The sequence below is a fragment of the Cloeon dipterum genome, chromosome 4 (genome assembly GCF_949628265.1).
Source record: "Cloeon dipterum chromosome 4, ieCloDipt1.1, whole genome shotgun sequence".
In the NCBI taxonomy this organism is placed as follows: domain Eukaryota; kingdom Metazoa; phylum Arthropoda; class Insecta; order Ephemeroptera; family Baetidae; genus Cloeon; species Cloeon dipterum.
The window spans coordinates 29,239,362-29,366,112 of NC_088789.1; the positions used below are offsets into that span (position 1 = coordinate 29,239,362).

General features: G+C 38.4%; 9 protein-coding genes and 2 long non-coding RNA genes across 11 annotated transcripts; 5 read left to right on the forward strand and 6 right to left on the reverse strand.

Annotated features, from left to right (window-relative positions):
* Positions 1–38,687: 38,687 nt before the first annotated feature.
* LOC135943708 (putative ankyrin repeat protein RF_0381) lies at positions 38,688–42,018 on the forward strand. The gene is made up of 3 exons (XM_065490371.1): positions 38,688–38,802; positions 40,258–41,936; positions 42,007–42,018. The coding sequence occupies exons 1-3, from the start codon at positions 38,688–38,690 to the stop codon at positions 42,016–42,018; spliced, it is 1,806 nt and encodes a 601-aa protein (XP_065346443.1).
* An 8-nt stretch (positions 42,019–42,026) lies between these two features.
* Positions 42,027–44,103, forward strand: LOC135943225 (ankyrin-1-like). The gene has a single exon (XM_065489683.1). The coding sequence runs from the start codon at positions 42,144–42,146 to the stop codon at positions 44,094–44,096; it is 1,953 nt and encodes a 650-aa protein (XP_065345755.1). The 5' UTR covers positions 42,027–42,143; the 3' UTR covers positions 44,097–44,103.
* Positions 44,104–49,900: 5,797 nt separating this feature from the next.
* LOC135943710 (uncharacterized) lies at positions 49,901–54,400 on the reverse strand. Its single transcript, XM_065490372.1, has 22 exons — positions 54,153–54,400; positions 53,930–54,097; positions 53,623–53,874; positions 53,486–53,564; positions 53,368–53,432; positions 53,215–53,317; positions 52,919–53,163; positions 52,810–52,875; positions 52,714–52,762; positions 52,592–52,662; positions 52,446–52,539; positions 51,967–52,196; positions 51,847–51,925; positions 51,741–51,790; positions 51,650–51,685; positions 51,427–51,544; positions 51,183–51,295; positions 51,070–51,129; positions 50,977–51,010; positions 50,852–50,913; positions 50,693–50,795; positions 49,901–50,641 (listed from the first exon to the last, which is right to left on the reverse strand). Exons 2-22 carry the CDS (start codon positions 54,011–54,013, stop codon positions 50,388–50,390), a joined length of 2,247 nt encoding a protein of 748 aa, XP_065346444.1. The 5' UTR covers positions 54,014–54,097; positions 54,153–54,400; the 3' UTR covers positions 49,901–50,387.
* A 477-nt stretch (positions 54,401–54,877) lies between these two features.
* On the reverse strand, positions 54,878–55,513 carry LOC135943226 (uncharacterized). Its single transcript, XR_010575174.1, has 3 exons — positions 55,407–55,513; positions 55,224–55,245; positions 54,878–55,164 (listed from the first exon to the last, which is right to left on the reverse strand). It is a non-coding gene; the product is annotated as an uncharacterized LOC135943226 (long non-coding RNA).
* A 6,464-nt stretch (positions 55,514–61,977) lies between these two features.
* On the reverse strand, positions 61,978–62,713 carry LOC135943227 (uncharacterized). The gene is made up of 3 exons (XR_010575175.1): positions 62,640–62,713; positions 62,491–62,584; positions 61,978–62,436 (listed from the first exon to the last, which is right to left on the reverse strand). It is a non-coding gene; the product is annotated as an uncharacterized LOC135943227 (long non-coding RNA).
* Positions 62,714–62,764: 51 nt separating this feature from the next.
* LOC135943711 (uncharacterized) lies at positions 62,765–66,563 on the reverse strand. The gene is made up of 18 exons (XM_065490373.1): positions 66,509–66,563; positions 66,033–66,272; positions 65,103–65,371; positions 65,012–65,045; positions 64,897–64,961; positions 64,722–64,836; positions 64,419–64,663; positions 64,299–64,364; positions 64,211–64,241; positions 64,043–64,107; positions 63,885–63,987; positions 63,534–63,827; positions 63,416–63,480; positions 63,327–63,362; positions 63,156–63,273; positions 62,993–63,102; positions 62,861–62,935; positions 62,765–62,776 (listed from the first exon to the last, which is right to left on the reverse strand). Exons 1-18 carry the CDS (start codon positions 66,561–66,563, stop codon positions 62,765–62,767), a joined length of 1,998 nt encoding a protein of 665 aa, XP_065346445.1.
* A 1,809-nt stretch (positions 66,564–68,372) lies between these two features.
* LOC135943712 (uncharacterized) lies at positions 68,373–72,103 on the reverse strand. The gene is made up of 17 exons (XM_065490374.1): positions 72,036–72,103; positions 71,884–71,983; positions 71,543–71,811; positions 71,160–71,274; positions 70,864–71,108; positions 70,744–70,809; positions 70,334–70,436; positions 69,983–70,276; positions 69,869–69,933; positions 69,779–69,814; positions 69,609–69,726; positions 69,448–69,557; positions 69,321–69,395; positions 69,232–69,268; positions 69,083–69,165; positions 68,931–69,027; positions 68,373–68,864 (listed from the first exon to the last, which is right to left on the reverse strand). Exons 1-17 carry the CDS (start codon positions 72,081–72,083, stop codon positions 68,548–68,550), a joined length of 2,178 nt encoding a protein of 725 aa, XP_065346446.1. The 5' UTR covers positions 72,084–72,103; the 3' UTR covers positions 68,373–68,547.
* A 1,907-nt stretch (positions 72,104–74,010) lies between these two features.
* On the reverse strand, positions 74,011–78,818 carry LOC135943713 (uncharacterized). Its single transcript, XM_065490375.1, has 21 exons — positions 78,660–78,818; positions 78,582–78,609; positions 78,471–78,529; positions 78,321–78,420; positions 77,957–78,225; positions 77,867–77,900; positions 77,747–77,811; positions 77,572–77,686; positions 77,275–77,519; positions 77,155–77,220; positions 77,068–77,098; positions 76,394–76,687; positions 76,280–76,344; positions 76,190–76,225; positions 76,020–76,137; positions 75,859–75,968; positions 75,732–75,806; positions 75,643–75,679; positions 75,494–75,576; positions 75,342–75,438; positions 74,011–75,275 (listed from the first exon to the last, which is right to left on the reverse strand). Exons 2-21 carry the CDS (start codon positions 78,592–78,594, stop codon positions 74,959–74,961), a joined length of 2,229 nt encoding a protein of 742 aa, XP_065346447.1. The 5' UTR covers positions 78,595–78,609; positions 78,660–78,818; the 3' UTR covers positions 74,011–74,958.
* Positions 78,819–81,538: 2,720 nt separating this feature from the next.
* Positions 81,539–89,874, forward strand: LOC135943714 (serine/threonine-protein phosphatase 6 regulatory ankyrin repeat subunit B-like). The gene is made up of 8 exons (XM_065490376.1): positions 81,539–81,590; positions 81,652–81,842; positions 81,897–82,077; positions 82,139–82,330; positions 82,387–82,556; positions 84,126–85,895; positions 86,461–86,612; positions 88,035–89,874. Exons 1-8 carry the CDS (start codon positions 81,539–81,541, stop codon positions 89,872–89,874), a joined length of 4,548 nt encoding a protein of 1,515 aa, XP_065346448.1.
* A 686-nt stretch (positions 89,875–90,560) lies between these two features.
* Positions 90,561–92,303, forward strand: LOC135943715 (alpha-latrotoxin-Lg1a-like). The gene has a single exon (XM_065490377.1). The coding sequence runs from the start codon at positions 90,561–90,563 to the stop codon at positions 92,301–92,303; it is 1,743 nt and encodes a 580-aa protein (XP_065346449.1).
* Positions 92,304–120,227: 27,924 nt separating this feature from the next.
* LOC135943716 (ankyrin-2-like) lies at positions 120,228–121,580 on the forward strand. The gene has a single exon (XM_065490378.1). It carries the CDS (start codon positions 120,228–120,230, stop codon positions 121,578–121,580), a length of 1,353 nt encoding a protein of 450 aa, XP_065346450.1.
* Positions 121,581–126,751: the final 5,171 nt, after the last annotated feature.

The following is a 126,751-nucleotide window of genomic DNA, read 5'->3' on the forward strand; positions in this document are numbered from 1 at the left end:
GCCAGTATTAGATCCCCGAACTGCTAAAATATCTCACATTGCTTTGACACTCCTGAGAATGCCGCTGAGCAATGCGAGCCAACGGGCTGGTTTAAACAGATAAAAATTGATGATTTGTGCTCCTTCGAAAACCTCATAGATATTTTCACAAATAAATTGTCAATGGTTGTGAGGTCGTAATTATTAATTTCTAACGCCCTTGACTTACTTCCTCACTGGTCGCCGTGCTTCTGCTGCATTTCGTTTCCCGCTGAGTGGGCGGATGCCTTCTGCCGTCATCAGCCTTCTTCTTCGCCGCCTGGACGCTCCGCTACTCGGTCGAATCGCCTTTGCCCCGCAAGCTTTTCTCTAACATTCTAACCTACCTACCCTTAATCTAAGCCCTAACAAGTCGCAGGGGAAGACCCGTAAGGGAGGGAAACGATAGACATTAGGAACAACCACGTACCTTCTTTATTCTGGCAAACATGATGGCTCTACACTGCGAGGTCGTCAGAAGAAAGAGAGAGAGAACCGCGGGATGAACTTCCTGTCAGATCTCCAGGGGATGACTTCTCACTCGCCTCCGGACACCAACAGTTTCTGTCCTTAACCGCGGAGCACTTCACTGCACACCACTGCACCCTCGGCCGCACCCAGCCGAACTGTCCTTTGCGTCTCTCTTTTTTCCACGTCGCCCCGTTTCCTCTCTCTCTCCTTCTGCGCCTCTATTAATTGCAAGCACATTTTCTCAATCATAGACATAATACTAATACATTGTTTCTTATTTCTTAATCCAAACCATTCCGTTCTAATTACCCGACTTGGATCCGCACACAAGCAAATCTTTTATACACTTCTAGCTAACTCATTAATTTTTATGCTCTCGCCAGCTCGTTCAGATTTATGCCTTGTCTACTATTTTTGAGCTATTGCTTTTAATTCACCGCTTCACGCCTCGGCGGCGTGAACGCCATAACGTCCTGCTGGCACCAAGTAATGACTGATCACGTGACCGGATTCCCCAGAATTCCGGTCACAATGGCCTAAAGTTCACAACATTTTTTCACCTTTTTTTAGAAATAAAATTAGTCTTTATGATTTCATTTTTGCACAACTTCTTTCGACAGCTGTTTTGAGCTCCAGTAGATATAATATGTGATATTAAAATAATAATTAAATTACACTGTGTCTTAAATAATTATATCGTTAAACTTTCTTTTCTGTAAAAATAATTTTTGAATAATATTTACATCAGGTTTCATGGCCACGACTCTCTAGCAGGCTCGAAGAGATGAATCCATGTTTAAATAATTTTTTATTTTAATTTTAAGAACAAATGTTAATCGTACTGGTAACCTTTCAGTGATTTTAACGTCTCTTCACTCAATGCAGACTGTTCCGCCAGTAAATTCTACGATGCAGGTTGCATAGCCAGCCACACAGTGAAAATCGACGGTTTTTAGCTTCTTTTTATCGCTAGGATTAATTAAAAAATCGTGTTCATATAATTGTTAATAAAAAGATCGCCACGTCTCAGGCCACATTTGTAGTCGTCAATGTGTCTCTGATATTGCTGCCTGCTGGAGCCTTTTGTTCGGCGAGAGAAAGGAACAACACACACAATGGCATGGTTTCAAAGAACTGTGAAAGCTCCTGACTTGCGTCTTTTAAAGGAACCCTTGAGTTTTGATAAAACCAATTTCGATAATCTGCTCTTACTTATTTGTCCTTGAAGAAGATTGTTGATATTATTATACACTCACTTAATTTATCAAAAGGGTATAAAGCATATTATAAGATTGTACTAAATAGAGTGCTTTTTAAAAGTAATAAATTTAAAAATTACGTTTTTGCTGCAGGTTGCATACTTAATCAATCAAAATTAAGCTCTTTTCCATCCCACAGTGTCAGGGTTTTACCTGACGAGAATACGAGTGAGGAATGGGCGCTGCTGACACACAGATGGCGTGATGATTTTCAAAAACTAACCCACCTCTGAAGCGGCGCTGCGATCGCCTAGCCACCTTTCTGGAACCTTCCATTCAGGTTGAGGTGGTCCGTCTGAAATGTCGTGTCAAAAGGCGCTGTGCTTATTTGCGAGCTTCCGACCGCGGACGGCGCCATCCTCGCCGTCCACGTGGACAAGGAGAAACTGCAGACTTGGTTCTTGAACGTCTGCGGACACGAGTTGGCCGAGGAAATCGAGGACGACAACCTGATTTGCTACTTTTGTCTGTGGCATGCCGAGTGAGTTTTTTTTAGAGAAATTCAAGGAATTTTCATTTTATTTGAGGAATATCCTCTCAGGTTTCTCTGGAAATTCAATGGGATGTCAGACGAGGCTTTGGTTTGGTGGAATTTGGATCTGGACGATAAAGCAAAGGAGCTGAGGAAATGTTACTTTGGTAAAAATTGATAATTATTTATAAATTTATTTTTTATCAATATTGTTTTCAGAGGGAAGTATAGAGCAATGTTGGGTGCCATTGGAAGAGATCGACCTGCCCGAAAGTGAAGAAGAGGAAAACGAAAAGGATGAGGAAGAATCGGAATCTGAGACACAATCCAATATTAGTTCACAAAAGAAAAAATGTCTCTACTGTGGTAAACTATATAAATATTCGTACGATTTGTCACAGCATGTAAAGAAAACACACAAAAATGCTATTAGATGTGAAAACCATCAATGTGCTACATATTTTCACACAATCGAGGAAAGGGAAAAACACAACGAGGAAGTGCATGAAAAATCGAGAGAACTGAAAATATTCAAATGCGAATTTTGTAGCAAGGAATTCAGTGGAAATGAAAATTTCAACCATCATGTTCGTAAGGTCCATCGTGAATTTCCAGTCAAGTGCGCTTCCAAAGGCTGCGTATCGTTTTTCAAAAGTGATATCGAAATGAGGGCTCATTTTGACTCTCTTCACGAAACTGATAATGCAAAAATGATTGATTGTGAATATTGCGATTACAAAACCTGTAACAAATACGTTTTACAAATACATATTACCAGAAAACACACGAAAAAAACACTAAATTGTGATGATTGCGGCCAAGTGTTCTCAACTAATTTTGACTTATCCCTCCACGTGAAAAGTGTGCACACATTTAAGCGCTGCCGATTTTGTGCTTTAGATGTTTCTGTCGGTTATTACACTAAACATTTTAGAAAGTTGATATGTGTTCGCTGTAAAAACAAATTTGAATGTTCAGGTTTGTACCAATCGCACCTGAAAAAGTGCAGAGAAACTTTGTTCAAATGTTCCAAGTGTCCAAAGAGCTTTCAAAAGCCTTATTTGCTTGTATACCACATGAAAAGACAACATGGAAATCGCGAATGGCGTGGTTTGAAGCTCAAAGCTCTCGGATTCGAATGTGAACCCTGCAAAATGTGCTACAAGAGTGCGAAACTTTTGAAACTGCATATTAACAGGTCGCACATCCCATCCAAATTGAAGCAATGTGCCCACTGCAACAAGAGTTTCCTTTTCACTTCTCATTTGCAAAATCATCTTGCTAAGAAACACAATTTGTTGGAGCTTGAATTTGAATGTGATACATGCAAAAAATTTTTCATTTCCAAAAGTTCTCTTCGCAAGCATATCAAGTCAACTCATTTGAAATACACGAATTAAATTTAAAATTAACGCTTTCACTCAAAATGAGAAAACATGTGCAAAAAATTCATGTAAATCGATATGACAATATGTGATCTCCCTCTCATTCCCTTCTGAACTATCTGAATTTAATGGAATACAATAAAAGTTACTCACAAATTGTGTATGTATATTTTAGTACTAAGCGAATAAAATCATTAAATTGTTAAGACCGTAAACTAATTCTTTCTCTTTATTTAGATTAAACTATACTTTATCAACAAAATTTCATTTTTAACCCAAAATCACAGGCAATTTGATGTTTCAAAAATCCTAATTTTAATACAAAATATTTCGGTCTCTAAAAACGAGAAAAAAATAAATCAAGGAATGATTAAGACAGCAGGCCCAAATTAAAGAATTTTTTCTCACTTCTTTTATAATTTTGGTGCAATAGCTGATTTTATTTAATAATTGAAGTGGTACATAACCCTTTCTGCACCTTCTCCCCCACTGCACCTTTAACCTCGCACGACTGCAGTCGAAACAACACGTTCTCTTCCGGCTAGGATCGGATTTGGTGCAAGAATATTCTAGAAACTATGATCTTCGATTAATAAGACCCGCACTCCTTACGGGGATAGAATTTATTTAATCGTGCAATAATAGTAAACGTTTGAAATTGATATATTCATGTTATTTTTGTAATATCATGATTTTAATTATTTGTATTACAGTCTTGTACCACTACCAGAAGATAATTAAAAGACGATGATAGTCAAAAGACGTTTTCCATTCGCTCGTCGATACACCCACAGAGGTTTGAATTGAAAAAAATAGTTGACCTATTTTTTCCACACTTTGTTCTTGCAACTATATCTCTGCGCAAGACTAGTAAATAAAATCTTAACAGCATTTTTGTTTTGTTTTTGATCCTCTGCTCAGCATATATTGAGGGCTATTGAGCTCACTCACGGGGTACCAATAACACTGCCGAGCGGATTACATGGGGCCCGAGTGACCACAATAAAGGAGCTTGGGCTCAATTTGCCTCTCGACACCAAGGCCTTTTATTGAAACGCCAGACGTATGTCCCCAAAGAAGCCGCTGGAAAGGTGCGAAAAGCAGCAACTTGCGAGTCGGCGCCAGTGCGCCTCCCAGCCCGTTGAGCTATTTGAACACGCGAGGAGAATTTTGAAAAACGATTCGTGCGCGCCCGAGGAGAATAAACAGTGGCGAGCGTTTATGAAATGTCAGACAGTGATTAAATTTTTCCTGAGAGTTAAATCGACAAAAATGGATTTTCCCACAGTTAATCGTACTGGTTACTTTTAAGTGAATTGAATTTATTTTCACTCAATAGGCAGACTGTTCCGGCAATCATTGCTACGGTGCAGGTTGCATTCAGTGAAAATCGATGCTTTTTGGCATATTTAAAATATAATTAATATGACAAAAGTGTGTTCGTGTTTTATTAATTTAAAATTAATGTCCTACTGTGCAGAGCACACATGTTGCCGCGTCTCAGGCCACTTTTGCAGTCGTCGATGTGCCCCTGACATTGCTGCCCGCTGGAGAAAGGTCTAAAATACACAAAACAGGCGTCTCTTAAGAAACATTATCGAACACTTGAGTTTTCCTTAAAGCCGATTTGGATAATATGTTTTTTGTTCTTGAATAATTTAATATACCGAAGGCGCTTTTTGAGCAAATAGGATTATGCAAATGTGTGCATTTTACAATTAAATTTATTTAAACGCTTACTATTGCTGTCTAGTCAATCAACTTATAGCCCTTTCCATAGGTGGCGTGCTGAATTTAAAAAACTAATCAACCTTTGGAGCGGCGCTGCGATCGCCTAGCCACCTTTCTGGAACCTTCCATTCAGGTTCCGGTGGTCTGTCGGAAATGTCGTTTCAAAAGGCGCTGTGCTTGATTTGCGAGCTTCCGACGGCGGACGGCGCTGTCCTCGCTCTCGACGTGGACAAGGAGAAACTGCAGACTTGGTTCTTGAACGTCTGCGGACACGAGTTGGCCGAGGAAATCGAGGATGAGGACAAAATTTGCTACTTTTGCGCCTGGCAAGCCGAGTGAGATTCTCTCAGGAATTTATCGTATTTATTTATGGAAGTTTCTTCTCAGGTTTCTTTGGAAATTCAACGAAATTTCGGACGAGAATCTGGTTTGGTGGCCACGGAATATAGATTTGGATGACGAAGCTCGACGGCTGCGAAAATATTTCTTTGGTAAAATCAAAATACATATTTTTAATCTTAACATAATTAAATAATTATTTTACTGGAATTTTAAACCAAATTTGCTAATATGTACCATGTTTTATTATATGCGAACACATAATAAAACATATTATTTGACAGCTGGAGGAATTGAGCAATGCTGGATTCCATTGGAAAAGGTAAAATATCCAGAGAGCGAAAAGGAGGATTGTGAAGATATTCTGGAATTCGAGGAACATTCCATAAAACCTTCTGATAAGAAAAAATGCATCTACTGTGGTAAACTATTTACATTATTGAACAGTTTGTCACAGCATGTGAAGAGAACACACAAAGATGCGGTTAGGTGTGGAAACATTAAATGTGCTACATATTTTCACAGAATCGAGCAAAGGGAAAAACACAACGAGGAAGTCCATGAAAAATCGAGAGAAGTGAAAACATTCAAATGTGATTTTTGTAGCAAGCAATTCAATGGAAATGTTAACATCAACCAGCATGTTCGTCAGGTTCATCGTGAATTTCCCGTCAAGTGCGCTTTTCGTGGCTGCGTCTCGTTTTTCAAATCTGATATCGAAATGAGGGCACACTTTGACTCTCTTCACAAAATTAATGATGCAAAAATGATTGATTGTGAATATTGCGACTACAAATCAAGAAAGAAATCTGATCTACAAAACCATGTTGCCAGAAAACACAGAACAGGAAATAATTTGAAGTGTGACAAATGCAGCAAAATGTTCCCAACCAATTATGATTTATCCATCCACGTGAAAAAAGTGCACACATTTAAGCGCTGCCGAATTTGTAAATTAGATGTGTCAGTCGGTTATTTCGCTCGACACGTTAGAAAGTTGTCCTGCGTTCGCTGCAAAAACGAGTTCCATTGTTCAGGTTCGTACCAATCGCACCTACAAAAGTGCAAAGAAACTTTGATCAAATGTTCCAAGTGTCCAAAGAGCTTTCAAATTTATTCTTTGCTTGTTTACCACATGAAAAGAAAACATGGAAATCGCGAATGGCGGGGTTTAAAGCATAAAGCTCTCGGATTCAAGTGTGATCTCTGCAAAAGGTACTACAAAAGTGAGATTCACTTGAAACTGCATATTAACAGGATGCACAACCAGTCCAAATTGAAGCACTGTGCACATTGTCCAAAGAGTTTCGTTTTCACTACTAATTTGATTAGCCATCTCGCTAAGAAACACAATTTGTTGGAGCTTGAATTTGAATGTGATGCATGCAAAAAACAGTTCATTTCCAAAAGTTATCTTTGCACGCATCTCAAGTCATCTCATATTTAAAGTTACACAAAAATTTAAAATGTGCGGAAAATCAATGCTCTCACTCAAACCGAGAAAGTATTTGCAACAAATTCATGTAAATCAATAAGTGCTCTCATTCTTGTTCCTCTCTGAATTATCGCATTTTAATGGACAACAATTAAAGTTGCTCCCAAATTTTTGATGTTGCTCTTTCAGTGTTAAACCAATAAAATCATTTCATTGTTAAGACCGTAAACTTATTCTTTTTCTTTATTTTGATTACTCTGCACTTTCACAACAAAATTACACTTTGAACCTTAAAACACTATTTTTTTTCAAATTCCTCTTTTTGATAACAAATTTAAAAAAATAGATACAAAATGCTTTTGTCATAGGTTTTGCTGCTCTTTTACTCAGGTTAAAATTTAAACAATACCTTTTTATTAAATGAATACTGATTCTTTTACAAAATGGGAACGATTAAGACAGCAGAGCCAAATTAAAGTTTTTTTTCTCATTATTGTTATAATTTTTGTGCAATTGCTGATTTTACTAAATAATTGACGTCGTAGTAAATACATTTCTTTAAAATTTGTTGGATTTTTTAGTCAATTCAGACAATTGAGCCGTTTTGCGGTTTTAGCTTGAAATTTCATGATTTCTTCTTATTTGATACTTCATGGTGGTTTGAATTGAAAAAAATTAGTTGACTGACTAAAAATTACATTATTTTTTCCGCAATGTCAGTTCTTGCAACCATATCTCCGGTCACGACAAGCAAATAAAATTAACAGCCTTTTTGTTTTGTTTTTGATCCTCTGCTCAGCACATCTTGAGCTCCCAAAAACACTGCCGAGCGGATTACATGGGGCCCGAGTGACCACAAGGAGCTTGGGCCCAATTTGCCTCCTCGCGACGAGGCCTTTAGTTCAAACGCCAGAAATTTGTCCCCAAACAAACCGCTGAAAAGGTGCGAAAAGTAGCAAGTGGCGAGTGGGCGCCATTGCACCTCCAATCCAGTCGATCGAGGAGCCGTTAATAATAAAAGGAAGCTTAACGTGCTTAAATATAATCATCTCATTTATTGGGACTAGTCCTGGCAATAATTGAAGAATTTGGATAGTATTTGGAGTCAATTACACAAATCCAATTGGATTAATCTCGCAGCCTCTCCAATCCAGATCGGAGAGACAACATTTTGATGCGACTGCTTCTGTGCGAGTCTAATTATGCAGTGGGTAGTTTCAGCATCGCACTGCCACCTATTACAAGCAAGGGAATTGATATTTTAGCTTTTAGTGGCGGGAATTGCCCAAAAGCTATTTGAACACGTGACAAAAATGGTGATAAGAACGATTTGTGAGCGCCCGTAAGGAAAACAAACAGCGGCGAGCGTTTATAAAATGTGTGGCAGTGATTTATTTCTTCCTGAGTGTTAAATCCACAAAAATAAATGTAACCTATTTGTCACTTTAACGTCTTTTCACTCGATGCAGACTCTTCCGCTACGGTGCAGGTTGCATAACCACACTGTAAAAATCAAAGATTTTTAGTTTAGATACTCTAGAAAAAATAAAAAATTCTTGTTCGAAAAATATTTAATAAAAAACTCGCCGCATCTCAAGGCACTTATTTAGTTGTCAATGCGCTTCTGATATTGATGCATGCTAGAGCCCTGCTCGGAGAGAGAAAAAGGAAAAACACACCCAACGGCATGGATTAAACATACTGTTAAACTGCTGAAGCTGATTAGCGCATTTAAAAAAACCCCAGTGTTTTGATAAAAGCCAATTTAGATATTCTGTTATTTAACCTTGAATTTTGTAAAAGATTTGTTGCTATTATTCTTCTCACTTTATTTATCAATAGGTTTAACACTTTTACAGCATATAAGATGATGCAAAAATCATTGCTCTTTTCAATTAAAATAAATCAAAAATCGCTGCAGGTTGCATACTTTATCAATCAACTTATAGCCCTTTTTCCTTCCCATAGATGGCGCGATGAACTTAAAACTAACCCACCTTCGGAGCGGCGCTGCGATCGCCTAGCCACCTTTCTGGAACCTTCCATTCAGATTCAGGTGGTCTGTCTGATATGTCGTGTCAAAAGGCGCTGTGTTTGATTTGCGAGCTTCCGACGGCGGACGGCGCTGTCCTCGCTGTCCAAGTGGACAAGGAGAAACTGCAGAATTGGTTCTTGAACGTCTGCGGATACGAGTTGGCCGAGGAAATCGAGGACGAGGACGAAATTTGCTACTTTTGCCTCTGGCACGCCGAGTGAGTTTCTCAAAGGAATTAAGGAATTTCATGAATTTAAGTAATTTTCCCTAAGGTTTCTTTGGGAATTCAACGGAATGACAGACGAAGCCTTGGTTTGGTGGAATGTAGATTTGGACGATGCAGCAAAGGAGCTGCGGAAATATTACTTCGGTAAAATTTATCTTTTATTTATTATTTTCTTATTTTTGATAATACCGTTGTTTTCAGAGGGAAATGTTGAGCAATGTTGGGTGCCATTGGATGAGATCGATCTGCCCGAAAGTGAAGAAGATGAAATTGAAAAGGATGAGTTGGAATTGGAATCTGAGACACAATCCAATATTTGTTCACAAAAGAAAAAATGTCTCTATTGTGGTAAACTATATAAATATTCGTACGATTTGTCAGAGCATGTAAAGAAAACGCACAAAGAGGCCATCAGATGTGGATACTATAAATGTGCCACATATTTTCACACAATCGAGGAAAGGGAAAAACACAACGATGAAGTCCATGAAAAGTCGGGAGAACAGAAAATATTCAAATGTGATTTTTGTAGCAAGGAATTTATTGGAAATGGTAATTTCAACCATCATGTTCGTCGTGTCCATCGTGAATATCCAGTCAAGTGCGCTTTTATGGGCTGCGTCTCGTTTTTCAAATCTGATATCGAAATGAGGGCTCACTTTGACTCTGTTCACGAAATTCACGATGCAAAAGTGATCCATTGTGTATATTGCCATTACAAAACAAGAAAGAAATCTTGTCTACAAAATCATGTTGCTAGGAAACACAGAACAGGAAAGAAATTCAAGTGCGACAAATGCAGCAAAATGTTCCCAATCAATTCTGATTTATCCCAGCACGTGCAAAGAGTGCACTCATTAAAACGCTGCCGATTTTGTAAATTAGATGTGTCGGTCGGTTATTTCGCTCAACACGTTAAAAAGTGTACCTGTGTTCGCTGTAAAAACGAATTCCAGTGTTCAGGTTTGTTCCAATCACACATGAAAAAGTGCAGGAAAACTTTGTTCAAATGTGCCAAGTGTCCAAAGAGCTTTCAAATATCTTCTCTGCTTGTGTACCACATGAAAAGACAACATGGAAATCGCGAATGGCGTGGTTTGGAGCACAAAGCTCTCGGATTCAAATGTGAAACCTGCAAAATGTACTTCAAGAGTGCGAAACTTTTGAAACTGCATATTAACAGGATACACAACGAGGCCAATTTGAAGCATTGTGCCCATTGCCGTCAGAGTTTCGTTTTCACTTTTCCTTTGATTAACCATCTCGCTAAGAAACACAATTTGTTGGAGCTTGAATTTGAATGTGATGCATGCAAAAAAAAGTTCATTTCCAAACGTTCTCTTTGCCACCATATCAAGTCATCTCATTTAAAAAAAAACGAAAATTTGAAATGTGTGGAAAATTATCGCTATTACTAAACTGAGGAAACATTTGCTATAAATTCATGAATTTCAATATGTGCTTTCATTCTCATTCCTTTCTTAAAATATAGCATTGTATTTGTATCATACTTGTTCATAATTTTCGATTTGATATTCTGTAGTAAAATGTCAATATAACTCATAAAAAGACCATTAACGAATTATTTTTCTTTATTTAGAATAAATACACTCTACTATCTCATTTGCGAGAAAGAAGGAAATAAATAAGAATTCGAAAAATCTCTCAAAATTCTCTAAATTCAGGCCGATAATTCCTATAACGCACAAAAGCCTTTCTTCTCGCGGTGGGTTCTACGACCGCCAGCTGCAGCAAATCCAGAAATTCCTCCAGCAAATATTCTAAAAATCTCTATTCACAAAGAATAAGGGAAAGCCAAATTTAAAACCGCGCAACTTAACAAGACAATTGTCTTTATTTAATTAAGTTCCTATTTTTAATCAAAATCTAGTGTCTTACGAGATAAAAATCAATTTTCTTAGGCATGCTGCTCGGTTGTTAATTTTAAAGTGTAAATAATACATTTGTATTGAATAAACGATCGTTATTTTCTAAAATATGACAGAATGAGATAGCAGATCCGAATTAAAAGTTTATAAATATCTCAAAATAAACGATGTTTTTATATAAGATTTTTTGTGTTCAATATTGACGGTCTCTGAGCAGATTTTAGTAAATAATTAGCGAGGCACAAAAATATTTATTATGAATTTTCTTGGATTTTGTAACCCTTTCAGACATTTAAGCCGTTTAAAATTGCAATATTTGAGATTTGAGCTCATTTGAAACGTCATGGAGGTTTAAATGGAAAAAAATAGTTGACTGTCTAAAACGCACACTATTTTTACCAAACTTTTGGTCCTTGTAACCACATCTCCGCACACGAATACGAAATGAATAAATAAACAGATTTTTGTTAACCTCTGCTCAGTACTTGCCGTGGGCTACGAACTCACTGGGTCCCGATAAAAACGCCGAGCGGATATCATATGGGGCCGCAGAAGAGCTTTTCGCCTGCACGCCGCACCGAGGTCTTTTATTGAAAGGCCTCCTAGATATTACATATATTGAGCGCCGTATATATTTTTATCATTATCGTGTTGACTCAAACCTACTCGGCAGAAAGGCGATTATTTAGGTGCAAAGTGATCTTTGGCTCCTTTTTATTGCATGAGGCAGACACCGTAAAGGGGCCTAGTGAGTGAGAGTGAGAGAAACACGCTTCACACGTCAAGGTCGACGGCGCCGGTGACCGCGCATCTAGGAGCCGCGGCTGAATTGGCCTAGCCGAATCTATCTGCTCGCACAATCAGTCGGCGCCCGATCGCGGTCGCTGGGCCGCGCTCAACAGAACGATCCTCGATCTCCTTCGCCCAGCAACAGGCTTTAATCCTCACGGTGAACACGTGCTTTCATTTTAAGTTTGATCAATTAACAATAATGGAAATTTTGACAGTGTTCTAATTAATTTGGAAAATTTCTTGCCAAGTAATATATTACAATTAAAAAAAAAGATTATCTATTATTAATTAATAATTCGAGTCTAAAATAGTTATGCCGAGATGCCACTCTCGCGTCAATTCAATCGATTGCTTTTTTTACTTTTGATAAAATTACACTGCAAGTCAGGGGTGAGAAAATGTCACTGCGCTGCATTGAGAAAATCTCACCCCGTCGTATGTCACTATGCCTGGGGTGTCAAAGGTGAGTTTTTCGCACCGAGCAGCAGTGACATGCGGCGGGGTGATATTTTCTCACTGCAGCGCAGTGTCATTTTCTCACCCCTGACTTGCAGTGTAGCGCGACAATTTTCTCACTAGCTGTCTTCCACGAACTGGGGAGAGGGAGGGAAAGCTCGCTGCACATCGCGGCCGAGGGCGGAGACCTGGAGGTGTGTCGCTGGGTGGTCCATCAGGGCGTCGATGACGTCCACGCCCGGACCGCAGGGGGGAAGTCGGCGCTGGACTATGCCGCCAGCAGGGAATTGAAGCAGTTTTTTACTGCTCAAGGAAGCGGACCCCTCATAACGCAGATCTCAATTTGTGTTAATTATTAAAGAACTAGACACTGTATGCAATTTATTTAGATCTGGTTAACCTTCTGAGCTAATAGAAAATATAACTTCAGGATTGGAATACTTAAAAAAGCTAAAAATGACTGTTAAATCCCTAGTGAATGAAACAGCATCGTGATATGGCTCTTGGTTAATTTTTATTTGATATGGTACAATAAAACCAAGGAGGAACGATTGACTTTTGATTATTTTCTGGTTTGAATATCTACCCTAATTTATTTTTTGTAAAACTTGCCGTCTTGCGCGGCAGTTACCAACTAGACCGTCGGCTCTGAAAACGTGATTCCTGAATATTGCTCGCTCTGACGCGGCCTGTCAGCTTTGCATATCAACAATAATTAGTTTTTTTGTCTCTGGATGAACAACATTACAATTTCACCCTCTAATTCCAGCTTTTGTTTTTATTTCTTTCTTCTCGAGTCTCGAGTGATTATTCTTTCTCTCTAAATACAAAATAAAAATAAAATTTCATTTGGTAACCCAATGATACATTTTTTGTAAATAATTTTGTTAACCAGCATTTTTGTGTGCTAAATAAATCTGCTCTATATGATAAGATATATATTAATTTCTTCTGAGGTGGACCAACGCATGGAATTGACCCGCGTTTCCTGGTTGACCAGTAATCATTAAACCTGCAAATAAGAGAATAGAATCACAGAACGCTAAATCTCGGCCAAAATATGATATCAAAAGTCAAGAGGCCAGTCACATTTATAGAGCTGCGAATTTTAAAAGGCTTTTCTTCAAAATATTCGTTAATTGATACAAAATAGACGGTTCCTGAGCTAGACTTTTTGCAGGAGATTCGGCCCAAAGTGGCCTTCTTTTCGTTTCCCCGCACCAAGCTCTTTAATTGAAATGCTAGAAATTCGTCCTTAAAGCCACTGGAAAGGTGCGAAGCCAGCAAAAGGCGAGTCGCCATCCACACAGCTGAACTATTTGAGATTTTCGAGTCACTCAACTAACCACCCTTTACCATATCTGATATGGTAGCCAGCATTAGATCCCCGAACTGCTAAAATATCTCACATTGCTTTGACACTCCTGAGAATGCCGCTGAACAATGCGAGCCAACGGGCTGGTTTAAACAGATAAAAATTGATGATTTGTGCTCCTTCGAAAACCTCATAGATATTTTCACAAATAAATTGTCAATGGCTTAAAGTTCACAACATTTTTTCACCTTTTTTTAGAAATAAAATTAGTCTTTATGATTTCATTTTTGTACACACGACTTCTTTCGACAGCTGTTTTGAGCTCCAGTAGATATAATATGTGATATTAAAATAATAATTAAATTACGCTGTGTCTTAAATAGTTATATCATTAAACTTTCTTTTCTGTAAAAATAATTGAATAATATTTACATCAGGTTTCATGGCCACGACTCTCTAGCAGAATCGAAGAGATGAATCCATGTTTAAATAATTTTTTATTGTAATTTTAAGAACAAAAAATGTTAATCGTACTGGTAGCCTTTCAGTGAATTTAACGTCTCTTCACTCCATGCAGACTGTTCCGCCAGTAAATTCTACGATGCAGGTTGCATAGCCAGCCACACAGTGAAAATCAACGGTTTTTAGCTTCTTTTTTTCGCTAGGATTAATTAAAAAATCGTGTTCATATAATTGTTAATAAAAAGATCGCCACGTCTCAGGTCACTTTTCTAGTCGTCAATGCGCCTCTGACATTGCTGCCTGCTGGAGCCTTTTGTTCGGCGAGAGAAAGGAACACACCCAATGGCATATGGTTTCAAAGAACTGTGAAAGCTCCTGACTTGCGTCTCTTACAGGAACCTTTATCGAAAACTTGAGTTTTGATAAAAACCAATTTAGATAATCTCTACTCTTATTTATTTGTCCTTGAATTTTGTAAGAAGATTGTGGATATTATTATACACTTACTTAATTGATCAAAATGGTATAAAGCATATGATAAGATAAATAGAGTGCTTTTTAAAAGTAATAAATTTAAAAATTAGGTTTTTGCTGCCGGTTGCATACTTAATCAATCAAAATTAAGCTCTTTTCCATTTCACAGTGTCAGGGTTTTACCTGACGAGAATACGAGTGAGGAATGGGCGCTGCTGACACACAGATGGCGTGATGATTTTCAAAAACTAACTGACCTCTGAAGCGGCGCTGCGATCGCCTAGCCACCTTTCTGGAACCTTCCATTCAGGTTCAGGAGGTCTGTCTGAAATGTCGTGTCAAAAGGCGCTGTGCTTGATTTGCGAGCTTCCGACGGCGGACGGCGCTGTCCTCGCTGCCCACGTAGACAAGGAGAAATTGCAGACTTGGTTCTTGAACGTCTGCGGATGCGAGTTGGCCGAGGAAATCGAGGACGAGGACAAAATTTGCTACTTTTGCGCCTGGCAAGCCGAGTGAGTTTCTCACAGGAATTTCTATTATTTATTTATTTATTTATGGAATTTTCTCCTCAGGTTCCTCTGGAAATTCAACGGGATGTCAGACGAGGCTTTGGTTTGGTGGAATTTGGATTTGGACGATAAAGCAAAGGAGCTGAGGAAATGTTACTTTGGTAAAAATTGATATTTATTTATAAATTTATTTGTTATCAATATTGTTTCAGAGGGAAATATAGAGCAATGTTGGGTGCCATTGGAAGAGATCGACCTGCCCGAAAGTGAAGAAGAGGAAAACGAAAAGGATGAGGTGAAATTGGAATCTGAGACACGATCCAATATTAGTTCACTAAAGAAAAAATGTCTCTACTGTGGTAAACTATATAAATATTCGTACGTTTTGTCACAGCATGTAAAGAAAACACACAAAAATGCTATTAGATGTGAAAACCATAAATGTGCCACATATTTTCACACAATCGAGGAAAAGGAAAAACACAATGAACAATTGCATGAAACGCCGAAAGAACAAAAAATATTCAAATGTGATTTTTGTTGCAAGGAATTGATTGGAAATGATAAGCACGTCAAACATGTTCGTAAGGTCCATCGTGAATTTTCAGTCAAGTGCGCTTTCAAAGGCTGCGTCTCGTTTTTCAAAAGTGATATCGAAATGAGGGCTCACTTTGACTCTGTTCACGATGATGCGAAAATGATTGATTGTGAATATTGCGATTACAAATCAAGAAACAAATATGATCTACAAAAACATGTTGCTAGGAAACACAGAACAGAAAAGAAATTCAAGTGTGACATTTGCAGCAAAATTTTCCCAACCAGTTATGATTTATCCATCCACGTGAAAAGTGTGCACACATTTCAGCGCTGCGGAATTTGTAAATTAGATGTTTCGGTCGGTTGTTACAGTGCACACATTAGAAAGCTGATATGTATGCGCTGTAAAAACCACTTTGAATGTTCAGGTTTGTACCAATCGCACCTGAATAAGTGCAGAGAAACTTTATTGAAATGTTCCAAGTGTCTAAAGAGCTTTCAATGGTCTTATTTGCTTGTGTACCACATGAAAAGACAGCATGGGAATTGCAAATGGAGTGGCTTGAAGCACAAAGCTTTCGGATTCAAATGTGAACCCTGCAAAACGTACTACAAAAGTGCGAGTTTCTTGAAACAACACTCTTACAGGATGCACAACCAGCAGGCCAATTTGAAGCATTGTGCCCACTGCCCTGTGAGCTTCCATTTTAGTTCTCATTTGATTAACCATCTCGCTAAGGAACACAATTTGTTGGAGTTTGAATTTGAATGTGATGCGTGCAAAAAGCAGTTCATTTCCAAGCATTCTCTTTGCAAGCATATCAAGTCAACTCATTTGAAATGCATGAAATTAATTTAAAATCAACGCTTTCACTCAAAACGAGAAAACATATGCTACAAATTAATGGAATTAAATATACGTGCTCTCATTCTCATTCCTTTCCGAAGTATCACATTATAATTTATTTAAAGTTGCTCACAAATGATGTTGATGTTATATTGTATAAAGTCAATAAAATGAAAATTGTTAATACAGTAAACTAATATTCTTTTTCTTAATTTAGATTACACTCTACATTACCAACAAACTAAAAAATTATACTTTGAACATTTTGAACCTCAAATCACTGCTTTTTCAATACTATTTTTAAATTAATTGAAGGGATATTAACTCAATGCGGACTGCTCCGCCAATAATTGCTACGGTGCAGGTTGCATAGCAACATGGTGAAAATCGACGGTTTTTAGCTTATATACTCTAGAATAAAATATAAATTTCTTGCTCATATAACATTTAATAAAAAGCCCGCCGCATCTCAGGCTCTTATCTAGTCGTCAAAATGCGCCTCTGAAATTGTTGCCTGCTGAAGCCCTGTTCGGCGAGAGAAAGGAACAACACACCTAATGGCATGGTTTTAAAGAACTGTTAATCTGCTGATTAGCGCCTTTAAAAAAACCCTTAACGAATACTTGTGATTCGATAAGAGCCAATTCCAGATATTTTATTATTTATTTGACCTCGAATTTTGTAAAAAAAAATTGTTGCTAATATTATACTCGCTTTATTTATCAATAGGTTTTACACTTTTACAGCATATAAGATTATTGCTCTTTTCAATTATAATAAATCAAAAATTGCTGCCGGTTGCACTTATATCATTTTCTTTCCCGTAGATGGCGCGATGAACTTAAAACTAACCCACCTTCGGAGCGGCGCTGCGGTTGCCTAGCCACCTTTCTGGAAACTTCCATTCAGGTTCAGGTGGTCTGTCTGAAATGTCGTTGGAAAAAGCGCTGTGCTTGATTTGCGAGCTTCCGACGGCGGAAGGCGCTGTCCTCGCTGCCCACACGGACAAGGAGAAATTACAGACTTGGTTCTTCAATGTCTGCGGACACGAGTTGGCAGAGGAAATCGAGGACGAGGACAAAATTTGCTACTTTTGTCTGTGGCATGCCGAGTGAGTTCTTAAAAGAAATTTAAGGAATTTCATGAATTTAAGTAATTTTCCCTAAGGTTTCTCTGGAAATTCAATGGAATGTCAGACGAGGCTTTGGTTTGGTGGAATTTGGATTTGGACGATGCAGCAAAGGAGCTTCGGAAATATTACTTAGGTAGTACAAAAAAATAATATTTTTATAAATTTTTTTCTATCAACTGTGTTTTAGAGGGAAATATTGAGCAATGCTGGGTGCCATTGGAAGAGGATGATCTGCCCGAAAGTGTAAAAGATGAAGAAGTCGAAGAGGATGCGGTGGAATTGGAATCTGGATCACGATCCGATATTTGTTCACAAAAGAAAAAATGTCTTTTCTGTGGTAAACAATATTCATACTCGTACAATTTGTCGCAGCATGTAAAGAAAACACACAAAAATGCTATCAGATGTGGATACTATAAATGTGCCACATATTTTCACACAATCGAGGAGAGAGAAAAACACAATGAAGAAGTGCATGAAAAACGGGGAGAACTGAAAATATTTAAATGCGATTTTTGTATCCAGAAATTGAAAGGGAGCAGTGACTATTGCCGACATGTTCGTCGTGTTCATCTTGAATATCCATTCAAGTGCGCTTTTCGTGGCTGCGTCTCTTTCTTCAAAACTAAAATCGAAATGAGGACACACTTTGACTCTGTTCATAAAATTGATGGGGATAAAATGATTGATTGTGAATATTGCGATTACAAATCAAATAGGAGAAACAATCTAATAGCACATGTTGCCAGAAAACACAGAACAGAAAAGCCATTCAAGTGTGACAACTGCGGTGAAATGTTCTCAACAAAGGGTAGTTTGCTGGATCATATGCGTTTAAAGCATGTATTCAAACGCTGCAAAATTTGCACATTAGACGTTCCTGTCCGTACTTCCTCTCAACACATAAGAAAGGTGTCCTGCGTTCGCTGCAAAAACGAGTTCCATTGTTCAGGTTTGTACCAATCGCACCTACAAAAGTGCAGGGAAACTTTATTGAAATGTTCCAAGTATCCAAAGAGCTTTCAAATGCCTTATTTGCTTGTGTACCACATGAAACGAAAACACGGAAATCGCGAATGGCATGGTTTGAAGCACAAAGCTTTCGGATTCAAATGTGAACCCTGCAAAATGTGCTTCAAGAGTGCGAACCTTTTGAAAGTGCATATTAACAGGATGCACAAACAAGCCAAATTGAAGCACTGTGCCGATTGCCGTCAGAGTTTCGTTTTCACTTCTCATTTGATTAACCATCTCGCTAAGAAACATAATTTGTTTGAGCTTGAATTTGAATGTGATGCATGCAAAAAAAAGTTCATTTCCAAACGTTCTCTTCGCATGCATATCATGTCAATTCATTTCAAAAAAACGAAAATTTAAAATGTGTGAAAAATTAATCGCTATTACTAAGTTGAGGAAACATTTGCTACAAATTCATGAACTTCAATTTGCGCTTTTATTCTCTTACCTTTCTTAATATATAGCATTGTAATTGTATCATAGTTGTTCATAATTTTTGATTTGATATTCTGTATTAAAATGTAAAATAAAAAGTTCATTAACGAATTCTTTTTCTTTATTTAGAATAAATACACTCTACTATCTTGTTTGCGAGAAAGAAGGAAATAAATAAGAATTCGAAAAATGTCTCAAAATTCTCTAAATTCAGGCCGATAATTCCTATAACGCACAAAAGCCTTTCTTCTCGCGGTGGGTTCTACGACCGCCAGCTGCAGCAATTTCAGAAATTCCTCGAGCAAATATTTTAAAAATCTCTATGCACAAAGAATAAGAGAAAGCCAAATTTAAAACCGCGCTACTTAACAAGACAATTGATTTTATTTAATTAAGTTCCTATTTTTAATCAAAATGGATTTCTAGTCTCTAAAAACGAGATAAAAGTCAATTTTCTTAGGCGTGCTGCCCGATTGTTAATTTTTTAACTGTAAATAATACATTTGTATTAAATAAACGATAATTATTTTCCAAAATATGACCGAATGAGACAGCAGAGCCGAATTAAAGGTTTATAAATATCTCAAAATAGACGATGTTTTTATGAGATGTTTTGTGTTCAATATTGACGCTCTCTGAGCAGATTTTAGTCAATAATTGGCGTGGCACAAACAATATTTGTTATGAATTTTCTCGGATTTTGTAACCATTTCAGATATTTAAGCCGTTTAAAATTGCAATATTTTAGATTTGAGCTCATTTGAAGCGTCATGGAGGTTTAAATGGAAAAAAAATAGTTGACTGTCTAAAACGCACACTATTTTTACCAAACTTTTGGTCCTTGTAACCACATCTCCGCACACGAATACGAAATGAATAAATAAACAGATTTTTGTTATCCTCTGCTCAGTACTTGCCGTGGGCTATGAGCTCACTGGGTCCTAACAACAACGCCGAGCGGATACCATATGGGGCCGCAGAAGAGCTTTTCGCCTGCACGCCGCACCGAGGTCTTTTTATTGAAACGCCTCCTAGATATTACATATATTGAGCGCCGTATATATTTTTATCATTATCGTGTTGACTCAAACCTAATTGGCAGAAAGGCGATTATTTAGGTGCAAAGTGATCTTTGTCTCTTTTTTATTGCATGAGGCAGACACCGTAAAGGGGCCTAGTGAGTGAGAGTGAGAGAAACACGCTTCACACGTCAAGGTCGACGGCGCTGGTGACCGCGCATCTAGGAGCCGCGGCTGAATTGGCCTAGCCGAATCTATCTGCTCGCACAATCAGTCGGTGCCCGATCGCGGTCGCTGGGCCACGCTCAAGAGAACGATCCTCGATCTCCTTCGCCCAGCAACAGGCTTTAATCCTCACGGTGAACACATGCTTTCATTTTAAGTTTGATCAATTAACAATAATTGAAATTGTGACAGTGTTCTAATTTATTTGGAAAATTTCTTGACGAGTATTATATTACAATTAAAAAAAGATTATCTGTTATTAATTAATAATTCGAGTCTAAAATAGTTATGCCGAGATGCCACTCTCGCGTCAAATCAATCGATTGCTTTTGTACTTTTAATAAAAGTAACGCGACAATTTTCTCACTAGCTGTCGTCCACGAACTGGGGAGAGGGAGGGAAAGCTCGCTGCACATCGCGGCCGAGGGCGGAGACCTGGAGGTGTGTCGCTGGGTGGTCCAGCAGGGCGTCGATGACGTCCACGCCCGGACCGCAGGGGGGAAGTCGGCGATCGACTATGCCGCCAGCAGGGAATTGAAGCAGTTTTTTACTGCTTGGGGACGCGTGCCCCTCATTACGCAGATCTGAATTTGTGTTAATTATTAAAGAACTAGACACTGTATGCAATTTATTTAGATCTGGTTACACCTTCTGATTTGATAGAAAAAATAGCTTGGATTACTTTTAAAAACCTAAAAATGATTATTAAATCCACAGTGAATGATGAAACAGCCTCTTGATATGGTTCTTGTTTAATTTTTATTTGATATTGTACAATAAAACCAAGGAGGAAAGATTGACTTTTGATTATTTTCTGGTTTGAATATCTACCCTAATTTATTTTTTGTAAAACTTGCCGTCTTGCGCGGCAGTTACCAACTAGACCGTCGGCTCTGAATACGTGATTCCTGAATATTGCTCGCTCTGACGCGGCCTGACAGCTTTGCATATCAACAATCATTAGTTTTTGTTTGTCTCTGGATGAACAACATTACAATTTGACCCTTTGACCCTCAAATTCCAGGTTTTGTTTTTATTTTAATCTTCTCGAGTGATTATTCTTTCTCTCTAAATAAAAAATAAAAATAAAATATCCTTTGATAACCCAATGATACTTTTTGTTAAATTATTTTGCTAATCAGCAATTTTCTGTGCTAAATAAATAAAAAAATCTGCTCTATATGATAAGATATATATTAAATTCTTCTGAGGTGAACGAACGCGTGGAATTGACCCACGTCTCCTGGTTGACCAGTAATCATTAAACCTGCAAAAAAGAGAATAGAATCACAGAACGCTAAATCTCGGCCAAAATATGATAGCAAAAGTCAGGAGGCCAGTCACATTAATAGAGCTGCGAATTTTAGAAGGCTTTTCCCTTTTCCTCAAAATATTCGTTAATTGATACAAAATAGACGGTTGCTGAGCTAGTTTTTGCAGGTGATTCGGCCCAAAGTGGCCCTCTTTTCGCTTCCCCGCACCAAGCTCTTTAATTGAAATGCTAGAAATTTGTCCCTAAAGCTACTGGAAAGGTGCAGAAACCAGCAAGTGGCAAGTCGGCACCCACACAGCTGAACTATTTGAGAAATTCGAGTCAATCAACTAACCACCCTTTTCCATTTCTCATATTATGGTAGCCAGTATTAGACCCCCTAACTGCTCAAATATCTCACATTGCTTTGACACTCCTGAGAATGCCGCTGAACAATGCGAGCCAACGGGCTGGTTTAAACAGCTTAAAAATTTATGATTTGTGCTCCTTCGAAAACCTCATAGATATTTTCATAAATAAATTGTCAACCATCTAAAATTCACAACATTTTTTCTTACTTTTTGAAATAAAATTGTATTGGTCTTTGGATTCATTTCTGTACACACGACACACTTAATAGATCCGGAAAAAATGCGAAGCTGTTTTGAGCTCCAGTAGATAATATGTAACATTAAAAAAATAATTAAATTACGCTGTCTCTTAAATAATTATATCATTAAACTTTCGTTTCTGTAAAAATAAATTTTGATTAATTTTTATATCAGGTTTCATGGCCACGACTCTATAGAAAGGCTTGAAGAGAAGAATCCATATTTAAAAAAAATTGTTAATTTCAATTTTTACAACAAAGGTTAATCGTACTGGTAGCCTTTAAGTAAATTTAACGTCTCTTCACTCTATGCAGACTGTTCCGCCAATCATTGCTACGGTGCAGGTTGCATATCAACACAGTGAAAATCGACGGTTTTTAGCTTCATACTAGAATTAATTAAAAACGGTATTGTTCATTTAATGTTTAATAAAAAACTATCCGCGTCTCAGGCCACTTTTGAATTCGTCGATATGCGTCTGATATTGCTGCCTGCTGAAGCCCTGTTCGGCGAAAGAAAGGAACAACACACCCAATGGCATATGGTTTCAAAGAAAGAAGCTACTGACTTGCGTCTCTTAAAGGAACCTGTATCGAAAACTTGAGTTTTAATAAAAACCAACATAGATAATCTCTGCTCTTATTTATTTGCCCTTGAATTTTGAAGGAGAATTGTTGATATTATTATGCACACACTTACTTTATCAAAAGGGTATAAAGCATATTATAAGATTGTACTAAATAGTGTGCTTTTAAAAGCAATAAATTAAAAAAATTACGTTTTTGCTGCCGATTGCATACTTAATCAACCAACATTAAGCTCTTTTCCATCCCACATAGATGGCGTGAAAATTTTCAAAAATTAACTGACATCTGAAGCGGCGCTGCGATCGCGTATCCACCTTTCTGGAACCTTCTATTCAGGTTCAGGTGGTCTGTCTGAGATGTCGTGTCAAAAGGCGCTGTGCTTGATTTGCGAGCTTCCGACGGCGGACGGCGCTGTCCTCGCTGTCCACGTGGACAAAGAGAAACTGCGGACTTGGTTCTTGAACGTCTGCGGACACGAGTTGGCCGACGAAATCGAGGACGAGGACAAAATTTGCTACTTTTGTCTGTGGCAAGCCGAGTGAGTTTCTCAAAGGAATTAAGGAATTTCATGAATTTAAGTAATTTTCTCTAAGGTTTCTTTGGGAATTCAACGGAATGTCAGACGAAGCCTTGGTTTGGTGGAATGTAGATTTGGACGATGCAGCAAAGGAGCTGCGAAAATATTACTTAGGTAAAAATTATCTTTTATTTATTATTTTCTTATTTTTAATAATACCGTTGTTTTCAGAAGGAAATGTTGAGCAATGTTGGGTGCCATTGGATGAGATCGATCTGCCCGAAAGTGAAGAAGATAAAAACGAAAGGGAAGTGGTGGATTTGGAATCTGAGAAACAATCCAACATTTGTTCACAAAATATAAAATGTCTCTACTGTGGTAAACTATATAAATTATCGAAGATATTGTTCAAGCATGTCAAGAAAACACACAAAGACGCTATCAGGTGTGAAAGCCATAAATGTGCCACATATTTTCACACAATCGAGCAAAGGGAAAAACACAACGTAGAAGTACATGAAAAACCGAAAGAACAGAAAACATTCAAATGTGATTTTTGTAGCAAGGAATTCGTTGGAAATGATAAGCACGTCAAACATGTTCGTAATGTCCATCGTGAATTTCCAGTCAAGTGCGCTTTTCATGGCTGCGTCTCGTTTTTCAAAACTAAAATCGAAATGAGGGCTCACTTTGACTCTTTTCACAAAACTGATATTGCGAAAATGATTGATTGTGAATATTGCCAATTCAAAACAAGAAATAAAAAAGCTCTACAAACACATGTTGCCAGAAAACACAGAACAGGAAAGAAATTCAAGTGTGACAAATGCAGCAAAATGTTCCCAACCAGTTATGATTTATCCCTCCACGTGAAAAAAGTTCACACATTTAAGCGGTGCCGGATTTGTAAATTAGATGTGTCGGTCGGTTATTTCGCTCAACACGTTAGAAAGTCTTCCTGTGTACGCTGTAAAATCAAATTTGAATGTTCAGGTTTGCTCAAATCCCACCAGAAAAAATGCAAAGAAACTTTGGTCAAATGTTCCAAGTGTTCAAAGATCTTTCAAAAGCCTTCTTTGCTTGTATACCACATGAAAAGAAAACACGGAAGTCGCGAATGGCGTGGCTTGGAGCACAAAGCTCTCGGATTCAAGTGTGAACCCTGCAAAAGGTACTACAAAAGGGCGACACTCTTGAAACAGCATTTTAATAGGATGCACAACCAAGCCAAATTGAAGAACTGTGCCCATTGCCAAAAGAGTTTCGTTTTCACTACCAATTTAATTAACCATCTCGCTAAGAAACACAATTTGTTGAAGCTTGAATTTGAATGTGATGCATGCAAAAAACCGTTCAATTCCAAACGTTCTCTTTGCCACCATATCAAGTCATCTCATTTAAAAAAAAAAACGAAATTTTAAAATGTGTGGAAAATTATTACTAAACTAAGGAAACATTTGCTATAAATTCATGAATTGCAATATGTGCTTTTATTCTCTTACCTTTCTTAATAAATAGCATTGCAATTGTATCATACTTGTTCATAATTTTTGATTTGATATTCTGTAGCAAAATTTCAATAAAACTCATAAAAGGTCATTAACGAATTCTTTTTCTTTATTTAGAATAAATACACTCTACTATCTCGTTTGCGAGAAAGAAGGAAATAAATAAGAATTCGAAAAATCTCTCAAAATTCTCTAAATTCAGGCCGATAATTCCTATAACGCACAAAAGCCTTTCTTCTCGCAGTGGGTTCTACGACCGCCAGCTACAGCAAATTCAGAAATTCCTCCAGCAAATATTCTAAAAATCTCTATTCACAAAGAATAAGGGAAAGCCAAATTTAAACCCGCGCTACTTAACAAGACAATTGACTTTATTTAATTAAGTTCCTATTTTTAATCAAAATGGATTTCTAGTCTCTAAAAACGATATAAAAGTAAATTTTCTTAAAAGCATGCTGCTCGGTTGTTAATTTTAAAGTGTAAATATTACATTTGTATTAAATAAACGATAATTATTTTCCAAAATATGACCGAATGAGACAGCAGAGCCGAACTAAAGGTTTATAAATATCTCAAAATAAACGATGTTTTTATGAGATTTTTTTGTGTTCAGTATTGACGGTCTCTGAGCAGATTTTACTAAATAATTGGCGTGGCACAAAAATATTTATTATGAATTTTCTCGGATTTTGTAACCATTTCAGATATTTAAGCCGTTTAAAATTGCAATATTTCAGATTTGAGCTCATTTGAAACGTCACGGAGGTTTCAATTGAATACAAAAAATTGTTGACCGTATAAAGCGCGCACTATTTTTACCAAACTTTTGGTCCTTGTAACCACATCTCTGCGCACGAATACTAAATAAATAAATAAACAGATTTTTGTTAACCTCTGCTCAGTATTTGCCGTGGGCTACGAACTCACTGCATGGGTCTCAATATCAACGCCGAGCGGATACCATAATATGGGGCCGCAGAAGAGCTTTTCGCCTGCACGCCGCACCGAGGTCTTTTTATTGAAACGCCTATTAGATATTACATATTGAGCGTCGTATATTTTTTATCATTAACGTGTTGTCTCAAACCTACTTGGCAGAAAGGCGATTATTTAGGTGCAAAGTGATATTTGGCTCCTTTTTATTGCATGAGCAGGCAGACACCGTAAAGGGGCCTAGTGAGTGAGAGTGAGAGAAACACGCTTCACACGTCAAGGCCGACGGCGCTGGTGACCGCGCATCTAGGAGCCGCGGCTGAATTGGCCTAGCCGAATCTATCTGCTCGCACAATCAGTCGGTGCCCGATCGCGGTCGCTGGGCCACGCTCAAGAGAACGATCCTCGATCTCCTTCGCCCAGCAACAGGCTTTAATCCTCACGGTAAACACATGCTTTCATTTTAAGTTTGATCAATTAACAGTATTTGAAATTTTTACAGTGTTCTAATTAGTTTGGAAAATTTTTTGCCGAGAATATAAAATATTATTAATTATTAAACAAAATTCCCGCTAATTCCCATTTATGAAATAGGTAAGAGTTATCCCGAGGTGCAACTCTCGCCTCGAATAAATCGCTTAATTAACTTTTAATCAATTTAGAGCGACAATTTTCTCACTAGCTGTCGTGCCTTGCGCTCCTCCTCACGTTTTTGCTCCGCGCGGGCCTCCTCTCTGTCAATATTGCTCTTCTCGCGGCTTTATCGCGCGACCGGCACGCTCGCCGCTGTAAACATACCACTCCCGCATCCTGCTCCTCCAAATATTTATTATTTTTAGCACGGCCGTGAACTCGATGTGGAGCGTTTCTGTTTCAAATGATTAAGAGACAAATACCAATAGTCGATGGCTTGCTTGCTTTTTCGGCCTTTCCTGTGGAACCAAAACGTTCTCTAATTTTTCAATGTGTACACTAAAATCGAGATAAAAAAATCAATCAAGGAGCGATTAAGACAGCTAGGCCAAATTAAAGGATTTCCTCTCAAAATTTTTATAATTTTTCAATGTGTACGCTAAATAAATAAAAAATTTGTCATTAATTACATTAAATTAAAGTAGAATGAATGGCATTATAGGCAAGTAATTTTGTTTAGAGCGGTTGCTGATTCGGTACATTAAAAAAGCGGAAACCACACACCACAACCGCAGAGGTTGGTATTTTTATTTTGCGGTGCGGAACCGCAAAAAATCGCATATCTCGAAAAGCAATATTTACCATTTTAATGTATTTTTGAATTTAAAATTTATAAAATTATTTGCCAGAGCCAACACCTGACTTTGCAACTATGTGTTGTCTCTGTTCAAGATTAGACTGTTCATTTCGAAGAGGTGAACGAAGGCCAAAGAAGTAGCTTGCAGACCTGCTATTCCCTATCGAAACAGCAGCGATCCCATCAGCCATGGGTCCAGATCTATAGGTGAGAATGTTTTCCGATAATTGTAGCACTATTTGTTGCACCTTGACATATTGAGAGAACGGAATATTTTTAAATGTGTTATATTATCAGGATGGGTGGAAGCGAAATACAAATTAATTCAAGTCCAACAAACAAAAAATTAGTAAATGAGAAGAAGGGATATGGATGCGTAACTGTTAAAGTGGAATGATACTGGGCAACAATTGAAAATTATTTAAATTGATTGTTGGATGCCTTAAACAATTGACCGATAAACAATTTGTTCAACAATTTGCAATAATAAAAAATGACCTTCCTACAATAAAAATTCAAATTTTGCCAATTTTCTACAAAATTTACAGTGCTCGAAAACATTTTCTCGGCATATTCCGATTCCTCTCGTCGAGACCTGTCCAATTGTGTATGCTACTTATTGGGGAAACTCTTGGTTTTCCAATAAAATCGGATTTCAAGTAAGGAGACAGCCATTGCCATTTGAAAAGCACGGCAACTTTCCAGCCAATTTTCTCAAAAAATTACAGCGCTCCTTAGGTCAATTTAGGCTTTAACTGAATCCTAAGGGATGAGTTTATGCATTGGTAACAAGCATTTTCCAGACTTTTCCAGTATCATTCCTCTTTAAAAAATAATTAGTATTCCAACCGTTGAGCTGAACAAATTTTGGTTAGCCATATTATTAAAGTAAAGCTTTACAGAAAATTTGTGAAATTTCATTACTATCTTCTCTTGAAATACTATCTGAAATTGAAGAAAGAGCTTTAAATTTTCCAACTTTTGCCGTTTTAATTTTTGAGGAAATCTCGGCGAAAAAGTTTGCATGCTAATGCTAATCTATTGTGTCCTTACTGGATATTCACGATTTAATTCTCAATTTGCGACAAGAGGAATCAAATCAAGAAGTCATTTAATTTTCGAGGAATTTAGGAAAATATGAAATTTATTGTTTCTCAGTGCTGAATTCATTATTTCACATTGTTGCTGAATTTCACAAACAATTTAACTTCAACCTGCTGAAGTCAACAATGCAAAATTTTCATAATATATTAAGCTTTACTTGTTTAAAAAATGGCCTTGAACTATTTCATTTTTTTAATTACAGATCTTGCAATTAGAGATCGGAAAGAGAAAAATATCAAAGACAGCTAGTGGAGTGAAGATTTTGGCAAGAGGGGCCATTTAGAATGCAGGAAGCAGATCGATACTTTGCTTATTGTTATTTCCCAACTAGCAACAAATATTGCATTTTGCCGTCAAAGTTTCTGGAGCCTCGCCCGAAATTAAAGGAATCAAGTGCAGGGGTTGCTTGGGCAACCCTTGGAGACGAGTATTGGGGGGCTACATTCCGATCAGCATGGCATGACAGGTTGGAAGTGTTCCCTAAAAAAGCGATTTTTCTGGACGGAAACTTAAAAAATGATGAGGATTTCGAAATCGTGTTGGCAAATGCCAAGTTCTACGATTGCTTTGTGCTGGCAACTGCTTCTTCCGTGGAACAACTGCAACTATTCATCGCGACCTGCGACATCAAAATTCCGAAATTGAAGAGAAAACTGCCAGAAAGCCCGGCGAATCTTGAGGTTGAAAAAGAGGTTAGTAGTTCAAAATGTATTTATGTGATTTTAGAAAAAAACTAATTTAAAAATATTATGAACTGAGCTTTTTAATAAAGCAAAAATCATATAAATTGTTTAGATTGGTGTGCGTGCAGCAGAAACGGATGTATTAAGTCCAAATATCGACACCAACGACGAACAAAAAAATCCAAGCAGTGACCTGCAGCTTCCAGAAGAAAAAATGATAGGTATTCAAGATCAAAATCACGAGTCTGCCGAAATTAAGTTAACAGGTAATACCGTCGTATGTGTCTCATGTATTATTAATAATTTTGCAGCTGAAAATTTGTATATTAAACTATTTACTTGCATTTTTATAAGGATAACCACACTTTGCAATTTAAATAAAGGCCATAAATATATAAATTTTGTAAATTTACAGATTTAGAGATGATCAAATTGGAGGAAATTCTGAAGCAGGGTAAGGCAAAATTTTATATAATATTATAATTGCAAGATAAAATTAATTTTTCCCTAAATCAATAGCGTAAATTTCCTTAATTCAAGGTATACGAATAAAATTCAAAGGTTTTAAATTTTAGGGGAATCTGAAGGTCGTCCGGAAGGAGAGGCAAAGCTGGGTTATTTCGAAGTGGAATTGGATGGGAAAATTACAAAACAAAACGCAACAAAGTAAATTTTTATTCATACATAACCGCGGTCCATGAACTTACTAACTGATCATTTCAAGTGTTTTTGTCCTTGTTGTGCACTACGACTTCAAAAACACCGAAAGATTTCGAAAATGTGACGCACCTGACGTGGAAAATCTGTGGACGACGTTTAGGCAGAACAGGAACTGCAACATGCGTGAGCTTTTGTCACCGAATAAAATGATTTTGCTCAAGCTCCTCTCCGACCAAGAAATGCTTCTGCGCTTTTTTCGCTCTACAGGTATTTGGATTTTACCAAATAATAAATTCATCCTTTTCATTACAATTTTTAGATGTTCCGGACCTCTTTGTGCTCTTTGTTCTCTCTCATGGGAATGAAAATGGAACAATTTTCACAGACCACAAAGAATTGAATGAATTTGTGTCCTTCACAACGAACGAAGTGTTTACGTCCTTGAAAAAATTAACCGCATTCGAAAAATGCCTGAAGCTCATCAACTTCGGGGTAAATAATTCGCTTTTTTGAGTATTTTTTATCGCTATAACTCTTTAATGCTAGCCTTGCCGAGGAACTTTGACAGACGAAAGCGTTGTCAGTGACAAAAACCAATGCGACGACGACAATAATGAAAATAGAAACGCTTGCCGGATCACTTTTCACCCTGCGATCCACAATGTGGTCATTTTATATTCGACTGTTGAAAGTATGAGCACAAAAGGTTGTGAATTCTTTGGTTGTATTTTAGATTTTTCAGAGATCCTGGCAAACACTAGTAAAATGGGATCGTACTTCATCAGGAAATTCTGTGATTGCCTTAACTGGATCACTGATGGAACGCCGCTGTTGACATTTCTCACCTTTGTCCAGCACTTTATTCACAACGGACCTAAAGGCCAGTCGCCAGAGTTAAAAATGTTTCCTCAGGACAAAAAATTTGTACTCTGGGGGTGAGTCTTTACAAACTCCACGTGTTTTTGACAATTGGATCTGTGTGGTTTTTTGTCTCAGCTCCGATTTAATTTTTTTGTGATTTTTTTCAGAAGTTTTAAAATTTGTTTCTTATGCTGATCATATTTGAGATAGAAAAAAACCACCTTTAAAATATTTTAATATTATTTGTAGGCTAAGCAAAAATGATGCTAAAGTAGATGCATCAAGGATAATCACAACATTGCCAGGATTTTACTCTTGGAGGTCAGAAAAAGCTAAAAATATTAGAGGGCGGCGAGCGTTCGTCTTGTTTGAAGAGCAGAAGAAAGAAGTGCTAGATATGGAAAATGCTCTGCATCAGAATTTGGACTTCGAGACAAGCGAATGGAGACTGAGCGAAAGCAATTTGAACTTGTATTTCGAGAAAGGTTCGTGTCCGGTTGAAAGAAAAATACACCAGATTGTAAAGGTCGTCTTTACATTCACAGTGTCTAAATTAGAACATGACGTCGGCTGCATTTTGACTTGCATTTTCGGACAAATATGCGAGAATGAAGGAAAGGAAGTCTGCGTTCTGGTGGACAAGAAGGAAAAACCAATCACGGATATCTTGCACAGATTTGTCGGCCCGAAAAATAGAAAGTGGATCGGAAAACCCAAAATCTTCTTTCTCGTCAAGCAAAAAGCGCGGGAAAAGGGCACCGTAAGCAGACCACCGTGTTTTATTTCTTGTATTTGATTAAAATTCAATTTTCCCATTTTAAAAGGACTCGTTGCTCACTTATTCAGATGCTCACATCTCTGCTTCTAACCACAGTGGCTGGCTCGTATTGATTTTGAATGATGAAGGTATGCAGATTCAATAGAAAATGTTGAACAATTTTACGAAAGTTTTAATTTATTTCCACAGATTCCCTGATGCAGCTGATAAAAATCTTGCAAGGCAAAGAGCTGAAACAAGAGGAGAGGAAAAGCAGTCTTCAAGAACTTCTAGTTCCTCTGCTTATTTCAAAGACAAAAGAGATAAAAATTCTGTTGAATTCGACTCTGCACTGCTGCCTCAACTTTCCTAACTGGCCGCGGACCTTCATTCAACCCGAATTAAAAATTAAAAAGGATGGAAACTCGCCATTTCAAAAAATCGGCTTCGGTGAACTAATTGATAAAGTTAAATTTTCATCCAAAGAGAGCCAAAAGGACGACTCAAGTGGAGCAAATAATCGTGAGACAGAAGATTCTGCTTTGGCCTGGCTCTTGAGTTCCGTTGCCGGCGCGGGGAAAACCACTGTTCTCAAAGAAATCGCTTATCAGTTAGCCAAGTTTGATTTAGGGATCAAAGTCCTGCATGTTTCCCTTAAGAAACACTCAATATACATGTTGAATATGTCTGAGGTGGAAATAAATATTGTCCAATTCCTCGCGGAAACTACGTGGACTGACCCGGATGACATGAAAAACTGGGTTGAAAAGAGGAAAGTCGTCGTGTTCTTAGACGGTTTTAGTGAAATCCTTTCAGGTCAGAGAGACAAGGCGCTTAAAATTGCGAGGACTTTAAAAGAAATGAGAATTCCTTTCATTATCGGAGCACGGCCCAATGAAACTGAAGGGATTCTGAAAAATTTGGAAAATGTAGCAATCGTTGAAATTCAGCCTTTGGACGAAGAAAAACAAAGAGAGCTTTTGCAATTGGTTGCTCGGAAAAATGAGGCTGTCATCGAAAAACTCGTAACCAATATTGAATTAAAGGACGTCATGGGAAATCCCCTGTATCTTTTATTGCTGGCCGAGTCCGATTGCGAAGGAGGCATTTTTGATATTTTTGACCATGTGGTGCGGAAGATTATGAAAATATGTATGGAGCGGGACAATGATGACAAGGAAGTGACCGATGAAAAAGTTGAAATTAATTTAGACCGCCTTCGGTTGATAGCTCATCACGCTCTGAAAGAATTGGATGTCGTTGGACAGGGAGTTTCTGATGAAACCCTGGAAAATATGTGTATACTTGGATTTACGACTGTTTCTGCTGGAAAAGTCAATTTTGTGTATGAGTCTGTTGCCAAATTCCTCACTGCGCAGCGATGCTTGAAAAATCTTGTTGAAGCATACTCTTCTGATGTCTTGATGTTTGTGGAATCGAGACTGCAATCAAAGCGATTGAGTCAAACATGTAAATTAAATAATAATGTGTTGGATAGTTAGAAAAATTTTGTCATTAATTAAATGTAGCGTTAAGGGCTTTAATCAATATGCTATAACGATGCGCTGCAGAAATGTACCATAGATTCTGATTTACTTTTTATTTGTATCGGTGCAGTTCCCGCAATAAAATATTTAGTAGCCCCCTGGATTGATAATGTGTTTTATTAATTCTGGCATATTATGTATATAATATTTAAATATTGACCGTGGTCCAAATTATCAGAGTTTCGATGTTGAGGATGTTAAAATTTGAATAGCACGTGCAGTATTTATTTTAAAAATAATAAATATTGGAACATTAAATTTATAATATTATTAAAATGTAAGAAACCATATATATTAATAAAATCTAACAAATAAAAATTAAATAATTATATTAGTAAAATAGTTTTATTAAATTTAACAACAAAAATTAAATAAATGTTTACTTACTAGATTTTTATTAGTTTAGTTTAAAATAGTTGTATATATTTTTAATTGTTTGCATTTAAACCTGCGTAATATGCATTTTTTACCAATTTTGATGGGGTGAAAGGTGGAAAAGATTATTTTTCAATAAGACACGATTTAAAGGTAAAATACTGAAAAGATCGTTTTACTTTGTCAAACCTTTAAAATTAGCTATGGATGCCCAGATGAAGAAACGTGCGCGAGGCCACTTTGCAGTCTCGCGGCGCACGAGAATAATTGGAACGTGCGCGGATAAAGGCTTAAGCGGTCAAGGCTCTTCTAAAGGTTAAAACGTTGCCTACTTTCCTTGTTAACTCACGAAAAAAGACACGATGAACAATTGGAAATTGATTTGCTATGTTTCGTCCTGTGAAGCGTAAGGCTTGCTAATTTTTAATTTATTATATGCATGAATTTAATCGTCTTTTGCGTAAATATTCCTACAAAATGCACATTTTTTAATGTAAGCTCATTTTCTAAGTCTCTCCAACGATCAACGATCTGCATTCTTGCAAATTTCATTGCTGCATGAAAATGCGACGCAGGAATAAAATAATGTATAGCCAGACAGTTGGCGAGCCCCATAATAGTCGTGTTAAAAAGCATTGAGTCATATAAATTATTCAGTGAAAATTCCTAACAAATCCTGAACTAAAAAATTACGATTTGAAATCTTTTTTACATTTGATTGCAGGTTCCATGCGCTCCTCGGAAGAGTGAAATACACTGCACATTATCAAACATGGAGGTGGATCGATATTTTGCATATTGTTTATTCACTTCTAGTGAAAAATACAGCATCCTGCCGTCAGACTGTTTGAATCCAAAGCCAAGATTAAAAGTTTCTACGCCAGGAATTGCGCTGATTTCCCTTGGGAATGAGTATTGGGGGGCAATATTCAAAGCGGCTTGGCATGAGTCATTGGAGGTGGACCCTGATGGCGATTTTCTCGATGGAAATGAAAAAAACGAAGAGGATTTCAAGCTCTTGTTGCCCGATGTCGAGTACTGCGATTGCGTCGTTCTGGCCACTGCTCCGTCCGTTGGACAACTTCAAAAAATTGTTGAAACCTGCGGAATCACCGATCCAGATTACAAGAACAAGCGAATAATGGCTTCATCCGTAGAAACAAAAAATACAAACGAAAACCAGAATGAAGAGGTACGTCAAAACTAAAGCTGGGTTTTTAATTTAAAATTTAAAAATATATTTCTGTATGAGAATTGTGTTTCAGTAAATGTAAAATTAATGCATATAGTAATGAATAAAATGAATATGCTTCAGCTGGTTGATCAATCAGAAAGAGTCGGACCAAATCCACACCTCACAAAACAAATCAGTATTGATGGAATAGGCAAAAGAAGCGAAGACAATCTAACGTCCCCTCAAGACCTGAAAGAGTACACTTTCCTGGAAGCGGGTAATTTATTAAATATTTTTCAATCTTTAAAGATATATAGTGCGCTATTGCCTTGAAAAATTGTATTGTGTTTAATATTTTGACATAAAACACAGGACTTGCTAAGATAACGATGGAGGAAATTTTAAAGCGAGGTAAGGAATGAACTCGAATATTAATTTTTTGGGTTTGGAATAAGTTTGCGCCCTTTGTAGGCGAGGATGAAGGCAATCCAGATGGACCAGCAATGCTTGGATTTTTTCAATCAAATTCAAACGGAATTATCACGAGACAAAACGCCGACAAGTAATTTATTAATGTTTCCCCAGCTAAATCTTATAATCTAATTTTGAATATTTTATAAGCGTTTTCGTCCTTGTTGTACATTACGATTTCAAGAACAGCAAGAACAATTCAGATTTTCGAAATTGCGACGCTGCAGACGTGCAGAATCTTAGGGAGACGTTCGAAAAAAACAGAAACTGCAATTTTCGTGATCTTTTGTCACCAAACAAAACGATTTTGCTGGAGCTCCTTTCCAACAAAGAAATGCTCCTCAGATTTTTCAATTCAGCAGGTACCAATAAAAGAGCAAAAAATGTAATTTCAGTTAAAATGAACAAGCGTACTGATCCAGAGATCCCGGCGGTATTTGTTCTAATCGTCCTATCTCATGGAGACGAAAATGGGAAAATTTTCACCGACCAATGGAGTGAAGATTTAAACGATTTTGTTCACTTTACAACTGATGAAGTTTTTAATTCCTTGAGCAGGCTCTCTGAATTCGACAAATGCCTCAAAATTATTAATTTAGGGGTAAGTCATGCCATTTTAGTTGCAAGAGGACGAAGAGAAAAATTAATTTGTGTATTTAAATCAGCCATGTCGTGGAACATCGCCTGATACCATAATTAAAAATACCAGTGCTACCAGCACGCACGAAAACAAAAATCCATGCAGAATTACTTTCGCTCCTGCAGCCCACAATATGGTTATTCTCTTTTCTACGGTTGAAAGTAAGCTTTTAATTATTTAGTTTTGAAGCCTCCGTGATTGAACTGGAAACATTTCAGCAACCTACGCCAACACGGATGCAAGCAGGGGATCTTGGTTTGTCCGCAACTTGTGTAATTGCCTCGATTGGACCGAGGAAAAGCCACTTTTGCCTTTTCTCACGACAGTCCAGTTCGCTATGCACCAAGAGTCGCTAACAGCGATGAACTTGCTAACAAAAGACCCTCTTGGACAGACGCTAGAGATTAGATTGTTTTCTCAAAACCAATGCTTCTTTATTTCGAGGTGAGTTTTATCTAGTTCAAAATATATTATTTAAGCGCAGATATATATATTTTAATGATAAGAATGAACTGCATTCTTAATTACTATAAAACCCTATATGTACGCATATATAATTACAATGATAGGGGTTTTAGCAGGTGCCTAAAAGAGGATTTGGAAAACAGCATCAAAATATCGGAGTCCGTGAACTACTCGTGGAAATCAGACCATGGGCAAAACATCAGAGGACGGTCAGCCTTTATCTTGTTCGAGCAGAAAAAAGAAGAAGTAGAGGAATTAAAAAATGCCCTGCAACACAATTTGGACTTTGACACCAACGATTGGAAACTGAGTCAAAGAAATTTGAACCTGTATTATCAAAAAGGTTATCAGCCAGTTCAAAGACTTTCAACTGGAACTTATATTGAGCTTTGCAATTTTCAGTTTCAAATTTAGAACATGATGTTGGCTGTATTTTGACCTGCATATTCGGCCAAATAAGAGAAAACAAAACGAAAGGGGTCATCGTGCTAGTGGACAAAAATGAAATACCAATCTCGGAAATCCTGCACCAGTTCGTCGGTTCGAAAAATGACAGCAGCAGATGGGTCGGAAAGCCGAAAATCCTTTTTCTCGTTAACCAGGAAGCACTGGAATGCGACTCTGTAAGGCTTGTTGCTGGCAAAAGAATACATTTTACCTGAAATTTCTCCAACATATAGTTTGCTCTGACAAAGAGCGAGGCACACATCTCGGCTACAAATCACAGTGGCTGGATCGTTCTGATTGTAAATGATAATGGTGCGGACTAAACAATATTTTAACAATAATTTACATTAATTTATATGTTTACAACAGATACGCTAAAGCAGCTCATTGGAGTGCTGAACGATAAGAAGTTAAAGGAGGGGAAGAAGAGCCTGCAAGACCTTTTGATGCCGTTGCTGATTTCTCAAGAAAAGAAGGAAAAAACTCTGCTAAACTCGACATTGCAGTATCTCGTAAGCTTTCCCAACTGGCCTCTGTCATTTATTAGTCCCGATTTGCTATTTAAAAAATTTCACAACTTTCCTGCCAAAACAATTAGGTTTGACGAGCTGATGGGTGAAGCTGAAATTTCCTTTATAGATACAATCAGAACAGATTCAGACCAAAATGAATCTGGCACTGGGAACCATGTTTGGATCCTAAGTGCTGTTGCCGGTGCTGGGAAAACAACCGTTTTGAAAGAAATCGCCCATCGGCTTTCTAAGCATGAGCGTGGGGTAAAAACTCTCGTAATCCCTTTAAAAAAATACTCCATGCAAATTTACAACATATCCTCACTAAATTTCGATGAAATTGAATTCCTCTCGAAAACTGCTTGTTATTCTATAGCCGATATTAACGACTTGATTCAAACGAAACAAATCATCGTTTTCCTGGATGGTTTTGATGAAATCTGTCAGAATCATAGAGACAAGGCTATGAAATTGGTGAAAGGGTTGAAGGATAAAGGAGTTCCCTTTTGTGTTGGAACAAGGCCTCACGAGATAAATGCGATTATGAAAATTTTGAAAAATGAGGCATTTTTTGTCGAAATTGAGCTTCTCACCAAAGCTAAACAACTAGAGTTTTTGCAGTCTGTGTCAGGGAAAAATAAGGACGAGAGCATAGAGTTTTTAAACAGTCACGAAGAGAAGGACATCCTTAAGAACCCTCTACATCTCTCCCTTCTGGTCGAGTACAATCGCAAAGGAAACTTGTACGAACTTTATGAAAGTGTAGTGCAACAAAAAGTGAAGATGTGTTTGGAGAGGAGCAATGATTTTAAACCAGTTGCTGAGGAGAAAATAATATTTGCATTGCACCTCCTTCGCTTGATAGCTTTCCGGTTTTCAAGTGGAAAAGACCTAGTTGGACCAGGAGTTAGACTTGAAGACCTCAAAAAAATGAACGATCTTGGAGTTGCAACTGTGTTGGATGGAAATGTGACTTTTGTACATCGCACCTTTGCTGAATTTCTAACCGCACAAAAATTCGTAAATGATCTCCACGTTCTTGAAAAAACTGATGTACCTTTGTTTGAAGAAGGCTTTGAGCAGTGCAGACAGTTCGTCGATTTATTCTACTCAACTGCAAAGGCAATGAAAAGCGATGAGAAAAACACTAAAACTCTATCAACTTTCACGAACTCCATCGACCCATATAATTTAATGAAGCATACATGCGAAGAAAACCTGAGGAAGATTTTCAAGATGGTAAAGCCTCAGGTTTCATTAAAAAACAAACAGGGAATGAATGGTTTGCACCACGCCTTAAGGCACCTGGAGATGGTTAAATTGGTGCATGAAAGAGACAGCAGCTTGGCCACCGATGTGACAAAAGACAGTGACACCTGTTTGCACCTTGCGATTAATGACTGGCATTGCAGCGAGGATGTGGCTATTTGGCTTATGCAGCACACTGGTGTCGATGCAAACGCTGAAAACAAAAATAGTGAAACAGCATTTCTATTTGCCTGCATGAGAGAAAAATGGGAAGTCGCCCGCACCTTGCTCGAAAACTGTTTTGACAGACTAAAAAAACACGGAAATGATATGGCTGTTCTGATTTGTGTGATACAATCAAGACGATCGGACATTTTGCAAAAACTGCTCAACCTTGGCTTGGATATAAGCGTTAAGACTAAAAAAGAAGGAGCAACTGCTCTCCATTTGGCTGTAAGGGAAAATTATCCCGAATTGGTCCAAATGCTTCTGGAAAATGGCTCTCAGGTGAATTCTCAAACAACAAAAGGAGAGACTGCACTGCATGAAGCCGTGGAAGGAAATAGGTTTGATTTAGCGCAAATGTTACTTGATCATGGTGCCGACGTAAATTTGACAAATGAATCCGGTAAGAGCGCTCTCCACGTTGCCGTAACCTCAAATTATCCTAAATTAGTGAAAAAACTGCTTGAATTTGGTTCAGACGTTAATATTCAAGATCTTACAGGAATGACAGCTCTACATCATGCAGTGCAAAAAAATAATTTAGAAATAGCGCAGCTATTAATTGAGAATGGTGCAAGCGTTGATCTGAAGGAGGATGAGAACGGACGGACTGCTTTACACACAGCTACATTTAAGCATCACAGTGAATTGGTGCAACTTTTGCTTGAACATGGCGCCGATGTGAAAATACAAGACAAAAACGGTCATAGCGCACTGCACCTGGCTATGGGTGAAAATGATCCAGAATTAGTTCAAAATCTCCTCGACCATGGTGCAGAGGTTGATTTACTAACACAAGATAAAGCTTCAGTTTTGCACCTTGCAGCGCAGAACAATTTTTCCGAAATAGTGCAAAAACTGATAGACAACGGTTCTGACGTAAATTTGATTGGAAGAAATGGATTTTCTGCTCTACATTCGGCTGTGATGAACAATAGTGCAGCATCAGTGCAAATTCTGCTTGATAATAACGCTGATGTGAATGCAAAAGAGTTATGGGGGTATACCTCTCTACACTTTGCAGTTCTTTACAATTTCCCAGAATTGGTACGTAAGCTTCTCGCTGCCGGTGCTGATATCGATTCAAAGAAAGAAGACGGGTGGACTGCACTTCACATCGCAGTTTGTAAAAATAGACCAAAAATAGTACGAATATTACTGGACCACAATGCTGACATGACCTTAAAGGACAATAAAGGGTGGTCCGCTCTGCATGAAGCAGTTATAAAGAATTATCCAGATGTTGTGCAAGAGTTTTTATGCCATGGGTTTAACGTTGGTTTAGAAGAAAACGGATTTACTGCACTGCACAACGCTGTTCGAGTTAATAATCAACAGTTAGTGCGCATGCTGATTCATGACGGAGCAGATGTCAATAAAATATCAGAAAATGGATTAGCTGCTCTGCACATTGCAGCGAAAAATAAAAATGCAGACATGATTCAAATTCTGCTTGATCATAACGCAGAAGTGAATTTACAAACGAATAAAAAATGGACCGCTCTTCTCTTTGCCGTAAAAAATAACTGCAAAGAATCAGTACAGAAGCTGCTTGAGAATGGTGCAGACGTAAATTTGAAAGAAGAAGATGGACTCTCTGCTTTGCACTTTGCTGTGAATTTAAATTTTACGGGATTAGTTGAAAAGCTCCTCAACCATGGAGCCAAAGTAGATTCAGAAACGAATGAAAAAATTACTGCCCTTTGCATCGCCATAAATAAAAATGGCTATGAATCGGCACGAATACTGCTTGAACACGGAGCAAATGTAAATTTACCATCACCAAATGAACAGACTGTCTTGCATGACGCCGTGAGCAACAATAAACGAGAGTTAGTGCAATTATTGCTTAAAAATGGCGCTGATGTCAACTCACGAACAAGATTTATCGCCCTAAATATTGCTGTGGAACGAAATTTCTCCGAAGTGGCACAAATTCTACTTGACCACAACACGGAAGTTAATTTGCAAACCAAAGAACAGCTTACCACTCTCATGCACTTAGCTGTGGAAAACAATTTTGTTGAAATAGTGGAAAAACTCCTCTTCCACGGCGCCGATATAAACCTATGCCGAAATGGACGTATAGCACTACACACAGCAGTAAACAAAAATAATCCAAAAGTGGCTAAATTGCTACTAAACAATGGGGCCGAAGTAAATTTAAAAGAAGAAAATGGTTTAGCTGCTCTGCACATTGCTGTATATAACAATGATTTAGAATTGGTGCAGCTTCTGCTTGATTTCGGAGCCGACATTAATTTAAGAATAGAGGCTGGAGGGACTGCTCTGGATCTCGCTTTAAATAAAAAATGCCCTGAATTGATACAAAAGCTACTGGAACACGGTGCTGACGTCAATCTAACGAATGAAGATGGATGGTCCACCCTTCACAAAGCTGTGAGCAAAAATGATTCAAATTTGGTGAAAAAGGTGCTAGACTTTGGAGCCCAAATAAATGCCCAAACACGTGAAGGATGTACTGCTCTGCACATCGCCGCACTTAAAAATTATCCTGATGTGGTGAAAATGCTGATCGATCACGGTGCCGATACCACTTTGAAAGATATAAAAGGATTCACCGCTGTGCACTTTGCCGTGAAGGGGAACAATCCTGCATTGGTGCAATATTTTCTCAACCACAGCACGGTTGCAACTTTACAGATACAAGATAAGTGGATTGCTCTACATGAAACTGTAAGTAGAGTTGGCATGGAGAGTTCACAGGAGCTGATCTTCTACAGAGATTTTGTAAATCTGAAAGACGGAGATGGATGGACTGCTTTACACTATGCTGTGTTCCTCAACGAAGCAGAGTTAGTGCAGGAGATTCTTGATTACGGAGTGGAAATAAATGCCAAAACAAGAAATGGACAGACTGCTCTACACTTCGCTTTGGATAAAAACAATCCAGAATTGGTTCAAAAGCTTATCGATCACGGATCAGACCTAAGTTTAGAGACCGATGGTATTTATCCAGCTTTGCACACAGCTGTGATTAGAAATCACGTAGAAATAGTTCAAATACTTATAAACAACGGCGCTGACGTAAATTTGAAACAAAATGACGGGTGTACTCCTCTGAACCTGGCTGTCCAACTAAATAAATTAGAAATGGTTGAAAAGCTGCTCTATCACGGTGCCGATGTAAATTTGAAGGCCCAAAAAGGATGGGCCGCGTTGCACGTAGCCGCAGGCTATAATTATTTGGAAATAGCGCAATGCTTGCTCACTCACGGAGCTGACGTTAGTTTAAAAAGTAATGATGGATCGACCCCCCTGCACTACGCTATTATTTTAAATAACCCAGATATGGCGTTTAAGCTGATTGATCACGGTGCTGATACTAATATATGGGATAATGATGGTTGGTCCGCACTGCACCTCGCAGTGGGCAAGAACTTTTCTGAATTAGTACTGAAACTACTTCAATACGATGGTGTTGATGTAAATTTTCGAGCAAAAGACGGATCCACCGCTTTGTTCAATGCTGTTAAAAAAAATTTGCCTGATATGGTGCAACTTCTGCTCAACCACGGTGCAGATGCTAATTTGCAGTGTATTGATGAAGAGACTGCCATTCACATCGCCGTGAACACGAATCGTGTAGATCTGTTCCAAAAACTCATTGAGCATGGCGTTGATGTAAATATAAGAAATCAAGCTGGATTGACAGCTCTACATCTAGCTGTGCAGAATGATTTCCCACATTTGGCGCAACAGTTGCTTGAACATGGTGCGGAAGTTAATGCAAAAATAAATTCGGGAGAGACAGCATTGCATCTCACCACGGATGAAAATTTTCCTGAATCGATGCAAATTCTGCTCGACCATGGCGCGGATGTAAATGTTCAAGACGAAGAAGGTTGGACCGCTTTGCACAAAGCTGTGTTGAACAATAATTTAGACTTTGCGCAGAGGCTTCTGGAGCACGGTTCAGAAGTGAATTTACAAACGAAAAAGGGACTTACTGCTCTTCATTTCGCTGGGAACAAAAACCATCAGGAATTGGTGCAAATTCTGCTCAACCACGGTGCCGATACAAATGTTCAAGACAGAAATGGATGGACTGCTTTGCACGGGGCCGTGCAAAGTAATAATCCACACCTCGTGCAAAAGCTTATCGAGCACGGCGCCGAATTGAATTCACAATCAAACATTGGATATACTGCTTTACATGCTGCAGTGGGTCTTAATAATTCTTGTTTGACACAATTGCTGCTCGACCATGGAATAGACGCAAACCTCAAGGATGAATTAGGGAGAACCGCTTTGGGTATTGCTGCATATGAAAATTTTCCAGAAATTTTTCAAAAGCTAGTAAATCATGGTGCCGATTTGAATTTAGAGGGATGGTTTGAAGAGTCCGCCGCCTCGACCGACACTGAGGGACAAATTTGTTTGATGGACACTGTCGTGAGCAAAAACCATCATGAAATTTTAAAAATACTTTTAAACCAGGACGTCGATGGCAATATTAGTAAAGCTCTTCTGCCACTTGCTGTGCTAAACAATAAATTAGAATTAGTGCAAATTCTTCTCGAAAACGGTACTGAAATAAATTCAAAAATGTGTCAAGGATGGACCGCTCTGCATTTGGCCGTGGAAAAACAGAATTACGAATTGTTGATCGTTCTTCTGAAACACAGCCCTGACTTAAATTTAAAAAACGCCAGGGGAGAAACCGCTTTGGAACTTGCTGTCCTGTACAAGTACAAAGAATTTGTGCAAACGCTATTAGAGAACGGCGCTGATGTAAATTCACAAGATCAAAGAGGAACCCCTCTGCACATTGCTGTGGGTCCAAATAATGCCGATTATGAGTTGGCGCAAATGCTTCTTGACCACGGCGCTGATGTAGATTTAAAAGCAGAAGGATTTTCGGCACTGCACCTTGCTGTTCAAAACAATGATCCGGAAATGGCGCTTAAGCTGCTCAAACGTCGTGCCAATCCAAACCTCACGACAGACCAAGGATTTTCCGCACTGCACCTATCAGTGATGGATAATTATCCAGAGTTAGCGCTAATGCTGCTTGAAAATGGCGCTGACATTAATTCAAAAACTCAAACAGGTATGACTGCTTTGTATCTCGCTGTTATGAACAATAATAAGCAATTAACGGAGTTGCTACTTGAACAAGGTGCTGACTTAAATATCGTAAATGAAGACGGATATACCGCTCTGCACTTCGCTGTGTTTAGAAATTATCCCGAATTGGTGGAGACACTGCTCAATAAAGGGGCTAATACTAATTTACAAATACCAAATGGCTCGACTGTTCTTCATTTAGCTTTGCGCAATCGTAACTCACAATTGGTCTATAAGCTACTAGACCACGGCGCCGATGTCAATCTTAAAGACAATGAGGGATGCACCATTCTGCACACAGTTGTGAGAAACAACTTTCCTTTCTTGGTTGAAACGGTGATCAACTGTGGAGCGGATGTAAATTCAAAAACGTTTAAAGAATGGACTGCACTGCACTTCGCCGCGAAAAGAAAAAATCAACCCCAGCTTAAAATGTTGCTGGACAACGGCGCTGACATCGATGCACAGAACAATGTTGGAGATACTGCTCTACACATTGCAGCACAGAAATTCTTCCCAGATTTGGTTCAAACACTTCTCGACCAAGGTGCAGATTTCAGTTTGAAAAATAAGGCGGGAGATACTGCTGTGGACGTTGCCAAACGCATGAATGATCCAGAGTTAGTGCAAATGTTTGATGTCAAGGTTGAAAAAGAAACCGATAGCGAGAAGTAACACGGCTTGAGGCTTGCAAGTCGCAGTAATGGTTCATGAGTTCATTTTTTATAAAGAAATAATTTGCATAAAAAATATACACTGGGAAATTATAAGGTGACAATTTTTTGAGTTAAACTAAAAAGAGGAAATTTATTTTGACCCACTCATTCAGCTCTGTCGTTTCTCAAGTTCTCTAATACAATTGCATAACATGCGTTTGTATCGAATATGTTTATGTATGATAAGCGTGGAAAATTCAGCCTATTTTATTGTAATTATCGTATGTACTTATTTTTTTTAATTTTTCTATATTTTTAATTAATTAATGGCTTACTTGTGGCCATTAAGAGATAAAAATATGATGAGGTAAATAAAACAGTATATAGCCATCGCAATGCGCCCGTAATTTAATGAATTATATTATTATAATGTATTAGGATAATTTATTTTGTTACATTACCTACGAATTTAAATAAAATAAAATTTGTAAATTCTTTTAATAATTGTTTTATTTCTGGTCCTAAAAAATAGGTCTTAAAATTTCCCACAAACTGCCGATGCATGCGCCATTTTCATTGAAAAACATATCTCACCGCTGTGGGTAAATTTTGAACTCTCAAAGCTCTAATTTTGTTGAATAATTCACAAAATACCTACAAACCATATAAACCAACAAATAATATGTTGCGTCTATCAATTACACCTATTTTAATAAAAAAATGAGTCTCCGCCATTTTGAAATATTGATTTGTAACTATCGCAACAGATCTAACTCCGGAAATAATAGCTTGGTATTAAACTAAACGAGAGAGTGTTTTATTAGCAGTTTTTCCTCGACATTTTTACGTAAGTAGAAGCTGTGCCGCTGAGCAGGCCTTCTTCGCGGGCTGCATAACATTCCAGAGAAGCAAGACGTTGCAGCACACGCGTAACCATCCGCACACTCAAGCTTTTGTTATTTTGGTGTATAGGCTGGTGACTATTGCGGCGGGCAGCACCACATGATCGTGGATTTCTGTTCTCATCACTGTAATGGTAATTTATATTTCAACTGATTCTATGTCATAAAGCAGTTCTGATTGGATTTATTTTGTTTTGTTTTATAAAATTATGAACGCTACAATATAAGCCACGCTCTTGAAATGAAACTCGCATTTTATCGATTGGTGTAGACCGCAAGCGAGATAAAAGAGTTCAGCGCCGATTGTATGCCGTGTAACCCTGATAAGGTGTGTTTCATTCACGTCGCAAATCTTCCGTGTTCATAAAATTTTGAACCTAAAATGCAAAGAAATTTATTTTATGCTTGTATTTGGGTGATATTTGTAAAAAATTAAAATTATTTCATTTGGACAAGAAATTTGAATTGTTCAACGTGTTTTACTGATCTTCAATTGGGAAGAGGCGGCGTCCTTATCCTTGCTGGCATTTATAAAAGCTTTAGCGCTAAATGTCTGATGATATTGACAAGTACTTGACGTTGGCTTACCCTGCGCCAAGTGCCCCAAATCGTTTAAGTAGAACAATATACGACTTGCTGGAGGGACACGAGTGTATCTCAGGTTGCAACTTATGTATATTCAGGTAGCCAAGGAAGGATAGAGCGCCACCCTGTGGCAGCCACCATACCAAAATGGGCATTTTTCTGATCGTAAAACACTTGGTAGAGCATGTTTGACTTGGTTCTCTCCACCAAACCTAGAATTGGTCATCAAACTCTGGGAAGATTTAAAAATCTGTGGCGGGAATGACATCGTTACGATTGCCTGCCAGTGAGTTGTTTATTAGTTTGTATTATTTCGAGTAATCTAATGCTCCTATCGCAGTGATGGAGCGACAGCCAGCGGCCTTTTCCTCGCAATTGGCTTTGTAATCGAAAAAATCAAGATGGAACAAAAGGTTGACGTAGGTCTGGCCGTGCGAACCCTGAAAAAGGCAAAACTGGTTTTCATTTCATCAGAAGTACGAATTTTCTTGCTTAATTTGTTTAGAAATTAATTTAATAGTTTTCACAGGTGCAGTTTGGTCTTCTCTACAAAGCTGCCAAATTCTATTTGAGCTCCTTCGAACCCTATAAAAACTTCAAATGAGGATAGAAATAATGGTCTTATATAATATTTACAGGCATATATTAACTTTGATGATACTAATAACCTAATAGACAACAAATATTTTAGTTATTGATAACAAGAAATAGAACACAGCGCTTGTGAAACTAACACCATTTAATTAGCAATGATCTAACAGTTTTGAGGCTTTGTTCAAGTCTATTGTTTTAATTTTCCCGCATCATGTGTGTATTCAATTTTTTGACTTTTGGAATTCAAATAAATAGTTCAAGTGTGTACGTGAGCTTTTATCTCAAACCCTCTAAACTAATACTACTTTAATGTGTTCAGTTACTAAAACCAAAATTTTAGCCAGCAAATTAATTTTCATTTTGCTTAAAAACCAACGAGATTTTAGCATTGCGATCGATTCGTCTCGTCAAAAAGAGTCTACAGCGGAAATACCCTTGTTTAATTGGAGGAGATCAAGCAAGAGCGGAGAATACACGGAAGCACAACAAAGTATTATGAAAATTCACATGCGTCTGCTGAGCCCGCAGACGGAGGCAAACAACGGATGGAAAAATGACGGCAGGAAACATTAAAATGGCGAAATATATAGGAACAAGTATTTTAACATTGAGTCACGGCACCGAGAGAGAAAATGCAAATAAATAGCTTTTTCCATCGAATGAAAAATTGATTTCGCCTCTTGTCCGCGCATAATAGAAAACCTGCTCTCTCCCGGAATTTCTTTTGTTCCAATTCTGTGTTTTATTTTTGCTTTCAAGAATAGGATTCCATCTCCGTTTCTCTGGGGAATAAATTCAAATGTTTGTGTTAAGTGAAAAATACTCACAAAAAGCTGTTTAATTTTAAAGCAAGAAATTTATTGAGTGAATTTATTATATGAAAGACAAGGATCGAAATTATTATATTGAATTCTCTTTTCATTTTCATCAAAATCCGGCAGTAATGATGTGCTTATAGTGGAACAGCCTTACAAAAATTAATTTTATACATCTGTTGAAATTTCGATTAGCGTGTTTTTGTTTCAAAGTGTATTAAGGATTATTGGGTGTCAAAGAATTTCTCAGAATGGTTTACATTTCAACAATGGTACCTGGTATTAACATTGCAACAAAAAATGCAAGGAGAATAAAGCAATTTTAATCACGGACTGACGTTTCAGCGTGAATTAGGAGTACATGATTTCGCATGCGATTCGAGTATATCATCTTTCCACAAATGTAACAATTTTCCCGAACTTTGTTTTTTGCATGAACCACTTTTTATGTATTTTTAGATATTACAATGAGACGAAAGTCTCAGTCCGGACATGGCAAATGACCAACAATCAAATTTTGTGATTTACAGAGATATGATGTTTCAAATTAGTGATATTAGAGAAACTTTTCGGGCAGTGAGCGCAAAACTTCAAGTTGGCTTTGTTGTGGATTCTATTCAAATGTGTTTTCAACCATTTCTCACTTTTGTAGCACTTTTTGCAGGGTTCACACTTGAAACCGAACTGTTTGTGCTGAATTCCGCGCGTCCTGTGCTCTCTTTTCGTGTGGTATTTCATCAATGATATATGCATGAATGTTTTTTGGCACTTGTCACACTTGAACAGAGTTTCTTTGCATGATTTCAAGTGTAACTGATATAGTCCTGAACATTGAAATTTATTTTTGCAGCGAAGGCAATTTTTCACACTAAAGTGACCACTTTGATTGAAACTCTTCACGGAGACACTCAATTTGCACAAAAAACAAACTTTGAAAGTGTGCAAACGCCTAATATGATATCTCAGTGAACAATCAGAAGAGAAAGAATGTCCGCAAATGTGGCACACACTTGATTTTGGGATATGTTTGCTAATGATGTGCTCTTTCAAACTATATTTAAACGTTGCTCTATAGCCACAATCATTGCATTGAAATCTCTTAGCCTCGTTTTCACTTTTGTGAGCAGAACCAAAGTGTGTTTCCATTTCCATTTCATTTCTGAAGAATGAAAGGCAACCATAACTAGAGCATTTTACAGGAAACTCTTTGTGAACACGCTGAACATGTTTGTTGTAGTTATTTGATCCCTCGAATTTCTTTCCACAAAAGCTGCACTCGACTTTGTCCCGTTGTCTTGAGCTTTCATGAACATTCTTTGTGTGCTCTTCTTTTTCTTCAAGAGTGTGGAAATAAGTGGAACACTTGCGATTTCTACATCTGATTGCGTCATTGTGCATATTCTTAATGTGTCCTGCCAAATTGCGGGAATATTTAAACCTTTTCCTGCAGTAGATGCATACATTGGGCCGTATTATAGCTTCAATTGGACTGTCATTTTCTTCTCTCTCACTGTTCGATTCAATTTTCTCCAACTGCACCCAACACGGCTCCAATTTCCCCTCTAAAAATGGATAAATATTTAATAAAATTAAAAAATTCCATCTTTTATTTTTTCACCGAAATAGTTCTTCCGCAACTCCTTTTCCGCATCGTCCAAATGATCTGAATTCCTGGCGGGCCACCACACCAAAGCATCGTCCGCCATTCGGTCGAATTTCCAAAGGAACCTTAAGGGAAATTCCATGAATCAATTGAAGAATTACTTCTTTTTTTAACTTACTCTGCATCCCAGGTGCAAAAGTAGCAAATCAGGTCGTGATCCTCGATTTCCTCAACAAACTCGTGTCCGCAGACATTTAGAAACGAAGTCTGCAGTTTCTCTTTGTCCACGTGGACAGCGAGGACAGCGCCGTCCGCAGTCGGACGCTCGCAAACCACGCACAACTCCTTTTGAAACGTCATTTCTATCTGACCACATGAACCTGAATGGAAGATGGAAGGTTCCAGGTGAAACAGGTCGATCGAAGCGCCATTCAAAGGGCAGAGGTAAAAACTCTATTTTGCGTGGTTTAGTTCAAACCATTGTCCGTTGCAGAAAATATGTTTGTTTTTTATCCTTCTTTATTTAAATGATTAATTAAATTTGTATCTTTTGTTATCTTCCGGCAAAATTTGATTAAGAGCTAGACGAAAATTCATTCTTGGGAACAATCAGACGCGGCTTTTATAAAATTACAAAATTTCAATTTGCTGCCTTTCGTAAAAGTTTAATATTCATAATTGTTTCATCAATTGAATTAAATGCATCTTAGGAACAAGCTGCGCAGGATGAAAACTTTATCCCTTGGAATCAATATTTCCGCCATTTTAAGAGGCTTCCCCTAATTTAGTCAAAATCTTCCACGGTTAACTCGGAATAGGCAATCTCTGATTTGTTCCGCTTAAAGAATTCGGCCACCAACGCGCATTTCTTTAGAAATCGACGAAAGGCCCGCCGCGTCAATACACCCTCTCAGCAGGTAGCCTGTCCGCTGCTTGCTCACAAAGAGGCATTATTCTCCATTGGGATTATTTTCTCACAATAGGTGAATAGCGCGCTCGCATTCTCCCTTGCTGGGCAATTCGCTTCGCCGGCTTATCCCTTCTCTACGTGTGGTCTTCTCACGCGATCTCTCTTTTTTCAACAATAAAACCCTCATAAATTTCGTATCTTTGCCGCTGCCGATTTTTCAAAGAAGTTAACCATAAATTTGGACCTCTCCTGATTTTTATAAATCCACTGCGTCATCTAAATTTTATTAATCTTCTAAATTTCCCTTCACAATTAATGACAATAAATTGGCAGGCTAATATGTGCGGGGTAAAATAGAGATTGCTTGTTGGCCGCTGGCATAATTGAAGCATCAATTTTAATTCTTATATTTTGTTGTTTATTCTCACACTAGGTCAATACAAAAAGGTCATGGGATCAAAAGAGTCGTCAAAATCAACACATTTTGACATGCCTCATATAATTTCGAGATGTAAAGCAACTTATTTTTTAGTCTGAATATCATCTTTTAAAACAAACGAATTATTCCGGCCATGTTCTGAAGTAAATGTTGCTATCGATTAATCAACCACAAAACCCACCACCAGTCTTCTTCAAATTTATGTGGTTCCATACAAGATTAAACTAGGCACCAAGCAACAAATAAATAAATCTCATATTAGATAAAAAATCACAATCAAAATAATTTTTCTTTTGCAAAAATATATATAAGCACTGCTATACTGTTAGAAGGAGGTTAACATTAAAAAAGTGTGTCCCAAATTTTATTTATCCACCACACAACCGAAAAGAACATATTTAAATAAGTACCAAATTATTTCCTTTCCAAAAAAATAAGTAAACAAGCAGCTTAAATTCCAGTTCACACAAAAGGCTGCAGTTTGCAAAGTGGTAATGCGGGATAGGTGACATCAGGGCTTGCATAAAAAAATGAATCTTCCAACGTGTTTGAGAGGTTCAGAGTCACTAATGGATATTCTGGGTTTTTTTCTATGTCTGGCTGCCATTTCCACATTGAAAAATTTAGCGGCACTCTGGACGTGCACCATCGGAAGCCGGTGATTGTTCCTTTCCTCGATGCTGATGTCCATATTTTCGCAGGTCGGGCTATTCCACCTTAAAAACAATTTTTTAGACATTTTATCGGTTTAGTTATTTTAAACCTACCCAGGGGTGAATTGACAATGCACTGCAGTTCCTCAACTGTCTCGATCGATAGAATTTGAAGCCCATACGTGCAACACCACTTTGCGCAAGCTCCGAACGACATCTTTTTTATATTTTAATTAGTCAAAATTCTGGTTTTGGTCTATTTTCATTTCGTACAGGATCATTTCCCAAGAGATAACGCTTGTTACAAATAGTCAGAATAGTTCCTGCCGGTAAAGCTATTAAATAAAAAAGAAGATGGTTAATATTTTACCGAAGAAAAAAACGTTAAATAAATTTACAGCTTTCATATAAAAACCTCTGGCTCCTGTTCGACTGAGAAATTTTAATTTTTCATAAATTTCTATAATTTTTACTGATGTAGTTAAAGTTACGTCAACTTTGCATTCATATTCAATGCATTCTCCCAGTACTGGTTGCAGAGGCGATTTTTCCTAGTTATGGAATTGTCATAAGAGTGTGGGTTTAGAAAATGATTTTAATTTACAACTCCGGTGCTGTTCATTTCCATCGAGTTGATCACGTTCGCCACAAGGTTTGGCGCTTTTTCCTGTCCACACTGGAAAACGTTGGCTATCTTGTCACACTCGTTCATTCCCTCTGTAAAAAATCATTTACACAATTTTTCGTCGGTGTACGCTCAGTCAAAAGCAGTAAGAAAATTATCTAGTTCAAATATTTTAGTTTTGAAAGTTTTTTTGAGTCGTTTTGATAATTTGGATCAAACTTGCTGGAGTTGGAGCACTCGTCGACAGCTCCCAAATTTTCCATCAGTTTTCCGTCGTCATTTGGTGATAAGATTTCGGCCAGTTTAATCAGTTGCTCATCCACAATGCGACCATCAACTACCTTGAACGTGGATTTTATTTCAATTTTCAAATAATTATTAAAAAACATTCAACTCTTATAACAACTAACAAATTTTAGTTATATATTACTAATGTTTATATTTACAATTCCTCCAGTCTCGCCCAAACATTTCAAGAAACACTGCATGCAAATATTTCAAGAGAATAAAGATTTCGGACTTTTAATTGAGTCAAACCTTGATCTTTGCACTGAAAGACGAGCTGTTGAAAATATTGTCCTGCTCACCTGTATTGAATTGAATTATTTATCTTCTTAAAACCAAGCTAATTTATAATTTAAACCGATTGAAACGTTATAATTGGTTGCACACTCGTCCTTCATGGCCTCTCCTTTACTCGTAGAATTACTCGTGTCCCTGGTCTGCTCAAATTTCAATTAACAAAATCAGCTTTAAATTATACACTTGCTTCACAAATAAACCGCAGAGCTAGTCTGCAATCTGCAGTCATCAGCGTCGTGTTTGTGCTGCTGACAGTCGCTGCGATGCAGTGGCTACCGTTGCGAGGCTCGTTTCTGGCCCACATCGCATTCCTGACCAGTTTGTTTTCAGCGCACCAGCCGAACGCTCCAGGGCAACCGTTTTCCGTGCCCGACGTCCAAAAGTTCGCATTGAGAGTCGCACTATCTTCCCCTTTTACGATCAATGCGTCAAAAAATATTTGCAAGCAGCTATTAAATGATAAAACTCTCCGTGTTTAACAAGATAAAAGTTCAATATTTAAATATTTGTCTTTTTTTTTGTAAAAATACATGGTGAACAGACTACTTGCACCATAACATTGCAACGCGGTGCATGCAAAGCATATTAAGCGCTCAAAAATGCGAGCCAACGGCTGAATTGGTTAAAAAAGGGTAGATTTTAATTAAATTGGAAATTTACCTGCAATTTGGGACAAGACAGAGTATTTGTAAGCGACATCCAGGCTCAAAAGCTTCATTCCTATGGAGCAACAGGTTCTTCTCGCGTCCTCCCACTACAAAAGGAATCAAATGTTATTGCTTCTTTATTTCTAATTAAAAAATAACTGTTTTGAATTCACGACTAAACATGAAAATACGGAAATTCATGCTTTTCCAGAGTCCATACTGCGTAGGTTCTGAATTTAAAATGTTTTTACTTTCACAACTTAAAAAAACCCAATTCGCACTTGAAAGAAATTTGGTGACCTTGTCTACTCCAACAGAAAACAAAGTATCCTTTTGCGAAAAATGATTAAAAAGGTTCATTGATTAAAATCTTTTACATTTTTGCTGCATTTATCCTGAGGGCAGGCGGGAGCGAAACAACGTGGAGCCGGTGTCGTCATTCCCTAAATTTACCAATTTAGTCTGTCCAAAAGTAAAAAATCTTACCTTGCACGAAAACATGTAGAGGTTTGAACAGTTTTTCATCGTCATCTCGGTCAGGTTTTTATTTCGCGGAATAGACATGTGGACGCAAGAATCGTCATCATCTTTTCCTGTGTAATTAGCGGCCCACATTGAGGTGAGATTGGCGAACGAGCCGTGAGTCTCATAGGGACACCAGTTGAACGAGTAGTTGTTAAAAATCTGACGTGCGGCCGTCCAGTAGTTGTAGTTGTACTGCCACACTTCCACTGTGACGTCAAACGTTTGATGCAGCGCGACTGAAACTTAAAAAATCGTACCTTTTAGCAATTTTTGCAGACAGCTGAATTTAGCGCTGGTTTCGAACGCTATCGGTTTCATCCCAATGGCGCAGCACCTCATTGCGTTTTCTTCCCACGTCACCTAAGGTTTACATCTTAAAACTGGGAAATTTCTCAAAATGTACAGTATACTATCGATTTCCCGAAAAGATAGAGCTCTCCGCAGATTTCCCTCCACGAACCGTATTTTCTCGCATCTTTATTTTCCGTGCTCAGTTTGTTTCATTGCATACATAATTCTTAAAATTACCTATTAACTCTTCGGAAGAGTCAAAGAGGGACTTATTTTTTAGACATGATAGTTCCGAACATTTGTAGAGCCTTTTGAGCTATAACAGCGACAAGAAAAAATCCCATTTGCTTTTCATATATGTTAAATAAAATTACAGGACGTCGAGTTGTAGTTGATGGAATTTTGGTGACTTCATTTCTTATTGAGCTGGTACTCGAAGTCCAAGTTTTATAGAATGAAGTTGTAATTTTTGTTGAACCAGTGGTAACGGTGTCTGAGCTGCCAGACTTCGTCACGACGATTTTTGTCGAGACCAAAACCGTCTTAGTTGTTGTGCTCGCCTTCATTGTCGTTTTAGTCGTTCCGGGGGATTTAGTGTCGTCAGGTTTTACGGTGCTTTCTTTGGTCTACCAGAAGAGACAAAAATTAATATTTATTTTGCATTATCTTTACAAAAATTACAGGACGAGGAGTTGTTGAACCAGTGGTGACGGATTCTGAGCTGCCAAACTTCGTCACAACCGTTTTTGTCGAGACCAAGTTCATCTTAGTTGTTGTGCTCGACTTTATTGTCGTTTTAGTCGTTCCGGGGGATTTAGTGTCGTCAGGTTTTATAGTGCTTTCTTGGGGCTATCAGAAGAGACAAAAATTAATATTTATTTTGTATTATCTTTACAAAAATTACAGGACGAGGAGTTGTAGATGGTAAAATTGTGGTTATTTCAACGCTCGTGGAGTCGGTACTCGTAGTCCAATTCTCAAAATAAGAGTTCGTCACAAGCTTATCTGTCGAGATGAAGTTGGTCCAAGTTGCCGTGCTCGACCCCGTTATTGCAGCTCCAGTCGTTCCGGTGGATTCCGTATCATCAGGTTTTATTGCAGTGCTTTCTTGTTCTTTTGAAAAATCCAGTATAGTAAAATTTGATTTTTTTGCTCTTTTTATCCCTGTCCGAGGACTGGGAAGGGCCCGCACTGCACTAGCACGAATGCTGAAACCCTGGTCCCAATAACACCGCGAACGGATATTATAAGCGCACCAGGCTGCACAGGGACCCAGCCCACTCAAGGGCCACTTGCCTCAAAAAAATATTTTCTGATTTTGTTTTTATTTAATAATTTAAAAAATCTGACATTAAAAACTCCCCGAAATGATTGATGGGTCATTTTGCACAAATTGATCATTAATGAAATGAATAGTAATAGCCTTTAAAATTTGTTTAAAAACCTTTGGTTTGCTAAAATTTATTTCAGATTTCCAGAGAGATTAAAATAAATCATTGATCCATTAATTTAAAAAAAAACCCGTCCATTTTCATTTAAGAATCATCTAGAGACGCGTTGAGCTACTCAACTAGATACATTTATAAATATTGCGTATTATCATACAATTGTTTTTATTATTTAAAACAAGTTATATTGCTTGTATGCGTGGTTCCTTCTGTAAATTTCCACTGAAAGTAAAAAAAACAATGTTTACTCACGAATGATCTTTGTTTCCTTCTGTTGTTCAGTTTCTGCAGGTTTTGGATCATCAGAACTCTTTTCAATAATTTTATCTGAGCCTTTAGTTGAAAACCTCGATGAGGAAATCAAAGTTGGTTTGGTTGATTGCGTGATAATTGTGCGATTTGCTTTTTTCGGAGGCAATTTCGAGCACGACTTTCGTCCACAGCATTTTATGATGAACTTGCGATTACCTAGATTAAAAATTAATGCTATCAAACCTGCAGTAGTAGCTTTTTGAGGATGCACAAACCTCGAGACTTCGCCATTTCAACCTGACAAAAGTTTAAATAAAGGAAAAATTGTATTAAAATTACTATAAAATTCGATTTTATATCATAAAACATAGGGCAAAAAGTAATAAATCCTTTTAACATGAAAATGATAAAGAATAAGATAAATGATATATTTAATTATTAAAAAAATAATTACCAACCTGTGCAATGCAGATGGTTAGGAATATGAGCGCGATGGGAACAAGTGATCTCGTGTCCATTGCGGGCGCTCATTTCAAACTAGAGTGTGGCAATCAGAGCGGCAAATCGGCCGAACAGGACGCAGACGAGCATGTCACAAGCTGTGGCTCCGCACCTGTCTAAAGTTCTATGGGAAAATTTATAGTGCTTGTGACATCCTGTCGACAACTGATGCTCTCGCACATGAAACTGCCTGCTCTTCTTCGTAACAACGTAACAAGCCGCAAAATATATTCGTGCAAAAATTAAATAATATAGTAGAAGGGTTTTACTTTGAAATATAAAAATTCAGACCAAAAGAAATTACTCAGATTTTCTTTACTTAAAAACAGAACGAATTGAATAAAACGTCACGGGGTCCATTTAAAATAAATTTCATAGATTTTGCCTTCAAAGAGACGCGTGTTGCGGACTGGCAACTGTTGCTTCCCTTTATCAGCGTCATGCGAGCTCTGCCTGTCGAAGAGCGCGCGTAAAATCAAATTTATATTAGGTTGAAATTGTGAAAGTTGTCACAGATGTCTCATTTTCTGCATGGACTTTAAGTTAATAACACCAATTAATAAAATTCAACACAAAATTATAAAATAAGAATCATAATTTTTCGATGAAAATAGATTCAAAAGAATTATTAGAAAAAATTTTTATTTGAAATTCACGGAATGCAAAGAAGCACTTAACTCAAAACTTTGCTTCAGTAAAATAACAAGTTGAACTAAATTGGCAAAATGAGATTGTAATTTTGTACGAATCAAATAGCGATATTTTTGATGCAATTCGAATATGAAGATTAAAAACATGGCAAATGATCAACAATCAAATTGATGATTTACAGAGAGATGATGTTTCAAATTAGTGATATCAGAGAAACTTTTCGAGCAGTGAGCGCAAAACTTCAAGTTGGCTTTGTTGTGGATTCTATATAAATGATCTTTCAAGATTTTTTCACTTTTGTAGAACCTATTGCAGGGTTCACACTTGAAACCAATCTATTTGTGCTGAATCCCAAGCGTAATGTGTTTTCTTTTCGTGTGGTAATTCAACAATGATCTATTTATGAATGTTTTTTGGCACTTGTCACACTTGAACAGAGTTTTCTTGCATGACTTCAAATGTGACTGAAAGAGTCCTGAACATTGGAATTTATTCTTGCAGCGAAGGCAATTTTTCACGTCTAAGTGGCGTCTTTGGAAATTCCCCATGGATACACTCAATTTGCACAAGGAACAAACTTTGAAAGTGTGCGATTGCCTTTTATGAGATCTCAGTGAACACTCAGAGGAGAAAGAATTTCCGCAAATGTTGCACTCACTTGAGGTTGGTATGTGTTTTCTAATAATGTGCTTTTTCAAATCAGATTTCAACCTTGCTCTAAAGTCACAGTCATTGCATTGAAATCTCTTAGCCTCGTGTTCACTTTTGTGAGCAGAGTCAAAGTGTGTTTTCATTTCAATTTCAGTTTTGAAGAATGAAATGCAACCGTTATAAGAGCATTTTACAGGAAACTCTTTGTGAACTAAACGAACATGTTGGTTGTAGCTTTTTGATCCCTCGAATTCCTTTCCACAAAAGCCGCACTTGACTTTGTCACGTTGTCTTGAGCTTTCGTGGACATTCTTTGAGTGCTCTTCTTTTTCTTCAAGAGTGTGGAAATATGTAGCACATGTGTGATATCCACATCTGATCGCTTCTTTGTGAATTTTCTTACTGTGTCGAGTTAAATTGCGGAAATATTTAAACCTTTTCCTGCAGTAGATGCATACATTGGGCCGTGACCATATTTTAGTTTCAATTGGACTGACATTTTCTTCTCTCTCACTGTTTGACAATTCAATTTTCTCCAACTGCACCCAACACGGCTCCAATTTTCCCTCTAAAAATAGATAAATATTTAATAAAATTAAAAAATTCCATCTTTTATTTTTTCACCGAAATAGTTCTCCCGCAGCTCCTTTGCCGCATCGTCCAAATGATCTGAATTCCTGGCGGGCCACCACACCAAAGTATCGTCCGCCATTCGGTCGAATTTCCAAAGAAACCTTAGGGGAAAATTCCATAAATAAGTTGAAGAATTCCTTTTTTCTTTTGAACTCACTCGGCGTCCCAGGTGCAAAAGTAGCAAATCAGGTCGTGATCCTCGATTTCCTCAACAAACTCGTGTCCGCAGACATTGAGAAACCAAGTCTGCAGTTTCGCCTTGTCCACGTGGACAGCGAGGACAGCGCCGTCCGCCGTTGGTCGCTCGCAAACCACGCACAATGCCTTTTGAAACGTCATTTCTATCTGACCACCTGAACCTGAATGGAAGATGGAAGGTTGCAGGTGAAACAGGTCGATCGAAGCGCCACTCAAAGGGCAGAGGTGAAAACTCTATTTTGCGTGGTTTATTTCAAACCATTGTCCGTTGCAGAAAATATTTATGTTTGTTTTTTGTCCTTCTTTATTTAAATAATTAATTAAATTTGTATCTTTTTTTATCTTCCGGCAAAATTTGATTAATAGCAAGACGAAAATTCATTCTTGGGAACAATCACAGACGATTATTTTGTAAAATTATAAAGCTCAATTTGCTGCATTTTGTAAAAGTTTAGTGTTCATAATAATAATTGTTGCTGACTCTAGTTCATCAATAGAATTATGTGTATGGCAGGAACAGGGTGTGCCGCTGATCACATCGAATGTGCAGGTTGCATAACATTCCAGTGAATGAAGACTATGTAAAATACGTGGAATTTTATCATGATATACAATTAAATGTTGATTTAAATTACAATGTTTAATTATTTTAACTATCGAATTTATTTATAAATTGTGTGAATCAACAATAATTCAATCCAAATTAAAAAATGTATGTCAAACATTATTGAATTAGTATTAAAAAAAAAATGAAATCGTATTTATTAACGAGCTAAATTTTTCCAGTGAGCACGTTCGATAATTACATATTATGATTTTATATTTAATAGCCTTATTCTGGAAGGTGTAATTACTTTTATCAGCTTTTTTCCCGCCTCTAACAATCGAATGCGGTGTAGTCTTGCGCCACCTGAAGGTTCAAGAGGAAATATTGCACCCATAACCACATGTGTTTGCCTTTTTCTCACTATCCACGACGGGACTGCACCAGAAAGTCTAATTAGATTTTACAAAGATTTGTTTTCGATATGGCGGAAGTTTCGCGTGATTTAGTTTTCGTCTTAACGATTGAAATGGAAATTCCTGTATTGGAACGATTAAATAGGATCGCGAAAAAGTTAGGTTTCGAGGATTTTGCCGACTTTCAAAACAACCAGAGTGAGTGCATCGCTTCTAATATTTTCAGCAGTAAAATTGTTTGGATGTTTCAGGTGACGAAATTCTGGAGCAGGTGCTGCTTGAAGTGCTCAAGATCCAGTGCAGCAAATCGGACGGAGACAATGACTTGATGTACGACCTCATGTACCCGGTGTTTAAACTCTTACTGGCAATCAGCACGACATTAAAAATTCTGGACGTCACCGGCTTCATGTCCTTTAGTCCTAATAACCTGAAATATGACGTCTTTAAAGATGTATTAATTTTTTAACTCATAAATCTTCAGCATGGATTAAATTTTTTATTTATTAGTTGGTCACAGACATTGCCAAAGATGCTCCAAAAATCGAGGAACTGGTGCTGCTGAACAACACGGAGGAATTGAAGGATGTCGAGTGCAGCATGGACAGAGTGCTGTTGGAGGAATTCCGAAAGTTGACGCGACTGCGCGTGCTGGTGGTGCACGAGCCGCTCTGCTTCAACGTGGACGAGTTGCAGCAACTCGGCCAGAGTCTCCCCAGCCTCCGATTTCTGGACGTCAACCTGCTCTTCAACTGGAAACTGCCGACCAGAGAGCAGCTCCTCAGCCTCTCCCATTTGAGAGTTTTTCTTTACAGTCTGGACGCTGATTTAACGCGAAGCCTGGAATTCGCGTTCTACTGCGTCGACCACCTTCCAAATTTGCAAGCCGTCTTCGAGCTGGCCAGTGAATTCAGTTCACACCAGGATTTTGAGTTTTCGGATCAGGCGGCTAACCCTGGAACCTCCAATCTGACTCATTTGAGTGTTTTTTTGAGCTACACCCTCAGAGATCGCATTTACGTCAAGTTCCCTCGTGTCACTCACCTGAAAGTTAGGAAATACATAAATTTTTCAAATTAAATTTTAAAAAAAATAACACAAACAGAGTTATTGGCTAAAAGAACCGCTAAAATCCTCGAATTGAAAATTTCCACTAATCAAAATACCCAGAAATTAATTATTCTTAGATTTCTTGCAAAGACTTTTCCGATTAGTTAAAAATTTATTTATTAAAATGTTTCAGATTGAATGCATTGGAGATTTTCTGGAGCAAAATTTGCAACCGCTGTTGATGTTCACAAAGGTTAAAAGCCTGCAGTTGAACATTGGATACAGCAAAGCAATGCTGGACCTTTCCCTTCTGTTCTTCAAATTTTACGGAATGAAACTCGTTGAACTCTCCGTGGAATGCCGACTGACGAACCAATTTTATAGCCTAGAGCAAATATCTAAGGACTGTCCCAAACTGGAGAAGCTGAAATTGTGGTGCAAGGAGATGAACAAGGGCAGTTCACAAAAAAAGGATAACCTTTTCCCAAATCTCAGGGAGCTAGAACTCCACCTGACTGAGTAAAATTTAATATTGAATTAATTCAATTTTAATGCATTTGATCCGGTTTTTAGGATATCACAAAATGGCTACGAAGGAATTCTGTCTAAAGTTTTACATTCACCAAATTTGGAAAAAGTGAAACTAACCGGCAGCACGAAAGACTCAGACGACTTGTTTGCAGCCATTTCCAAAGTAGATTCCGGTCTTATTCTGGGCCAGCTGAAAACGCTCATCATCGACATGGAATGCTTCAAAATGGCTAGCCTCAATACGACCTGTTTCAAATACTACATGGAGTTCATCAAAACGGCGAAGGATTTCTTGAAGAAGTTAAACAGTGTCAAATTTTCTCTCAACTGCTTCGAGGACTACGTAACAGTGGCGAGGAGTCTGGCTCGAGGGCGGAGAGTCAACGAAGGCACGTTCTTTGCCAACTTCGAGGTTTCAAATGAGATGCTGTTTGCCGATTGGTTCGTTGACGAAGAGCTGATTTGCATTCTTGAGGAGTGTGAGAATTGAATGTGTTTGAATCGAGATAATTAATTGCTCCAATTCTACAGAGCAATTTTTGAATTTAATAGAAAAATATTAAAGGCGAAATATTAAATGATTTTGGACGGGCTTGTATCGTTCATAAAATGTAAAATAGAATTGAACTGCTGCAGAAATCTTAAAGGGCTTGTATATAAAACTTATAAAAGATTAATTGCAATGTGCTGCAATAACAATAGGTTGGTGATTTTTAAAGTCCCGCTACATTTTCTCTTGTAAGTGTCTTATCACAAATAAAGAGCAACAATTCGGATTTTTTCCGTTCTTGAAAACATTTTGTTTAAATATTATTCGATCTTCCTTATTTGCTCTTTGAAATTTAAACTGGTTAAAGACCGTCATCTTTGACGAAGTTTTTGAGCACACCAATCGATTTTTGAGGGTCGAATAAGGGAAAGTTGATATTTTTGCGACCAAAAAGTTCAGCGCGACGTGCGAACTTTTTTCCCGCCAAAACAATATGAACCTGTATTCGAGAACTGCGCATGCGCCAGAGCTGGCTGGATCTGACAAAGAAGTCATTCTTATACAGGTGATCTATCTGCAAGTGCTCAAACAAGCACAACAAACATGACAATTTATCCTAAGATATTTTTTCTACTCTGTGAAGTGATCCACACACGTCGTGGCTTTTAATCCGCTTTTAACTCTAATTCCGACTTCAGGAAATTTCTTAAAAAAAAATCACTTGGAATTGATTGTAATACATCTATTCAGCAAAGATAGTCATCCTACCACGAATTTGGAAAATGTTTTGTCACTATGCTTCACTCGAAAATTCACCACGTTTTTGTTCCTCTTAATAATGACAGGAATTCACCTTCTGCTGAATTTTCTTGTTGGCTGCGTTGAATTTGGAATCTCAGGCTCAGCTGGCATCTCAAAAATTCAAAATTTTTTTCTTCATGTGGATTCTTTGCTTGCTGACTACTCGCGGATACTCGACAATACTGCATGGGGTTCAGGGTGCAATATAGCGTGCATAAGAGGGAATTTTCAATTATCTATATTGCACTCTGAAAGCCAGTACTGATTGCGACCTATCGTCAGGGGGCTGTTGTAAAAGGTGGAAATTTCTAAGGTAAATTTTCAAGACAATATTTTTATCAAAGGAATGCCATCTTTAGACATGAAAAAATTCAAAACACTGACGTTTCTCCAGCGCACAAAAATATTTTTTATTTGAACTCTCAACTAAAAATTTGTTCCACTGCTGATATAAATTCCAGGCATTTTATTTATCGATGCCGAAGCACAACTCTGTTTATCTGAAGCCATAGTCAAAAGAAAATAAAACTCAAACAAAAAATCCTCTATAAATTTGATTTTAAGATAGATAAAATACAAAAACTCTCTAATTTTAGTAAGTAAATTGCAACTTATCATTCATTACCACCACCCCATTGAAAAATATTTATCAATATGTATTGAAAGCAAAAAAAGAAATGAACAAGTCGTGTATTTTTCTGCCAGTGCTCATTTCGGCGTGCAAATAAACATGCAAACATTTGCGCCAGGCTCCGACGTGAAATAAGTGGCGCTGGCATTGTTCATTTGCTTAATCATTCCATTTGGGATTTCCGCTCCTGGCACGTGAACCACCCTCATTTCATTATCAGCAAAAGGGATTGCGAGAAATGTGCTTTGGCATGCGATTTTGGTTTTATAATTTCTCCATCTGTCCTCGTACATGTAGTCAGGCACGGTCTTGCCGTTGCTGCACCAAGCATCTTCTGCGGGGCTGAGAGACCGGATTCCACCCAATAGGCCAAAACAGTTGAAGCGTGGCGCTGTGTTGGTTTTTAAATAGTCACAAATATCTATGGTTATTCATTTGTAAATACCATATTTTCTAAAGGGGACCCAATCAGCGGGAGACATGGGCTCGAACAACTTCATATTCAAAGAGCAACAGTACGTGTAAGCAAAGGCAACATTCTGCGAGAAAATTATCAGAGTGATTTTATTTTATTTTAAATAATTCACTTCTTACGTATCCAATATTTAAACTAGCATTGGCGACGAACACGGTTTGGTTCAAGTATGCTACTGCCAATCCAATAGAGGCTAAAAATCAATCAGTTAATCAATGAAAAAAAAATAATTCAAATGTTATTACTATGACCAGTGCTGTTAAATTCGGCAATCAGATTTTCCTGAGTATGAAGATGCATAAATAAAAATGGTAATTTTCCAAAAATAAAAATTATTTACGTTTGCGACGCATGGGAGCATCTCCTCCATCCAGCAGCTGTGCGGAATGGGAATGCACGGCACTGGAGGCACGAGCTAAAAATTTATTTGTTTTCCTATATCTTGTACATTAATTAATTTATTTATTTTTACCTCTGTGTCATTGCCAGCATTGTTTGCCACGATTTGGTTCACGATGTCTGGCGCCTTATCCATGCCGCATTTGTACGTGTCAAAGGCCGTCACGCATTCGTCGTCTGAATCTGGATAATTTTGATTTAATCAATAAAACTAAAATTATAGATAAAAAACTAACTTTTGCCGCTGCACTCGTCGTAGGCGACAAATCCTCGCTTCATTTTAACGGGGTCTTCCATTGAGACCGACTCGATGTTTCGCAGCATTGCAATTTCTTCCAGTCCACCCAGGCCGAACTTAAAAATCCTTCGTTTAATTTAAAAAATATAATTTCTAAAAGATCACGAACCATCCCAACTTCAATTCCGACGCATTTCAAGAAGCACTGCACTCAAAATATTACAGTCCGGATTTTATAGAAAAATAACCTCAACTTACCCTTAAATTCAGCGATATGTTTGCAGAGGACAGCGCTGCCGCACTAAGCAGTAAATCAATTTCCTCTATTAAATTTAAATTTATAGTAGAATAAAAATAGGGATTTTCTTTCTCTAACCTTCAGAGATGTCCCAGGTTTCAGCACACTCCCTCTGCATGGCGATGCCGGAGGTGCCTTTCTTCCTCACTTCGCACAGAAATTTCTTTTTTTCGTCGCAGTTGTCCGTGGCCAAGAGCATCGATCCGTTCCTCGCCTCCAAATAGACGCAATCAAAGCCGGCCTTCGGTTGGCCGCTCTTCCACGCGATCTCGCTGCTCACGAATCTGCGGTCATTGGAGCACCAATGGAAATTCGATTCGCAGTTCAAATCGGTTCCAGACAACCACCAGTCGCCAACTGCGTCTTCATTTTCTAGGAAAAACATTAATTTAACTAATTTAATTATCTGAAATTGATATTATTCTTTACTAGCGACAATTTTGGACAAGCACTGTGACTTTCCAGACGATTCAATTGTGGCCAAGGTCAAGCCAATCGAGCAACATGTGCTTCGTGCTGCCGTCCAATTTCCCTAAAATTTTATTAGTGCATTTAATACTAAATCTTATACAGGATGGAAGACGAACCGAGATGTTACGGAATAGTAAATTTCGTCCGCAGCCGGTATACCAACTGCCATAAGAGTAGAAGTCTGTTAAAAATGAATTAAATAATTAATCATTTGATATAATTAGTATATCATATAGAGTAGAAACATTTAATTAACGCGTGCATTAAATATTTCAAGGACCTACTTTTCAGCTCAAAGCCTACGAATAAAGTTGGCTGAAATGCACATCACAATATAGGAGTCTACTGAGTTTTGATTTATTTTTTTTATACATTTCTAGTGCAGGCGGAAGTGATACATGAGGCCTTGCAGGGTTTAGGAGTTGTCGTCAATGAACCCTTTCCATGCATTTTAAATAAAAAGTTTCTCAATAAAATAATTATATTCCTCACTTTGCAGGCGTAAATGTATTTGTTGGTGCAGTTTCTGTCGGAGAGAATCGCTCCCGTGTTGTTCAGCACGAAGCGGAAGTGGACGCAGCTTTCGTTCCCGCCCAGGTTGTCAGGCTGGCCGCGCTGCCAAATGAGAGAGGAGACGAGAGGCTTCGGCCCTCCGGGATCGCACCAAGAAAAATTCCCCTCTGGGGCTCCTTTCTGGGTGCCTGACGTCCAGTAGTTGAAATTCGCCGTCCAGTTGTCTTAAAAAGTCAAAATATCACAATCTTCTTATATTTTTAATAAGATAAAAATTTAAACCTTTATTAAAAGTCAGGGAAAAAGCAGTCAGCATATTTTGCTCCGACAAACTGCCCACATTCAGAGTTTCCATTCCAAGAGCGCAACACCGCTGATAGTTGTCGAACCAATTCAGCTGGATTGAAATTTTTAAGATTTAAATTTGAAAGGTTATTTTGATTGAGATTTAATTTACTGGCTTGTTTCCAAGCAAATAGGTGAAGTTTCCGATATTGTACCACAGACCATAGGAGGATTTTTCTAAAAATAGGAATTTTAATTTAAATACAAAAATCTATATTAACACGAACTGATAATATTTCCATTGGCGTCAAAGAGGGAATTCTGCTCATTTCATAGAGTAAAATTACGCTTTAAAATTAAGAAAAATTTGGATAATACGTTTTTGTTGCATGTTTTGGGGCAGTCGACCGTATACTGGCAAATGTAGGGTAGCAGGTCTGTGCACATTTGGTGCGAAAATCCTTTTTTCTGGTCAGAATTGGTGAACGCGAGGCACCGCTCGAGGTCAGAGGTAGCGTTGGGCGTTGACCAAAATCTCTCTGAGCTGATTAAATTGGAAGAAATCTCGAACCCCGTCGAACACCACTTGTACCTTTCCATTTTGTAGATTGGTTCTTCTTTCGAGCCACTTGTCCAATATGTTGCAGCTATAATTTGAACATTAATTTAAGTGTCCTGAGATTAATTTACTTTTTTAAAAAAAATTAAATTGTTTGTAACCTTTAAATTTGGACAGGCAGTCCATTTCCTCAAAGGAGGTAACGGTCAGAAGGGCCATTTTAAGTGATTTGCACCGCAAAGCTGCATCGTTCCTCGAAGCCTTGATTATTTTTTAATGATTTGAAGATTGATTATTTGATCAACATTATTACCGTTGCCTTAGATACGTAATATTTTCTGCCGCAGATCGAAGTCTCCATAGCTCCATCTTCTTGGGAATTAAATTTTTTTTAAGACCTTTTTACTTTTACACATATTTATATACCGCTAGTAGATTGCATGGTAACAGTTGGATTCTGGGAGTCAAGACATTAAGTTGTTATTAGACTAAAAAAATAGAAAATATTCTACTATACCGCTAATAGAAATTGATCAAAATCATCGCAAGCGTGGTTGTGTGGAGGGAGCTGCAGGAAAAATTATTATGTCAAATAAGAAAATTGCAATAATCGAATCTATATTGGCAGACTGTGGTTGTCGTCGTTGTTGGTGCTGTGGTTGTTGATATATTCTCAGAAATTGATGCTATTATATAATAAGCAGAAATGATCTCATAAAAAATTCTGAAGAAATTAAAACTCTGTTTACTCAAACTGGCAGCATGAGAAGAAGAAGTTATTATTGTTGTAATAGTTGTTCCCTCGACGACCATAGTGGTTCCTTCCAAGAAGGTACTGGAGGAAGCTTTCATTTGGGTTGTCGAGACAGTTTCTTGATTTGCAGGAACGTCAGTCGGCAATGTAACTGGACCAGTGTCCAGCTGTGTGGCGGCCAGTGTTGTGGGGTCCACGCCGGTCGGAGCCGAACTCTCCCTCAGATTTTCTACAGCTGCGCTCAAATAATATGAATCAGTGTGAACATACACGTGCCAGAAAAATCAGGCACAATACCCTCTGATGCTGAGGTTCCAGTGCCGGACGAAGCGGGAAGCGTCGTTTCCGTGAAAACGTCATTGCTGGTCGCTTTTTGTGACGTCAACTGTGGTGTCTGACACGCAAACGGCGCGATTTCTCTTTTTACACAAGTTTTAATATTGTCATTTAATTCAATCTTACGGTATTTACGGAAATTCTGGTGGTGCTGTTTTTTGCTGGGAGGCACCTCTTGAAGCCGCAGCATCTCACAATATATCTCCTTTTCGATTGCTTATTTTTAAGGACCGGCGCTTTTAAAAAGCGTAAATAACATTTTTGTGCAAATTTTAGGGTGTATTTACCAAATTTTCCGGCAAAAAAGGATTTCGTGGTCTGCTGGACTTTCTTTTTGTCCTAAAGAACATTCTCTTAGGCATAAATTTAATCTTATTTTAAAAAATAAGGAAGAGAAAATATGATTTTTAAATTTGTTGAGTAAATCTTCACGAGTTCTTGAAAGATTTAAATAATCAGCAAAAGCGTCGAGTTATAAAAACAAAACATTTACAATTAGTTATACGTAACAGCGTAACAGCTATACATAATTATCTTTTTTTTATTTAGCTAATGAAATTGTAATTATTCTACGCCATTTGAAAAGGAAACAAGAAAATTGCCAAGTTAAAATGTCTATTTTAAGTGTACCATAACAATTTTAACCTTTTTCTGGTTACGTAAGAGAACAATATTAAAAAATCAGCAATTTTATGCTTAATCATTTGATAAATATATGAAACTAAGCTGATAAAGAGAAGGCAGAGAAACGAAAATTAATACTAGCCTGTTTTTTAGCCCCTTGTGAAAACTGAAGCAGCAGTAGAATAAGCAGCAGAACGGCGGGACTAATCCTCATTTTCACAGCAGCTTTTGTCGGCTGATAATGATGCAGCCAACACTCTCTCTTTACTAGTAAAGTGACGCTCGTCACGATAAAACAGAGGGGATTTCACAAAACGATGGCTGCTGCATTATTTCCGTTCTGTGCAATCCGTTTACTGCTACCACAGAATTGTTGCGAAATAGTATTTTCATGTTAATTTATCGCCTTAACTCATGCGAGTTTTATTCACCATTTTTCTGAAAAAAAAAATATTTTTATGTTATAGTTTCTGTGGTGAACATGAACACCAAGGATAAAAACCACAATTTAAAATTGATTTTTTATCCTTTATCGAGCATATTTGTGTTAACAGTGTAATGGAAATGATTAAACGCAATTATTGTAGATTTTTTTAATGCGCCTTTCTTTACATTGCTCATACATCGTAAATTTTCTTCAACGTTTATACATATATTTTACTTTTCTTAGTATGTTCCGAATCCTCTAGGGTATCACACACTGTTAAGTCTTAAAAATGTAACAAAATTCACAAAACCCACAACCAAAAATTCACTCAGAACAGACAGAGAAAAGAGTGTGTATCAACAGCGATAGGACCACAACCAGCACACATTATAATTACGTCATTGCTGGCTTAAATAAATCGTGCGATAATACAAGTATTTAAATGTTTCAAAGTATAAGAGAAACACGATTTTGACGGTTGATATAAGGTGTCAGGTGTCAAAATCAAAATTAACATAATTATAAAAACATTCTGACTTTAAATCAAGCTTGAGAACAAGACATCTTACTTGATACCCTGACGTTTTAAATTAATTTTTAATTATTTAAAGAGGAATGATACTGGAAAAGCCTGGAAAATGCTTGTTGCGAATACATAAACTCGTCCCTTAGGATTCAATTAAAGCCTAAATTGACCTAAGAAGCACTTCAATTTTTTGAGAAAATTGGCTGGAAAGTTACCGTGCTTTTCAAATGGTAAGGGCTGTCTCCTTACTTGAAATCCGATTTAATTTCAAAAAACCAAGAGTTTCCCCAATAAGTGGCATACACCGCTGGACTGATCTCGACTAGAGTAATCGGAATATGCCAAGAAAATATGTTCAAGCACTGTAAATTTTGGAGAAAATTGGCAAAATTTGAATTTTTATTGTAGTAAGGGCTGTTTTTTATTATTGCAAACTGTTGAACAAATTGTTTATCGATCAATTGTTTATGGCATCCAACAATTCAAATAATTTTCAATTGTTGCCCAGTATCATTCCACTTTAAAAGCAGTTTCCGTATTGGCATCCAACAAACTTCATAGCAATAATCGAATTACCAACAGCTTTTTTGTCCGTGCTCATTTTGGCACGCAAAAAAATAATCCAACGATTTTGCCAGGTTCATTTGCTACGTTATAAGTGGCGCTGGCATTGCTCATTTGCTTGATCATTCCATTCGGAACATCGGCTCCTGGAACGGAAACCACCCACATTTCATCTGCAATTAAAGGGTACACGATGAATGTGCTCTGACAGAAGATTTTGATATTGTCGTATTTCCATCGGTCCTCGAAGAGAATTCCATTCACCGGCTTGCCGTTGCTGCACCAAACATCCCGATAGGGACTGATGGACCGCGTCCCAGCCACTGGACTGTACAAGTAGCCATTTCCCGCTGTTAAAAAATGTGTTAAATGAAACCGGAATCATATTTAAAATTCAAATAATAATAATCAATTACCATATGCTCTGAAGGGTATGTACCAATCATTGAAAGTCTCGGGCTCCAGTAATTTCATATTCAGTGAACAACAGTATGTGTACGCAAAAGCAACATTCTGCATTTTTTTAAAATTTAAAACATATTATTAATTTAAGAAAAATGCATTTTACATATCCAATATTTGAGCTAGCATTCGAGACAAATGCTGTTTGGTTGAGGCTGGGACCAAATGCAGTTGCCTTTCCAATGGAGGCTAAATAAAAAATTAAAATTAATAAAAATATTTCCGTTTTTAATTAAAATATAATTTCGGTATTACTATATCCAGTGCTTTTAAACTCCGCAATCAGGGTTTCCTACATTTAAAGATGAAATAATTAATGGAGAAAATTATATATCAAAATTTACGTCTGCAACGCAAGGAAGCGTCTCTTCCATCCAGCAAGTGCGGGGAATTGGAATGCACGGCACTGGAGGGACAAGCTAAAAAAATTCAATAACCATCGATTTCTTCTCCTCCAAATTTGAAAATTACCTCCGTGTTGTTGCCAGCATTGTTCATCACGATTTCGTTCACAATGCCAGGCTCTTTATCCATGCCGCACTTGTAAGTTTCAAAGGCCGTCACGCATTCGTCGTCCGATTCTGAAAACTTTTGTCGTGATAAAGAACTCAAAAGTGCTAGGAATCACAAACTCTTTCCACTGCACTCGTCGTAGGCGACAAATCCTCTCTCCATTTTTACCGGGTCTTCCATTGAGACCAACTCAATATTTCGGAGGGTTGCAATTGCGTTCAGATCGCCAAAGCCGATCTTAAAAATCCTTGATTATTTTATAAAATAAATTACAATTAATAGGAATAACCATTCCAACTTCCACACCGATGCATTTCAGGAAGCACTGCTCAATTTTTTAATTATTATGCTGTCTAAAAATGCAAATTAAGTCTTCAACCTTTAAATTCTGTGTGATGTTTGCCGTCGAAAAAGCCAACACGTTCAGCAGTAGATCAATTTCCTCTGTTAATTGATATTTTATTAGCGGTAATTATAAAAAATTAACTCTTACCGGGTGATATGTCCCAGGTTTCAGCACACTCCCTCTGCATGGCGATGCCAGAGGTGCCTTTCTTCCTCACTTCGCACAGAAATTTCTTTTTCTCGTCGCAGTTGTCCGTGGCCAAGAGCATCGATCCGTTCCTCGCCTCTAAATATACGCAATCAAAGCCGGCCTTCGGGTGGCCGCTCTTCCACGCGATTTCGCTACTCACGAATCCGCGGTCATTCGAGCACCAATGGAAGTTCGATTCGCAGTTCAAATCGGTTCCAGACAACCACCAGTCGCCAACTGCATCTTCATTTTCTATGAAAAACATTAATTTAACTAATTTAATTATCTGAAATTGATATTATTCTTTACTAGCGACAACTTTGGACAAGCACTGTGACTTCCCAGACGTTTCAAGCGTGGCCACGGTCAAGCCAATCGAGCAACACGTGCTTCGTGCCTCCGTCCAATTTCCCTGCTATGTTATTTGTGCATTTAATACTAAATCTTATACAGGATGGAAGACAAACTGAGATGTTATGAAATAATAAATTTCGTCCGCAGCCGGTATACCAACTGCCATATGAGTAGAAGTCTGATAACAATTCAATTAAATTATTAAATTGATAATCAGTATAATTAGGATGCCATTTTAGATGGGAATTAATTTGATTAGAAAATTCAAAAGGACCTACCCCTCAGCTCCAAGCCTGCGAATAAATTTGGCTGAAATGCACATCACAAAATTAGAGTCTATTTGAGTTTTGATTTATTTTTTATACATTTCTGGTGCAGGCGGAAGCGATACACGAGGCCTTGCAGGGCTTGGGAGTTGTCGTCAATGAACCCTTTCCATGCATTTTAAATAAAAAGTTTCTCAATAAAATAATTATGCTCCTCACTTTGCAGGCGTAAATGTATTTGTTGGTGCAGTTTCTGTCGGAGAGAATCGTTCCCGTGTTGTTCAGCACGAAGCGGAAGTGGACGCAGCTTTCGTTTCCGCCCTGGTTGTCCGGCTGGCCGCGCTGCCAAATAAGAGAGGAGACGAGAGGCTTCGGCCCTCCGGGATCGCACCAAGAAAAATTCCCCACTGGGGCTCCTTTCTGGGTGCCTGACGTCCAGTAGTTGAAATTCGCAGTCCAGTTGTCTGTTAAAAATATGAAAATCTTCATTTTCGGGGAAGAGAAAAAATATATACCTTTATTAAAAGTCAGGGAAAAAGCAGTCAGCATATTTTGCTCTGACAAGCTACCCAAATTCAGAGTTTCCATTCCAAGTGCGCAACACTGCTGATAGCTATCAAACCAACTAAGCTGGATTGAAAGTTTAAGATTAATTTTCAAGGGTTTTATTGGTTGAGATTTAATTTACCGGCTTATTTCCTAGCAAATAGGTGAAGTTTCCGATATTGTACCACAGACCATAGAGGGATTTTTCTAAAACAAATTTATTTTTATTATAAAATAAAACATCTTTCAAGTCAACACAAACTTAAAATGCTGCCATTGGCGTCAAAGAGGGAATTCTGCGCGTTTAATATAACTTAATTTCGCTTTAAAATAAGAAAATTACAGATAATACATTTTTGTTGCATGTTTTGGGGCAGTCGACCGTGTACTGGCAAATGTAGGGAAGCAGGTCTGTGCACATTTTGTGCGAAAATCCTTTTTTCTGGTCAGAATTGCTGAACGCGAGACACCGCTCGAGGTCAGAGGTAGCGTTGGGCGTTGACCAAAATCTCTCTGAGCCGATTAAATTGGAAGAAATCTCGAACCCCGTCGAACACCACTTGTACCTTTCCATTTTGTAGATTGGTTCTTCTTTCGAGCCACTTGTCCAATATGTTGCAGCTATAATTTGAACATTAATTTAAGTGTCCCGAGATTATTTTCCTTTTTTTAAAAAATTAAATTGTTTGTAACCTTTAAATTTGGACAGGCAGTCCATTTCCTCAAAGGAGGTAACGGTCAGAAGGGCCATTTTAAGCGATTTGCACCGCAAAGCTGCATCGTTCCTCGAAGCCTTGATTATTTTTTAATGATTTGAAGATTGATTATTTGATCAACATTATTACCGTTGCCTTAGATACGTAATATTTTCTGCCGCAGATCGAAGTCTCCATAGCTCCATCTCCTTGGGAATTAAATTTTTTTTTTTAAGACCTTTTTACTTTTACACATATTTATATACCGCTAGATGGCATGGTAACAGTTGGATTCTGGGATTCAAGACATTAAGTTGTTATTGGACTAAAAAATTGAAAATATTCTGCTATACCGCTAATAGAAATTGATCAAAATCATCGCAAGCGTGGTTGTATGGAGGGAACTGCAGGAAAAATTATTAGGTCAAAAATGAAAATTACAATAATCGAATCTATATTGGCAGACTGTGGTTGTCGTCGTTGTTGGTGCTGTGGTTGTTGATATATTCTCAGAAATTGATGCTATTATATTAATAAGCAGAAATGATCTCATAAAAAAATTCTGAAGAAATTAAAACTCTGTTTACTCAAACTGGCAGCATGAGAAGAAGAAGTTATTATTGTTGTAATAGTTGTTCCCTCGACGACCATAGTGGTTCCTTCCAAGAAGGTACTGGAGGAAGCTTTCATTTGGGTTCTCGAGACAGTTTCTTGATTTGCAGGAACGTCAGTCGGCAATGTAACTGGACCAGTGTCCAGCTGTGTGGCGGCCAGTGTTGTGGGGTCCACGCCGGTCGGAGCCGAACTCTCCCTCAGATTTTCTACAGCTGCGCTCAAATAATATGAATCAGTGTGAACATACACGTGCCAGAAAAATCAGGCACAATACCCTCTGATGCTGAGGTTCCAGTGCCGGACGAAGCGGGAAGCGTCGTTTCCGTGAAAACGTCATTGCTGGTCGCTTTTTGTGACGTCAACTGTGGTGTCTGACACGCAAACGGCGCGATTTCTCTTTTTACACAAGTTTTAATATTGTCATTTAATTCAATCTTACGGTATTTACGGAAATTCTGGTGGTGCTGTTTTTTGCTGGGAGGCACCTCTTGAAGCCGCAGCATCTCACAATATATCTCCTTTTCGATTGCTTATTTTTAAGGACCGGCGCTTTTAAAAAGCGTAAATAACATTTTTGTGCAAATTTTAGGGTGTATTTACCAAATTTTCCGGCAAAAAAGGATTTCGTGGTCTGCTGGACTTTCTTTTTGTCCTAAAGAACATTCTATTGGGCATAAATTTAATCTTATTCAAAAAAATAAGGAAGAAATTGTATGATCTTTAAATTTTTTCTCTTTAAATCTTCACGAGTTCTTGAAAGATTTAAATAATCAGCAAAAGCGTCGAGTTATAAAAACAAAACATTTACAATTAGTTATACGTAACAGCTCTAATTATTATCTTTTTTTATTTAGCTAATGAAATTTTACCTATTCTACGCCATTTGAAAAGGAAACACAAAATTTTAAAGTAAAAATGTCGGTGTAACATAACAATTTTAACCTTTTTCTGGTTACGTAAGAAAACAATATTAAAAAATCAGCAATTTTATTTGATAAATATATGAAACTAATCAGATGAAGAGGAGGCAGAGAAACGAAAATTAATACTAGCCTGTTTTTTAGCCCCTTGAGAAAACTGAAGCAGCAGAAGAATAAACAGCAGAACGGCGAGACCAATCCTCATGATCACAACAGCTTTGTCGGCTGATAATGATGCAGCCAACACTCTATCTGTACTAGTGAAGTGACGTTCGTCACGGCAACACAGAGGGGATTTCACAAAACGATGGCTGCTGCATTATTTCCGTTCTGTGCAATCCGTTTACTGCTACCACAGAATTGTTGCGAAATAGTATTTTCATGTTAATTTATCGCCTTAACTCATGCGAGTTTTACTCACCATTTTTCTGAAATAAAAAAAATATTTTTATGTTATAGTTTCTGTGGTGAATATGAACACCAAGGATAAAAACGATAATTTAAAATTGATTTTTAATCCTTTTTCAATCAAATTTGTGTTAACAGTAAAATTTAAATGATTAAACGCAATTGTAGATTTTTAATGCACCTTTCTTTACATATTGCTCATACATCGTAAATTTTCTTCAACGTTTATACATATATTTTACTTTTCTTAATTATATTCCGAATCCTCTAGGGTATCGCACACTGTTAAGTTTTAAAAATGTAACTAAATTCACAAAACCCACAACCAAAAATGCACTCAGAACAGAAAGAGAAAAGAGTGTGTATCAACAGCGATAGGACCACAACCAGCACACATTATAATTACGTCACTGCTGGCTTAAATAAATCGTGCGATAATACAAGAATTTAAATGTTTCAAAGTATAAGAGAAACACGATTTTGACGGTTGATATAAGGTGTCAGGTGTCAAAATCAAAATTAACATAATTATAAAAACATTCTGATTTTAAATCAAGCTTGAGAACAAGACATCTTACTTGAAACCCTTACGTTTTAAATTAATTTTTAATTATTTAAAGAGGAATGATACTGGAAAAGCCTGGAAAATGCTTGTTGCGAATACATAAACTCGTCCCTTAGGATTCAGTTAAAGCCTAAATTGACATAAGAAGCACTGTAATTTTTTGAGAAAATTGTCTGGAAAGTTAGCGTGCTTTTCAAATGGTAATGGCTGTCTCCTTACTTGAAATCCGATTTAATTTCAAAACCAAGAGTTTCCCCAATAAGTGGCATACACCGTTGCACAGATCTCGACGAGAGGAATCGGAATATGCCAAGAAAATATGTTCAAACACTGTAAATTTTGGAGAAAATTGGCAAAATTTGAATTTTTATTGTAGTAAGGGCTGTTTTTTATTATTGCAAACTGTTGAACAAATTGTTTATCGATCAATTGTTTATGGCATCCAACAATTAAAATAATGTTCAATTGTTGCCCAGTATCATTCCACTTTAAAAGCAGTTTCCGTATTGGCATCCAACAAACTTCATAGCAATAATCGAATTACCAACAGCTTTTTTGTCCGTGCTCATTTTGGCACGCAAAAAAATAATCCAACGATTTTGCCAGGTTCATTTGCTACGTTATAAGTGGCGCTGGCATTGCTCATTTGCTTGATCATTCCATTCGGAACATCGGCTCCTGGAACGGAAACCACCCACATTTCATCTGCAATTAAAGGGTACACGATGAATGTGCTCTGACAGAAGATTTTGATATTGTCGTATTTCCATCGGTCCTCGAAGAGAATTCCATTCACCGGCTTGCCGTTGCTGCACCAAACATCCCGATAGGGACTGATGGACCGCGTCCCAGCCACTGGACTGTACAAGTAGCCATTTCCCGCTGTTAAAAAATGTGTTAAATGAAACCGGAATCATATTTAAAATTCAAATAATAATAATCAATTACCATATGCTCTGAAGGGTATGTACCAATCATTGAAAGTCTCGGGCTCCAGTAATTTCATATTCAGTGAACAACAGTATGTGTACGCAAAAGCAACATTCTGCATTTTTTTAAAATTTAAAACATATTATTAATTTAAGAAAAATGCATTTTACATATCCAATATTTGAGCTAGCATTCGAGACAAATGCTGTTTGGTTGAGGCTGGGACCAAATGCAGTTGCCTTTCCAATGGAGGCTAAATAAAAAATTAAAATTAATAAAAATATTTCCGTTTTTAATGAAAATATAATTTCGGTATTACTATATCCAGTGCTTTTAAACTCCGCAATCAGGGTTTCCTACATTTAAAGATGAAATAATTAATGGAGAAAATTATATATCAAAATTTACGTCTGCAACGCAAGGAAGCGTCTCTTCCATCCAGCAAGTGCGGGGAATTGGAATGCACGGCACTGGAGGGACAAGCTAAAAAAATTCAATAACCATCGATTTCTTCTCCTCCAAATTTGAAAATTACCTCCGTGTTGTTGCCAGCATTGTTCATCACGATTTCGTTCACAATGCCAGGCTCTTTATCCATGCCGCACTTGTAAGTTTCAAAGGCCGTCACGCATTCGTCGTCCGATTCTGAAAACTTTTGTCGTGATAAAGAACTCAAAAGTGCTAGGAATCACAAACTCTTTCCACTGCACTCGTCGTAGGCGACAAATCCTCTCTCCATTTTTACCGGGTCTTCCATTGAGACCAACTCAATATTTCGGAGGGTTGCAATTGCGTTCAGATCGCCAAAGCCGATCTTAAAAATCCTTGATTATTTTATAAAATAAATTACAATTAATAGGAATAACCATTCCAACTTCCACACCGATGCATTTCAGGAAGCACTGCTCAATTTTTTAATTATTATGCTGTCTAAAAATGCAAATTAAGTCTTCAACCTTTAAATTCTGTGTGATGTTTGCCGTCGAAAAAGCCAACACGTTCAGCAGTAGATCAATTTCCTCTGTTAATTGATATTTTATTAGCGGTAATTATAAAAAATTAACTCTTACCGGGTGATATGTCCCAGGTTTCAGCACACTCCCTCTGCATGGCGATGCCAGAGGTGCCTTTCTTCCTCACTTCGCACAGAAATTTCTTTTTCTCGTCGCAGTTGTCCGTGGCCAAGAGCATCGATCCGTTCCTCGCCTCTAAATATACGCAATCAAAGCCGGCCTTCGGGTGGCCGCTCTTCCACGCGATTTCGCTACTCACGAATCCGCGGTCATTCGAGCACCAATGGAAGTTCGATTCGCAGTTCAAATCGGTTCCAGACAACCACCAGTCGCCAACTGCATCTTCATTTTCTATGAAAAACATTAATTTAACTAATTTAATTATCTGAAATTGATATTATTCTTTACTAGCGACAACTTTGGACAAGCACTGTGACTTCCCAGACGTTTCAAGCGTGGCCACGGTCAAGCCAATCGAGCAACACGTGCTTCGTGCCTCCGTCCAATTTCCCTGCTATGTTATTTGTGCATTTAATACTAAATCTTATACAGGATGGAAGACAAACTGAGATGTTATGAAATAATAAATTTCGTCCGCAGCCGGTATACCAACTGCCATATGAGTAGAAGTCTGATAACAATTCAATTAAATTATTAAATTGATAATCAGTATAATTAGGATGCCATTTTAGATGGGAATTAATTTGATTAGAAAATTCAAAAGGACCTACCCCTCAGCTCCAAGCCTGCGAATAAATTTGGCTGAAATGCACATCACAAAATTAGAGTCTATTTGAGTTTTGATTTATTTTTTATACATTTCTGGTGCAGGCGGAAGCGATACACGAGGCCTTGCAGGGCTTGGGAGTTGTCGTCAATGAACCCTTTCCATGCATTTTAAATAAAAAGTTTCTCAATAAAATAATTATGCTCCTCACTTTGCAGGCGTAAATGTATTTGTTGGTGCAGTTTCTGTCGGAGAGAATCGCTCCCGTGTTGTTCAGCACGAAGCGGAAGTGGACGCAGCTTTCGTTTCCGCCCTGGTTGTCAGGCTGGCCGCGCTGCCAAATAAGAGAGGAGACGAGAGGCTTCGGCCCTCCGGGATCGCACCAAGAAAAATTTCCCTCTGGGGCTCCTTTCTGGGTGCCTGACGTCCAGTAGTTGAAATTCGCAGTCCAGTTGTCTACTCATATTATGAAAATCTTCTATATCTTTAATAAGATAAAAATTTATACCTTTATTAAAAGTCAGGGAAAAAGCTGTCAGCATATTTTGCTCCGACAAACTGCCCACATTCAGAGTTTCCATTCCAAGAGCGCAACACCGCTGATAGTTGTCGAACCAATTCAGCTGGATTGAAATTTTTAAGATTTAAATTTGAAAGGTTATTTTGATTGAGATTTAATTTACTGGCTTGTTTCCAAGCAAATAGGTGAAGTTTCCAATGCTGAACCATAGACCATAGGAGGATTTTTCTAAAACAAATTTATTTTTAATATAAAATAAAACATCTTTCAAGTTAACACAAACTTAAAATGCTGCCATTGGCGTCAAAGAGGGAATTCTGCGCGTTTAATATAATTTAATTGCGCTTTAAAATAAGAAAATTACAGATCATACGTTTTTGTTGCATGTTTTAGGACAGTCGACTGTGTACTGGCAAATGTAGGGTAGCAGGTCTGTGCATATTTTGTGCGAAAATCCGTTGTTCTGGCCTGAATTGGTGAAAGCGAGGCACTGCTGGAGGTCAGAGGTAGCGTTTGGCGTTGACCAAAATCTCTCTGCGTCGATTAAATTGGAAGAAACCTCGAACCCCGTCGAACACCACTTGTATTTTTCCCCTTTGTAGATTGGGTCTGGTTTCGAGCCACTTGTCCAATATGTTGCAGCTAATTAGAAAATTAATTTAAAAGATCCGTGATATTCATATCTTTTTGTTTGAATTTGTTTGCTTTTAACAAACACATCATTAGATAATGTTAACCTTTGAAATTGAATAAGCAGTCCATTTCCTCAAAGGACGTCACGGTCAGAAGCGCCATTTTAAGCGATTTGCACCGCAAAGCTGCATCGTTCCTTGAAGCCTAGATTATACTTTTTAATAATTTGAAGATACGTTTGATCACATTTTTACCGTTGCATTAGATACGTAATATTTTCTGCCGCAGATCGACGCCTCCATAGATCCATCCCCTAGGGAATTAAATTTTTTTAAGACTATTTACTTTTACACATATTTATATACCGCTAGATGGCATAGTAACAGTTGGATTCTGGGAGTCAAGCCATTAAGTAATTATTAAACTAAAAAAATCTACAATACCGCTAATAGAAATTGATCAAAATCATCGCAAGCGTGGTTGTGTGGAGTGAGCTACAAGGAAAAATTATTAGGTCAAATAAGAAAATTGCAATAATCGAATCTATATTGGCAGACTGTTGTTGTCGTCGTTGGTGCTGGGGTTGTTGTTGTTGTTGATATATTCTCAGAAATTGATGCTATTATATAATAAGCACAATTGATCTCATAAAAAAAATTCTGAAGAAATTAAAACTTTGTGTACTTGAACTGGCCGCAGAAGAAGAAGTTATTGTTGTACTAGTCGTTCCTTCCAGTAAGAAGGTACTCGAGGAAGGTTCCATTTCGGTTGTCAAGACATTCTCTTGATTTGAAGGAACATTAGTAGTCGGCAATAATGCACCTGGACTAGTTTCTAGCTCATGAAAGGCGGAGTCTGTTGCGGGGTCCACGCCGATCTGAGTGGAACTTTCCAGATTTTCTGCTGCTGATGAAACAATGAAAACGTGATCACTCACGTGAACAACAAAATCAGAAAATTTCGCAGTACCCGCTGGTGACGTAGTTTCATCGTCGGGCGAAGCGAAAATCGTCGTTTCCGGGGAAACGCCAATAATAATGGTCGCCTGTGACGTCAAATGCGGTGCCTGACATGCAAAAGTTTGATTTTTCTAATACAAATATTTACTGTATCGTATTAATTATTTCTTACGGTTTTATTTATTGGGACCCTGCTGGTGGTGCTGTTTTTTGTTGGGAGGCACCTTTTGAAGCCGCAGCATTTCACAATATATTTCCTTTTCGCGTGTTTCTTTTGGATCGGTGCTTTAATAGCATAAATAATTAGCATTCATTTGAAAAATTTACTATATACTTACCAAATTTATCGGCAAAATTCGATTTTGCGGTCTTCTGGACTTTCTTTTAACGTGTAAGGCATTAAATTTAATCTTCTCATTTAATATTTCAACAATAACAAAGGAAAGATGGGATTTTTTAATTTGTTGACTAAAATCTTCTCGAGTTCTTGAAAGATTTACATAATTAGCAAGAGCGTCGAGCATAAAAACAATTAATTCAGTTCCTCGTAATTGATAAAAACATAATTTTAAATGAAATATACAGTGTATTATATATGCCATTTAAAAATTGAACACAAAATTGTAATACATGTCTATTTTATTTAGCACAATTCAATTTTTAATGTTTTCTAGTTACGTATGAATATAAAACACACTGAGCAACTTTAGAATTAATTGTTTAATAAGTATGAGGCTAACCAGATAAAGAGAAGGCAATTAAAGAATCGAAAATTATACTAGCCTGATGTTTAGCCCCTCGTGAAAACTGGAGCAGCGGTAGAACAAGCAGTAAAACGGCGACGAGAACGATCCTCATGTTCACAGCAGCTTTTGGTGCCTGCAAATGATTTGCGAGGTGATTTTCTCTCTCGCTCGCTCGCTCTCTAGGGAAGTGACGTTCGTCATTGCAACATAGAGGTGATTCACAAAAATATGACAGCAATATTTCCGGTTTGCACAATTTGGTTTTCTGCTACCACGCAGCGAAATTGTATATTCTGGATGTTTCGAAACACATTTTCGTGATATTTTACATTCACGAATTCCGCATTTTGTGCGAAAATCCTTTTTTTGGGTCCAGAATTGGTGAACGTGAAGCACCGCTCGTGCTTGAGGATCGACCAAAATCATTCTGAGCTGATTAAATTTGAAGAAATGTTGAATCCTTTCCAAAATTACTGGAATTTACCTTCGAATCCATCCAAAACATAAAAATGGAATGAATGAGAAAATCCCTACTTAATATATTTTATCTATAAAATATATCTGTCAGCGCACTATTGAAACACGTGACTTTCAGCCCATTTCATAAAACTTCGTGTTGGTGTTTCAACATCGCGTTCAGTGCTGTGGCTTCAGAGGAAATATATTTTCCTGTGAACGCGTCATTTCTGCTTTCCATCGGTTTCATGCCAGAGCCAGGCAGAAATTGTGAAACACGCCATTCATGAAATAATAATTGGGTCGCGTGTCCTGTTGCTTTTCAATATTCAAGCTGCAATAGTTGTGAATGAATATTCATCGGTTTCACTGGAGAATAATTTCTAATTTCAGTTAAAGACTGTTTTTGATGAAGTTTCTGAGCACACCAATCGATTCCTGAGGGTCGAATTAGGTAAAGTGGATATTTTTTCCGACCAATAAGTCCAGCGCGACTTGCGAACTTTTTTTCCCGCCAAAACAATATGATGAACAGCGCATGCGTCAGAGTTGGTTAGAGCACTTGCAGAGAGACCGCCTGTGCGAATGACTTTTGGCAGATCCAGCCAGCTCTGACGCATGCGCAGTTCATATTGTTTTGGCGGGAAAGAAAGTTTGCACGTCGTGCTGGACGTTTTGGTCGGAAAAATATCCACTGTACCTAATTCAACCCTCAAGAATCGATTGGTGGGCTTAGAAACTACGACAAAGATATTCATTAAAATATTAAAAAAGCTCAGAATGCATTTGTTATTGGGATTGTTTCCAAAACTTCAAATAAAATCTATATGTATACATATTTAATGTCAAAGTCCAAATAAAATCAAATAATCAGACAAGGAAAATATTGTCGCCTCCACCTCCCACCAAGAAATGAGACGTCTGTGGGCTGCCCTCAAATTCAAAATAATTTAATTTAAACCATTACTATTTTCAAATGTCCTTCACTGGTCTTGACTCGACTCATCCATTATTGGACAGGACAAAGAGGACGAGTTTAATTTTTTGGACCGTCCAAAACTGGTCCACACCGGTCCGTCCCGTCTGACTCGTCAAAACTTGTCCAGTTTCTTGGTGGGGCTGTATGCCTTTTCATTCAGGAAGCGAACGGAAGCTTAAAGAATGCTTCGATTTCTGATTGCACTGGTGTTCATTCTCCACAAGATATGCGAAGGTAATAGTTTTAAAATTAACTTATTTTCCCTCTCTCAACTAATTTAAAAACGTGAGCACAGGTGAAATGGACTCAAAGATCGTCATTAAAATAAACAAAAAATACTTCGACGTAGTAGCGACTGAAGAGGATAATGATGCGTGGGTTGACATGGAAAGAGCCGACAAATACAGATTTAGCGAGGTCTACCAGCCTAGATATAAAGACGAGATCACACTTTTATTCCGCCCAGGAAAGGAATTGTTCGTTTGGGTATCTGCTCAGATAAAAATTAAAAGAATATCGAATTAATAAGTCATTTTTCAGCAAGTGCCTTTGTATTTCTATATCATATTCTACGGATACCCGAGTGATACTGTATGGGTGAGTTCAAAAGGCTTTATTTGCCTAGAAAAGTATGGAGCGAGAAATTGCTACAACTACGTAGCTCCTTTGATGGCAAATTGGCTCTATGCGGACGACAGTTGGATCGGTTGCATCAGCTCAAGTATGAATTATTTTTATTCAAAAAATATAAATCATAAAATAAACAAAAAAAATTATTGTAGACGGTTCTGTAACCATCCAGTGGACAAATTTGCGGCTCGTCCCCAAAAACGAGGCAAATGCAATGACTGTCAGCATGCAAGTTACAGTGAATGAAAAAGGATCAATCAAGTTTTTGTACAGAATTGCTTCAAATGAAAAGAGTCTCAGGCCAAATCTTATCCGCATTGGAACCTCTGACTCCATGCTAGCCTGTAAGTAGATCAAACATATTTTTTTTCAAAATTGTTTGATCATTTGTCAAATTTAGATGTGTTGGGCAGCCGTAGAGAAATGTACGGCACTGTTGAGCTTCGAAATTACTTCCACGATATTGCGAAACTAAACGCACTCGTTATCCAAATGCATCCGCTTCCCACGTGCAACTACTTCACTGACTGCGTTTCCTGCAACGCGCCAGAAAATAACAAAAATTTTCAGGTAACCCTTCCTTCTATCTAATTTTATACAGTGGGAGGAATTTCAAATATATTTGATTTGCAGTGTGAGTGGTGTCCAATTGAAAAACGATGCTCATCTTTCGGGCTGGACCGTTTGATCGCCAATTGGAATATAAATGAGTGCTACATTTCCAAAATCGATTCTGTCGCAGCTTGTACGGAATTTAAAAGTGTTACAAATAAGCAGGGAAATAATAAAAACGGAGGAAATCGAAACCATCTTTGAAAAATCGAAGTTTATGTTGAATTATTTCATTTTTTGTCACGTGATTACAATCGTTTTTTGCAATATTGTATCATGAGAATCGTGCCCGAGTAGAAAAGCTTGACCTAATTAAAAATGAAATGTTTATAATTTTTAAGAATTAGTTTAGGTTTAGTCCAGTTTTATAGCCTTTGTCCTATAGCTGTTTTTCAAATAAACATAATTTATTTGTTTAATAAAATTAAAAGAATTGGCGCTCGTGGAGAAGGCGAAGACCCAAAAGTGGTCACATTGCTTTGCCATTGAAATCTGGGGAAGTGTAAGACTACTTTCGTTCATTGGGAATTAGAAATTGCTAGAAGAATTAGAATAATTTTTTATTAAATAAAAATATTTATATGTTTAATAGCCATTTAGATATTTTTCTTTCGTTTTTGTTTTTCAAAGATGTTGAATGAAAAAGCTTTTAAGTTTTTTAGTATTAAAACAGATTTTGCTACGGGGAACTTAAGCCAACAATTTGGATCATTATTTGTTAATGAAACCGCATTAATCAAAAGTTAGAGCTCAGCAATTTATAAAAGAAAAAACGTAAGCGTATTAATAATTTACTAAATTAAAAATATAATAAACCAAAAACTAAAAAACTATTTAAAATAAATAATTTAAATTAAACAATAACTTTAAATTAATATACGAAAAAAACTAAATAATAATTATTTTAAATAAAATTGTTTGAGCTAACTATGTAACAGACTTAAAATTATTAGCATAAAATTAAATATAATTGTTAAACAAGTAAATACCAATTATTATATATTTTACGAGGGATTTTTTATTTTTACTGTTACGCGTGAATGGCACATTTAAAACAACACTGTTATAGAGAGACAAATGTAGGCGACCTTTACCTAAATCAAACTGTTTGCTGCTAAATCCACCAAAGTCCAGCGGAACAAGCGTTTTCGTAATTTGCAATAATGTGCTTTTACATAAGGAGAAAGACAAAGAGAAAGAATTTATTTTAATTAACTGGGAATGTCAAATTTGTTTAAAAGAAAATAATATTTATTCTCCTATACCGATAATTGCACACGATTGCGTCAAAGCTCAAAGTTGATGTTTTTGTTTGCCAAACATTGGAATCTTCACTGCATTTACACAAAAACGACTGCTTATTCTTTTACTGTCATTCAACCGAGAGGGACCATAGAGTTAACGCTGTCCTAGCCATTGGTAGCATTTAAGTTGGAAGGAAGCAAAATGTCCAGACTCTTTGTAAGTAAAATATATCTTTCAATCGATAAAAGGTCACAGAATAAATCGATACATTTTTTTCAGCAGAAAATGAATTCATTCATCGCCATGAAAGATAACGAACGCTTCAACGAGAAGACAGAGTTGGGTGCCACTCCATTGATGCTCGCGGCCAAAAACAAAGACCTGAAAAGCTGCCTGGCGCTCGTGGAAAAAGGCCAAGACCCGGAAGCGACCACAGATTTTGGCGTATCGCTTCTTCACTTCGCGGCCGTGAATATGAGACACGGACTGGAAATTATTTCGCACTTCCTGGGCCATGGACTCGATTTATCAGAAGCAAAGGACGTTGACGGCGAGGAGCCAGTCCTTTACGCCATCAGGGTAGGAGATTTTAACCTCGCCAAGAATATTTTGAAGCTTCAGAATGGGGAAACAAACCTGTTGCTCTTCTTTGTTGCCCGAAACAATTTAAAAATCGTCAAAATTATTCACGCAGACGACCCTGAATTGATCAAAAAGCAAGACGCAAAAGGCAATAGTGCCCTCCACCTTGCGGCCGAGTTTGCGGACCTGAAAATGTGTAAGTGGATTATCAAGAAAGGCAGCCAGCACGTCAAATCTTTAAAACACGTTCTGCACCGCGCTGTGCTGAACGTCAATCATGGGATGGAGCTGGTCAGGTACTTCGCCATCCGACTGAAATTGGACTTGAATGCCATGAACGAATACGAAGAAACGTCTCTGCACCTGGCCCTTTGGGCAGGAAACACAGAAATGGCGCAGCTGTTGCTGGACCTCGGATTCAAAGTGGACAAGTGCGACAAGAACCTTTTGCTCCACTGCGTGAAGAGAAACAACATCAAAAGCGCAAGGTTTGTGCAAAGCAACAACCACTCTCTGATAAAAGAGCGCGACTTCTGTGGCCGAAACGCTCTTCACATCGCAGCCGAGTGCGCAGACCTGGAAATGTGCGAATGGCTAATTGAGCAGTGCCTCGACGCCAAGACTTTGGTCCCAATTGGAGGAACCTCAGCCCTGCACCACGTTGGATATAACAAACAGTACGGGACAGAACTTGTTGGATACTTTATTAGTCTGGGTTTGGAAATTAACCCTCCTAACAAAGCTCTCAACACTCCTCTCTACGTCGCTCTGAGAAACCAAAATATGGCCGTTGCTGAGGAGATGGTCAAATTCGGTGCCGACTTCAGAGTGAAATCTGGCCGCTTCAACCTGCTGCACTATTCTGTAATTGGCAATAATTTAAAAAGCGTCCAATTTTTGCATTCCAAGGACCCAAAACTGGTCACGCAGTTAACACTATTAGGGGAAAACGCTCTTCACTTGGCCGCAAAGCACGCGGACAGAGAAATGTGCCTGTTTCTGTGTGAAGAGGCGGGCGTCAATCCTTTCAGCTCGAATGAGATGAACAACAATGTATTGCACCTCGCCGCGGCCAACGAAAAACACGGGGCGGAACTCGTAGAGTTCTTTGCCACCGAGAAAGGGGTGGACGTGCATCAAAGAAACGTATTTCTCGAGATTCCTCTGCACCGTGCCCTGGACGAACAAAATCTGGCCATCGCTGAGGCGTTGTTGAAGGCCGGCGCCGACATTAATGTCAAGTTGGCTGAAAACAGCCTCCTGCACTTTTGCGCCAGTCAAAAAAAGTTGCAAAGCGCCAGGTTTGTCCTCGAGAAGAATAAAGACATGATCAACGCAATTGGCAGTAACAGAATGACCGCTTTGCACGTTGCGGCGAAATTGGGTCAACTCGAGTTTTGCAAGTTCTTGGTCGAGCAGGGAATCGACTTCAACGCAGAAGATTCGTTTAACAACACGGCGCTAACCTATGTCCCGTTCTACAATATGAAACTTAAGAGCTACTTTTCTCTTCTTAATAAGTATAATATGCGGAATTATTAAACAGACGAAACATCAAAATTGAGGAAAAATACTGTTGAAACCTTATTCAATAAATAAATATTTTAAATACCATTTATTTTTTAAATTAAAAATACAACAATTCCATGTACCAGGCAAAGAGTGCTCTTTTGTTAAAAATATCATTTTTCTTTGTGTAATTATAACAAAATATTTATCCAATTTAGGTGCTAAGAGGGTTAATTCTGTTACATACTCTCTATACTAAATTCAATTCGTTACAATTTTAAAACATTTTTCATTAATTATCTGAAGATTAATTTTATTCCGAGCGATGTTGAAAGAAGCCTTTCAGACCAAAGGTCAAAATTTATATTGTTTTTATTTGTCTAACAATAATACTGGTCCCCACTTAGCGTTTATTATACATATTCTTAGCTTCTCAATCAGTTTAGTGAGCCACTTCAATTCCACTTGAGCCTCTGAGCAGTTCGATTTCCGTATTCTCTGCAAACTACTCGAATCCTTTTCAAAGATGTTTTCTGACGAGCTTCTGAACAACCTTTGGATCGCCGCTTTTATATTGTTCGTCTCTATTGCCCTCATAGCTGTAATCGTCGAGCTGATTTTCCATGGCTTCTTCAACGACAGGTCAACTAAGGAAGTTGACATGAGTGAACGCTATAGGTGAGTTTAAATTCACTCCTCGCTCGAATGAAATTCTATTTATTTTCTCTTTTTCAAATTCAGACGAGAGCGGAAACTATTCTTGCGAGCCAAGAGAAATGAGAAACGGCTTTTAAGTGGAAAGGATTCAGACACAGATTCAACTCTTTCAGTGAGTTTGTCATATTTTTTTTATTTTGAATATTTTTTTAAAATTATTTTTCGCAGCAAGAGGAAATTGAAGACCTGACGGAAGATGAAGAAGACCTAAACAGGGAAGAACCCATAAAAATATCCATGAAATGTTTTTGCTGTAGCGTGATCTTCTGTGTATTGGGTGTTTATTGTTTGATTTGCTTGTTGCTGGCTATTGCAATGATGAGCATTTATAACTTCTTGTTCCCTAATGCCTGAATTAACATTTCCAGTTGGTCAAATTTGCCGGTTACGAGTGCAAATATATTTTGATTTTTGTTCAGGGTTGACGACGATTTATGTTCAAATAAATCTGAAAAAGTATTTGTGTGTTTTAAAGAGAAATGATACTACAAAAGCCTGGAAAATGCTTGTTTCCAATGCATAAACTCATCCCTTAAGATTCAGTTAAAGCCAAAGAAGGACTGTAATTTTTTGAGGAAATTGTCTGGAAAGTTAGCGTGCTTTTCAAATGGTATTGGCTGTCTCCTTACTTGAAATCCGATTTAATTTCAAAACCAAGAGTTTCCCCAATAAGTGGCATACACAATTGGACAGATCTCGACGAGAAGAATCGGAATATGCCGAGAAAATATGTTCAAACAGTGCAAATTTTGGAGAAAATTGGTACAATTTGAATTTTTACTGTGGGAAGGTCGTCTTTATTATTGCAAATTGTTGAACAAATTGTTTATCGATCAATCGAGCAATTCAAATAATTTTCAATTGTTGCACTGTATCATTCCACTTTAAATAAATACATAGTATAAGTAGTTGAAATAAATAAAGATTAATTCTTATTCACTACATAGTCTATTTTTTGCATTAATTTGCACTATTTACAAAAACTATCAAATGAAATATTTATCAATGGTGTGTGTGCTCAAAGTTTGCCTCCACAAAACAAAACAACGTGCGCTGGTCAACAACAAATAATTATTTTTAATTGAACGTTCATAGTTTATTTCTTTTAATATCTTAATGCTTTTAAATATCCAAAAAATAAAATATTTGCCTCTAAAGTCAATATTTGCGACGAACAATCAAACAAAATCGATAACCTTTGTTCCATGCACTTTTTCTCATTTTAACTCTAGACGCTTGGTGAGGAAGTCGTTTAAACACCGCACATCTGCTACCAGAAAAGAACAGAAAGCAGTTTGAACTTCAAAAATCATGTAAGTTCTAAATACTTGCACCATGAAGACAATTATTTTATTTCTTCTTGTTTTAAAGGTTTTATTACAGATGGGACTCTCCGTTCATGGGCTTGGCCGACATAGATCGATTCATGCAGAAGACGATGGGCAACAGAGCAGGCATCAATTGGCTGATGCTGGCAGCCAGGGACAGAAACCTGCAAACCTGCCTGGAGCTCGTGAAGAAAGGCGAAAACGCGAAGGCAACCACGCATTTCGGCGTGACGCTGCTCCACTTCGCTGCCTTGAACAAAAGGCACGCAGAGAAAATCGCCTCGCACTTTGTCGACCAGGGCTTAGACCTGCTGAAGAAGGACGTGGACGGTGAGAGTCCAATTTACTACGCGGTCAGGTTGCAACAATTTGAAGATGCTGAAAAACTGTTGGGTCTTCGAAGCGCAGGAATTAAAAACCTGCTTCATTATTTCGTCGCTGAGGACAAACTGGAAATTGTGAAACGAATCCATTCGTGGAACGAGAAACTGATTCGAGCAGTCGACCCGGAAGGAAAGAACGCCCTCCATTTTGCAGCCCTGTGCTCCGACCTGAGGATGTGCCAGTGGCTAATCGAGAAGGGTCTCGACCCCAAATCTCTGTCCGCCGAAAAAATGTCCGTGCTGCACCACGCCGTGCTCAACTCTCGCCACGGAAAAGAGCTCGTCCAGTTCTTCGCATCCCTAGACGTTGACGTGAACGGGGAAATGGAAAAAGGGGAGACGCCCCTGCACGGCGCCCTCTTCGCGGAAAACTTGGACGTCGCAAGAACACTGCTTCATCTCGGTGCCAAATTAAATAAAAGCAAAAATAACATTATGATCTTCTGCGTCATGGCCAACAAATTGATAAGCGCCCAGTTTGTGCATCGCAGGGACAAGAATCTGCTTAAAAACTACGTCGATTCTAAAGGGCAAACCGCCCTTCACGTGGCTGCCGCGTGCGCCGACGAGAAAATGTGCACGTGGCTGGTGCGGGTGGGCGTCAGCGCCGAAAGCCCGGAGTCCACGGTGCTCCACAGAGTCGGCTACAACGCAGCACATGGCTCCAAACTCACCCCCTTCTTCGTCAACATGGGTTTAGATTTGAACGAAAGGGACGAATCAGGCAAAACTCCCATCGTGCACGCCCTCAGGGCCGGAAACCTGGCTTTGGCTGAAACAATGCTGGACCTCGGCGCCGATTTGGAGGTCAAGGTCGGCGGATTCAACCTCGTCCACCTGTTTTTGATTTGCAACAACATGAAGGCCGTCCGATATTTGCACAGGAAAAATAAACAAATGGTAAAAGAGATCTTGTCGCCCCAAGGCACGAACGCCATGCACCTGGCGGCCACCTTTGGAGACCTGGAAATGTGCAGCTGGCTGTGCAAACTCGGATTCGACGTCCGAGATATAGCTTCTCACTTCCGAAATTCCGTTCTTCACTTCGCCTCGCTCAACAAGCAATTCGGAAAATCACTCGTCCCATTTTTCGTCTACAAAGGAGTGGACGTTAACCAAAGAAACGCAACTTCTATGACACCCCTTCACTTTGCTCTGCAGAAGGAAAATTTCGAGGTGGCGGAGGCGCTGTTGAAGTCTGGCGCAGATTCAAAGGTGAAAATCGAACGGGATAACCTGCTGATCTTCTGCATCCGCAAAAAATTGCGTCACAGCGCTGAATTCGTGGTGGAAAAATTCGCTGAGCAGATTATGGAAGCCGGCGCCGAGGGACAGACGGCACTCCACGTAGCCGCACGCATCGCCGACCTCGAGTTTTTCAGGTTTCTGATCAGGGTTGGCCAGAAAAAGGGAGTGGTCAGTAATCCTATGCTAGTGGCGCTCATGTGTTTGCCACCAAACAGCGAAAAAGAAATGAGGAATCATTTGTCTTCTTTGGGAGAGAAGGACTGATCTCTCCTTGAAAATTGTTAGGCATAAATATGTGCACGACGCGAGGAGTAAAATCACGGAACCATAAATTATTTATTTCTGTTTTTATTGGCAAGTTGATGTTTCGATGTTATTAGGATTTTTTAACTGATATTAGCGTTCAATAAACCTGATTATAATAAGTATTTATTTTAATTCTCAAAATATATTTTTATGACAACAAAAGCATCTTAGAGACTCATAAGTTTGTTTTACACCACATAATGAAACGACTGATAGAACAAAACAAACAGCTCTACATTGTCTTTTAACAAACAAAGACTTACATGACTATATAAACACGTATCATTGTTTAAAATTGCATTAAGAGATTTATATTTAATGGTTTTTGTTGATCAAATGCACACTCTGAAGAGCACTTTGAATTGTTTGAGGTTAAATTCCCTTAAATCGGTTGAGAAATACATATTGCTTCCATTGTATGCGTGATAACCTGAATGTTGTGATAAAACGATCATTCCCAATCGATCAGCCGAGCGTTAAGCAGCTATTGTACACGCTCGTAACGCCAGGAAATTTCTGGTGTTTCTCCGTTTATTGGGGGAATTGACTTCCTTTCCCTATAGTGTGTATGTAATTTATTTCTTTTTAATAATGTTAAATTAAATTTTTTACTTCCCACAGAGTCCAAGACTTGGAGGAGGAAAATGACTTCGTCATTCATGAGCGTCCAAGAAACGAGTCGTTTCCTAGAAAAAACGACAACCGGCCTGACGCCTTTGATGCTTGCAGCCAAGGAAAGTGACCTGAAGCACTGCCTTGAATTGGTTGAAAAATCAGGCGAAAGGGCTGATGCAACTACAGAATTCGGAGTAACCCTGCTTCACATTGCTGCGACGAACAAATATGGTGGAATGGATATCATCCGTCATTTTATTATAAATGAAGGCCTGGATTTGAAGAAAAAAGATGCTGATGGCGAAGAACCGATCCACTATGCGGTTCGGCTGGCCGACTTTGAGCGAGCAAAGGAACTGCTGATTCTCAGAAACAACATACCGAATATAATCCACTACTTCGTCACAAAAAACAACTTGAAGTTCAGCAAGATTGTCCATCAACACGACGGCGAGCTGGTTAAGAAATTCGACTCCAAGGGTAGATTGGCCCTCCACATCGCAGCCGAACTTGCGGGTCCGGAAATGGTCAAGTGGCTTGTTTGCGAGGCTGGAGTCGACGTCAGGGCTTTGAGCAAAGATAAGTCGACAGCTATGCACTTCGCCGCGCGAAATAGCCGAAACAGCTACGCCAGAAAAATGGTGGCGTTTTTCTTGAGTAAAAAGTTGAATAAGTACGCAAAAAATGAGTCTGGAGAAATGCCAATGCACGCAGCACTTTCCGTGGAAAATGTCTATGTCGCTCTTGACTTGTTGGAGGCAGGCGTGAAGCTTCAGAAATGTGATAGGAACATTTTGATGTACTGCGTGAAGATCAACAAAATCAAAAGTGCCAAATTTATTTTCAACAGAAATTTGCGCTTTTTAAAAGGGGTCGATTCAGCAGGTTGCAATTTGCTCCACGTCGCAGCAGAGTTTTCGAACAAGGAAATGTGTGAGTGGATCGTCAGCAAAGAAGAAATCAATCCCAAGAAATTGTGCGCCTCAGAGTTGAAATCCACCGTCTTCCACCACGTGGCAAAAAACAAGGCGCACGGGGTGGAGCTCGTCCGTTACTTCGTCGGCTTGAAAGTTGATCTGAATAAAAGGGACAAATCAGGAGAAACTCCCCTCCACTATGCGCTTCGGAACGAAAACCTGGAGGTCGCCGACGAGATGATTAGCAACGGTGCTGATTTGGATGTTAAGTTGGATGAATTGAACTTGTTATGGTTCTGTATTTCAAAAAACATTTTGAAGAGTGCCAAATTCGTGCATTCAAAGAACCCAAGTCAGATGCAGGTGCAGGGAAAAGAAGGTGAAAACGCTCTTCACCTCGCGGCAGCCAACGCCGATCTGAATTTGTGCCAGTGGCTTTGCAATGTCCACCATTACGCGCGGTCCTTGAGCGAGGTGATGCACAATTCCGTTCTACATTTCGTCGCCTGCAACGAGAAGTACGGACAAAGCCTCGTCAGCTTTTTTGTTTCCAAGAGTGTGGACATTTATGATCGCAACAAGAATATGGAGACGCCTCTGCACACTGCTCTGTGCGAAGAAAACATCAAAGTCGCCAAGGAGCTGCTTAAATTTGGCGCCAAATTAAAAGTCAAAATCAATAATGACAACCTTCTGCACTTTTGCATCCGCAGAAATAAACTCGCCAGCGCCAAATTCGTGGTAGGAGTCAAGCCAGAACTTGTAAAGGAAAAATGCACTGGAGGAAAAACCGCGCTTCAACTGGCCAAGGAACACGCCGATCTCGAATTTTGCACGTTTCTCACTGAAATGTAGGCTCCGTCACCAGCATTGTGGAAAGTGAAATTCTCCTGGTTTTTGGATTGGAATCAGTCTCGGAAGAAAATACAAATATCGTGGAATTTTAAAAATAAGGTAAAATAATAAAAGGCAATAAAACATCTTGGAATATAAATTATTATAGTTTTTTTTTTAATTTGGAAACAGAAAAACATTTGTTTATATTGAAATTTGGCAACTATCAACATTTTATGAACATACTAATATATTTGGTTTCCTACACAACATCTTTGTTACTAAAAATAAATCGAATATTTGCTTGTGAAAGACAAGAACAAATTATTTAGTTAGGGGCAAGGAAGCCTCAATCGAATCGATTTTTTTTTTATTCGAAATCCGAATGAATATTATTTATGACTTAGTACGAATGTTGCGTTTGATGAGTTTAAACCATCAGCCAGCGCTGGCTCATTGCAAGCTATTTTTATGATGTCAGAGGAATCTGCGTTGGAGATGAAGGTAAAAGCGTATCTTTTGGATGTTGAGTGAGCAGCGAGAAAATTAAAAACGAATGAGTACATAATCCTGGTGGCGCAGCGCTGGTGAAATTAAAATTAAAGTGGGGAGCCTGCTGTTTCGGTTTTTAACATATGTTGAAATCATTTACCACTTTGTCGACCTCACGTATTGAAATTGATCATGAAAGAAATAGAAAAACAATTTAATGAAGAGTATATATCGAGCCGTTCCAAGTGAATGAGATTACTCTCGATTTACCGGTTTGTTGCTAACACTCATAGAATTTCGGGAAGAGCAAGATTTATTTTGAAATAAATCAAAATTGATGCATTATAAAAATGACTGAAAATTCCTCGTTGTGGTACTTTTTTGCAGGGTTATTATTCGGAAATCAAGCACCCAATGGACATGGGCACAGTGTTTAAACGCCTGCAACACAAGTATCATGTAAATCCCAGCGACTGCTACAACGACATGAAGCTGGTGGTCGAAAACTGCACGATTTTCACTACCCGGATAGTTAATATGTATGTAGTTGGCCAGGCAAAGAAACTCTCTTCGCATTTTGAAGAAATAAAGTAATCGTAGCCACACTACAGTACACTGCATGGGTTGATTCAGAAGAGAGCTTACTATTTGCAGGTTCTTCGAGGAGGAGAACACATTAAAGCTTCTAAATTGTAAACGTTGTCGTAGCAAATATCTGCCATTTAATCTAATTTATATCCGTGGGCTGCGTTTTTTCTGAAGTTTTAGAAAGATGAGCGTCTCAGGAAGGGAGTGGAGGTTAAAGCGCGAGACGAAATTTGGAAAAGAAAAGAGTTGAACAAAGTTACGAGAGAAGCAGATTCTTCGCCATTACATATTTATTTAAAACACTCGATAACTTTCTCAGATTATAACATCAATCGTCGCCATGACAAAACAATAATTTGCCTTCACAACCAGCAAATTTCTCCAATTAATATTTATGAATTAAGGCATTAGGGAAAAAATAGTTATACGTACTCATTAAGGCAACTGCCATCAACACGAAAATGAAACAAAAAACACCGCATACAAAAAAGGCCAGGCTCAGGCAAACACATGTAAGGGATAAATTTGTGTCTTCTTTCTTGTGCAGATCTTTGTCATCTTCCGTGTCATCGGTATCATCTTGCTGCGAAAAACAAATTTAAAAAAATAGTCAAATTAAAGAAATAAGCTAAACTCACCGAAAGAGTTGAATCTGTGCCTGAATCCAATCGACGTTGTAGCCGTGTTGCACTGTTGAGGACCCGCAAGAATCGTTTCCGCTCTATTCTATGAATACGAAAAAGAGAAATCAATGTAAATTTCCTTCGAGCGAGGAGTGAATTTAATTAATCTCACCTATGGCGTTGATTCATTTCATCTTCCTTGATCAAGCCAAAGAAAATCAGCAAGATGATTGTTACTATGACAGCAATGGGGGCGAACAAAATATAGCTAGCGTTCCAGAGGGTGTTCAGAAGATCATCAGAAAACATCATGGAATATAATGATCGAGTGGTTTGCAAAGAAGACGAAATCGAACTGCTCAGGGGCTCAAGTGGAATTGAACTGCCTAAATTAACTGATTGAGAAACTAAAAATATGTATATTAAACGCTAAGTGGGGAACAGTATTATTGTTAGACAAATAAAAACAATATAAATTTCGACCTTTGGTCTGAAAGGCTTCCTTCAACATCGCTTAAAATAAAATTAATCTAAAGAAAATGAAATTTATGGATAATTTGTTAAAAATGCTTTAACATTTTAAAATCAATTATTCAGCTCTGAGTAAGATATTACTCTCAAGTCTTATGCTATTAGCGCAATTAGTTAACCATTTTTTGTATATACTAGGTTAAATTTATTTTGAAATTACATCAGGAGATGTAGCTGCACCTGCCGGCGCAACCCTTCAAAAAAGGTGGAAGTAAAGTGTATTAATAATATCATGTTTGCGCTGTCAGATTTTTTTTCTGTCGAACCTTCGCATACAAGCATTCCTATATCCGTATTCTTCTCTTTTTGTAAGAAGCCACATGGCTCACGCAATAAATCTTCCAAATTGAAAATGTCGAATCAACTTCCTGCCATAGTGAATCTAATTAATATTTCGTACGTGGGCTACGTTTTCTGAACAAAGATGCGCGTCTCAGGGACGGGATGCATAAGTTAAAGCGCGAGTAGAAATTTTTAAAAAGAAAGAGTTAAACAAGAAATGTCAGGAGATGAGCCGGAACAATGAAAATATGGGAATATTCTTCGTCAGTCACATTTTTTATTTACAATACTCAATTACTTGATCAGAACATAGATTGTCGTCCAGTCAAAACAAAAATCATTTTATATAACTGCACTCAGAGCCGGGCAAATTTTTCCAATTAAAAATTATCAATTAAGGCATCAGGGAACCAGTAGTTACCAGTACTCATTAAAGCAATTGCCATCAACAGGCACATCAAGCAAACCACGCCAAAAAGAAAAATGGCCAGGCTCGCGCAAACACATACAAGGGATAAATTTATGTCTTCTTTTTGTGCAGGTCTTCGACTTCTTCCGTGTCATCGGTTTCCTCTTGCTGCGAAAAAGAATTTTAAAGAAAGAGTCAAAATAAAAAGTAAAACAGACTCACCGAAAGAGTTGAATCTGTGTCTGGATCCTTTCCATTTTTTAGCCGTTCTTCATATTTTAGGGTCCACAGAAAAAGCTTCCATTCTTTTCTGAATAAAAAAATTAAGAACAATGTGAATTTCATTCGAGCGACGATTGAATTCAATCTCACCTATAGCGTCGACTCGTGACATCTTCTGTAGTTCGCCCGAAGGTTATCAATCCACAGAATATCAGCAAGACGATTGCTACTATGACGGCAATGAGGGCGAACAAAATATAACTGGTGATCCAGAGGGTGTTCAGAAGATCGTCAAAAAACATCTTTGAATAATGATCGAGTAGTTTGCAGAGAAGACGCAATCGAACTGCTCAGAGGCTCAAGTGGAATTGAACTGCCTCACTAAACTGGTTGAGAAGCTAAGAATATGTATCTTAAACGCTAAGTGGGGACCAGTATTATTGTTAGACAAATAAAAACAATCACACGGCCCTCAGTAATATAATGATATAAGGGGAACTGAGAAAATCCTTTTATTTCATTGGAAATTAAAATTTGGCAGGAGGAGATTTCATTTATTTTTATTAAATAAAAAATATTTTATAGAGTTCTGTGTATTTTATTCAATTGGTTTTTCATAGCCATATTTATAGATTTTACCTTCGCTTTTGTATTTTCAAGCTGTTGAAAATGGCAGATCCATCGACAAGATGAGAAGCATCTTCATCGAGAAATAGCTACCATGGAGCGCATGGATGAAATGATAAAGGAATGCCAGCAGATGGTCATGGAAAACCGGGATGACGAGTTGAAAAAAATGGACAAAATCCTAGACCTCCTCCCTGCTGAGGTCAAATCACAGTATAGTGTCTTTTTAGGTGACCTTGTGAAACCGCGGGGCAAAATTAAGTGTTGGCCAAACTGAAGTGAATTAACTTTGTATTCTATTTTGTAATGAAAACGATCCATTGGGACAGATTTTTTAGTACAATCTTCTTGTATGGAATAAAACTCCAGCGGCTTCCGCCAATTGAATGCAAAACCTATACAAGCGTTTCCAAACTTCAAAGGGCTGAAAAGGGCTCAGCTCGCAATTCCAGATTAGAGAAACAACTACTGCTCTATATAAGAACGAAAAATATTAATTAATTAGTTAATTTCTTTTTATTTGCGTTTTGGCATGTACATGAATCAATATAAGATATACACTGAAGTCACATGCATCCAATTACAAAAAAAAAACAATAACAAGGACAGGTATCCTTATTAAATTTAAAAAATACAACAATTTACAACTCCTTCACGAAATCCACGCAATAGAATTGTTTTCACCCACAAAATCACGCAGCGCTGACACAAACTGGCAGCGCATTGAACAGATTGGCAGCACAAATCAGTGGGTTTTGCCCAGAAATTTGATTTGTTTGAACAGGCACATAAAGTTCTGTTTTTTTCCGCGTGCTATGGTCGTGGATATTTTTCTTAGAAAGTATGTGTAGTGTTCTTTTTAATGAAAATGCAAGCTTCATACAAGTATATATTGAAAAAACAGGAAGTAGGCTATATTTCTTAAACAGAGCGGTCGCGCCGAACAAACTGGAGTTAATCGTGGCCAATAACGCTAACCTGCCATTGCTCTGATCAAGCGCTTTTGCGCCTCGAAGACATCCTCTAACGCCACTCTGCTGCTACACCCCATATTATTAAAAATATTAAAAATGAGAGAACACCTTGGGGGCTCTTAACGATGGTGGCCGCCTCGGGACGGCGCTCTCCCTCCTCCTGGATGTATGTAACCGATTTCTAGTGTGTGCGATTTTATATATTTACTGACGGCATTGAGTTTAACAATAATTGTTTAAATTATCTAAAAACTTGATATTCTTAAATATTTGTATGCCTTGGATCTGTTGAAATTCATCAAATAATTCTAATCCAATATTCACCGCGGCAAAAGCGACGTTTAAAGAATGTTTAAAAACCCAAGATCACGAAATGGCTCTTGATTTGATATAACCGCTTTGTTATGTTATCTCACAAAAATAGCAGCAGCTTGCATGCGTACAGAAAAAAAACATTGTGAAACGTTGCCACGAAAGGAATCAAAGAATTAATGGTTTGATGGCACATGTCAAGTAAAAATGTCGTGAAACGTAGTGTGCAGAGCAGCAGTCAAGGTAAATGTGTCGAAGGTAAAAAATAAAATACACTGCTTTATTGTACTCTGCTCGCGCCGCCTTTAAAATCGAAAACAGAGTATACAAAGGTGTTTTCTTGTGAAATCGTGACGGAATTCCACCTGCTCCAAAGCAAAGAATTTATGCCTGCGGGTGGCCAGGTGCGAACGATTCAGCCGTTTTTCGTTGTTAGGGGATTAGTTTTCATTGAAAGGCGTCGGGGAGGGAGAAGGCAAGCGGGGGATGTGAGCAGAGCAGCATCGCTCGCTTGCTCGCTCACTCTCGCGCTGGTTATTTAGGTCAGGGTTGGTTGTTATAGTCGTCATCCTCATCGTAAAAAGTCGTCAGTGCGAGCCTGAAATGCCCTGCGACTTTTTCCACCTGCCTTAACAGCAGCGCCTTTTATTTATGTGTGTCGCCCGGCCTGGAAAACAATTTTTATAATAATCGAAAAGCTACTGGAAACCTACTGCGATGCCTTGAACGTTTACCAGAAAGCCAGAAAGAACATCCTGACGCTCTTCTCGTGAGCTAAATTGTTCTTCGATATATTACAATAATAATTTCATTTATTCTGTAGACATTTCAATAAAAAGCTAGTTTTTTTTATCACGCCTCTCGTGCGGAGTAGCCGCCTGCTCCTTACAAGAACTTTAAGCTGGGACTGATTTTATTTGAGTCGCCTGAGAAAAATAAAAAATATATCGCCACATGCTAAAGAAACACGTATTTCCTAAAAAAAAATCTCTGCATTTTTTTAACAAACATTTTCTCTTAATAATAGATCCCATTCTAATATTATGTATTAGCAATGATCAATCAGATGAATGAATGCAATATTTGCCAAATAAAAACAGCAGTAACAACGGCCTATTAAATTCAAATTATCTCACTCCTATACAATAAAAAATATTTTCCCTACATAAATAGAAGAGGAAGGAAAAAAAGGTCAGCATGAAATATAAAATAATGATACACAGTCGACAAGAGGGTGCTCGTTGAGAATATCTCAGTGGAGAGTCGCTGCGGCGCGATGCTTTCTGCTCTACCTGAAAAACAACACTGCGACAAGAGGAGAGCCAGCAAAATGCACGAATTCCACATTCGCCGCGCCTGCAGTGGGGTATTTTTCTCCCCTTCGCTTTTCAATGGATAAATATCCCAACCACAGGTAGTGGAAAGGCGTGGGCTGGATGCACGCAGGTGTTCTCGCACAATCGAATATCTTTGCGGCCTTTCCAAATAAATTTTTGTTATTTTCCGCTATGCGAGGGAAGCTCTATAGATTGTGAGCTGAACTTTTGACGGCTCTCTTTTTTTAATTCTGAAATATACCGATTATTCTTGAAAAATAGTTTTTTTTTAATTCTGCGCACGACCGTTGAGAGCCGGGAACATGAGGGGAAAACGCTCTTCGCCTCGCGGCAGCCAACGCCGATCTGAATTTGTGCCAGTGGCTCTGCAATGTCCACTATTACGCACTACCTTTGAGCGAGGAAATGCACAATTCGCACACCATGAAATAGATTGCGAAGAAATTGATCGAACGCCAGACATTTTTCCCCAAAGTCGCTGGACAGGTGTGAAGCTAGCAATGTGGGGAGTCGGCGCCCATCCAGCTCCCTGTCCGTTGAACGATTTGAGAATTAGGGGTCACTGAAATTTTGCTATTTCTGGTATTGGGCAGCCAGCATTAGATTCCAGAATTGCTCAAACATCTCCCATTGCTTTGATTGCCAGGCGGCCGCGATTGATGGTTGAAAGCTATTTGCTCGTGCCGGCACTTTGCTTTGCGTTCAACTCACGCACGCAGGAATCCGCGCCCGAGTGACTCAAACGGCTCGTGCTCAGCATCCGCTTGGAAAATGTCGAAGTCTTTTTAACTCTCTACAGTGAACAGAATTCTATGAACTATTTTCTATTAAAAACGCGGCTGTGATTTATGAGCGCCAGTCATTTTGTGTTAATTTTTTTGGGGAAATTTTATTGTGTGTGGTTTTAATCAACGAATGCGAATTAAAAGCAGTGCTTGAATTCTCCCGCCCCACAAGAAATTTATTTTGACCCCCGCAGTACCGATGTGTCGAGATTTACGCCTCACACCCCAAATCATGGCATCATCCCCATGTGCTTGGTATTATTTACATCTAAAAATCCTCGTTCATCGAACGCATCAATGTCTCAAATGGCGAATTAATGTGAGTATTTGTTTAATTAACTATTAATATTTCAGTGTTTGGGGGAAATTCCGTAAGATCTATTTAGTTTTCCTCTGTAAGGGTAGATTAATGGGGTTGCTCTATAATCTATCCTAACTCACTTTTTCATGCTCTGACTTAGAAGTTGCAAAAAGAATTAAAAATTATCAGGGTGCAGAAAGGGTGTTGCAAGGGACTGCTTTGGCTCTCAAGCAAATGTTTTACTTGGCTACTGGGGTTTTTGAAAATCCCTGAGGCAGAGATTTCGACGTTGAAACCATTTTCAAAATTAAATTGTGTTTTTTTTTTTATTTTTTATTAACAAATAAATAAAATTTGTTACCGAAACAGATGAACAGGAATCTCGTAAATTAGGGCCGCTTTACCAACAGCTTATCTAAAAAATGCGAATAAAACAAATAAATTATTTATAATCCCAAAAATATTACATCAAAAACAACAAATTCACACAACAAATCTTTATTCATTTTTCATGAAAATATGTTTGAAAAGGCAAATCAAAGTCTAAAGTTTTGTTTGTGTTTTACAAACTATTATTATTCTCAGTGTTTTCAAAAGATACGTCAGCTCCAAGAAGTAGCAAACGATCAGTTCATTCGCCTGCGCACTCGCGATCAGCAGACATCAAAAGATATTTTTCCCTCTCTGGAGCGCCGCACATTACTCGCTTAAAATGTCCACCACTGGTTACATCCTTTTCGATTCCTCACTCTTCATATTTTTACTAGTGGTTGCTGTAATAATCCTCCTCGTTGTCGCAGCCAGCTCCAAACATATCCTGATTAAGGCAGACCTCGTTAGAGTTATTGTGTATAGACACAAAAGGTAAAATATTATTTTGTCTTTTCATCCAAAGTGTTCGAAATTATTATAAAATTTTTATTTTTCAGCAACAGAATCCAAGCTGTACCAAAGGAAGTAGTTTAAACATAGTCGGTGAGTGCAACCTAGCTAGACTTTCAGAGTAAATATTAAAACAAATATCAATAAAATTATTTCTTTTTAAAGCAATAAATTAAATTGGTTTATTGAGTTTAGTGTTTGTTAAATAAAGCAAGAGTTTTTATCTCTATAAAGTGCACAATAATGAAATGAGAACCGAGGAATCGTAAAAATTCAGATTTATCGAAAAAATAAATGATTCCCTCTTTTGTCCCAATGTTGTGGGAAGTGTGAGCAAAATTTACTTCATTCGGGAAATTAATCATACTTTAAGAAAAAAGTCAGTTGATGCTCGCCAGTTTCTCTTTTTTTCCTCATTTATATATTATTGAATGCTTTACTTTAAGTAAATATAACAAAATTGTTTACTTGAACGTTCGATTTGCTAAAATTATGTTTTTCAAGTCAACTTGAACTTTGAAGTTTGGACCTTACTTAAATCCGATCCCCTCCTCTCTCTTTCAGACTAGACACTTCAGTTCTCACTGAGAATCGAAAGGCAGCAGACACACAGCTACATCCAACTCTCTAATTTTGTGTATCTTAAAGAAGAAATGATGGCTAACGAAGACGCAGGAAATCCAACCTCCCTGCAGGATGAAGCCACGACGGTCGATTTATCCAACACGGACTATCTCTTCAGGTGCATCGACCGCCTGAGGCCCACTTCCGAATGCCCTTACGAGCCGTTTTGCTTCGCCAAAATGCCTCGGACCAGGCGAGAAAATATTCTGAGGCTGCTCGCGTTCGCCAACGACGATGTGGAGCCTCGGCACAAGATCCCGGATCCGCGGATGCTGGAGGTTTTTAAGGTTTTGGTGAAGGATCCGATTGAACGGATCGAGTTCATGCCTAATAGCCCTGGACAAGCGGACATGTTTTTCCTGCCTGCGATCGAAGGAGTGGTGGAGAGCAACGCTCACAGCATCAGATTGCTGAGGGTGAACCTGATCTGCCCTAGTTTCTGGTCTCGACCCGAGGGACACGCCACTCTCAAGTTCAGAAACCTCCGGGAACTGCGAATGCCTGGTTTTGTTATGAGAACAGACGATTTTGACAAGGTGACCTCGGCCTTTCAACACTTGACCATCCTCGAAAGCAACCTGCACTTCACCTTGAACAAAGAAACCTTGGCGGTGATGCTGCGGCGTTTGAAAAAACTGAGGAACTTCCTCTTTGACGTTGTTTCCGACGGGGAGGAATACTGGACTTCGAATAAGCCCACGGAACCAAACCGGTGCATCCCATTCAGCCGGCTCTTGGCGCAGCAGTTCCCTTTTTTAACCGTAATCGGCTGCGATCCTGACTTGATTGGAGACCGTACGCAGTTCTATCACGAGTGGGAATCCAGTATCTGCCACGTTTTGGATGACAACGAAGCTGAGGCGCTGAACGGAGCAAGTGGACTCAAGCACCTGTTCGTCCGGCGTCAAATGCACCCCCGACAGGCAGAGTGGCATTCCGACTCCGCTGAAACCCTATTTGTATACGGACTTTTTGGCTTTTTTGAGTGGGAATCGCTCTGCCGGCTGAGGAAGATCAGGAAACTTGTCACAATCAACTGCTGTCCCTCCGGACAAATGGTACCAAGGTTGCGAGCTTCCGTCAATTCCCAGAAGAATATGCATATGTTTCTTTTGAAAGAGCATCGCGCTCCAGACATCCGTCTTTTCATGACAATTAATCCCCTTCCGGCAACTTTGGACGGGATCGTGGAGTTGCACTTCTACGACCTGCCGAAAAACATGAATAGAATGGTCAACGTGATGAGGGCGCCTGATTTGACGAGCATCCACTTAACCATTCGAAATCTGCAGAAATATAATTTGAAGGATGTCACGGACGCTTTGAGGTCAACAAAATGTGTTGCTCGCAGTCTAAAGTCCTTGATTGGTAATTAAATTTTGTTTATGTTTGTATAGTTTTTATTTATTTAACATGTTTTCTCCTTTGCAGTCCAGATTCATGAACCTCTGGATTTGGAGATGCAAGCAATCATGGGTGGCTTTCTCGGAGTCATCTGCCAAAAAGCGCCGAATTTACAAGATTTCCAATTCGTTGACTTTCGGAGCAAAGATCTCATTAAATCCCACATCGATCTTAAGGAATAGTTTAGAATATTATGTATGATGACAATATTTCTGCGTTAAGTCTGTTGAATAAAAACTTGTGATGAAAAGAAACAGTAAGATATTATTCTTTCAGCTCCTTGGGATTGTAAAAAAATTATATTTTAAAAACAATCGAGAGGGTAAAATTTCCGAAATTATTACAAGCCCATTCCGATATAGGATATAAATTGAGATAGGAATTTTGAAATAAGAAATATTTGAGGTTTTTCTGATGCATCACCATATCAGGATAAGCTTTGCCGTTGAGAATTACACAATAATTATATGACAAGAGGCACTCAACAAGCTTCACTTTAGTTGACAGTGAAATTTTGTGTGTAAAGGAGGCAATGGAAGTTTTAAAATGATAATAGCCCCGTGCTAAACTGACTCAAAAAGCTGTGTCAACATTTTTTTTTTTTCAAATGAACCCCTTAAAAATTTTGAAGTTAAAGCAATTCTGAGGAAGAGCAGGTTTTCTATTGTGCGTGTGCAAGAGGCGAAATCAATTTTGCATGTATGTGATGGTGTGGCGGTCCAAATATTTAAATAAAACCACTCCAACTTTTTCTATATCTGGCGTCGTATATTGTGGCAATTGAACCCTATTCTCAGGGTCATGAGTCACTTCACGATAAGCCATTAATCGCCTTTCGAGACAATACGCGCAGTGCATGGGGTTTCACTTAATGACGAGCACTATTCGCTAAATCACCACGCACGCCCTGCACGCTAGATTTCCGAAGGTTAAATGCCACCACACGCACAGTTGCCGGCACAGGTACATCTTGCACGTTGCGCTGGTTTGGCACCTGCGCCGCAGGTTGCATAGGCCGCCAGGCGACCCCTACAATGGAAAAGAGCTATTTTTGCACGTGTCGCACTTCTATCTCTTCAGCGCCCGTGAATACTGGTTAAATTATTTGCTCTCGCATGTGTCTATTTCGCCGACTTTATTAATTTTGTCCTGCTGTCTCATTGGATGATTATCTGACCCAGCAATTGCACTCTGCCTACACGCAAGAATCAACGCCGTGCCAACAGAAACCGAGAAAATGGTGCAAATAAAGGATTACTTACAATTAGAACTTTAGTAAAATAAATATTTGGATTATGAAATAAAGTATAAACAATGATTTGGAGGAATATTAACGGAAAAATTCTGTAGCGGATGAGAGAGCATTAATAATTATATCTTTATCGACAAGAAATTTAAAAAAAAATCCAATTGCATGGTAATTGAAAAGAAATCATTCGCATTTATTTTATTTGGATGAAATTTCGCTGTTTAGTTTGATTTCTAGTTCCTGACAAGCATAATATATGGCTTTTTTCCAGAAACTAAAAATTAAAAAAATCAGCGTTCTAAAATAATAAACAGAAAGAAAATTTGACTACCTCTTAGAAGCGAGTAAAATTTTAATTTGCGCAAACCACGCACATTGGATTAAAATAATCTTAAAAGTACTCTGCTGCGGGGAATTTCTGAATTTTAATCGCGACTTTGGAAGTTATGATGCAACTTTTAAGGAAAGCGGGTCAACTAAACATATAAGCTGCTTCGAAAAATTAAGAAAATAAAAACTTCATCAATTTTGTGCTAATGGAATTCAGAATTCAGATACACATTGTTGTGTCCCCCATTCCCTATTAAGAATAAAATACAACAAAGTGAAGTTAACAAAGGTTTCTCATTTTTTAATCGACTCACTCAGTTGTTTAATTGGCCAGAAGAAACTATTTAAACGTGACAAAAAATAATAGAAATTTCAAGCATCAACTATAACGAGAATAATTCTTGTATTTCATCATCCCTATGAGTACAAACTCATGAAAGTTTTCGCATTTTTTTTCACCAAAATATAAATTCTCTATAGGCGTAGATCAGAAAAATATACATTTTGTTTAAACTTGTAACTATATGTAAATGATCAATTAAAGTTTAAATTTAAGAATTTTGGAAAAAAAATAACGCAATTATTTATCTCTGGTAAATAAGTACATAAACTGCTTTAGTTGAAACAACACAAATTTTTAAATATTTTTTCAGCAGTGTTTTCCCCCGCTTATACGTTATGAAGAGATCGCAAACTTTCCATTTCCACGAGGCCGGCCGCACAAGAAACTCTCCAGAGCTTATTTTTCCAACGCAGGAGCAACGCTTGTCACAGTTCTCTAAAGATATGGAGCCTACAAAAATATACTACCGGTGTGAGTGGTGGCACCAGGCGCGAACAGCATTTACCACATTCAACATGGAACCATTATTAATTTAAGGTGAGTTTTTCCTCATTAACACTACCTAATGAATCAGTGTTAAAATTTTATGATTAATTTTAAATCAAATAATCGTCTTATAAAAATTTAATAGCATTTAAAAAATTAACATTTGAGTTTTAAGGTGATTTATTTAAAAATTTAAAATTTGAAAATATTTGAAAAAAGGATTTTTTTTAGTAAAATTTTAAGTTACACGCCAACTAGAATATGGTAATTTCACCCCCCCCCCCCCTATACGTCTCGACTTTTTCCGCGCGACCGAGGATTCGCCCCCCGGCAACTCCGGGGTGCACGGCCGCCTCGAGTTGCGGGCGTCCCCGTGACGTGCGGCAACCCTAGGGAGCGAGGCCACCTCGAGTTCGGGGCGTCCCCGTGACAGGTGGCAACCCTAGGGTGCGCGGCCGCCTCGACTTTGAGTGGTCCCCGTGGCGTGCGGCAACCTTTGGGAGCGCGGCCGACTTAAGTTGGGTCCGGCCGTGTGGTGTCTGGCAACCCTAGAGTGCGCGGCCGCCTTGAGTTTTTGCCGTCACTACGGCGTGCGGCAACCCTAGGAAGGGCGGCTGACTAAAGTTGGGGCCGGTCGTGTGGTGTCTGGCAACCCTAGAGTGGTCGGCCGCCTTGAGTTCGGGCAGTCTCTACGGCGTGTGGCAACCCTAGGGTTCACGGCTGCTTGGGGTTTGGGCCGTCCCTATGGCGTGTGGCAACCCTAGGAGTCTTTGCCGCATTGAGTTTGGCCGTCACTATAGCGTGTGGAAACCCTATGAAGCGCGGCCGACTTAAGTTGTGGCCGGTCCTGTGGTGTCTGGCAACGCTAGAGTACGCGACCGCCTTTAGTTTTGGTCGTCCCGATGTTGTCTGGCAACCCTAAGAGGCGTGGAAGACTTAAGTGTTAGGCGTCTGACGGGAGAGTGGCAACCCTAGGGTGGGCGGCCGCCTTGATTTTTGGGAGTCCCTACAGCGTGTGGCAACCCTATAGTGGTCGGCCGCCTTGAGTTCAGGCAGTCTCTACGGCGTGTGGCAACCCTAGGGTCGGAGGCCACATTGAGTTTTGGCAACCTCTATGACATGTGGCAACCCTAGGAGGCGTGGCAGACTTAAGTGTTAGGCGTCTGATGGGAGAGTGGCAACCCTAGGGGGGCAACTGACTCCAGTTGGGGGTAGCTACGAGGATGCGGCCGCCCGACTCGGGTGCCAGACAAAACTTATTGGCAAACTCTGGGGTTATGGCAACCCTATCGGCGCGGCCGTTCCCGAAGCCACCCCCGGGAGCGGCGACTTCGGGGCCGCGCCGCGCCCCTTTCCCGCAATTTCCGACTCCGGTTCTCCGTGCTCGCCTCGGCCGCCTCCCGCGCCTTCGCGAATCTCGCGCCGATCCCATGAATCGCCCCGCGGGTGCCCCTCGTTCGCGGGGCTCCCGGGCGCCCCGCGGACTGTTGCGGGGCGAACGCGCCCGCGCGGCGGCCTCCCGGGTCGCCTCCGGTGCCGCCCGCCGAATCGCGGCCCGATCGGAGCGGCCGTTCCGCGGCCACCCCCGGGGGCGGCGACTTCGGGGCCCCGCCGCGCCCCCATCCCGCGCCCGGCGACCCCGGGTCCCTATGCTCGTCCGGCTCGCCTCGGCCGCCTCCGTCGCCCCCGCGAATCTCGCGCCGATCCGCCGACCCGCCCCGCGGGTGCGCCTCCTTCGCGGGGCTCCCGGGCGCCCCGCGGACTTTTGCGGGGCGATCGCGCCCGCGCGGCGGCCTCCGGGGTGAGCCCCGGACCCGCGTGCCGAATTTCGACCCGATCGTTAGACGAAAGTTTTTTCGGGGGAGGTTTGCGCCCCCTCGGGGGCGTCCGGCGCCCCCGCGCCCATTCGAGAAAATGCTCGCGGGGACCTCCCCGGTCGTCCCCCGTCGTCGACTCGACTCGGAATTTTTCGATTTTTATTGTTTTTTTAATATATAGTAGGATAAATATTAGTAAGTTTTTTTCAGTCAAGTCTTCTCAAATCTTAAAAATATCTTGATTCCTATACATCGAGTGTAAAAACAAAATAAAATGGTAAAACTGCAATCTTAAATTTCTTTTAACCTATATTAAATCATATCAGCCGCAATGTTGCTTGACCCATTTTCCAAGGCGCCGCAACAAATAATGTTGTATTCATTCGCCTGCTGCGCTTCATTGTCATTACTTATTATTAAGCGCGGATCATTCAAAGCCATCATTGTGAGCTCTCTCCGCCGGAAGCTGCATGCCGTCCGCCCCTTGCTGATTGCTCTCTCCTTTTACGCAGCAACCAATATCGCCAGAAGCGGCGTTTGTTCACAAAAGCAGCGCTGTTTGATTGACTCTCGTTTATTCGATCTCTGTTTTCCGGAACAGATCAACAGGAATCTCGGAAATTAGGGCTGCGTTACCAACAGCTATCTTATAGACGCGACTAAAACAAATAACTATGCATAATCCCAACATCATAACATCGAAAACAACAAAATCACCCAACAAATCTTTATTCATTTTTCGTGAAAATTTGTTTGAACAGCCAAAGTCTAAAGTTTTGTTTGTGTTTTACAAACTGTTATTATTCTCAGTGTTTTCAAAAGCTATATCAGCTTCAAAGAGTGACAACCGATCAATTCATTCGCCTGCGCACTCGCGATCAGCAGACATCAAGATATTTCCCTCTCTGAAGCGCCGCACATTACTCGCTTAAAATGTCCACCACTGGTTACGTCATTTTCGATTCCTCACTCTTCATATTTTTGCTAGTGGTTGCTGTAATTATCCTCCTCGTTGTCGCAGCCAGCTCCAAACATATCCTGGTTAAGGCAGACCTCGTTAGAGTTATTGTGTACAGACACAAAAGGTAAAATATTATTTTGGCTTTTCCAAGGTTCGAAATTATTACATAATTTTTATTTTTCAGCAATAGGATCCAAGCTGTACCAAAGGAAGTAGTGTAAACATAGTCGGTGAGTGCAACCTAGCTAGACTTTCAGAGTAAATATTAAAACAAAAATCAATTTAATTAAATTTTTTTACAAGCAATAAATTAAATTGGTTCATTGAGTTTATTGTTTGTTAAATATAGCAAGAGTTTTTATCTCTACAAAGTGCACAATAATGAAATGAGAACCGACAAATCGTAAAAATTCAGATTTATCGAAAAATTAAATGATTCCCTCTTTTGTCCCAATGTTGTGGGAAGTGTGAGCAAAATTTACTTAATTCGGGAAATTAATCATACTTTAAGAAAAAAGTCAGTTGATGCTCGCCAGTTTCTCTTTTTCTATATTTCTATTTAAATTGACGCTTTACTTTAAGTAAATATAACAAATTTGTTTACTTGAACGTTCGAATTGCTAAAATTAATTTTTTCGTATCAACTTGAACTTTGAAGTTTGGACCCTACTTTGAATGCAATCCCCTCTCTCTTTCAGATTAGACGCTTCAGTTCTCACTTAGGATCGAAAGGCAGCAGACACACAGCTACGTCCAACTCTCTAATTTTGTGCATCTTAGAGAAGAAATCATGGCCAACGAAGACGCAGGAAATCCTTCCTCTCTGCAGGATGAAGCCACGACGGTCGATTTATCCAACACGGACTATCTCTTCAGGTGCATCGACCGACTGAGGCCCACTTCCGAATGGCCTTACGAACCGTTTTGCTTCGCCAAAATGCCTCGGACGAGGCGAGAAAATATTCTGAGGCTGCTCGCGTTCGCCAACGACGATGTGGAGCCTCAGCACAAGATCCCGTATCCGCGGATGCTGGAAGTTTTTAAGGTTTTGGTGAAGGATCCGATTGAACGGATCGAGTTCATGCCTCAAAGCCCTGGACAAGCGGACGCATGTTTTTCCTGCCTGCGATCGAAGGAGTGGCGGAGAGCAACGCACACAGCATCAGATTGCTGAGGGTGAACCTGATCTGCCCTAGTTTCTGGTCTCGACGCGAGGGACTCGCCACTCTCAAGTTCAGAAACCTCCGGGAACTGCGAATGCCTGGTTTGGTTATGAGAACTGACGATTTTGACAAGATTACATCAGCCTTTCAACACTTGACCATCCTGGAAAGCAACCTGCACTTCACCTTGAACAAAGAAACCATGGCGGTGATGCTGCGGCGTTTGAAAAAACTGAGGAACTTCCTCTTTGACGTTGTTTCCGACGGGGAAGAATACTGGACTTCGAATAAGCCCACGAAACCCGACCGGTGCATCCCATACAGCCGGCTCTTGGTGCAGCAGTTTCCTTTTTTAACCGCAATCGGCTGCGATCCAGATTTGATTGAAGACCGTACGCAGTTCTATCACGAATGGGAGTCAAGTATCTGCCACGTTTTGGATGACAACGAAGCTGAGGCGCTGAACGGAGCGAGTGGACTCAAGCACCTGTTCGTCCGGCGTCAGATGCACCCTCGACAGGCAGAGTGGCATTCCGAATCCGCTGAAACCCTCTTTGTTGTCGGTCTTTCTGGCTTTTTTGAGTGGGAATCGCTCTGCCGGCTGAGGAAAATCAAGAAACTTATCACGATCGATTGCTGTCCCACCAGGCAAATGGCATCAAGGTTGCGAGTCTCCATCAATTACAAGAAGAATATGCAAATTTTTCTGGTGGAAGAGCATCGCGCTCCAGACGTCCGTCTTTTCATGACAATTAATCCCCTTCCTGCAACTTTGGACGGGATCGTGGAGTTGCACTTCTACGACCTGCCGAAAAACATGAATAGAATGGTCAACGTGATGAGGGCGCCTGATTTGACGAGCATCCACCTAACCATTCAAAATCTGCAGAAATATAATTTGAAGGATGTCACGGACGCTTTGAGATCAACAAAATGTGTTGCTCGCAGTCTAAAGTCCTTGATTGGTAAATATATTTTGTTTATGTTTGTATTGTTTTTATTTATTGACCATGGTTACACCTTCGCAGTTCAGATTCATGAACCTCTGGATTTGGAGAAGCAAGCGATGGTGGGTGGCTTTCTCGGAGTCATCTTCCATAAAGCGCCGAATTTACAAGATTTTCAATTCGTTGAATTTCGGAGCAAAGATCTCATAAAATCCTCTATCCATCTTAAGAAATAGTTTAGAATATGTGATGACAATATTTCTGAGTTAAGACTGTTTAATAAAAACTTGTGATGTGAAGTAAAAGTCTGATTTTTTTCTTTCTGCTCGTTACCTAGGATTAAAAAATATAAAAATTTCGATTACTTTCGAGTGGGTAAAATGTCCAAAAGTATCACATGTCCATTCCAATATAGGATATAAATTTAGATAGGAAATTTGAAATATTTGAAGTTTTTCGGATTCATCACCATATCAGGATAAGCTTCGCCGTTGAGAGTTAATCATGAAAAGAAGCACTCGTCAAACCAGACTCTTGTTGACAGTGCAATTTTGTGTGTTTGATGCTCTCTTTGTGTAAAGGAGGCAATGGATGTTGTAAAAAGACAATAGTTCCGTTATCAAATTTCCATGTTATTTGAATTTTTTCATTGATTTATGCGTTCAATTAACCTGATTTTCATTAGTATTTTTTTTTCAAAATTCATTTTTACGATCAGAAAAGCATCTAACAGATTAAAAAAATTGGTAAATTAGTATTACACCACATAATTAAACGACTGATAGGACAAGACAAATTATTAAACAACTTTTAACAGGTTTTTGAGTTGTCTTATCATAAACAAAGGCTGACATGGCTATACACACATATCTTTGTTAAAAAGTAGTGGGTAATTTTTATAAATGTTATTTGTTGAGAAAATTCCACTCTGAAGAGTATTTTGAATCGTTTGAATACCCTTCAATCGTCTGAGAAATATTGCTTTGATTAAAAAGGCAGCGGAATCCGTATATTCTTCGAATTTTGAATTATCACGGAAACAGGCGGTATTTTAGTGCCTGCCACCTGGCGGCGTTAACCTTTTCCCTGAGTTAACCTGTGCGCCCATGCGTACTGCAGGTTTAGTGATAAAACGATTATTCCTTTTCTACCAGCCGAACGATAAGCAGCAATCGTGCTCGCTCACAAGGCCAGTCAAATTTGGTGCTTCGCTGTCGCACACACGTAAGAAAAATATTATTAGATTTAAATTAACCTTATCGCGCAGTGAGTCTTATTCAAAATATCAATAAATCGATCATTAATTCCAGTACGGTGACCTTGCCCGTGAGAATTCCTGGAGTAAATTAAATATTGCATTCGTCTCGTTAAATTGACCTTCCCATTAATTTGGGGTAAGAAATTTATTTTATTTATTTGCTGAGATGTTTTAATTTATTATGAACCGCAATATTCTAATTTTTTTATATGTTAATTAATGATTTTATGACTCTCCATAATTCCTAAAATTCTTTGATGCATTCTAAATGTTTGACATTATTGACTGAATTCTTGTTTGTAATTCCAGATCAAATCTTGGGACGAACAAATAACTCTTTTATTCCGAATATCCAGGGAATTCAGCTTCCTTTTCCCCACAGTGTAGGTATGTAAATTATTTCTTTAAAAATTCCTAACTCTTCAATTGTCACTATAAACATCGAGATTTTCCCTTTTTACACATCTTTTTAACGAACTTTATGAACTTCTTCCCACAGAGTTTAAGATTTTGAGGTGGAAAATGTCTTCGTCATTCATGAGCGTCCAAGAAACGAGTCGTTTCCTAGAAAAAACGACAACCGGTCTTTCGCCTTTGATGCTTGCAGCCAAGGAAAGTGACCTGAAGCACTGCCTTGAATTGGTTGAAAAATCAGGCGAAAGGGCTGATGCAACAACAGAATTCGGAGTAACCCTGCTTCACATTGCTGCGACGAACAAATATTATGGAATGGACATAATCCGTCATTTCAAGTTTGAAGCAGGGCTCGATTTGAAGAAAAAAGATGCTGATGGCGAAGAACCGATCCACTATGCGGTTCGGCTGGCCGACTTTGAGCGAGCAAAGGAACTGCTGATTCTAAGAAACAACATATCGAATATACTCCACTACTTCGTCACAAAAAACAACTTGAAGTTCAGCAAGATTGTTCATCAACACGATGCCAAGCTGGTAAAGGAATTCGACTCCAAGGGTAGATTGGCCCTCCACATCGCAGCCGAACTTGCGGGTCCGGAAATGGTCAAGTGGCTTGTTTGCGAGGCTGGAGTCAAGGTCAGGGCCTTGAGCAAAGACAAGTCATCAGCTTTGCACTTCGCTGCGCGAAATAGCCGAATCAGATACGCAAGAGAAATGATGGTGTTTTTGTTGAGTAAAAAGTTGAAGAAGTACGCCAAAAATGAGTCTGGAGAAACGCCAATGCACGCAGCGCTTTCCGTGGAAAACGTCTATGTCGCTCGTGACTTGTTGGATGCAGGTGTGAGGGTTAAGAAGTGTGATCCGAATATTTTGATGTACTGCGTGAAGATCAACAAAATCAAAAGTGCCAAATTTATTTTCAACAGGAATTCGCATCTTATGAAAGGGATCGATTCAGCAGGTTGCAATTTACTCCACGTCGCAGCAGAGTTTTCGAACAAGGAAATGTGCGAGTGGATCATCACCAAAGATGTAATCAATCCCAAGAAATTGTGCGCCTCAGAATTGAAATCCACCGTCTTCCACCACGTGGCAAAAAACAAAGCGCACGGGGTGGAGCTCGTCCGTTACTTCGTCGGCTTGAAAGTTGATCTGAATAAAAGGGACAAATCAGGGGAAACTCCCCTCCACTATGCGCTTCGGAACGAAAACCTGGAGGTCGCCGACGAGATGATTAGCAACGGCGCTGATTTGGATGTTAAGTTGGATCAATTGAACTTGTTATGGTTCTGCATTTCAAAAAACATTTTGAAGAGTGCCAAATTCGTGCATTCAAAGGACCCAAGTCAGATGCAGGTGCAGGGAAAAGAAGGGGAAAACGCTCTTCACCTCGCGGCAGCCAACGCCGATCTAAATATGTGCCAGTGGCTTTGCAATGTCCACCATTACGCGCTATCCTTGACCGAGGAAATCCACAACTCCGTTCTACATTTCGTCGCCTGCAACGAGAAGTACGGACAAAGCCTCGTCAGCTTTTTTGATTCCAAGAGTGTGGACATTAATGGTCAAAACAAGAACATGGAGACGCCCCTGCACGCTGCTCTGTGCAAAGAGAACATCAAAGTCGCCGAGGAGCTGCTTAAATTCGGCGCTGATATAAATGTCAAAATCAATAATGACAACCTTCTGCACTTTTGCATCCGCAGAAATAAACTCGCCAGCGCCAAATTCGTGGCAGGAGTCAAGCCAGAACTTGTTAAGGAAAAATGCTCTGGAGGAGAAACTGCGCTTCAACTGGCCAAGAAAATCGAAAATCTCGAGAATTGCATGCTTCTCACTGAAATATAGGCTCCGTTACCATCATCGTGCAAAGTGAAATTCCCCTGGCTCTTGGATTGGAATCAGTCTCCACAAGCATATTCAATTAATCGGATGAAAAATGAAATATTTTAGCATTTTAAAAATAAGGCGAAATAAAAAAATGGCAAACAAGCCACGTAGAATATAAATTGCTTTTTTATTTTAAATTTGAAACAAAAGTGGATGTATTTATGCTATAGCAATTGGCATCAATCTATATTTTTTGAACGAATATGTTGCATTCCTATACATTTTAGGACAGAACTTAAATAGTTAGCAAAATAAATCGAATATATTTTCTTGAAAGTCATGAACATTAGTTAGTTTTAAGGGCTGGTAGGCCCCAATTTGCAAATTCGGCCGCTGCACCGAAATTTGACTGAAATTCCCAGGATGAATATTTTTAATTATTATATATCCAAATGTGTTAAGTTTAGTGAGCCTGTGCTTGATCCTTGCGAGCGGTGTTTGTTAAGGTTTGTTACTCCCCTTAGCGTTGGAGGGGAAGGTAAAAGCGGTGGCGGATAAACGAGCGGGCACGCGACTTTGGATGTTGAATGGAGCAGAAACTGAGCAGCGAGACAACGAAAGACGAGTGAAATGCTGGCGGCGCAGCGCTGGTGAAATTAAAATTTAATTGTGATGCCTGCTTTTTCGGTTTTAACATGTTGAAATAAAAAATAAGTTTTCTTAAGTATTTTCCTTTCCCTTTTCGTCTTCTCTATTCTCTTGTATGTCCTTTAAAAACACGAAATGACAGCACTACATATTTAAGCGTTGCCAAATAAATTATTTTTCTCAACCGGCTGACAAAGAGTTTGGTAGCCCATCTCCACCTAGCAGCCAGACGTATGAGGTTGAAGATGGACAGGTCAACCTGCCATATACAAAAAACTCAACTACTTCCTCAGAACTTAGATTGTCTTCAAGTCAAAACAAATAACTGCACTCAGAGCCGGCAAATTTGTTCAATTAAAAGTTATTAATTAAGGAATCAGGAAGCCAGTAGTTACCAGTACTCATTAAAGCAATTGCCATCAACAGGCACATCAAGAAAACATTGCCAAATAGAAAAATAGCCAGGCTATAGGGTAAAATCTATAAGGGTAAAATTTATGTCTTCTTTCTTGTGCAGGTTTTCGTCATCAATTTTGTGCTAATGGAATCCAGAATTCAGATACACATTGTTGAGTCCCCCATTCCCATTAAAAATAAAATACAACAAAGTGAAGTTAACAAAGGTTTCTCACTTTTCATCGACTCAGTTGTTTAATTGGCCAGTAGGAACTAGAACGTGTCCAAAAAAAAAAAAAATAAAAAAAATACAAGCTTCAACTGTCGAGAACAATTCCGGTATTTTTTCATCCCTTCAAGTAAAAATGCTTGTGACTTTCACATTTTTTATCACCAAAAGAAAATTTGTTTATAGATAAGAAAAATTAAGTAATTTAAATAAACTTGTACCTATATAAATGATCGATTTAAGTTTACATTTAAGAATTTTGAAAAAGAGTTAACCAAATTATTTATCTTTGGTAAATAAGTACATAAACTGCTTTCCTTGAAACAACACAAATTTTTAAATATTTTTTCAGCAGTGTTTTCCCCCGCTTATACGTTATGAAGAGATCGCAAACTTTCCATTTCCACGAGGCCGGCCGCACAAGCAAATTTCCAGAGCTTATTCTTCCAACGCAGAAGTTGCGCCTACCATAGAATAGATGCCAAAAGCCATGAAGAAGCACACGAAAATAATTAATCGTTTGACGTGGTGGCACCAGTCTCTCACAGCTTTTATATCCTTCAATAGCAAACCGTTAACAACGTGTTAAGGTGAGTTTTTTCCTCATCAAATCTTCCACCAAATAAATCAGTGTTCAAAATTTTATGCCTAATTTGAAATAAAAAAATAGTCCTGTAAAAATTTAATTAGAGCTAAGAAAAATACAATTTAAGTTTAAAGTTAATATATTTTTTAAAAATTAAAATTTTAAAAAAAAATTGAAATTCTGAATTAAATTGTAAATTACACGCCGATATGTATTAATAAGTTTTTTTTTATCATTAACCAGTTTTGTCAGTCAAGTATTGCCAATTCTTAAAAATGTCTCAATTCATATAACATCGAGTGTAAAAACAAAATAAAATGGTAAAACTGCAATCTTAAATTTCTTTTAAACTATATTAAATTATATCAGCCGCAATGTCAATTGACCTATTTTCCACGTCACCGCAACGCAGCAACAAATAATGTTTAATTCATTCACCTGCTCCGTTTCATTTTCATTCTTTATTATTAAGCACGGATCATTGAGAGCCCTCAGCTCTCTCCACCGGCAGCTGCATGCTCGCCGCCCCTTGCTGATTGCTCTCTCCTTTTACGCAGCGACCAATATCGCCAGAAGCGGCGTTTGTTCACAAAAGCAGCGCTGTTTGATTGAATCTCGATAAAATACGATCTCTGTTTACCGGAACAGATTCACAGTAATCGCGTAAATTAAGGCTGCTTTAACAACAGCTATCTAATAGACGCGAGTAAAACAAATAACTATGCATAGTTCCAAAAGTATTACATCAAAAACAACAAAATCACCCAACAAATCTTTATTCATTTTTCGTGAAAAATTGTTTAAACAGCCAAAGTCTAAAGTTTTGTTTGTGTTTTTCAAACGCTACTTCAGCTCCAAGAAGTGGCAAACGATCAGTTCATTCTCCTGCACACTCGCGTGATCACCAGATTTCAAGATATTTTTCTCTCTCTGAAGCGCCGCACATTACTCGCTTAAAATGTCCACCACTGGTTACATCTTTTTCGATTCCTCGCTCTTCATATTTTGGCTAGTGGTTGCTGTAATAATCCTCCTCGTTGTCGCAGCCAGCTCCAAACATATCCTGATTAAGGCAGACCTCGTTAGAGTTATTGTGTATAGACACAAAAGGTAAAATATTATTTTGGCTTTTCCAAAGGTTCGAAATTATTACATAATTTTTATTTTTCAGCAATAGGATCCAAGCTGTACCACAGGAAGTAGTGCAAACATAGTCGGTGAGTGCAACCTAGCTAGACTTTCAGAGTAAATATTAAAAAAATATCAATTAAATTAAAACTTTATACAAACAATACATTAAATTGGTTCATTGAGTTTATTGTTTGTTAAATATAGCAAGAGTTTTTATCTCTAAAAAGTGCGCAATAATGAAATGAGAACCGATAAGTCGTAAAAATTCAGATTTATCGAAAAATTAAATGATTCCCTCTCATGTCCCAATGCTGTGGGAAGTGTGAGCAAATTTTTTTTTAATTCGGGAAATTATAATCATACTATAAAAAGTAGTCAGTTGATGCTCGCCAGTTTATCTTTTTCTTTATTTCTATTTAAATTAAAGCTTTACTTTAAGTAAATATAACAAATTTGTTTACTTGAACGTTCGAATTGCTAAAAGTATGTTTTTCTAGTCATTTTTAACTTTGAAGTTTGGACCCTGCTTAAATACAATCCCCTCCTCTCTTTCAGACTAGACACTTCAGTTCTCACCGAGGATCGAAAGGCATCAGACACACATATCTACATCCAACTCTCTAATTTTAATAACAAGAAAAAATGGCCAACGAAGACGCAGGAAATCCATCCTCTCTGCAGGATGAAGCCACGACGGTCGATTTATCCAACACGGACTATCTCTTCAGGTGCATCGACCGCCTGAGGCCCACTTCCGAATGCCCTTACGAACCGTTTTGCTTCGCCAAAATGCCTCGGACCAGGCGAGAAAATATTCTGAGGCTGCTCGCGTTCGCCAACGACGATGTGGAGCCTCAGCACAAGATCCCGGATCCGCGGATGCTGGAAGTTTTTAAGGTTTTGGTGAAGGATCCGATTGAACGGATCGAGTTCATGCCCAAAAGCCCTGGACAAGCTGACACTTTTTTTCTGCCAGCGATCGAAGGAGTGGCGGAGAGCAACGCTCACAGCATCAGATTGCTGAGGGTGAACCTGATCTGCCCTAGTTTCTGGTCTCGACCCGAGGGACACGCCACTCTCAAGTTCAGAAACCTCCGGGAACTGCGAATGCCTGGTTTTGTTATGAGAACTGACGATTTTGATAAGGTGACCTCGGCCTTTCAACATTTGACCATCCTGGAATGCAACCTGCACTTCTCCTTGAACAAAGAAACCATGGCGGTGATGCTGAGGCGTTTGAAAAAACTGAAGAACTTCCTCTTTGACGTTGTTTCCGACGGGGAGGAATACTGGACTTCGAATAAGCCCACGGAACCCGACCGGTGCATCCCATACAGCCGGCTCTTGGTGCAGCAGTTCCCTTTTTTAACCGCAATCGGCTGCGATCCTGATTTGATTGGAGACCGTACGCAGTTCTATCACGAGTGGGAGTCCAGTATCTGCCACGTTTTGGATGACAATGAAGCTGAGGCGCTGAACGGAGCGAGTGGACTCAAGCACCTGTTCGTCCGGCGTCAGATGCACCCCCGACAGGCAGAGTGGCATTCCGAATCCGCTGAAACCCTCTTTGTTGTCGGACTTTCTGGCTTTTTTGAGTGGGAATCGCTCTGCCGGCTGAGGAAGATCAGGAAACTTATCACGATCGATTGCTGTCCCACCAGGCAAATGGCATCAAGGTTGCGAGTCTCCATCAATTACAAGAAGAATATGCAAATTTTTCTGGTGGAAGAGCATCGCGCTCCAGACATCCGTCTTTTTATGACAATTAATCTCCTTCCTGCAACTTTGGACGGGATCGTGGAGTTGCACTTCTACGACATGCCGAAAAACATGAAAAGAATGGTCAACGTGATGAGGGCACCTGATTTGACGAGCATCCACTTAACCATTCGAAATCTGCAGAAATATAATCTGAAGGATGTCACGGACGCTTTGAAATCAAGAAAATGTGTTGCTCGCAGTCTTAAGTCCTTGATTGGTAAATATATTTTGTTTATGTTTGTGTGGTTTTCATTTATTGACTATGTTTTCTCCTCCCAGTTCAGATTCAAGAACCTCTTGATTTGGAGAAGCAAGCAATCATGGGTGGCTTTCTCGGGGTCATCTGCCAAAAAGCGCCGAATTTACAAGATTTCCAAATCGTTGACTTTCGGAGCAAAGATCTTGTTAAATCCTATATTCATCTTGAGGAATAGTATAGAATATGTGATGACAACATTTATGAGTTAGACTGTTAAATAAACACTTGTGATGAAAAGTAACAGAGAAAAATTCTTCTTTATGCACCTTACCTGGGATTGTACAAAAATTAAAAATTTTGATTACTTTCGAGATGGTAAAATGGTTGAATTTATCCCAAGTCCATTCCAATATAGGATATAAATTGAGATAGGAATTTTGAAATAGGAAATATTTGAGGTTTTCCGGATTCATCACCACATCAGGATAAGCTTTGCCGTTGAGAGTTACACATGACAAGAAGCACTCGTCAAACTAGACTTTTGTTGACAATCCAATTTTATGTGTGTGATGCTCTCTTTGTATAAAGGAGACAATGGATGTTGTACAAAGATAATAGTTCTGTCATCAAGTTTCCATGTTATTTGAATTTTTTCATTGATTTATGCGTTCAATTAACCTGATTTTCATTAGTATTTTTTTTCTCAAAATTCATTTTTACGATCAGAAAAGCATCTAAAAGATTCATAAAATTGGTAAATTTGTATTACACCACATAATTAAACGACTGATAATACAAGACAAATTATTAAACAACTTTTAACAGGTTTGAGTTGTCTTATCATTAACAAAGGCTGACATGGCTATACACACATATATTTGTTAAAAAAGTATCGGGTAATTTTGATAAATGTTATTTGTTGAGAAAATTCCACTCTGAAGAGTATTTTGAATCGTTTGAATTCCCTTCAATCGTCTGAGAAATATTGCTTTGATTATAAAGGCAGCGGAATCCGTGTTCTTCGAATTTTGAATTATCACGGAAACAGGCAGTATTTTAGTGCCTGCCACCTGGTGGCGTTAACCTTTACCCTGAGTTAACCTGTGCGCCCATGCGTACTGCAGGTTTAGTCATAAAACGATTATTCCATTTCTACCAGCCGAACGATAAGCAGCTATCGTGTTCGCTCACAAGGCCAGTCAAATTTGGTGCTTCGCTCTCGCACGCACGTAAGAAAAATATTATTATATTTTAATTAACCTTATCACGAAGTGATTGAGTCTTATTCAAAATATCAATAAATCGATCATTTATTCCAGTACGGTGACCTTGCCCGTGAGAATTCCTGGAGTAAATTAAATATTGCATTCGTCTCGTTAAATTGACCTTCCCATTAATTTGGGGTAAGAAATTTATTTTATTTATTTGCTGAGATGTTTAATTTATTATTAACCTTAATATTGTAATTTTTTAATATGTTAATTAATGATTTTATGACTCTCCGTAAATCCTCAAATTCTTTGTTGCATTCTAAATGTTTGGCATTATTGACTGAATTATTGTTTGTAATTCCAGATCAAATCTTGGGACGAACAAATAACTCTTTTATTCTGAATATTCAGGGAATTCAGATTCCTTTTCCCCAAAGTGGAAGTATGTAAATTATTTCTTTAAAAAATCCTAAATCTTCAATTGTTACTATAAACATCGAGATTTTTTTTATACACATCTTTTTAACGAATTTTATGAACTTCTTCCCACAGAGTTCAAGATTTTGAGGAAGAAAATGGTTTTGTCATTCATGAGCTTCCAAGAAACGAAGCGTTTCCTAGTTAAAACGACAACTGGCCTGACGCCTTTGATGCTTGTAGCCAAGGAAAGTGACCTGAAGCACTGCCTTGAATTGGTTGAAAAATCAGGCGAAAGGGCTGATTCAACAACAGAATTCGGAGTAACCCTGCTTCACATTGCTGCAATGAACAAATCTGATGGAATGGATATAATCCGTTATTTCACGCTTGAAGCAGGGCTCGATTTGGAGAAAAAAGATGCTGATGGCGAAGAACCAATCCACTATGCGGTTCGGCTGGCTAACTTTGAGCGAGCAAAGGAACTGCTGATTCTCAGAAACAACTTATCGAATATACTCCACTACTTCGTCACAGAAAATAACTTGAAGTTCAGCAAGATTGTCCATCAACACGACGGCGAGCTGGTTAAGGAATTCGACTCCAAGGGTAGATTGGCCCTCCACATCGCAGCCGAATTTGCTGATCCGGAAATGGTCAAGTGGCTTGTTCGCGAGGCTGGAGTCGACGTCGAGGCCCTGAGCAAAGACAAGTCGACAGCTTTGCACTTCACGGCGCGAAACAGCCAAATCCGATACGCAAGAGAAATGATGGTGTTTTTCTTGAGTAAAAAGTTGAATAAGTACGCCAAAAATGAGTCTGGAGAAACGCCAATGCACGCAGCACTTTCCGTGGAAAATGTCAATGTCGCCGGTGAGTTGTTGAAGGCAGGCGTGAGATTTGAGATGTGTGATGAGAATATTTTAATATACTGCGTGAAGAACAACAAAATCGAAAGTGCCAAATTTATTTTCGACAAGAATTCGCATCTTTTGAAAGTTGATTCAGCAGGTTGCAATTTACTCCACATTGCAGCAGAGTTTTCGAACAAGGAAATGTGCGAGTGGATCGTCAGCAAAAATGTAATCAACCCTAAGGATTTGTGCGCCTCAGAATTGAAATTCACCGTCTTCCACCACGTGGCAAAAAACAAGGCGCACGGGGTGGAACTCATCAGTTACTTCGTCGGCTTGAAAGTTGATCTCAACGACATTAATGGTCAAAACAAGAATATGGAGACGCCCCTGCACGCTGCTCTGTGCAAAGAGAACATCAAAGTCGCCGAGGAGCTGCTTAAATTCGGCGCTGATATAAATGTCAAAATTGACAATGACAACCTTCTGCACTTTTGTATCCGCAAAAATAAACTCACCAGCGCCAAATTCGTGGCAGGAGTCAAGCCAGAACTTGTGAAGGAAAAATGCTCTGGAGGAGAAACCGCGCTCCAACTGGCCTTGGAACACGCCGATCTCGAGTTTTGCACGTTTCTCACTGGAATATATAGGCTCCGTCACCTGCATCGTTGAAAGTGAAATTCCCCTGGCTCTTGGATTGGAATCAGTCTCCACAAGCATATTCAATTAATCGGATGAAAAATGAAATATCGTAGCATTTTAAAAATAAGGCGAAATAAAAAATGGCAAACAAGCCACGTAGAATATAAATTGCTTTTTTATTTTAAAATTTTCACGAACAAAAGTAGATGTATTTATATAGCAATTGGCATCCATGAATAGTTAGTTAAAATAAATCGAATATTTTTTCTTGAAAGGCAATGACAAAAGTTATTTAAGGGCTGGTAGGCCCCAATTTGCAAATTCGGCCGCTGCACCGAAATTCCCTTGATGAATGTTTTTAATTATTATATATATCCAAATGTGTTAAGTTTAGTGAGCCTGCGCTTGATCCTTGCGAGCGAGGTTTGTTAAGGTTTGTTACTCTCCTTAGCGTTGGAGGGGAAGGTAAAAGCGGTGGCGGATAAACGAGCAGGCACGCGACTTTGGATGTTGAATGGAGCAGCGAGGTAACGAAAGACGAATGAAATGCTAGCGGTGCAGCGCTGGTGAAATTAAGATTTAATTGTGATGCCTGCTGTTTCGGTTTTAACATGTTGAAATAAAAAATTACTTTTTCTTAATATTTTCCTTTCTCTTTTCGTCTTCTCTATTCTCTAGTGTGTCCTTTAAAAACACGAAATGACAGCACTATAAATTTAAGCGTTGCCAAAAAACTTTTTTTCTCAGCCGGCTGACAAAGAGTTGGATAGCCCATCTCAACCTAGCAGCCAGACGTATGAAGTTGAAGATGGACAGGTCAACCTGCCTTATACAAAAAAATCAATTACTTTCTCAGAACTTAGATTGTCTTCAAGTCAAAACAAATAAATGCACTCAGAGCCGGCAAATTTGTCCAATTAAAAATTATTAATTAAGGCATCAGGGAACCAGTAGTTACCAGTACTCATTAAAGCAATTGCCATCAACAGGCATATCAAGCAAACCACACAAAAGAGAAAAATGGTCAGGCTCGCGCAAAAACATACAAGGGATAAATTTATGTCTTCTTTTTGTGCAGGTCTTCGTCTTCTTCCGTGTCATCGGTTTCCTCTTGCTGCGAAAAATAATTTTAAATAAAGAGTCAAAATACAAAGTAAAACAGACTCACCGAAAGAGTTGAATCTGTGTCTGGATCCTTTCCATTTGTTAGCCGTTCTTCATATTTGAGGGTCCATAGAAAAAGCTTCCATTCTTTTCTGAATAAAAATATTAAAAAAAATGTGAATTTCATTCGAGCGAGGAGTGAATTTAATTAATCTCACCTATAGCGTCGACTCGAGGCATCCTCCGTAGTTCGCCCGAAGGTGATCAATCCACAGAAAATCAGCAAGACGATTGCTACTATCAGGGCAATGGGGGCGAACAAAATACATATAAGTAGCGATCCAGAGGGTGTTCAAAAGATCGTCAGAAAACATCATGGAATAATGATCGAGTGGTTTGCAAAGAAGACGCAATCGAAGTGCTCAGAGGCTCAAATGGAATTTTACTGCCTAAATTAACTGATTGAGAAACTAAGATATTATGTATATTAAACGCTAAGTGGGGAGTATTATTGTTAGACAAATACAAACAAACACATGGCCATTGATATCTGGGGTTCATTGGAAATTAATAATTGTTTGGGGGAGATTTCAACAATTTTTTAATCAATAAAAATATATATTATAGATTTCCGTGTGTTTATATATTATTCTAGATTGGTTTCTTGACAATTTATTGATTTAACCTTCGGTTTTTTTTATTTTCAAGCTGTTGAAAGTTTTTGTTGTAAATTATTAATTAATTTGCTAGACGCGCATAGTATCCAGCGCGCACTTGTTATTTATCTGACCACAGAAAGTCAATAATCATGCAAGTTTGCAAGTATATATAATTAAAAAAACGTAAATTTGTAAATTATTTACTTAACTATAATGAAATTTAATATAAACTATAGAATAATATTTAAATAAATAAAAGTTAACAACTTTTAAATTTGCTTGTCTCATTTTAAAAAAAGTAACCACTAACCAGCCCGTTGGCTCGCATTGTTAAGGCACTCTCGCAGGAGTGTCAAAGCAATGAGAGGTATTTGAGCAATTTGGAGATCTAATACTGGCTACCGTTCGCGGTGTTATTATTACCCGGGTTTCAGCATTCGTGCTAGTGCAGTGCGCGCCCTTCCCGCTCCGAGGACAGGGATAAAAAGAGCAAAAAAATATGAAAAAATCATTTAAAATAGAAGTTAATTTAAAATAATAAGATTGTAACAATGTTATAATAATATAAAATTAATTATTGAAACCAGGCTACTAGGCTGCCGTTTATTGAATATTTTTTATAAATTAGTTTTTTCATCATGCTACGGGCCAATGGCCAATTTATCACTGTTAGAGAGACAAATGCAGCTGACAGCCAAAAAGCCAAACACAACCCGACCTAAAATACAAACCGTCTCTGCTAGCCACCGAGCCCACCGCATTCGTATTTTTTGCGACCAAGAGAAAGACAATTTTATGTAAAATATCTGGGATTATGCATATTTGTTTTAGATAGCTGTTAGTGACGCAGCCCTAAGTTTTGATATTCCTGTTAATCTGTTTCGGTAAACAGAGATCGTTTAAGCGAGAGTCAATCAAAGTGCGCTGCTTTTGTGCAAACACGCTTCTAGCGATATTGATTGCTGCGTATATAAAAGGAGAGAGCAAGGGGCGGACGGCATGCAGCTGCCGATGGAGAGAGCTGAGTGCCCTGAATGATCTGCGCTTAATAATAATAAAGAATGGAAATGAATCGCAACAGATGAATGAATGAAACATTTGTTGCGGCGACGTGAAAAATAGGTCAATTGATATTGCGGCAGATATTTGTTAATTTGTTTAAAAGAAAATTTATGATTGAAAATTAACTTGATGCCTCTTTCCTTCCAACTGAATGTTACAAAAATTATTTTTCCTAATGAATTCAGAATTCAGAAACATTGTTCTGTCTTTAAGAACCATGTCTTTACAATTAATTACAAAATAATGAAGTTAATAATGGTTTCTCGTTGTTAAAGAGGAATGATACTGGAAAAGCCTGGAAAATGCTTGTTGCCAATTCATAAACTCATCCCTTAGGAATTTGAAAAGCACGGTAACTTTCCAGCCAATTTTCTCAAAAAATTACAGCGCTCCTTAGGTCAATTTAGGCTTTAACAGAATCCTAAGGGATGAGTTTATGCATTGGCAACAAGCATTTTCCAGGCTTTTCCAGTATCATTCCTCTTTAAATTGTCTCAGTTGTTTAAATGGCCAGTACATATGAGGTGAAACATGTAAAAAAAATAACAATTTCAATCTTCAACTAACAGTTCTGGTCTTTCATCATCCCTTCGAGTACAAACTCATGAAAGTTTTTGCATTTTTTATCAGCAAAAGATAAATTCTTTACAGGTATAGATAAGAAAAATCGAAATTTTGTTTAAACTTGTAACTATATGTATGATCGATCAAAGTTTATAAATTTAAGAATTTTGGAAGAAAATTAACGAAATTATTTATCTTTGGTAAATAAATACATAAACTGCTTTAGTTGAAACAACACAAATTTTTAAATATTTTTTCAGCAGTGTATTCCCCCGCTTATACGTTATGAAGAGATCGCAAACTTTCCATTTCCACGAGGCCAGCCGCTTAAGCAACTCTCCAGGTCTCCGCAGAGCTCATTCTTGCTAAGCAGAAGTAACGCTTGTCACACAGATCTTTAAAGCCATGAAGCCTACGAAAACATTCAACCGGTGCGCGTGGTGGCACCAGGCGATAACTGCATTCACCTTATTTAACAGGAAACCATTATTCATTTAAGGTGAGTTTTTCCTCATCAAATCGAACTATAAAAACCACTGCTCAAATTTTTATCCTTTATTCACAATCAAATAATAGTCTTATATTAATTTAATATCACAGCAAAGCAAATGCCATTTGAGTTTTAAATTTAGTTATTTAAAAATAAAAAATAAAAAAATATTTAAAAAATTCAGTTTTTCATTATTATTGTTATTTCAGAAGAGGGCGGAAACGTGTCTTGCAGTCCATCAAAAACGAAAAACGGTTTGCTGACGGACTGAAAATTCAAGACTTTCATCGGTGAGTTTGTCAATTTATTTTTTACTCTTTTTAAAATTCATTTTCCTAGCAAGATGAAAACAATGACAAGGAAGATGAGGAAGACAAGTACAGGAAAGGACCCACAAATATATCCTTGCCATGTTTTTGCTTCAGCGTGTTCTGTTTCTATTTGGTGTTGCATTTTGGTTTGCTTGCTGTTAGCTATCGCCATATTGAGTAGTTAAAACTCTTTCTTCCCTACTGCCTTAATTGATAATTTTTAACTGGACCGTTTGTTTTGTTTCTGCATGACGACGATTTATGTTCAAATCTGAAAAACTAATTGAGTGTTTCGAATAAATATGTGATGGTGAAGAATAAATTTCTTTATTTGAGTTTTATGTACAGCTGACCTTACTTTTGTTTCTCTTACAATAAGTCACAAAATTGAAAAGAACAGTTTTTATTCTTTAGGCTAGTTTTTGCTTTTACAGTTAAAAAATTTTCAACTAAAAGATGCCAATGATGGTGTGTGCTCAAAGTTTGCCTCCACAAAAAGAAACAATATGTTTGGAGATAAACAACAAATAATTATTTTTAAGTTCACAGTTTGCTACTTTTAGTTTATGGCGCCACGGAAAAGAGCTCGTCCGGTTCTTTGCATCCGTAAACGTCGACGTGAACGGAGAAATGGAAAAGGGGAGAACGCCCCTGCACGGCGCTCTCTTCGCGGAAAACGTGGACGTCGCCAAAACTCTGCTTCGTCTCGGTGCAAAATTAAATAAAAGTAAAAATAACATTTTGATCTTCTGCGTCATGGCCAACAAATAGAAAGCGCCCAGTTTGTGCACAGCACGAACAAGAATCTGGTTAAGTTCTCAATATTTGCTTGCTTCTCCGTCACCAGCATTATGGAAAGTGAAATTCGCCTGGGTTTTGGATTGGAATCTGTATCGGAAAAATATGATTTGTGGCACTTTAAAAATTATGTCCAACAAAAAACTTACAAACACACCATGTTAAATATAAATATCATAGCTTTTAATTTTTGAAATGGAAGTAGATTTTATT

Coding starts and splice junctions, on each gene's coding strand:
- LOC135943715 (XM_065490377.1), top strand. CDS start 90,561: ATGACTTCGTCATTCATGAGCGTCCAAGAAACGAGTCGTTTCCTAGAA.
- LOC135943711 (XM_065490373.1), bottom strand. CDS start 66,563: ATGCTGCGGCTTCAAGAGGTGCCTCCCAGCAAAAAACAGCACCACCAG. Junction 64,837..64,896: donor ATTTGCTTGGAAACAAGCCA/GTAAATTAAATC, acceptor ATTTCAATCCAG/CTGAATTGGTTCGACAACTA. Junction 63,481..63,533: donor AACCTGGGACATCTCTGAAG/GTTAGAGAAAGA, acceptor TAAATTTAATAG/AGGAAATTGATTTACTGCTT.
- LOC135943716 (XM_065490378.1), top strand. CDS start 120,228: ATGAGCTTCCAAGAAACGAAGCGTTTCCTAGTTAAAACGACAACTGGC.
- LOC135943714 (XM_065490376.1), top strand. CDS start 81,539: ATGCTTCGATTTCTGATTGCACTGGTGTTCATTCTCCACAAGATATGC. Junction 81,591..81,651: donor TCTCCACAAGATATGCGAAG/GTAATAGTTTTA, acceptor ACGTGAGCACAG/GTGAAATGGACTCAAAGATC. Junction 86,613..88,034: donor GACATGAGTGAACGCTATAG/GTGAGTTTAAAT, acceptor GTTTTATTACAG/ATGGGACTCTCCGTTCATGG.
- LOC135943713 (XM_065490375.1), bottom strand. Junction 77,901..77,956: donor CTAAAACATGCAACAAAAAC/GTATGATCTGTA, acceptor TTAAACGCGCAG/AATTCCCTCTTTGACGCCAA. Junction 76,138..76,189: donor TCGGTGTGGAAGTTGGAATG/GTTATTCCTATT, acceptor AGGATTTTTAAG/ATCGGCTTTGGCGATCTGAA.
- LOC135943712 (XM_065490374.1), bottom strand. CDS start 72,083: ATGGAGACTTCGATCTGCGGCAGAAAATATTACGTATCTAAGGCAACG. Junction 70,437..70,743: donor CTTCCGCCTGCACCAGAAAT/GTATAAAAAATA, acceptor ATAACATAGCAG/GGAAATTGGACGGAGGCACG. Junction 69,815..69,868: donor ACATCACACAGAATTTAAAG/GTTGAAGACTTA, acceptor AAAATTGAGCAG/TGCTTCCTGAAATGCATCGG.
- LOC135943710 (XM_065490372.1), bottom strand. CDS start 54,013: ATGAACTTGGTCTCGACAAAAACGGTTGTGACGAAGTTTGGCAGCTCA. Junction 52,763..52,809: donor AGGATAAATGCAGCAAAAAT/GTAAAAGATTTT, acceptor TTTTCGCAAAAG/GATACTTTGTTTTCTGTTGG. Junction 50,642..50,692: donor CATTGTCAATTCACCCCTGG/GTAGGTTTAAAA, acceptor ATTGTTTTTAAG/GTGGAATAGCCCGACCTGCG.
- LOC135943708 (XM_065490371.1), top strand. CDS start 38,688: ATGTTACTTGATCATGGTGCCGACGTAAATTTGACAAATGAATCCGGT. Junction 38,803..40,257: donor GAAAAAACTGCTTGAATTTG/GTTCAGACGTTA, acceptor ATTTCTCCGAAG/TGGCACAAATTCTACTTGAC.
- LOC135943225 (XM_065489683.1), top strand. CDS start 42,144: ATGCAAATTCTGCTCGACCATGGCGCGGATGTAAATGTTCAAGACGAA.